We start from the raw sequence: 144,179 nt of genomic DNA on the forward strand, positions 1-144,179 counted from the left end.
GATGCCGGTTTCTTCAAAAACCCTCCCACACCTTTAAACATCAGCATGCTGTTTCCATTCTGTTCACTAGCAAGTAGCATATCCAGTGCCTTATAGGCGCACTTACCAAAGGGTGTCTAGTAAAGCTCTGCTATTCTGCACACTATCAGCTTTGTCAATCTACTCTGCTGTTCTCTTCATGAAGGCATTTTTGTGGTATTATGGATGTCTTGGGTGTAACCAACTAAGGCATCCCTGGTCAGAGGTGTGTGTACCACAAGCCTCCTCATTTTGGTTGAACTTTTGTCTTTTTTTGCATGAAATATTCAATGCAATTGAGAGCGGCCTGATAGAGAACACTGCAAAATAATACTCTTTAAGTGACTCTGAGCTAATTATCAATTAGTGATTAAGGCAAATGTATCCAAACCACCCCTGTCACCAGTCTAACACACCAATATTTCTTTCTTTTTCAAGACCAAGCAATTGAGGAACATAGAAGCGAGAGAAAGGAAACACGGATACAGCAGACCCAGTATTCCAGAAAAGAGAATTATCTTCAAGGATGCGCCTGACACATTGTTGTAAGTGGAGGGCAAACTAGTGCACACACTATGCAAGTCACACATATGTGGATGCAGGCAGCTTCCAGGAAATGTAATTCACTTTGTGCACCGAATAATCTGGAGGGGAGAGTTAGTAACAGCACAAGGGGGATCTGTACAACAAACCTATGTGAACACACGGCTAATGTGGACCGTCAAATCGGAAAGATTAGCCCATGTAAGGACTGCCAATCGGCTATTATGCTGAGCTCATTTAGGTTCTATTACCACAGTTAGAAAGACGGGCCTTGGAGGGTAACAGCAAAGATACAGGAGGAATATGTATTCCAGAAAGTGCAGAAATATATCAAATGTAAGTTACAGATGCAAGTCCATAGAAAGGAAAACTTGCACTTCAGCTGTCATAATCCATTGAGAAAGAAGAAGAAACCAGGTAGTGTTGTTGCTTGAAGCTTCTCTTCAGCTGTGACTCTTGATGGTGGCATCGCTGAAAGCATGTGCCTACTCTGGCTTCGAGGCACAGTCCTATCATGGACCATGATTCACACAGGCTGAAAGTCCCTGATTTGTTTTACCAGTCAGACCAGCTAGGAGCTGAGGAAGCCTCAGCAGGTCTGGGTGATAGCTCATACGCAGAGGACGGATGGAGAGAGGTTTCTGGGATGCTGGAGGGCGAGGGCTAGATGTCAAGGTCGGTAAATCTTGATCACATCCTTGATGACCCGTCTGCAGATGGGGCAGCAGGCGTTCATCTGCTTTTTGAGCTTCAGGCCGCAGGTATTGCACAAGCACATGTGTCCACATGTGTAGATCACCGTGTCCACGTCGCCATCAAAGCAGATTGTGCACTCACTGTTCTTAGTACCCAGCGGCTCAGGAGGAGCAAAAACTGGTGACACAGGAGGACTTAGAGGTGAACTTGGTGCCGTCACTGCAAATTAAATAACACAGGGAAACGTTATTTTTAAAAACAGCATCTTCATTAATAAAAAAAAAAGATAAAGCATACACCCCACCAGACTAAACTTCCTGCTCTTAGGGACACCCAAAGGGTCTGAAATCCTTGCATTAACTTATCTATTTGGGAAGGAATGGTAAGCGATTCGGAATGCCATTCTCCTAATTTCCAGAGTCCTGGACCAGTTTGTGGTTGTTCACGTGGTATTCATTTTTTACTGGGAAGTGTATTTTTCAGCCACACGGTTTACTACTTACAAGGCATTCTGCCACTTATTGTGAATGCCTCATACCCAGAGGGATTCCAGGCTTGGGTTTCATCAGCGCACATCGGACAAATGCAAACCAGACGCATGGAGCGACTGACTTAACCTGCGGGGGGAGAACACGAGCGGATTTGGACTGATGCTTAAGGGGCCGGTGTATTCATGCTGAGCGGGGAGCGGCCCAAGTAGTCTAGGACAGAGGCAGCAGACCGGTGCTTCCACGGTTACTGACTAGCGTCCTTTACATGGGCGGGGGGGGGGGTGGGGGGGGGGGTGTATGTGTGTTTTGTTGTCCAGTTCAAGGGAGTACAGGGCACATTTATCAAGGATGTTACAGTGTAAAGTCACGCAATTCGACACAAAGCAACACACATTTTCATATGGTTTTTACTTTCAGTGCGGTAAAAGCACCATTTGTTGTGCTTTGCAGACTTTACACCAAGGGTGTGTTCTGTGGGCTGTGCGTCGGCATATGCTTTTGGACAAAAAACACACAAAAAAACTACTGCATCAAACCAACACAACTCCTCCTTCAGACATGTGCAAAGTTGGAGAAATTGTTGTACAAATCCTAATCTAAAAATCACGCACTAACCTTTGCTCTATGGTGCAAATGTGTGTGTGTGTGGCACTTGATAGCCTGTTTGTGCAGCAGAACAGAGAAACAAAGCAATGACAGTCTGTATTTAAGTAACTATGGCTCTGTGCTGCATTCTCCCACTAGCACAACGATGCTTTTGTATTATGCTATACTTTAATAAACCTGCCCCTACATTTGCAGAGGACTTGAAATGCCCATCAGTGCGATGGGATGTGTTTTCCATGTATCACACAACATGCATACACAGAAACGGAGCACAAACTAAGCATAGGAGGCTAAACCAGCCTGCCCATTTCTTGCTTACCCTTGACATAATCAACACACAGCTACAGCTTCATCCTCGAATTAATATTCACTATGGATCCCCTCTGTCCCTGACTTATTTGAATGTGTCTACTATGACCCCACAACTCAAGGCTGTCCCACGCATCCAATCTCTTTCTTGTCCTTAATGTGACGCCTTAGACACCCTCACAAATTTATAACAGTCGTCTTCTGAAAAACTTAGTGGATTCCATCTTATGGAATTTAAATGGATATCACATTCTTTCTATCTTGCTTGTTGTGGTTCATGACTGTTTTTTGTTTCTCTTCTCACAGGACATGTTTAAAATTACGAGCTATGTGACAATTATCACGACCTCATAGTTTTGCTCCGATAGGTCAAACCTGCCGAAATGTATTGGGGAAAGGGCAAAACATACAGAATTTCTCATGGTAAATACTGATTTCGATTGTTATGCCTCATCTAAAAGTTAAAAACTCAGAATAAGAGGTATTTATGACACGTAAATACTTCACTCTACGGTAATGGTATTTAACATGCATGATAAATGGGGCTCTCGGTTTTATGGCAGTTATTTTTTTTTTACATTTCCGTCTGTATTTATCCCTATGTATTGTTAGGTCATCTTAAAGGTAATTATTCATATTTATTTCATGTTCGGAGAATAAATGGGGTGATAAAATGGTATGTTTCCATGTTTATTTAACTGATAAACATGCACTCATACTTTGATACCTGTCGCGTTTTAGCAAATTAAGTAGCCAAATATAGCAAACCAATACACCCAAAGATAAATATCAGCATTATCCTACAAATAAACATTAACACATGCCTACATTTAGGGGGTTTTCAACCTGTTTTTTTAACTACCCATGCTGTTTGGCTGCTCAACTGCTGTCCTGGAATTTACAAAGGTCAGCAAGGAGAGTCACTCGCAGCAAGCAAAATATTCGGTATTTTTCAGATTTTAAAACCAAGTACAGAAAGTTAACATATTGTTTTCTGTCTGTATTTATCTGTGAAAAACAGTAAAAATTGAAAACTGGGAGCCTTAATGATAAATACTGCACCATATTCCGCCTAACCTGTAATAAAGCTGTTTGCCTATGGGCCATGAATTGTGGTAAATTCGAACGCACAACCTTGCATGTACTGAAACAACTGCTATTGTTCTGGTGCGAACATGATCTCTTGTAAGATCCACAGACCTGTGCACTTCTATACAAATGGTAAACACGGTCCTAAAAAGAATACAAATACTAAGGGAGAGTTGAATGAAGTTAGATGTAAGGGACACCTTCCCAGCGGCAGGTGTAAGAGACAAATAGCATGTATGGCGGTAAGAATGCCTGGCACTAGCACCAAAATGATGTCATATGTTCCTTACTGAAGTCAGAAAATGGACAATCTGCGGTTCTTATTGGAAGGACCAAATTCAGTGTATTATTATGACAATGTGCACAAACAGACTGCTCTTATTAGTGGCTCCCCAATGGCACAACTTGATATTTCTTTTAACCACCTTCCTTCTCCACTAGGTCAAGTGTGGTGACTCATTTTCTTCTTTCTATGATATCTTCATTTTGAAACACAGTAAGGTGTAGAGGACTGTCAGACACACTACACCAATGTTCTTGGCCTTCATTTTCAAACAACAACAACTCAACTCTGGACTACTACTAGCATCTCGTAGCCCAGACGAAGAAGTCGTAATAATTAACCATTTCAGAGGGACTCAAGCCCGGCAGACAAGTTTACCTAGTGAGGACTCTGAAGCCGATGAGGAACGGTTGACACTCAGGCCCATGTCAGAGTCACTGTCGTACTGAGAGCCGCTAGGAGATCCTGAGGGGGAGACAGTGACAGACTGCAAGGTGCCTGCAGGAAGAGCAACAGACAGCAGGTTACACAATGCTTACAGTAAAGAAGCAACAACACACAAATAGGCATGAACCACAGCTGGGAATAGGTTAAAGTGTCACTGGAAGGGATAGCAAAGAGCCCAGATTGAGTGCACCATTAGATCATCTGTATGCTAGATGTTAGTCTTTCTTAGCTATTGACTTGTGCTGGATGTATTAGTGATGCGTGAAGCCCCCTTACCACCCACCCCAATATAAACTTCAAGGCTTAATATTAAATATATGTATATATATATATATATATATATATATATATATATATGATCACATGGCAATTGCTTATCTCATCTGTGGAACGTAGGCATCAATGCAGCTTAAAAGTATATCAGCAAAGCTGTTAAATCTCCATGCGAGGCAACATATATACAAGCAGCACCACAGCACCCAACACATTCACCAAACAAATACATATTCCTTGCAATAATTACACTACAGCTCCACAATCTTGATGCACACTCTAAAATTCGGTTTAAAAAGTCATCACCTGGACTACCACTTGGAACGCAATGACATAGCAAGGAGGGATTATACATTTGCTCTTACATGGAGCATAATGAAAGCACAAGATGCAGTCTCCTGCTTATGGCCAAGTGATGTTCTACAGCAACACCAGAGCGCCAGGCCATACTTAACGGAACACACAACAAGCAGAAAAGACGTAGCTCAATAAGTCATAGGAGACTGCAAACCTAATAGCCTCTGCACACTTACGATATAATGAGGGGGGAATGAGTTAAAGAAGCTTAGTTATCCCTGGATAACACAATTTGGCTAAGTAGCAATGTCTCTCGGTTTCAATCTACTACTCAACCACAAGACATCTCCTTTCTTTATCAGCAGTGTTATCACTTCCTCCTTTAATATGCCGCATCTCAAGTTCCATATTTTGGGATTTCTAAAATGTTCCTCTTCTTGTGAGGAGGCCTTTTTGTCTTTTTGCCAATTGTTTACTATTCTACTTGAGGAACAAAGAAGGTTTTTCATATGATAAACCACACATTCTGAAAATAAGGTATTGATTCTCATTCCATTTTCGGTGATTTCTTTGTGAGTTAGCCTGAACGCCCGGAATGTCAACAGCATGCATTTGTCCGTTTTTTGTTTTTATTCTTAGCTTCCTCAGCTAAGCCCTTGACTAATGGTTGCAGAAAACTATTTTATGGTATGGTCAGACGCAAGCCTAAAAATTCTGGTGGAAAACCGCTAAAAAAACAAAGCCCATATCGAATGTCAACATGGATGCTACTCAATAAATGCCCTAAGGAAAGTTGACAAAAATGGGGAATTCGCCATTATTTCCTAAAGACATGTAGGGACTTTGTGGGGAGAATGAAGGACTGGGGACTGTGGATGGTCAGATGAAAGACTGAGAAGCTTCCTTTTCTAGGCCAGTGGCTTACACTTACCTACCCTGATACAAGTAGGATAACATCCCATCAGGCAAAAGGACGGTTTCTGGTTACGTTTTGACTTTCGGGAACTGCCTGCATTTGAAGTACTTTGCAAAAGGTGTGTATTCTACTCCAATGAGCCCTCTCTTAGAAAAGCAAAAAAAATGCCATAATACAATGGCACACGTTCTCCTCGTAAGTATATTTACTGCCTCAATTGGTATTGCTCACTTGCATTCTCAATGTATAGCTTTCCGTTCTCTTTGTGGTGTGATCAGCAGTATAAATGTACTCCCTGAATAAACCATAGAATATACTCACTGCGCATAGCCTAAGGTGTACTGTTTGTGGGGACAGGGATCACATACGCCATGCTAAACATTGGCTACGAGGCTATTAAGTTTACATCTTCTCCATTAAATAAGATGTTTGCACACATGTTCATTTCCCACATATGACACTCTGTATTTCCCATTAGGTAAGGGAGTGCTGAGGACGAGCCATCATGTCCCTGTGGTGGGCCATTCCTGTAGCTTCAATGCCACTATTTCCACGGAAGCAAGAGCACATACAGACTTCAACACTCCAGCCTGCTCTCCCTTCAACTGTGAACGCAAAGGCAAATGTATTAGAAAAGTGTGCATGATCCTGATAGATCCTCTTACAGACAGCATGGACCTGGGAATGCTGTCTCCTCCTTACCAGATGTTCTCCCTGGCCCGCTCCAGCATCTCAAACAATGTACACTGATGTACAATGTACACTGATGTCCATTTCGCAGTCTAGGCCCAGTCATCTAACAGTCACACACTCTCACCCCTTTCAACCCCCTTTTCTCGTTGACTGCTCCCAGTTAGACAGATACCACCTTTCCACATTCCACATGATGAAATACTAGCATTTTGTGGAAGATCACTCTATCCACAAGCCTCCGTCCTTCCTGCCTCAGCCGCGCCTTTCTTCTTACTGGTCCTTCTTCTTCATCTCTCATCCTCAGCACTTTTTAGCCTAACGTGAGGTGACTTATTGTGCTGAACAAATAATCAACACAACATACGTGTGTCTACACATGCACACGAACACACACACCATAGATCACGTAATCCAAAAAGTTAATAGATTTGACTGTAAAAGGCGCTTCAATGTTTTTTTTCCTAGTCACATCATCTTTAACCATAGTACGGTTGTGGCACGCACAGAGGGGTTGCACAGAATCAACAAATCACAGCCTTCTCACTATTGCACTCCATATTCACAAGCCCCGTGAGAAACAGCAGCCTGGGGCACAGTTGGCCAAATGCAGCCGCCACGTTTACTGGAGTGAAGCAAGAGGCGATGACTGGAAAGCAAGCGCCGGGGTTTTATTTGTGTGTCTCCCTCCAGCCTTTAAAGTAATCCCAGGACCCCAATTTGAACCAAAGCTGTGGTGAACTAAATCTGCTTTGTTACACTCTAGGCAGCAGCATTTTTACCACCATATCTTTAGACGAAGATAAAATAATCCTAGAAGAAAGAAGAAAGAAAAACTATCTTCTAACACAGGTCAAGTATTTCACACTCTTGCAAGACTTAAAACAAGCACTTTAAAGACCGAAAAATCACTTTCACGTACACCTTCATTTCCCCTAAAGAATTTACCTATGCAGGCCTCCTCATGTTAACCATCAGATGTTTGAGGCTGGAAAATAGCGAGCCAGGCTCTAAAGCGATTCCTCAGAGAATGGTAGTTCGCACCATGCTGGCCTCTGGGAAGTAAGAGCTGTGCAGACAAATCCGTGCTGTGACAAGCTGATGGACTGGGCTAGTCAGACACCGTCCGGCACATCCACGCCTTTTATATATTATTCTATATAAAACTTCAGGCGAACAAGGACTTTGTGGTCTCAGAGGTAGGAAAACTGCTAGAACAACACTGTGTAAGGCATGAGCGCAAATGAAAACAAGCCTTGTCAAACACAGCAGGTTTGACACTAGCATTCGGCTGCAGACAATAGCAATAAAAACATCTGTGGTAGGGCAATACAAATAAATAGGGGGATTGCTTTATGTACAGGAATGCATGGGTGTGATAATTAAACCTGATGACAGTTTGTACTTTTCAGACGTAAAATAGTCTCTCGTGCATTGCGATGAAGGTTGAAGGTCTAAGAAGGGACAACCAATTCAAATTCACCTGAATGCTGATTCAAGATGTGACTGAACATGTCATATGCCAAAAAATGAAGATTTGGGAACCAAAGAAGCCAATAATTGGAGGGGGCTTAGTCAAAGCCTCTTAGAGTATGTAGAGATTACAATTTGTTCGCATGAATCGAGCAAGCTCCATTACACGTCAAACTTAACCATGAATGGACGAAGGTTTCTTACTTATAAGTCAAAACTAAAATGACCCCGAGTTCATAGCAACTTGTGAATAAAATAACTCAATTTGAATTGCCTTTGAAAACGTCCTCCTCTCCTGCATTACATAATCAATCAATGGGTGATGGAATGCAAGGCATAAAAATGAACCATAGTATCCACTGCATGGCAAGGTTCGTCAAAGTAGGGGATTTCAAAGACACTCCCTGCCCAATGGTGGCCACTAAAACACCATCACCTAATCTTTAAAGCAGATGTGTGTCAAAAGAATAGACAAAGAAAAAATACAGGAAACGGCAGCGGTCGGAAGAGCTAGGCAATGGTTCACCTTTATTCGAAATGGAAGGAAACTATGATAAAATGGCCTTCCTTTCATAAGACTGGAAACTCTTTCCTTTTGTCTACGGTGTACAAGCAGTATCTTTGGGGAGCTTATGTAAGATTAGTTTGGGAATTCAGAAAACGTAAAAGATAAGAACTTGCAGGGGGCACCGTTTTTATTTATTTCTTTTTAATTTTGTTTTCTGGTGGTGAAAAACTAAAATTTGTGAGCAGAATCCCTGGAATCCTCTCCAAGATATTACTATGGTTACCTTTAGCTTTTGCAGTTTTACTACCACCGCCTACACTTTAATAGGTATTTTTATGTGCAAGGTGTTCATTCCTTGAACCCGTAGATGAGGTGTTGTAACTCCCAAGTTGTACATACACTTATGGCTCATGGGTAATTGGGAAATAGAGTTTACTTGAGAAGGGGATTTCCAAAGAGTGTTGAAAACTCGAGTTGTTGTCCCACTAAGCAGACTAGAAGAGTTCGAGACCTAGAGTGAACTTCAGTTCACAGAGGTACACCAAAGAGACTGAGAAAAACAAACCACACCTGATCAATGACAGACAATACTACTTTGGAATAGCAACAGGAGTATTTTCAAAGTTACCTAGGGTAATTACTTCTAGCCAAGTAAATACAGATTTTGTCCCCAAGGCTCCCAATCAGCAAAGTTAAACTAGCAAAATGCTTCCTTGTTTCATCAGTGTCATCAAAATACCCTTGCACTACACTTGCAACTGTCGTCCACAAACCTGCCAAACAGCAATATAAATGTTTTGCATTAAATGGCAATACTGCAAGTCAATGCCACCAGCCATAGAGCTCTTGGACTGCCTTTCAGCTGAAACCTTAAGGCGGGTGCAGTCTGACGTGCTGTGGCAGAAAATGCTATGTTAAAGAGCCAGGCTTTCAACAGAACCTGAAAATAGGGCCAAGGCTAGGCTGGAAAATGCTCAATGTTCTTTAGAAACAGTCAACATGTCACCTAGTCAAAAGGTTCTTGATGCACATGATAGTGCCCCATTGAGCCTCGATGACTAACATGTACCACGAGAGCATGGCAGATGTAACTATAGCACAAAGCCTCCAAACCCCACTGCCTTCCTAGTTTTGTACCCCAGTCACCACAATTCACACGCACACTGGAGGAGGGAACCATCAACTATACAGCAACAAAAGAGGACAACGTTCTTGGCAAAACTCCCTTAGCTCATTTCTTCCTATGTCTATGCACAGACCCTCGGATATACATATCAGGAATGTTCGTGTCCCATTATTGAACCAGTCACGGACAGATTCCTGATGTGTCCCACGATCAGTACAGCACAATGGCACTTGCAGCAACAGATAGATGATATGCACCTCAGTTCTTTTTGGAAGCACTTACCCAATATCTTTAGGTGGTTGATGACTCCATGGATGGTGAAGAAGACCCACAGAGGTTGAGAGGTGTCCACGCACATTAGCATTCCCCGATTATTTCCGTTCACACCATGGTGCACCTCCCCATTTGACAAAATTGAAAAGCTCAAGACGTCACCATTGCCAAAGGCTGGGAACCCGCGGTTAATTGCCCAGTATTCCTTACGGTCCATGAGGCATTCAGGGTCAGCTGGGAGTTCAGTGGTCCGCAATGTACCAGGGTCACAGGATGTGATGCCAAAGACAAGAGACCCACAGTACGGAAGGCCCAGATGTCCCACCTCCACAAACAGGGCTTCCCCAATGTGCAAGGGCCGATCAGAGAAAACCAGAGTCCTTTTGCTCTCCTGCCAGTCTGTGCAGGCTACCAGCCGGTCCTGAGAGAGGGTGACGTCAGGCCCTCGGGTGTGGTGAAAGTGGAGGTCAGTGTCAAGGAAGGCTGGTACACCCGGAGCCCTGGCCCGTCTGTTAGGGCAACATGGTATCACATGATTGTCTGTCGGGGGTCCTGGCACCCGGCCCAGGTTCAGGTTGGCTATCTTGGCAACCACTTGGTTATTCTCCAGCTCGTTGTTGCTGAAGTTGGCCGAGTCGTGGTTGTTCTGTGGTAGACATGTGCTGAGGCGAGCCGTGCTGAGCCAGGCAGAAGTCATTGTCTCTGCAAACATACTGTCTGAAGAAGGAGAGATGCAGAAATGGAAGTCATACCAAATGATATACAATTGATTGATGTTCACATGCAACCACAACAATAATTTGCCAGCAACAATCATTTGGACACCCTTCCTGCGATTGCCTTCATAGTATAAATTGCAATGAAAAATAGCAAAATGATGCACACCAGTTAATGATATTAACAGCAGTTAGGATTCATTAAACAATATTCGTTCTATTCAATACAATATAAACTATTGGTTAAAGCACCACCTACACCACACTGGCACTTTTTGCTTAATTAAGAAGTGCTGTTAGCGAAATCATTTTCGGTCGATCTTATCGACCTCGAAATGAGGAAACAAAACAGTCATCACAACGGGATTCAAACCTATAAACTAAGGATTACACATGAATTTCTACAACAGGTGCTTAAAAAAACACTGAGCTTTCTTAATAGCTTTTCAGTAAGGGGCCATAGAGATAGAGGACCTAGCGAGCTAAGTGATCTTGCTTTAGGTTCACCAAAAAAGGTTATAGCATAAACTAATACCCTGGTGGCTGACGGAAAAGGTCCCCTCCCCCAATCTTCTTCCCTCGGGTGAGAGATGACTTCAGCTGCTGTATGAGAAGTCTCCAGACGTCACCGAAATGACCGCATCAGTCAACTTCCAAAGTGAGGGCCAACAGCGATAAGGTCCTCTCTGATGCGGGGCGGCAGTCTGGGGTCTCTTGAGGGGCCACTTCAGAGAGGCCGATATCAACACTCAAAGAACATAGTTCATACTAAGAGTGGGGGTAATGTTTGAGGCAGTCCGCAGGACACCATTTGTTCTATATTTGTCTCTCCGTATACTAATACTTTCTCCTAATCTTGAACACTTCAAAATATTCTGAAGCAGCCTAGATCAGTGGTTCCCAACCTTTTGACTTCTGTGGACCCCCATTTCATCAATCCTGGAGCCCAGGGACCCCCACTGAATCATTATTGGAACCCGGGGACCCCCACTAAGTCATTACTGATAGCTGGGACCTAATATTATTAAATTGTTTAAGCAGTCGCGGACCCCCTGAGGAGGCTTTGCGGACCCCCAGGGGTCCCCGGCCCACAGGTTGGGAACCACTGGCCTAGATGGAAGGAATAACCAAACAAACTCCCAACATATGTCTGGGAGCCGCTGCCCAACTGAACCTTCAGGAATGGAAATACAAAGAATAATTGAAGAGATACTCTTGCTCCAAAAGTCATTGATAATTTAGCAAGTTAACAGGACGCAAGTGACATAAGTCAAATAATAATTAAATCGGATTTTTCAGCTTTAAACAAGCTGTTACATTGTCAAAAAATTACTGCCAGGTCCAAGATATTTCTCAGGAGGCCACTGTATCTTGCATCTCTCACTTTCTATGCGAGTGCTGTCAACTGCCAGTATTTAGTTGTACCTATTAGCCATCACACTGCCAGAAATTTGACATATTCTACTATTTCATGTCATCCAAAGCTGCAAGAATGGCTTGAATTCACTTATTATTATTTTGTTAGTTATTTTTTAATATGTATTGAATTGTTAAGCACACTTCTGAAGCGCTTTATAGAGAGACAGCACAATCATGTGGCAGACTATCAAATATATGCCAGTGTTAGGAAATTAGTGCTGGTGCCAAGCACCAGCGAACACCAGCATAAATTAATCACTGCTTTCAACACACTTTTACATGGTGGATTTTTGTAACATACATTGCAATATCTGGATTATTCATTGGGCAATAATAAAAGGGAATACAGCTAATTGTTCAATACATACATTTAAATTATGTTTAATTAATTAAAATTGGCCGATACTATAAATCTTATACCCAAAGCTGAGACGCAGCTGTCTGCGGATTAATGCAATGAATGTTTAAATAGCGCTCTAAAAACTAAGTTAATTTGAGGGATTGCTAAAAATGGAAAACATTAAAACTTAACATGGCATAGGTACATTTCAAATGTCTAGGAAACTGAAGCAGGTTTTGGAACAGAATAAACAATAGCATTTAAGATCAGGGTTGAGTGCCTAAAAGGGAGCCAGGTCTTCACACACAGATGACAAAAGGGAAATGCTAAACATTAGGGTGTTTTTAGGTCCTATTTCTACTCAAAACTTAAAAAATTCATATCTCTGGTTTCCTTTATACCATTTTGGCCTTTTTTAGGTCATTTTGCTTATTAAAAGTTACTCTATTTGCTAAATTGATTTTGGATGTTTATTGTTTGGCATTTTCACTTTATTACTGCTTTGCTTCTGCATAAACACTTTACACATTGTCCAAACTTGTTAAGCCTGTGTGCCATGTCTACCAGAGTGTTGAGCTCAGGTTAATTTAATGACTTTCAGGATTCACCCTGACAAGAGTTGCAATTATTTATTGATATGGGAAGTCGCCCACTCCAAACTATAATCCAGTTTCTTACAATTGCAAGCACTGTTGGGCTCCTCTTCACTATCCAAATAGTGTAGCGGTCTGCCACAGACTGATCTGTTATCAACCACTAGTACAACCTACCTCACCCTAAAAAATGCAGGTGACCAGCTTTCTTGGGACTGAGCAGGCTGAGAGGTTCCATAACCTTGAGCAGTCAAACAATCATGCAAGCGAACGTGACAGACAATGGGCCCCCGCTCCAGAAAGTACAAATTATATGAAATAGGTTGCGGGGGGGAGGGGGGTAACACTGACAGGCCATTACTTAACAAAGGAAAGCAGAGCTCCGGTAGAGTGGGTTGGAACCGCTGGCTGAGTCAGTCACCAGAATATGAGACCGAGAGAAGAAGAAAAAATCTGAGAATTGCACAAACTAAGGCCTCTGCAGGATTGGCAATGTCACTGAAACTGTGTCTGGAGTGAATCAGAAAGCTCCGGAACGTGCGCTTTATCGCTTGGTTGTGGCGGAAAACGGAGAAGAATGTTAAGATGTTAATAATATGAGCTTGCTCCATTCTTTTTTAAGTTCCTGGAGCCCCTTTGGTCTATTGGACCATGCAAACTAATGGCAGTGACCTGAGGTCGACAGACACAAAATGAAGGGTGCAACATAGGAATTTCTTTAATTCTCTTGGAAAGCAGCAAGCCTCCTTTCACTTCAAAATGCAAACATTTCCTGCTTTACATTGAGCATGTGCAGCAGGCAGAGAAAATGTGAGCATTTCCAGAAACACAGTCGGTAAGATGAAATATTTAGTTTATTCTCTTTATGTCTCTGGTTTGGAACGCCCAATCTATTTTTTTTTTATTCTGTGAAGTTTATGGTACATTTGCACAGGTCACGCAAAGGAAAAAAAAAATAATGTATGCATCTGCTCCGGAAAGCTAAAGATAAACTGATAAAAACACTTTTTTTAACAAAAGGTTTAAAAGTCAAGTTTAGATAAAAAAAATATATATTTTTGCCATTGGCGTGCTAATACAAGCAATGGCAAAACCAACAGGTCTGCCAATGGTTTTTGTCTTGTCAAGAATTTTCTTAAACTTTATAGTTGATGGAGATGCCGAGCATTCGCAAATATTTAAAAAAAAGTCTAACAGGAAAAATATGTTTTTGGTTTGAAAAAGCACACTTTATCATAGTAGTGCCTACACTGTAAGGAACTACTCTGTGTGTGCGGATGCCGATGCCCTCATTTACCGTGAAGTTAAAAAGAAAAAAGTAGTACCTGAAAAGCAAGTAGTGTAAACAGCGATGACAGCCAATCAAAGAGATCTTAAAGTGGTAATGCTCCATGGGTGGGACAAGCACAAGATTGACAATTTGGGGTAAGGATAAGAAGTAGGCAAATGAGTGTCAATGAAAGCTAACGAATGGCAATGAATGGGCAGGATCCAAGCCACTCTAAGTTGCTAGTAAGCCACAATATGCCTTGCAATAAAGTGCATGTGCTGTCCTGTAGGCTCAATTTAAAAAGTACATGGTCATTTTTACCTATTTATATGCTTTTGTGAAGCACTGATAAGATCAAAAATAGTTAAGGGGCAACAAGGATAGAGGGTCGGAACCGCAGGCCAGTATTCGACATTAAGGCACAAATGCTTATGCAAAGACATAGGCTTTATATGCTTTCAGAAGGATCTGATGGTGGTTTCCTGGTGCAGATGCAGTGGAATATATTTTCAGGTAGAGAGCCCTGCTGACCAAGAGCCCTACTGCCAAACCGGTTCAAGTATTAATAGGAATCGCAAGAGATGGTGTTTGGTGGCAGATCCTAGGTGTCTGGACAAAAAGAGCGGTGTTTGGAGAAAAAGTTAAGGCAAAGACACGTGGAACTGTAAAACAAGGCCAGTGGTTTCCTCTTTTTCATATTTTTTCACCAATTAAAAGACCTTAAAGCACTGCACAAAAGATAATCTTTAACCCCAGAAATCATAGAACAATCCTGGAACAAAGTTGGCACAGCTCAAAGCATGCGAATAAGTTCAAAAGCACACGCCACAGCTATCGCACTGGACACGAGATTCGATTGCACATTTTATTTGTTGGACTCTGGTATACATCCAAAATCTTTGAAAGCCATTCACAAGACTGTAATCCCACCAAGGCCTCTGATAAGCAGCCCATAAGCACCAGCTTCCCAGCGGTAAGTGCTATGCTTTTTACAAACCACCCCAGTGATAAGGTGGGAATGCATCTGAGAGCTTCAAGTGGCCCTTGTTGGAGATAAGGGACAGGCTTCTGGCAGTGTCTCCCCTTCATCCACGAGAGGTGGTTGTGACAACCGCGGCATCCCCGAAGCAGAGGGTGATCATTCAACGTACAAATGGCACCTACGGGAAGGTAAGTACCATGGAAACCCAATTCACTCTACTTCATCTCTGGACCATTATAGCGGCAGCGGCCGAAGCAGCATCCAATCACTGCCAAGTGTGGGAGCATGCACAGCAGGCCATTGGATAGCTCTTAACACCAACGATATACTGCTGAACAGTGATCCTCGATAGTCTGTAGTTGGGTCTTACAACTGTTGTGTAAGCAGGAGGATGCAAGGCTCCGGCATAGAAGTGAGTTCCTCAGCCACATTATGAGTGGGTATCTCTGAAAAACAATGTTTTGACTAAATATGCCTTTCGGAGGGAAAACGTCTTAGCTGAGAAGAACTATGCAGAGAAACACTGAGCTGAGAAGTACTATGAACACTCGATCGAGTGACTGATGATTCTGGAGGTGAAGAAGTGCTTTACAGGGTGTTCTTGGTGATACCTCCTTCCTAACCTGGTGTCTAACATCACGACCCATTCAACAGGAATATTCAAACTACTGTTAGTTACGACTTGGACTAGATGTCCAACGACCTAAATGAAGGAAGACGGCAGACCTGCACATGTGCAATTTCATTTTTATGTTCTGTTATGCTGAAAAGCTATCATTTTGTCTGTACATGCCTTTCAATGACCATATTAATAAACATGTCCCTAAATTCGAGTACTTCCACGTGGTGTTCTACTTTTTTATGCCATCCTTTATAGAAAACTACACAATAAAGATGTAAAAGTTACTTATTTCAGGCAAGGAATGACCTTTGAACTGTACCAATGACAATGTTGCATCTATCATGTAAACAGGACAAATACACCACTACTGAACTGTTGCCATTGATTTTTCATTAAAAAAACTAACATTTGGTGGCACTCACCTAGTATTTGCACTTCCTGCGTGATCCCATAAACGTCGATCAGCGCCCATAGTGGACCAGTTACCTTGACACCACAGTGGAACAAGATGGGATCTTCGTCGTTGACACTGTAGAAGACTCGCCCATGGCGGTCAACCCAAAATGCCAGTACATTGTCCCGCAACGCAAAGCGCTCCGGCAGTGCTTTGGCCCAATAACCGGGCCGAGTAACCAGGTCAGGGCAGGCATACTTTGGGATCTCGTCAGTGCCCATCTGTGCGGGGTCATGGACAGTGAAGCCAAATCGTAGGGCGCCACTCCAACCGTGGTGCACAGCCACAAGCTTGAGTCGCACCTTCTCATAGAGATGGATGGGGCGGCTGCTAAAAGTGATCCCATTGCAGAAGCTGTTGCGGCGGGCAGCCCGGCGGGAGTGTGGGTCTAGGCGGATGTTCTTGCCTTTGGCCTGTTGGTGGAAGCGGAGGGTCCCAGTAATGGGCAGAGTGGAGCGGCGGTCATGGAGGTTGCTGGGTAGTGTGCTGTATGGTCTGCTGTATGTCGGTGGGCGCAGGTGGTGGCTGCTGTCTGTGGAGATTAGAAGTAAAACATGCTTTGAGGAAATGCAGATTTATTAGCGACATTAATGCAGTTTTAAAAACATTAACCATGCATCTTCGAAAACATTCACCAAGGTGGTGTGAAACCAATCAATACAGGTATAGTAAAAAACAACACTTTATGACATATGCACTAACCTATCAAACTGGGCAGTCTTAGAACAGAGGTATGCACCATCCTGGATACCTGGTTTACAAGATAAACTATTATCTTTACAAAGCGACCAATACTATGCACTCAAAAGCCTTAAAGTTTGAAAATCAGAGAGCCCACCATGCGATAACTAACCCACAGCAAAACACTTCTGTCCACAAACTAAGGGCTGCAGATTCTCAACACTCCAGAGGCCGAAAACACTGGTGAGCAAATAAGGTATAAAAAAAAAAGTCTGGTTCCTCGTGGGCTGTATTCAGAATATACAGCTGACAAACCGGTAAGTTTGCAGCAGACAAGGTGTGACTGATGGTTTCAAATGACAACATCAAAAGAATCAACCCACAGCGCATCAATCCGAGCCAGGCAATTTGCGGGGCCTCTGCTTGCCACTGGGTTGTACCACTCCACACACTCTCCTGCAAGAAAAGATGCTTGAGACCCTGCATTAACTGCCAAAAAAATGTCGAAAACCACTGCAGCAAAGCCCACAAAAAGAGATCTTGCTCTTGTCCCTGCTGCTTCGGCCATCTGAACCCTCCACTCACAGAATCTGCAATGTAAATACTGCCAACACTTCCAAACGTCTTGATTACATGAGTCAAATCGTGCTGACAAGGTGGCCACCAATTTCTGATGGCTGTTACAATTTCAAGCAAACAGTGACCACCACAAAATGCCCGATTTTAGTAATTGCCTGAAAGTCCACTACTACCAAAGATTTCTAAACGACAACCACAGTAAAGGGACCTGGGACTGAAAAGCCATGAAGTCAGAAACATCCCCTTATTAGTACCCAGTGCCAAGAGTGGAATAGGAGGATTTTTAGTAGCTCAGTGGGATGAGTACCTGCTGCACATATTGGTTTCTATTATGCAGGTTACAGTTTGAAATCCAGGGAAGACGATTTTTTTTTAGTATTGAGCAGTAGAGTTTTCTCTTCGAGGGCAGGGGGAGTGTTGCCCCTCCCCCACCCGCTGGGAGCTGAGCAGGAAGAAATATAATGGCAATGAAAAGATTTCATTGCCATTTAATTTCTTCTTAAACAGCACGCACCAGCCCAGAGACATGCTGGGTGAGCCATCTGCTGCTGGAAGAAGAGGCAGCAGAGGGCTGCAGCAGAGGGCTGGAGCAGTGCCTGGACTGGATGCTCCAAAGTGCACATGTCACTTTGGACGGCTGCTTTGCGCCAGCCAAAGTGACATGCGCACTTTGAAGCTCTCCACCCAGCTGTCTTTAGACAGCTGGGTGGAGACCAGGCACAGACCTCCAGGGCCTGAAGGAGCTTTCGGCCAGGACGCTCCAGCCAATCAAGGCACTTCTCTGGTTAACAGCATAAAAGCAGCACCTCGATTGCTTAGGGGAGCTCTTCCTCTATCGGAGAGCACAAGCACAGAAGCACAAGGCTCAGCCCATGGGTAAGCATCTTTTTTTTATTTTTTATGTTTGATGCATTTGTGTGTAATCCATGTGTGTAATGTATGTAAATGTGTAGCGCATGTAAGTGTAGTGTTTGCATTTTAGTTAGTGTTATTTGGGCTTTAGGTGGGGGAGGAGTACTTTAGGGTTTTGGAGGGGACAGGTGTTTTTATTTATTTTTGCGAAGTGGTGGGCCGCTTCACTCGTTCAACTACTTTAAAAGGGTACAGGCCACCGCTGGCATTTAGTCAGTCAATGTTTTGTTTGACCTCAGGGTGGTCAATAATATTAGATGACATGTAGACGCTGATTGCTTAACAGGTCAAGCGCTATCGCTTTGACCTGCTGTAAGTATTGTGAGCTTTTAACCACACTCACCTCACACCAATCACTTTCATTTGTTACTTGGCTTGCCTTTCAAAAATCACCTAATGTCATTGTTAAATGCCTTATAATTGTCCTGCCTTGAGGGTGTTTTTGTCACACCTTGCAAACTGCCCCGGTGAAATGGATTATTGCATGATTGTCGTTATAATTTAGCGTGGGCAAACTATTTCTTTTGTCTCTCCCCTTCGAGCTGCATGGCGGCCATGGCGCTTACAGCACCAACAGGTACACCAGCGTCAGGTTGAGCGGAGGTATAGGATCGCTGGTCACATTGTTCAGAGTTAGCTAATCAGAGTCATTTTTTGTGCCTCGCCCCTTAAAACACTTGCAATTGGTAAATGGTTTAGGTAAAACAGAAATCCTCAAAGCAAAGGAGGCTCTTCCGACACAGTGGTAGAGCTGAATCTAAAATATTCACTGCACTTGCGAAAATCGCCCCATAATGTTTTGCAGGGGGGTTACTTTTGCAAAACATTTTTGCTCATAACGCAGCCTGTGGTGGTCCTAGGACAATGGGATCACATACAAAACGTTGACCACAATGTGATCTTTCTGTCTACATAGTCTCTGGGTCCTCACACTATGTTAGTGGGAACTCCAAAGTAATAACTCCCTACCACCATTATCTTTTTAAGCTTTCTCATGGCTAAAACTTTTGTTTTACAGTTGGGAGAAGTTATGCTTTATGGGCCTTGCTTGTAATATCATTTTAATAGGCCTGGTGGCATTGAAAAGGTGTGTTGCACTCTAGGGGCTACATACAGGGAGTGCAGAATTATTAGGCAAGTTGTATTTTTGAGGATTCATTTTATTATTGAACAACAACCATGTTCTCAATGAACCCAAAAAACTCATTAATATCAAAGCTGAATATTTTTGGAAGTAGTTTTTAGTTTGTTTTTAGTTTTAGCTATGTTAGGGGGATATCTGTGTGTGCAGGTGACTATTACTGTGCATAATTATTAGGCAACTTAACAAAAAAAAATATATACCCATTTCAATTATTTATTATTACCAGTGAAACCAATATAACATCTCAACATTCACAAATATACATTTCTGACATTCAAAAACAAAACAAAAACAAATCAGTGACCAATATAGCCACCTTTCTTTGCAAGGACACTCAAAAGCCTGCCATCCATGGATTCTGTCAGTGTTTTGATCTGTTCACCATCAACATTGCGTGCAGCAGCAACCACAGCCTCCCAGACACTGTTCAGAGAGGTGTACTGTTTTCCCTCCTTGTAAATCTCACATTTGATGATGGACCACAGGTTCTCAATGGGGTTCAGATCAGGTGAACAAGGAGGCCATGTCATTAGATTTCCTTCTTTTATACCCTTTCTTGCCAGCCACGCTGTGGAGTACTTGGACGCGTGTGATGGAGCATTGTCCTGCATGAAAATCATGTTTTTCTTGAAGGATGCAGACTTCTTCCTGTACCACTGCTTGAAGAAGGTGTCTTCCAGGAACTGGCAGTAGGACTGGGAGTTGAGCTTGACTCCATCCTCAACCCGAAAAGGCCCCACAAGCTCATCTTTGATGATACCAGCCCAAACCAGTACTCCACCTCCACCTTGCTGGCGTCTGAGTCGGACTGGAGCTCTCTGCCCTTTACCAATCCAGCCACGGGCCCATCCATCTGGCCCATCAAGACTCACTCTCATTTCATCAGTCCATAAAACCTTAGAAAAATCAGTCTTGAGATATTTCTTGGCCCAGTCTTGACGTTTCAGCTTGTGTGTCTTGTTCAGTGGTGGTCGTCTTTCAGCCTTTCTTACCTTGGCCATGTCTCTGAGTATTGCACACCTTGTGCTTTTGGGCACTCCAGTGATGTTGCAGCTCTGAAACATGGCCAAACTGGTGGCAAGTGGCATCGTGGCAGCTGCACGCTTGACTTTTCTCAGTTCATGGGCAGTTATTTTGCGCCTTGGTTTTTCCACACGCTTCTTGCGACCCTGTTGACTATTTTGAATGAAACGCTTGATTGTTCGATGATCACGCTTCAGAAGCTTTGCAATTTTAAGAGTGCTGCATCCCTCTGCAAGATATCTCACTATTTTTGACTTTTCTGAGCCTGTCAAGTCCTTCTTTTGACCCATTTTGCCAAAGGAAAGGAAGTTGCCTAATAATTATGCACACCTGATATAGGGTGTTGATGTCATTAGACCACACCCCTTCTCATTACAGAGATGCACATCACCTAATATGCTTAATTGGTAGTAGGCTTTCGAGCCTATACAGCTTGGAGTAAGACAACATGCATAAAGAGGATGATGTGGTCAAAATACTCATTTGCCTAATAATTCTGCACTCCCTGTATATGGTTACATTGCATTACTTTCTTTCGTTTTTTTGTGTGGCTGTGCTTTCTGAAGACTGACTGTATGCTTACATGTCCATGTTTCTTCCAAATGCTATTTTTAATGTGTTGTCCTCTAGGGGCTGTTCTGAGCATTGCAGTCAACATACTATAATATTTGCTTCACTAAAATATGCTCCATAATGCTTTGCAAACAATTACTCTTACAAAACATTTTTGATCATATTGCAGCCTGTGGTGGTCCTAGGACAATGGGACCATCTTCAAAACGCTCTGTCTACACCATCTGTAGGTCCCCACACTAGGTTAGTGGGACTCCAAAATAATACCCCCTTCCACAATTAAGTGTCTTTTAAGCTTTCTCATGGCCAAAACAGATGTTTTATAGTTGGAAGAAGTTTTGTTTCAAAGGCCTTGTTTGTAATATCATTGCTGTAGGCCTGCTAGCCCTAAAAACGCTAAGTATGGTCACACCGCATTACTTTCTCCTATTTTTTAATGGGTTTATGCTCTCTAGGTGCTAACAATATGGTTACATGAACATGTTTCTTACAAATAATATTTTTGTTATGGTGCTGTCTAGGGGCTTTACAGCATTACAGTCTAATGCCAAAAGTTTATTTCTGATAAAGGTTTATATGATAATTGTATATGTTTTAATAATCTTTCGTTATTATAATTATGACCATGATTCAGGCCAAATTAACATCCTTATTACACGATGACTGTTTGAACACTTTTGATATGTTTGGGTGATCCTTCTAGTTTATTTCTCCTCTGTGGCTGTCTTGAACCTTTTTTGAGGAATTGTGTTAACCAGCCAGTACCTGCATGGTGGGATGGTGAAAGTGGGCTTCTATTGGAATTAGCATTGTACATTTAAATTAGGATGCTTAAAGGCAACATTTTCATTTTTTGCTGCAGATAGAGGAAGAAGGTAAATGGAAGTGCTTTAGTTCTATGCAGGGCCACTGGAATTATATGGCAAGAAGACAAAATTATGTGGCAGGATCGATCAATTTATGTGGCAAGAAACGTTTAGTTATGAACTAACAATGCCAATGGCTCTAACTCAATCAAATGCAAGACCTATTGGATTGCAAATGCTTGATGTTTTCAGCATGTGAAACTAACAGATATCTGCCTTTCGGAAGGGAGCTCCAGTGGCTTTTTAAATCGGAAAAACATTCACGGATCATTTCCTTAGCATCACAATTTTCCCTTTGCAGAGCCAACACGTATGTGGCCGGACAGCCAGGTAACCTCCCAGCACAAGTGACCAAATGGCGCCAGACGCTCCCTGCACCAGTGGAAACTGCAGAGTGGTCCAGCCTTTCCTTCCTCTTCTGACAGTGATGGAACAGGAACCCATCAGAGAAGGAAAGTGTTTGAAGTCACCGGCACATGGCTGCCACCTCTTACCACTGCGCCAACCTAAGCCTTCTCCCTGCACTACACTGAAAAGCAACGGTCTAAAATGGAAAATAGCTGAGGTGAAGGATGCACCTGAAGCAGAGCTATGTACATGACCTACAGCTCGCTGGTTCAGGTCCCTCAGATTTCTGTGCTTCTAAACTGGGTCAAGCTATAATAATGATATTGGATTTGGGGCCATTGAGCATAAGTCTTACAATGGGTTTTCGCAATGACGGTTGTATGCACTATTTATGTTAAGTTACTCTCACACTAACAGAAACACTCACACTGACACAAACACTCAAAGACTCCTTCCTATGACATATAGAATTGGAAAAAGGACCACCGTCTAAATAACCAGCTTCTAGACCACATGTGATGTCATAAGAAGCAAAAGCGTCACTGAAGTAAGGTATTGCTTCCTCTCAAACACATCATAGGTAGTCAGTATGAAAACAACAGGATGCAGTTTGACCGCTAATTTAGGTCTCGTGAAAAACTCGATTGCACCTTGGCATTTTTTTGTGCTAAATCTCATTCGACATGGACTTTCGGATCTTATAATTCTAGGACAGAACAGTTCGGAAAGCATTGGGTGTTCAATGCTAGCCTATTAGGTCTAGTTCAATGCCATAATTTCACAACAGCCAGAGGAGATACATTTACATACTTTTAACATAAGTGTTACATTTTCAGCAGCTCTCCTAAAAACGGGGTGATGATTCTTCCCTACAGGTTATCAATAGAAGCCTCTACTTAAAATAATCCGATTGATCTCCCAGAAATGCAACTACGTATTTAATAAATTGGAACAACCTGACAACTTTGTAGAAAGAACAAGCAAATTGGGAGAAATGATCGAAAATTGGGAAGGTTAGGTTAGCAGGACACTTTAGGAATAATTCTTCAGGCCATGGCCTCCTTGATTCATCTCTTCTACATACAGCTGCCATCACTACAACTCAATGTACTACACCACCTCACAGTTCGCAATTTGCAAAAACACACTGGAGGACAGTGATCATGATCATGTGTCTGCCACGCCAATACAGTTTTGGCTAAAAGTTTATTTTGGAGGATCAATATATGTTTATTGCACGTGAGGTTACCAGGGTACAACTGAAACAACTAAAATAACTGAAACATATCTAGAATGACAACTCACAAAGGACTGCAACATTATTTGACCACCAGAATTAGATAGCTGGAAAGACAACTACAATTCAGTAGTCATCAAAAAAATGATCACACGATGTTCACTGGTAAGACATTTGGCTTAAAAATTAGGCTTTTTGCCAAAACATTTTTTAGGATGAACTAGAATAATGTGATTTAACGCGAATAGGATAATTACACAGTAAAATGCCTGACAGCGGGAGCTAGGAGTTAATACCTTTAGATCACGTCAAACTATTAGCTTCACATATTTGACTTACACATCACTTTTTCGGTGCAGTGATGGGGTTATACACCATTTTTAGCTATCCTTGACTTAACTTCTAATTACAAAATAAGCTGTTTATACTGTGGACAGTACTAGAAGAGAGTGTCTTGTGTTGTGACAGTTTTTGAAAAGAAGTGTCTTATGAACACTGAAGCTGGTCAGCGTGACCAGACCAATAGCTAAATTACTTCTGATAACTAACTCCGCAATCTGCATTGGTTGATGGCTATAAAAAGATTACTAGTTGTTATTATTAGTTGTGGTCTTCGAAACTGAGCGAATTTGAAGCCTTCACATCAGGGAACTTGAGAGGAGTTACAACTTCCGCAATGCAAATTTTCCCTATCTGTGAGACCACACAACTTGGTTATTTCTTAGCTGAAGAAGGTTATGCCTACTAAATGTGAGTATTCCTACTGCTGGGAAACTGTTCTACGGGGAATCCTGGTAGAGTGGGCACAAAGGAGTTGGCGGAGGTGGTGAAAGGCCTGGACACCTTGGGATGATGCGTTAGGGGTGAAATAGTCAGGGGACCTTATAGGCAGGTCTAGGATTGAAAGGAACGAGATGAAGGGGTGTTTAAGGGGTCTTCCAAGTAGCTTCAGTCCACCCACTGCACATTGAGGGCACTCACAGCAGCAAGAACTCATCAAGTTTCTAACCAAAAGTTGAGAGCTGCTCAACTTTGCTCACCCCAATTATTGGCAGCAGCATCAATATTCACCTGATTGACTTCAGAAGGGAAGTTCATGCCCATGAAAAGTAAAATCTGTGACTTCTGGAAGCAGGAGAAGTATAGTGTCTCACACTGAATGAACATAAACCTCTAGGTCTGTCGTTCTTAAGCTGTGGTCCGGGGACTCCTGGGGATCTATGATGCCTACTCAGTGGATTTGCAACTGCTAAGAAAATTAAATAATATTAACAGGGTGATAAAGTGCATGTAAATAAAAACCCTAAATGTAAAACTGAACATTTTAACATGTTAAGTAAAAGTGTAAGAACTTGCAGTTAGAGGCTAACAATTAAACTAGCATCCTCAGATTGATTTGTGGGGGCAGTGCAAATACATCAAACAGTATATAGAATGGACGATGGGTGGCTTTATTTGAGTTTAGAAAAGCTCCAACCTTCCCATCAAAATGATTTTTTTATCTTTATGTGTGAATGAAATAAAATGTCATTCTTTGTGTATTTGTTCGGTGAATGTTGGTTTCTATATTTTTGTACACTGTTTTGAAGTTCAAATCATTCAAATTGCTTAAGAAGGGATCACTAGCTTCCAGTAATGATTCAGTGGCGGTCCCTGGATTCCAATAATGATTAAGAGGTGAGTCCACAGAAGTCAAAGGTTCAGAACCACTGCTCCAGATGTTTAGAAACAAAACGTGGTTCGGTGTTGTGCGCCTGAGAGTCACATAGCTGTGCACCTCTCTTCAGGTTCTTCAGAGGCACAGGTCAGCCAGAAAAACAACCTATGCCATAATAGCCTATTTCTAAGCACCCTTCCATATTTAAGCAGGTTGACTGGTATGGGTTTACGTCAAGAGTGAACGCGTACTTCAGGTTTATCAGTCGGGCCCACATGAAGGCATCTGAAGCCGTTTAGGCCTGATCGAAGCTGATATTGCATGAGCTCAGTTAGCAACGCTGTAGAACCCGAACCTCTGACATGCAAGAGCCTCAGACTCTACAGACCCAAACATAGAAACCATGCCTACTTCAAATGGGACGCCACATTAGATGGATATTTTTATGTCAACTTGAACAGCAGTGACATTGCTGAATGGAGACGTTCGAGGGGAATACTGCTGTATTTGATCAAGATTACAAGGGTGGGACCAGTATTAAAACAGTTGCTGGTGGAATTAACAACAGATATCTATAGCTAAATTTATGCGACTCTGGCAGGCAGTCAGATGTTCTCAACAGACAGGCTGGCACAGCCTCAAACACATATACAGGGTAATATACACAACGACATTGAGCATAGCAAGAGTGCCATGGGCCTGAATGCACGCAAGGACACAGGACCCTAATGCTGGGTAGTGAAAGATAGACATTTGTTGTGGTATGTCACTTACACCCCTGAGCCTGGAGCTACTGCAACCACTGAACTTCCAAATGTTGCATCCTTGCAGAGGGTTTATAAAGGTCAAAAATCATGAATCAGACTGAATGTGCTTGACGCCAAGGGCTGCTAAAATATACTAGAGTCAATCCTTTGGGTCACCATAATTTGCAAGATCCAAGAGGCTTGGAGGAGGGTTAGAAAAATTCAGTAAGGTAAGTGCACTAGGGTAAGGAATAATCTTAGAACACTAGTAAAACACACTGAGTGCAAGATGAAAAAGACATTCAAATCCAAAGTGTACTGAGGTGCTGACACCAGACTGCTTCTGCTCCAGCTGTACCTACCTCTTAGTTGCACTGGCCAATCTAGGGACCTCCAAATTTCCTCACATGGCGCCCACCACAGTATTCCACACTTATGACCCACCACACTAATCCTATGCTCTAGGTTCAGATTCCTAACGGCAATTTTCTGTTTCCTTATTTTATCTTGGGTCTGTTTATTTGGCGTTTTACTGGTGGTAAATGTATTGCTATGAAAAGGTGCAATCTTGGCATCATTGCTTTTAGGCACAGATCACACAATGCGCTTGTAGTGCCAACTCTCACTCACATGGTTGTTTCTTTGTCCTTTATTTCCATGGCCCTGATAAATACATCCTTGTGATCAGAAATCAAAGTTTGAGCTAATCGCCTAAATCAGTGGGTCCAATTTGTTTTACTTCTATGGACCCCCACTTTATCAGTACCTGGAATCTGGGGACCCCCACTGAATCACCAATGGAATCCGGGGATCCACAATAAGTCATTACTGAAAGCTGGAGACCTACTCTGATAATATTATTACATTTTCTAAGCAGTCACGGACCCCCTGAGGAGGCTTCACGGACCCCGAGGAGTCCACGGACCACAGGTTGGGAACCTCTGGCCTAAATCATAAAAAAAAAAAAATATATGGGATAATACCCATTATACTAATTCCAGAAACATACGTACACATAGTAGTCCACCTCCACTTGCAGAACCCAGCTTCCAGTCACTAGATGACTATCTTGGCCTTTGACCATGTACTTCGTGCAACTTCTTTTTGGACAGGTTTGCACCCACCCTTAGTACGTGCTCCACGATTGGAATCGAGACAGGCACAGTTTTTTTTGTATAGTCCCCTATGTGACATGCTGTAGCACTTGTCAACAAGGATGCACACTAAACTGTGTGGGTTTTTGGTTGGAAAGGTGTTGTCTTTGCTTTCAGCTTAGGTGGAAAGAGTTTCCATGAGTTGCAGATGATGTGTGGGCACACATTTCCCTTAGGGACACCCATATGTGATCTACACTGGCGAGTTGTTTAGGGTCGGAGTAGCTCCTTGCATTCTGGAACGTGTACTTCTGAATTTACAACGCGAAAAGCAACACTATAAGAGCCAGAAAGAAACAAAACTGGGTGCACAAATCGCACTTAAGATGGAATCTCATCGGATGTGCAGAAGTTAGAACACTGGATACTGGAATAAGACTTACACTGCGAATGGGCCATCAGCAGCGTCCTGTCCTGTCCATTAAAAGCTTTGGTGGACTACTGTACCATAAAAACAAAATTACTTACCTTCATAAGAACATACATTTCTCAACTATGGGTGGGTGAAAGATTCTGCTCCGCCAGTGCATTCCGCATGGAGGATGAGTACTGGCAAAATACCACCAACCGCAGCGTGGCAGAGTTTTTTCTTGCACATGACTTCCCAACGTTATGTTGGTGAGTCAGAATTTGTATCTCTTCACGTGATTTTCAGGCGCTAGAACGTCTCCCACCTAAATTTCTCAATGCTGGAGCCTCGCGACCTTTCACGTTGAGAAAGCTGCTGCTGAAGTAGATCTATCAAGTGGCAGAAAGAAGCAGCACCCTCTGGTGCTCTTCATGATGATTTTACAGCACGGGACGCGCTCTGGGGGCTAAAAATCAGCACGTGAAGGAAGCGTGATGTGCCTGATTATGTCTGCTGGCGGAACTCCGCGGAATCTTGCAGAACTTTTTTGCAACTCTGTGCAAGTCCGCAGAGTGGAACTTCGCGAGTTCTGCCTATGCCAGCTTCAAAGACTTGTGGTAGAATGCAAAAATAAAACGAGCTTTTAGTGCATATAATGGCAGAGTTGTTGGAGGCCTACGTGTAGTTCTAAGCGGGATGGGAGGGACTCTTCCCCGAAAGGGAATCCAGCTGCACCTGCCGCACGACAGTTGCTCCCTGTGACAAGAAGGGCCTTCGATGCCAGCTGGCCTGGGGCGCAACACACCTGGCCTGCCCAGCAAAAATAAACAACCAGAAATTCTTGATTTTAACTACTTTGATAAGCTCGGTGGATGTGGGCTGAGCCATTTAACCCCTGGAACTCCTGCTTTAGAAATTCAGATGGGCCACTGATGTCAGAACTGCAAGTGCTGTGCGTTTGTTCTCGCAGGTATCCAGATACTGTGGGACTGAAGTAATTGTGAGATTTCCCGTCGGCCCCGTGGATTTGAAATGCAGGTTGAGCTAGGGGTAGAGTCAACCTCTGTGACATTTTTCATGCATCAGACAGGAAATTTCCCGTATTCCTTCACGACCGTGCCATTTCTGGAAAGAGCCATGTCTGGTTCAAAACGACGGCATGAGAATGGTGTTAAACCATGGTAGCATCCAAAATACTGAGCTGTCCCAAAACATAGGTGATCAATAATACAGCACTCAAAAAATTACAAATACAGGCTGGATTTTTGGGCAGTGGTGTTGGGACAGGCAAAGCAAGCGTAACAAATAAAGAACTACAGTAATAAGCCACGCAGAGTTAGAGATGCATAGGTTAATACTACTTACACTATGTCTATTCTATAGAGAAAATAATTAGTACAAAATTGGTGAAAAAACAGAAATCCAGCACTCTCAGAAAAACGAAAAATAACAATACGTCGAAGAACTTAATCGTAATAAAGTGGAGACTGAGGTGAAGAGGTATACATAAACAGAAAACAAGGAGCTGGTGTAAGATGGTGTGAGAAAAAAATAATCAGAGATTATATATGTCTAAGCGACAATGCAACAGAGAGCCACGTAATAAGGAAAATCTTGATAAAATACTACTATAATCCAAATCTCAATTTCACAGTGATGAGCAAAGTACAACTGAAGAAACAGCTATGGAAAAGGTGGCTCGTTTTACATAAGACCAAACAAATGGAGAGCTACAACATCGCACAACTGACTCGGACACAGAAAACTACACCATCTCTCGATTACATTTCAAATCGCACACGCTATGGAGTGCTAGCGCCTTTAATGTACGAAGGCCAGTGACCGACAGCACTTAAAGTAGACGTTTTCCACTAAGAAACAAATTGGTCATGCCTGAATACCTAGAGAAACGACAAAACGAAGCACTGTATCCACCAGATCCGACTGGACTATTTGGCAAATATTAAATGAGAAGTAGACGTTGGATCCTATTTCTCAGCCTCTCACTGTTTGCACTCCTCGGCAATGTCAACTCACTGCTTGCTTCAACTGAAGAGACTGCAAGAAACAGATGACTTGATGAGGAGAGATCAGAGTCAGGCCTTGAAAAAACTAAAAACAAGGCCTACACTTAAGATGGCAGTAGTGTATGCATTTGGATGCAAAACGTTTGCCCCTGAACTGAACAGCGAAGCGTGTCACTTCACCCAGGTTGGTAGAAATCCTTTTGAACGCTTGCACGGCATAGAGGCAATACTGAACTTCTGGGAAGGCAGTCTTGGTGACAGATTCGAGTGCACATGAAGGATCCCACTGGAATTCTGATTTTGTGAATAAATAGGTCAGTGGATTTTTCTTCTGAAAAGTGAATTATTCATCAACTGATGTGTGTGGGCGAGGAGCAGAGAGGGTGACTGCAGAGGTTTGGATTCGAGTGTGCCTCTACCATGGCGGAAAAAGAAGACATTTGGGGAAAAAATATCTCAAACGCATCACTTGAAGCCCTTCATCAGGACATGAGCTTCTGGTGTCAGTGTGGGGCAAAGATGCCAAAATAAGTGGATCAATGCGTTTGACTCTCCAGGGCGACTCATCTATTCACTTCTTGAGGGGGATAAAATGAATAAATTAATCTTAAAATATATTTCTACTGCTATGAAACCACAAGACATGTGACAAGCAATTAATGAAAAAGTTATTTTTTTAAATCAATAAAAAGGCATTATTTTTCTACAGTGACTCATACTGCATAAGTAAAAGTTAAGCCATCATTTGGAAACTGAAAAGCAATGACTTCAGGACTGTGATAATAAGTTACATAGCTTTGATGTACAATCACATGGGCTCGGATGCTACTACAGCATATGCACGAGCATAAAAAGCATAGGATACGCAATGGAGATAAATACAACAACAACTTTAAAGGGTTTCAGCAAGGCTCTTAGTCCCAGGTAAAAGATTGTATGTTTTAAGACTGTGAATTGGGAGAGCATCACTATGCCCGATTAAGGTGAGAGAACTACATGGAAGTAATATTTACAGCAAACGAAAATATGTGAAGGATATACCGTTTAGGAACCCATGAGACCATTCTTGTTGTGCTTCAATGTATAGCCCTGAAGAAGTGGGTTTAGAATTGCAAAACCTATTTGCCAAGTGTAGGTTTCACATTTTAAAGAAGAAATTATTAAAGAGACGTGGGGAAATTTGCTTTAATGATTAGCCCATCATTTCGATGGAGTTTGTTTTAGATAGGTGGTGGGGATACCTCATACGTCCAGAGGGAACACAACCCGATCTATTTTTTGCAAAATGCCTATTGGTTACATTTTATGTCCCCGGCACATTGGCAAACAGAATTTGGATGAACCTAGTGATGCATGACTTTGAAAGTGGCTCAAGTACACCGAAGCAGAACTCAAATGTAGTTCTATTGAAAGGAGTACAACAAAATGTCTTTGTACAAAATAATATATACATGCAGTTCAAAACTGCATTTAGAGGCCCGCTTAAGAATTGTTGTTGCTTCCAAATGCTTATATGGGCTTTCACAAAGCAAAATTGCTTAAATGCAGATAGCATATGTTGCCTCACACACTGTTCAGTGTTTGAAATATATCTGAACTATACCGCACTTACACATTATTGCCTTGGGAAAAGCCCATGCTGCATTAGTATAAAGGTTGAAACGTGTTGGCAAAAGCATGAGTATATTCTGTTGGATTACTCAGTCTCAGACATCCATCTATTTATATATGCAACTGAAATCAACCACTAGCGTCATGCAGATCTTTAATTATAATTTTGAATGACCAATGAAACAACAAGCGAGCAACAAAAAAACACTTTAATAAAGGATATATCATTCAGATTCATCAGCTTAACTGGATATTATTTTGTACAAACAAAATTGAAAAGACCAGGCACAGCACCAGTATGGTAGCAAAAAGGCCCGAATTAAGTCAGAGACTCAAGTGGATGTATAGCATTACCTAGCAAGTTAAAATTAAGGTGGACCTACACGTCTCTTGTTTGCAGTTCAAATTTTCATCTCTGTATATGAAAAGTATTGTAGTGTTTAGAGCGACCCCAACCAATTGCTGCAGATGCATTGCTACTTCAAACACCAACAGGCGCAAAAGCGGACAGGAGGTACTCCCTAAAAAGTACTACTTAGTCTGCAACATCTAAACTGATAGCAATGCAGTCAGAAGACATCTCCATTTGAAGTCAGTGTAGAACGTAGCATTTACTGCTGCAGAGCACTACTGCACAGTTCTCCCGCATCCGCGCAATGGCCATAAGCATTCCCAAAACAGCGGCTCACACTGGGTTAAAAACAAGTAATGCTCATACATAAATCCAAGTTTAGGTGAACGTTGTTCAGCTTGCCTGCTGCTCAAAAAGCACTAAAACATTAAAACATTTATATAGATGGATATGAGCACAAGAGACATACAAGCATAACATTTTCAACTCATGATGTCGACCACATAACAACACGGGTAGCTCATTTTATGAAAACTTGAAAAATTCAATGCATTTATTTTGATATTTGATGTTAGGGCAGCCAAGATCAAATATAGTGGTACAAAAGAACATGAAAACACTGCCTATGCTATGTGATGTCCTGAGTGGAGGGGTGGGGTGTAACCAGGGCGAAAAACAAGCAGCACTTTCTGCTACCAAGGACAATGACAGTAATAGTACATCCATTGAAAAGTCTTCTCTAGGTTTACATTTTTGCTCTTTCTGTGGAGAGGTGTATTTTGTGCTGAACATGCCACGTGATTATAGCCGCTGGCCTACTTCAAGTGTACACGTTTTATCAACTAAGCTTTGGTCAATGAAGAGCTTCCATTTTGAAAACATGTCGCCTAGTGCTGCTATTGGGCTGCGACGGCAAGATAAGGTCTTGTTTTGCATCAATATTCGAAGTAACTCACAGAGCCATCAGCGTGCAGCAATGAATACCACATTTGCTAATCACTTCTGTCCAAAGACCAGACATACATAAATAGCTTATAGTTTGCTGCACACTAAGGGCCAACCCTCAGTCTAATTAAATCAACATAATATTAACTATTTTAATGGGGCCATGACAAGCACGGGCCTATATATTAATAGCACATGATCTTATTACACCCTTGCTGGAACTCATTTTGTTGACTTTGGAAGGACGAATATGCAAGCGAGTGAGTCTGGGATATAAACCCGAGTAGTGCAGGCGCAAGTATGGATGGACAAACAAGCGGAACCACTAAAACACACCTTCCATTCCCATGTAGTGGGCGAGGTACCCCGTAGATCATATATAGCACATTCAAGACACCTTTTCTATACATTATCATAAACTTAAAACGTGTATTTTTGACAGGGCAGGAAAAATAAGAGTGGAGAAGCTGCCCTGGGTTTGTAGTCATGCTGATTGTTATGTAGGCGAAGGCCGAGTCACTACTAAACTTCGCAAAGTGGGAAACTGGATTATTGTTTGGGGTAAAGATAAACACTGCTTTCCTGGACTCTGATTTGCGGCAGCTAGAAATAGAATGTTGGATGCCTCCCCTTCAGTTCCCCCCCGAGAGGCTCAGCTCCAAGGAGCTGAACACCAGTTGCAGCGCACGTATCATCAGCCCAGTGAAAATAGTCACCAAATGTCAGCAAGACAAAAACACTAGCTCCTAAAGAATGCAAAGGGGTGGCCACCACCAGCCCAACGCCTGGTACCCGCTGGGCGGACAGTACTAAAAGCTTCCAATGTTAACAGCATGCCAATGCAAAATATGATGCTTTCTTTGATTCCGAAGAACACTGTCAAGCTAGCATATCATTACTTTAGGGTAATGGCTGTAACAAATCAACAAAAAAACCAAAAAAACATAAAGGCCCAGATTGAAGACACCAGCCCCTTCACATCGTACATCTATACTCATTTATGCCTTTCCGTACCTTCACTCTCACATCCAGGAGTACAAACTTCACACTCCATTCTGCTAGTTACAATTGCAGTCGCCAGGCTCATCTTCATCTGCTAGCCCAGGAGTGGCCAATATTAGTCCAAGAGGACAAGAAAACATCCAGATTTTAGGATAACCACAGACTAAGTAAATGATTATGATTTAGATTCACTTTATGTCAGTGGAGCCCTCGTGGTCCACTTAAAATTCTGGCATGCATCAGGGCTTTGTTGTCCACTCTGCTGTATGCCCGAGCAAAGCCACATGCCAGATGGCTGTGCAATCAGAGATGCATACAAGAGAAAACACTACATGGCAGAGGCCAAAAAATGCTTAATAACATTTCTAGGGTGCCTCTTCATGTGTACTGTAACAGATGCAGATGAAGGACTTTGACAAAATAGAAAATTAGCAATTTGACAAAGCAGCACCAACTACCCACTTGTGAACGCCTGTGGTGTTTAAAGGCCAAATCATAACATCACCAAACAGCACAAATGCGTAAGAGATGGACTTTTGAGGGAAAAAAAAACATCTAACAAGAGAAGGTCTTAGGGTTATCAGAGGATACTGGGTACAGAGGGGGAGTAAGGCATCCTTAGCATATACAGCGGAGTCAGTGACGAAGCTTCATACGGAGCTTGTACCACGTTGGAGAGGAGACTTTTGATGTTTTATGTCCAGTTACAAAGGCTTCATCAGGAGCATGGACACCAGCTCTAAGGTCATCAGAGCATCGTGTCCAGATCTAAATACCACCAGCATCAAAAGCTCTGCCACTCCCCAGAGGACCATATGTACACTTTAATTGCAACTAAGGACACATCACATTGTCCTTTACCTTTCAACCAGGCCACACACATTGCCAATGCATATAGTCATGTCAGAGGAAGTAGTAGGAATCGTGAACATGATGTAGCTTTTAACAACATATTGATACTGCAGAACATATGATTAGAGTTCTTGCAAACAAATTCCAGTGGCCTCCGGGGATCAGAATTCCGATCTACTGAAACTCGCTGAAAGCCTGTGCTTATGGCCTGGGATAATCTTGGGGCTCTAACATATGCCTTTTAGTTACAGCAAATGAACAGAGAGTGCCATAGGTGGCTGTTCTGCTCACTTCCTGAAGCTCAGTCTCACTGTATGTTGCTCTTTCAGATTACAATAGATAAGTAATTATACCTGAAAGCATTGTACATAATAAGAAAAAGTTACATGAGAATATTGGCAGCAGCAAGCTTGCGTAGACCTCTAGTGTAAATCGTTTATAATGAATAGAATAAAACAACTTCGCATGAGTATAGTTCTCATAGTCTTAAATTTTTCAACAAACGATCTAACTATAGGTCCCCAGTTTGTAAACATACCTGCATGAACATATGTAGACTAATATAGCAAAAACCTAACAAAAAAGCAAGTGTTTAACAATACCGAGGAGGGGAGGCTACTGAGAGTAAGGAAAGAAGTGGACTGACGCTGATGGTGGTTTACAAACAGTGCACGAAAATTCAATGAGTCGAAAGTCAATGATGGGTAACACTAAGTCCTTGGGAAAGGGGGTAATCAGGAGTGTTTTAGGGGTTGGGGTTACATTTTGACTAGCATTCACTTAAAGAGTAGAGTTTTGAGCTCTTTTCTGAAGTGGTTGTGGGATGGAGCCTGTTAGAGCTGGTCTACCATGAGGTTCCACATTCTTGGGCTTATTATGAGAGGGGCCTGGGTTCTGATTTTTTCCTTTATTTTCTGGACTCCAGTCTGGGGATGTTGCAGCTCTGCATGTGGTGAAGACCTCCACACGTTTTTATTACCAGTTACCAAGGAGGGAAATTGGTAATGGCCTTAGACGTGATGCAGCTGATCCTGAAGCAGGCCAGTAGAGGAACCAAAGGAGCTCCGAAGGTAGGAGGTATCCATCGTGAGTGACCTTTACTCAGACAACCATTGTATTTAGAACTGCCCTGACCGGGGTCTACGGGATCCATAGTGTTGCCACCTTTAAGACGAGATGGGCAATTTAACAGCCTGATCATCTGTTGCAAAAAATATATATAATAATAACACATAAGTGGCTTATTGTTTGTCTCTCCCTAGATATGGCATCCCACCCAAGCAAAAGGCAACAAACTACACATTTGGTGTCAAATTGGCTTTTCTCTCGGGTCGCCTCCTCCTAATAGCAATGGTCCATGGAAATGTAGTCTACTTATCAACAGTGCAAGTAACAAACCAGTTCTGGTCATGGGCTTTATGCGTTTGGTCAAACTACTTCAGTTGAAAACCCCTTCCAGGTCCAAATGCTTGAGTTCTTTTATCTGTCAAAACTCCTGCATTAGTTGGAATCTTAAAGAAAGGTGGACATTTACATTTGAGTGTCATGTTTCCATTTACGTTTTTAGGACATTACTACGTTAACACAGTTTAAATTAAGATACTATTTAAGAAAATGTATCCCTTTGACCATTGAAGCCACTTAATAATGTACTGCAGAATGGTAATTAAATATTACAATATTACCAGAATGGATTAAAAAAAGTTTTGTGAGAAAGCCATAATAAAAAAAGCCAGGTTCAGGGCAGAGATGGCGCGTTTGTAGTTCCAGGCCCCATAAATGTTCTAGATTTACAATACATGGATGTAATTCTTCACACCATCTTTAATCCAAATGCAGAGCCACACTGGCGTCTCAGAGGCAGAGACTTTTCAGAGATTCTTACAATTTCCCAATAGGCAAGTTCCACTCCTACCTAATACTTAAATGTAGAACTGTGGTTAGGGTTTCAGCATCAGAATTGACCTAAAGTTGCATCAAAAATATTGCACAGGCCTATGCATCGACTATGCGCAAAGACTATTTCAATCCTAAATTTTTTTGTTCTGTAGAACAGAATCCTGTCTCCAAAATGTGACAAGAAAAACTCTGCAGAAATTGAAGAATGAACCCAACAATGCTCCACCGATATCCCTTGCCCATGATTTCTCAAGGTTGAACACACATTTTACTGCACTCACACAAAGAGTGTTATCTAAACTACTTTTGCATCCTTAGATGTGGACATCCTCCAATTTTGAGCGTGGCCAAAGCATGAGAAGAGGCACTGAGATAAAAAAAGAACATTACCTAAAGCTTCAAAAAAAGACATGTTATTTCACAAGCTCTGTAAGTGTCAAATCTATTCAATCCTTCTCTACAATTAGCTGTGTTACCATGGCAGAGATGATCTGGGACCAATCCTCCAATGCGCAACACTTCATGCAAGTCATTTTAAGTCGCTCTTGCAGATAAAAATGCCTTTGTTCGGAACCCATTTACCAGGGTATGTACAGAGGGGGCCATGAATGCGCTTTATGAGAAGGGGAGGTAAAATCTGCATCCTCTCCCATTTACCAAGACAAGCTTTGTTTGTGGAGGTGGACGGGGGGAGCGGAGGAGGAGCTGAAATAATTCACTGGTAGATTTACATTGGTGAGCGGTTCTCCTACCATTACTGGAGAATGGACAGCAGCGTATACATCAAATACCCTTCTGAGATGTATTTTACCACCAATATTTTCAAAAGGAATGAGGCCCTTTCGAGTGTAACTAAAAAACTGTTGTGTGCAAACAGTAGATATATGTGCCACGAAGAACAAGATGGCATTCCTTGCACCCCCGATTCCACATTGGGCTGGGGTCTCCAACAGGTTTACAGGGTCATAATGTAATATCTTGTGTGACTTGCTCTATCTAGTTTCCCTTTAAGACACTGGACCAACTGGTAAAAAAACCATACAGAAGAGTCAGGCTAACCTCTGCGATATACTGAGCGAATCATTACTCTCCTCTACAACCTTAATCCCTCTTAAAATCATAATAGCCTCATACACACCAGTCCCATGTACTTTTATATATACCCACATTATTTTATGCCACCCCTAATTTTCACATCACTAACTAAACCATGCCTCCTCTTTCTCTGGCCCATCTTTACTATCTGGACTCAAAAACACTTCTACAGATACAAATAGAGCTATCAGCCATCCTATGAGAGACTGTCACAACCCACTCATCCAGTAGCTCATCTTAGTCTTGCACCTCAAAGCAGGGTACGCCTGAATCCTCTCATGGGTTCACTCAATACTGGCTTAGAGATTGGCGGCAGCCATTGGAAATCATACGACTCTGAATTCTACCAAATCCTCATTATGTTATCAAACAAGGGATCACTGTACAGCGGTGATACATCATGTGGTCCACAGCACCGGAAAAAAGCCTCACATCAATGTCAAAACTTCTGCAACAAAAGCAATATACATACACATCACAGTGACAATAACGTCGGCCAAGATTAGCAACTTTGAATGCGCCTAAGACACGCCCCATGCTTTTCATGTTCTTCAATTGTGAAACATCCTGCTCGTCCCAGGGTGATCAACCATATGAATAAATGTGACTCATGCTACACACATATTATTAGGATAATATTACATGAACGAACAGGGCCCGTCCTGCAATTTGGTGAAGGAGTCTCACACTCTACTAGGCGGCAGAAATGCCCTTCCATGGGCACAAAACATGTCAGCCCTGATGAGGGCGTTCCAGTGCTCTAAAGAAAAAACAGTACTGGGGATTTGAACCACACACAAGTAATCAGATCGTCACCTTTGCGCACCCTAGATGTAAGCCAGAAATCTGGAAAACCAAGGGGGCCTGCCGAGTTTTAACTCTCATGTGGAGCCAAGAAAATTGATTTCAAATCCTGGATACTTCACTGGAGCAAATAAATGTCATCTTAGGCAAAATACAGGCAAATGTAGTTATTAATTCCTCTATATTAAGCAATAACTGTAAAATCGCATTTAACAGCGCCCTTACATTTTACACAGTCTAATAAAAACTATGAGACAGGACTTCATGAGAAAACCATAAATCGTTTTCACAAACATCTCCTGTCATAGGCAGTCATTTATTACTCAATTACCGTAATGACATTTTGACGGCAAAGGTATGTATGGGTTAAGGGAATTCCGGGAAAGGTTTGCTATTTTTGGAGTTGGGAGTATTACCGGATAGGAATGTTCTCAATTGGAAGCTGACAAATGAGTTAACAAGTCCAAAACAAAAAAACAAGTTTGCCTGATTCTATCTCACATTTTCATTATAATAATTCATGTGGGGCTAACTAATGAAACTAGAAATGCACCTAGATGAACAACTGGACTAACTCCATAGTATACGTCTGTTAAAGTAAAGCCAAATAAATATGGTTTTCATTTCTTATTCTAAAATTTGCGTTTGTAGACAAGTCAAGCCTGTTGAAGAGGTAAGGAAGAGTGAATGCATAAATTTAAAAATGCTAAACTGACACCAGCTCAGTATGCTTAAGTTTAAGATGTACCTGCAATATAAGATGTTTGGAAGATGCAAGGAGAAGTCAGAACTACATTCCAAAATAGGTCCAAGAAATTCTGGGATTTACTCATGCATTTATTCAGTGTAAAATATAATTGAACGGCGGGTGAGGGTGGAAATGATAGTATATTCGCCTCAACTATAATTTCTAATCTTGTTTAGCATTTCCAGTGCTCTGAATCATAAACACCATTTTATGTGTGACAGCAATCAAAACCCTTTCAATAGGCAGTTTGTCTGAGATAACATCATTTTGCGTTAAAGATTCAAAAGCTGCAATCAAATTATTAATCACTATACCCCCAACCCCAGGTCTTCGATACATAAAACCAAGTGGCCAGTGGGTGACTTCTCTAACATGCAAAGCAGCGATCCTTTTTAGGTCAAGCGCGCAAGAGCTTTGACCTGTCAGAATCTATCTGTGGGCTTTTAATCATACTCACTGCCCGCCCATCACTTCCACTCGTTCATGGGCTTGTCTTTCAAAAATCCTTTGTTATCATTGGTAAGTGCTTTACGTTTGTCCATCCTTGGGGCGGTTTTGTTACCGCCTAGGACACCGACCCTGTTACTTGGATAATTGCACATTTGCAAATACATTTGACTGCCAATGAACTTCCTTTCCTTTTGCGTCTCTCCCTTCGTGCTCATGATGATGGCGGTCGTGGCCCTTTGATTTGGCTCGCTTATGTCTACTGTTTTACTTTCCATTTTTCAATTTATGTGGCAAGAAGAATGCAGTTAGGAATTTACAACGCTAATAGGTCTAACTTGAGCAAACACGAGACCCATTGCTTTGCAAACGCCTGTTAATTGAAGGGCTGCTCTGTTTTGGAGTGCATGATATATGTGGGAAATGTAGGACTACCCCCATAGTGGTGGTAGTGTGAAAATAAAGTGTTTCAAGAATGGTACAATATATAGTGGCAGAAACAAATGGCTGCATAAAGCCTTAACACACTCGAGAAAAAGCAAGCAATGGCAAAGCCAATTGCACCACCTTTGGCAAATGTACCATTTATGTATTTTTATGCATATGCAAAGAAACCAGAGGCAAAAAACTAACAATGATGGCATCTAAAAAAGGCGTGCAGATGTTTGCAAAGAAAAACATGCATTGACAAAGCCAACAGGTCTAGCTTTAATGTGATAAAGTATGCAAACTACATATGTGCATGTCTGTATTTCCATGCGTTGGTACATTGAAGCAAGCACAGCTTTGACAGTGCTTATTTTGTTTTAAGCCACTAGATTAGGCGCTCCTATATTCGTGTGTATATGTGTACATATATGTGTGACATGCACGCACTTCCTGACCAAAACATTAAACAATTCTTCTGCAGGAGAAAAAACACAGAAACATATTTTATTTCTGTATACAATGGATATATGAGATAAAGAATGTCATGCAAGAATTCAGCGTACTTCATAGATGTAAACTAGTTTATCATGCAGTCTAAGACAAACTGATTGGTGATACATCTAACACCAATAACTTCAGGTGAGAGAAACATACTCCTCTGAGTAGTGCCAAAGCTCACTCGAGGTATATTTTTAAGACTTGTCAACAATAAATCAGCAGAGAGCTGCATATACAAGACAGACATAAGTAAAACGAACGATGGAAATGGACTGAAACAAAATATTACAAAATATAATAAAAAATGAAGACCTACATCTCAGGCACTTAGGTGCAAATTTTCAGGATGCTGTGCACATAAGGACAGGCAAAGTACTGGGTGACTTTCATATACATCTCTGGATATGGGGAGACCTCCGTGTGCTCCCACTTAATCTTATGCTAAACTGTTCATTGCTAGAGCAGGAAACGGGCCAGAAAGAAGGAGAAAGACATTCACTAGTAAGCAAGAATGTGCTAGTACATGCCAGGGAACTTGCTATACGTATTATTGCATATGTGGTTATGAACTCTGCACTAGTACATCTTTAGGTGCTGCCACTGGGTGTTGGTCAGGAGGGGAGGCTAAAGGTAAACTCCAGATATCTGAGCTCAATATCCTACGTTACCTCCATTTGAGAGTTTATGCTCCCAATAAGGTAAATACAAAATAAGCATTTTCAGAATTGTTGGTTTAGTAATGTTCATACTGACTTTACAAACAAGGCACTACAAAGCTCCATTCACGTGCCATTTTACACAATAGGGTCCGTTTTGCAGCCAGAAGACATCACATGTACTTCTACCCGAAATTTAGATAGTTTCTTTCTAGATTCTAATTCCACCATCAACTGGTTATCTCGTCTCAAGGATGAAAACAGTTTGGAATAAAATATAGCAGAAAAAAGTACTAATTTTAATAAAACCATTCACCGACAGGCTGGTATCACTGCAAGTGATCAAAGGTTCTGTATGTGAATGAGCCTTCTCATCCTATTAATTGGATTTTGAGTCGGCTTAGTCCGGGTCCACGAGGCCCGACTCCCAAAGGTATGCAGCAGAACATGCTGGCACACAGATCCACCATGCATACCACACATGATGTGACGGGCACTACAAAACATGAACTCACAAGTGCAAGGTGCAAGGTTCACACTTTATCTTTCTTTCCTTTCAAATTGTATGTTCTAGATCACCTTGTGGGGAAAGTTGTTCCAGAACTAAAGCCTTTAGACAAAGGGATGTGTCGCAACGACTCCTTGACGTCTGCTACCATGTGATGCATTTTCTAACATATACCATCGACGTACCATACACATTTTACACAGCAAATGAATCCTTATCATGCTGCACACAGTTACTTTGTTTACCACAATTTACTTAAAAAAACACTCCCAGTGGGCTCCATTTATGTGGCTCAATCACTGAATGAAGGATAAAAAGTACCAGTTTTCTATCACGTACACAAATAACTGAAAGGTCTATGGGGCTTTGTTTCCCAGAAGCAAGTCACCCAAATCAAAGGTAGTCATTCCATTGCCCCCCGAATGAAATATTGGCCTCGGTGGGACTGGACAGAGGGGCCAGCATGCCTATGAATCATCTCACATTTTATATGAGTACAGCACATATACACACTTGTCACACAGTTAAAACACTCAAACTTACAATACAGGACTGAAAACTTTAAAAATTCAATAAGCAGCTCAAACCCGGCTCCCTTCTTATACTTTGTAACCAAATTATATGACCAGTAACATAATTAAAGGCAATCCAAAACACACAAAGCTACTGAGCTGAATAACATCACGCCTAAAGCGGCCCTAAAGAGGAGAAAGAGCAATAATAAAAGTGTGGCAAAATGTGAATTCAAACAATTATGTGCTGGTGATATCAGGCGGCACGTATTCAGTTACTGATAGAAAAAATGTGATGTTAAGTAAAAAAAATGTGTAGTGAGTCGACAGATAGGAATTCCCATTGATGTTGCATTGCGCGCAGTTTGTGAGGTTCAAAGTAAAGTGTTTAAGAACGTACGAGGAGTAAGTCAATTCTGGGCAAACCTGACCTGTACATATATATACATATATATATATGATTTTCAAAACGGCGGTACCCTAGAAGTAACGTGCATTTTCGTTTTATTGTAAGTTTCACCTCCTAGCGTGATACCCTTGGATAAAAATATGGACCTGAGAGGTCAACGGATAACTACTACCTTGACACACACCTTGAAGTAAAGTTCATATTTTTGGTACTGACGTCATTAAAAAAAAAAGTGAATTAAAAATATAGGGAGCAAGCAGGACCCGAGCGCTCCCCGCCACCCACACCTCACTCCCATCCCCTCACTAGGTGAACGTACCCTGGAAAATCTTGAGGTCCAGAGGTAATAAACCAGATAGAACAGACAGAATCGAAGCTGAAATCTGTCTTTGCGACTTTATGACCCTCCTTCCAGTGAAAATGTGTGCTTTACGGTATCACTAGCAAACAGTAAGGGGCGTTCATCCACCCAGACCATAAATTAAACCACCTCGTGGGCCAGGTAAAGCGGTGCATCAATCACCCAGAATAACACTTGGCAAACAGGCTGTCTGCAGTCCGGGCAGGGGTGGCATGGGAGTCACCTAACAGCCTGGAAGTCTGTAAAAGCACCACGTGGGCCAGGGAAGGAGGAACTGCAGTAACATGAGGGGCGATAGACACCACATTCACAACCCCTGCAGGCAAAGCACACATAAGCGACACTCACGAGGGAAGGGCGCAGACAAAGCCACGAGGAAGTGCGGCCTAGAGGACGAGCTGCTGCTGACACACGAAGCTCAGTTCTGCTTCCATCTTCCTCATTGGAACGATCTGTGTGATCCTGTGCAAAGGTGGCTAGCTTCCTCAGTTGACAAAATTAGAAGCACTTACAGGCCAGCGTGAAACCAGGAACAAGAGATGTATAAATACTGAACAGTTTACTCTAAAATGAAAATGCTCATTTGCATGCACGTTCAATGATATTAGCAAAGATGTCGTACTAGACATTGATAGCACAGATGCTTCTCGCCAAATCCCAGGATACTGCCGTGCCGTCCCCCAACAGCACCAAAGTTGCAATTTAGCTCCATGTGATGTGGTCTTTTCTAACACGTTTGGTTGGAAGTCCACTGGTGTCTAGAACACAGTGGACCCTACATCAACAACAGAAATGAAATGTGTCTCAGTAAAACTACAGCAAACTGTGTTGAGGACTGTGCTGGATCCAAGATAGGTAAAGCCCTCTCTGGTCATGTCTGGCCATTCAACAAAAGGCCAGTTGAATGTGGAGCACTAACTCTGATGTCTTCATGAAATCCATTGTCAAAGCAGATGATTGCCATCAATGTTCGACACCCAAACAACCTCAGCATAATGGACTTCCTTAGGTTTAAGGATGAATGGCAGCCCCTCAGATGTTGGGGCTCCAGTTATGAGGAGTACTGGTCTACAAAACGTACAACCTCTAAAACTGGACATCTATTATCCACACCACAAAAAATAGGAGCAGTGGCTGAAACTCTAACCATATGTGTGCAAATAAGTGGAGCTGTGTATTATTAGGAAAGTACTATTTTCCATTATCTGCGGTTATGGAAGCAAACATAATTACCTAAAATACTTTCATTTTAATCCAATTTAGGTTGCCTCATTAAAATCAACATACATTTATATATTCTCCAAAAGTCTACTTTGCATCACATGATGTCATTTAGAGAACACAATCCCTCGCTGCACTTCCAAGATTCCTTCAGGAGCCTATTTTAGAATGTCACATCCGACAGACATACTAACGGTTATATATACACACACATGCACACACCATGATACACACCTTGCACAATTAGATAATTTCTCTATTTGTGCCTGCGCCATTCTGACTTTGTTTCCTGACTCACAATTTTAATACCGCCAAAGATTTGATTTGTTCAAATAAGTGCCTTTTCAGCTAAACTATGCCCACAAGTGGGCACACTTCTTTTACAAACTACCACTTTTCAAGCTCCTCTGCTGTGAGAACTCCAAGTCTACTGCTAATGCCTATGAAGCTGCTGATGTGTGGCTCAGACCCCCCTTGTAGGAACGGTAGGGCACATTTTCTCTCTTTTAGGTGTGGAAGATGGCAGTGCAGCTGTCAAACAGGCTTACAACAGACACTGGGAGGACTTTGGGTGCCGCCCCTTTCAATTCTTGCCTTTCTTCGGCCAGACTCCTTCGGTCATTGGCTTCAGACGTTGACAGTCACTTCTTGGCTCAAGTGGATTCTTCATCTCTCATCTGCTGCTACTGGCCGCTTTGGTGCATTCTACCCCCTCCCACTCATTGCTTGCACTAAACTGCATGAGCCGCTACTTTACAACTATAGGCCTCTGTGCCACTCCTGCGGTCCCCAAGGCGCTCCCCACCCCTGCCCATCTTGCTCGCTCTAATATTCCAACGCTGAAGACTTCAGCATATTAAAACGAGATTTACTGGCTTTGCCACTTGTATGCAGTGGTGGCAAGTTAGACATTACGAACACATTTTGATAAATAGTTTCTTACTCAGCTTTGGTGCCAGTCGAAATCTTTCTAGGTCACCTTCACAAAAAAAACAAGCACTGACACCCTAAATGTACCCCGTCTGGCTTCCATAGCCCTAGCTGTATTATTGTGTGTTGCTGTGTGAACAAATGTTCGTGGATGGTTGTTTGCCAAAGGGACAGGGAGACGCCAGGACTTGGCTCTACAGGAAATTAACACTTCACTGTCATGAGGATAATTAGCGATAGCCCGGCCAGGCCAGAGAGGCTGGAGGGCCTGGCCCGAGAATGGAGGGCAGCCCTGCCCTGAGCAGCTGGTAGCTGCCACAGGCCTATGCCTCCTGCCCAGTCTGTAACTTGTGCTTAAATAAGGCGCTCCAATACCTGGATTGACATCGATGCGCATCAGCTATCGGGTACATCAGATTCTCATAAAGCTGGGTCACGATTCTCAGTGCCTAGAAAAGCCTGGCCTACAGGACTAACTGGCAGTGCCAGAAGGGCCGGCCTGACAGGTCGGAGTGCGGGCCGCTTTATAGTCTGGTTGTTAGATTTTACTCTTAGGCAACCGATGATAAAGTAGCCAAAAGTGAGCCGCTGCCTATAGGTCTCGGATGAGAACCAGGGATGAACAATTACCACATAGTGTCATGTACCCTCGCAGGACGGCGTGCACCGCACCCTCAGAGGACACACCCTCCTCAAACAACACTCTGCAAGGTGCGCAGCAATATACTAGTGCAACACCACCCTCCAAGGCATAACAACTAACAGAACATTCTGACACACAATGCCCACGTAAAACAAACACCGCCCAAATAATACCATATTATGACAATACTGCGAGCTAAAACAGTATTACCAAACGCTCAGATGTACACCCTCATAAAGCACGCTCAATGAAAGTAACTCAAATTAAAATAACGAGGTATTACCATTGAGAAATAGCACAAGCAGCCATTAAAACATTCTAGAATTATTTTTAATGGGAATTATTAAAAGAAATCAACCTAGATAAACACGTGTATTAAAGGGTGGTGTCGCCGCTGTGGGACTCGGGTGGATCAGATCTCATAATCTCTGCACCGTTTTGTGTGGTAATCTGGACCCCCTCTGTTAGCCTCCGGTGCCGTCCTACCTCCCTCCCCTCGCGGCTGTTCAGACCAGCATCTTTGAGATTAGGGGAGGTAGGTATGGAAGGGAGTATCATACTTCATCCTCCGCCTCGAAGGGGATCGACCTCGAACTATTTGAAGCCATGGATGTTGAACAGAAGGGCTCACTAGGACACCTCCCTCTGACTTGCACGTTTTTTATTATGTTGTAATAACTACACACATTACAGTTTTTTTAAATATGTTTTTTTTCTTTTCAAATGGCCGTTATTTTCCATTCTTTTTTCCAGAACTTTCTGTGTATGTTTGGGGATTGTGGCCACTATGTGAAAACTACTGGAGTGGTTAATTTCAAGAAATATACGAGACAGGAAGTAACTAGAGCCATCATATGTCCTTGTCATAGAAATGTTTTCCACTTCACATATAGTGAAGCGCCCATTCGGTGCACTGGTGGCGAGTCAATTCTCTTTATGCAAATGGCTTCTTCGCCATGCAATGGTAGCTGGATACAGGCGGATGATTGCTCGGTAGCCCTCCTTCTTTGAGGCCTCTCTAGGGGTGGACGAAGAGGCTGACAGGCAGAGACCCCGGTGAATCTTATATAAGAGTTTAACAATACGGCTGTTATCACAGCAAGTCTTCTGTGACAGAACTTGATGTGTAATTCTGCCCAACACAAAATTCGTGAATTTCGCTGGAGAGGTTTAAATTCCTCACATGTCTAATTTCCACCACTCCCTCTTCCTGCAAGGCCAGAGAACAGATATGTGCATCCGGCCTATATAGTGCTATGCACGTTTCGCTCCTCCCTCACATCGTTTCCAGTACACAAATCCTCACTTCTTATCCTGGCAGGACTGTAAACGGTGGAACGTCTGAGAAGGGGGCCTTAGACACGGGTGTTCATATAGCACAGTAGGAGGCCGACTTTTCGTTTACGGAGGACAGGATGCAAACAGGCCTGGAAAATGGAGACTTACGTTCAAGAGACTCAATGACCCTAGACAGGAAGAGCGCCGAGGTCGCTGGTCAAGGGGCTGCGGTACCATACTCATGTCTTCCTGCTAGGCTTGTAGAAGCATGTAGTAAAACCATACTGTAGAATGTATGCATCACCCCAACACACATGTCTAAGGACACACTCCCCGAGGATGCTCTGCCATGCGGCAGTCCTTCTATGCCGAATGAGCGCTACTGCGCATGAACCTTGTGAAAAATATTTTCACTATACAAATGCCAAAACAATTAGTTGGCCAGGAATGAAGGCGAGAGGGAGGGAGACAGACTTCTTCAGCTGCCTCTTGCCGTGTACCGGCCCCTGTATGTTAGGGAAGCTTGCAGCGCTGCTGTCCATGCCGCACCTATGTTGCGAGTTAATGAAACTTGCTAAAAATATTTTCACTGTACGAATGCTAAAACGATTAGCTGATCACTGCCGGTTTATTGTAACCCTGAAACACTATTCCAAGGTTGGCAAAATGCTTTCATTCTTTCAAGTATTCACACCCTGGGGATTAACTCTTTCCAAGTATTTATATTCTTAGGGCCAGAAGGGATATGGTTGGCCTGTTAATGAGGAAGAACTAATTAGATTACAACATGAAGTTAACAAAAAAACGTTGTGTAGTTAAAGGGAAGTGCTGACACGCTAGCTGTGTCAGATTCCATGCAGCTTGAACACTGTGCCCTTAGAAATGGGCAGTGTGTCCTAAATCACCAAAGCGTCTTCTAGGCGCTCGCTGACGACTGAGTTTAAAGCGTTACTAAGCCCCTGCAAAGATGAGTAATGTCTTCCTTCCAGATACCCATGACAGTGTCAGACGCACAGATCAGTGGTATACAATGCTCGAGACAGCCCTGAAGCGCGGCACTCTCAGGAGGCACTAGAACTGCGTCAGCGAGAGGGCCACTGCTGTTACAGCGGGCAGAATAAGCGGCAGAACGGACGGTCTCTGCGGCCTACAGCGAAGTTACCGCCAACAATGCGAGGGAGCACACCAAACACCTGTACACAGATGTAAACCACTGTTGAGAACATGCGACTCTATGCGCAAACCCGGCGGACTAACGGCAGTCGCAAGGGCCACGCAGAATGAGGCGGCTGAGGCAGAAAGATGGCCCACAGGTTGTCTGCTTGTCCCCGTGGTGGCTGGACATGTAAGTAGCATTCCACCGCCTGCGTGCGTCAGAGCTTCAGAGCACCGGGGCTCGCCCTCTCACATGCATGAGGCCCCACTCACACCCCTCACTCCACGCCCCCTTAGCATAGGAGAGCGTTACTCAAGTCTAGGGAGCTAGTCAGCGTTGAGAGGCCTCTGGCTGTACAACAACACCAGAGTGCCAGAAACTGTTGCTGGCACGAGGGCTAGGTTTAAACAAGACTGGGGTCAAATCTAAAAGCTGAAAGGCCTGGATTCTTATAGACAACGGCGACGCTCCGTGTACTTCCGGGTCCGGGGTGTCAGGCATGGATGACTGTCCGCAGCAGCGGAAACCGGCCTATGTGGAAACCATGAAGGGCCTTCAAACCACGCACAGTCGGCAAATCGGTCCGATTTCTTCTGGAGGGGCCCGCGGGAAGCAGAGCAACACTCTAGTCTTCCCGCGGTACTTTTCGGGAAGGAAGTGACGGCGAAGAGGACAGGGATTGGGGAGAAAGGTAAGTGGGGGTGGGTTTAAGGGGAGGGAATAAAAGTGGTTGGGGGTGGAGGGACCGGCCTCTTTCCGCGTTCCCATCGCGCGGTTTTAGTTTGGAGTGGCCGGTCCCTGGGGTCTTTGTATCGGCGGGACCCCTTTCTTTTCTGGGTTGCAGGTAGGGTGGCAGGTAAAGGGGAAGGGGTATACGGGTACCCCCCCCCTGTTTTCCTTTATGCAGTAGGTCGGGGGCGCGTTTTCAGCCCGCGCCCCCCCTCCTCCTTTCCTCATGTCTACGGGAGGCGGCCAGCGCTCCCGTTCGAGCGGCCGCCCCTCCCCCTCGTTTTGGCAGGAACAGGGGCACGGGTCTTGTTGGCCAGCCGGCCGCACTTGCGGCGTCGCGGCCGCAGGAGAGGGTGGGTGGGGGTTTTTTGAGTCGCCGCGGATCCGGGGGGCCCTGCCAGCGGGCCCCTTTTTGCCTAGGGGCCAACAGGCTATTGCTGTGGCGGCGGATTGCACTGGCCCCGACCGCGTGGGGCCCAAGGGAAAGGAAGGAAAAAATGGAGAATGGATAAAATGAATGAATCCTGCTAACAATGGGGGAGTGGAAGGATATATAAACATGGAGATGGTGCTGCGCGGTGGACTCGGGCTGGGCGGCTGTGTTTGTCTAGGTGGGGGAGCCCACCTCATTACAGTGTGGGGCCCTCGCCACCGGCCCTTAAGGCCCAATTAGGTGAGCAAGGGGCAATACAGGCCCCACCCCCCCCCCCAAAAAAAAAAAAAAAAAAAGGTTTCGGCACAAGGTGGCTGTTACACAAGGCACAACCAACGCCCTAGCGGGACACCCCCCCCCCGTGCCAGGCTCTACGCAGGACCCGGGGAGGCACCAAGTTAGGCAGGGCCCATGCAGCTCTCTCAACGCACCTTTGGGCCCGCAGCAGGGGGGTACAGGCAGGCAAGGCCGGGTATGAACTCCGCCTCGGCGCCGCGGCAAACAGCCGCGTCGTAGAGGTGGCACAAGCGGCGCTTCGCATTTGGTATGGGGCCTGAGCGGAAGGGGACAAGAAGTCGGGGAGGATAGTGGTTTAGGCAGCGTGATGGGAGCCAGTGGCGCATACGGCCATGCGGCTTGCGGAAGGTTAATGCCAACGTAAGAGGTTGGCAGAAAGGAAGCCATACCAACGGGGCGCAAGACGGCCCCAGCGCGTTGGTCAGAAGCGCTAGAGGGGCCTCCGGCGGCCTTCTCTACTTCGCAGGATCGGGGACAACACAGAGATGGCGGACGCCATGTGGGTCACGATGACATGTCTAATAGCTACATGATGAGGAGTGGAAGTGGTAAAAAACGGATGGATGTGTGCGTAGAGGGTGTGCTGGAACTTGACTGGGAAGAGGATCTGGAAGAATGGGAAGAGGGGGAGATCAAGGAAATGGAGGGCGTGGCACAAGGGGGAGGGGAAAGGGACGCATGAGCGGCGCAACCCCTCTCTCTGTTTTTCCGTTTTTGCAGGAGCGGGACAACACTAGTGGCCAACAGGAAAGAAAGCAAGAACAAGCATGGGGCCGAGGGGCCCGGAAGGTTTTTGCGGCCGGTGGCTACGAATGGCAGAGGTAACGGGCAAAGGTGGTCGGTTTGGGGGGGACAGTGCAAAAGGGGACAACACTCCAATTACAAGTCCATTGGGGTAAGGGAAGTTTCGATATTTGACACACTAACAGGAAAAGATAAGCAGCGAGGGGAAAATGGCACAGAGCTGCAAGCCAGAGGTACAACTGAAGGCGGGGACAAGGCTGCAGGAGAGAATTCAGGCAAAGATGAGTAGGAAGGGGGAGAACATATAAAAGGCTACCCTATATGGGTCTGGCTATGCCATTGGCTCACACATAGCGGATGAAGCAAAGGACAGAATATGGAAACACGAGTACGTAGACGTTTTAAACTGTTACATAGGGACAAGCAAGCCAAAGAAAGGTCATAAGGAAGAGGAGTGGGAGTTGGCCTGTAGGCCGAGGGTGCCAAGTAATATGGGCAATGGGACATCAGCGTTTTTAATCTTTGCAAGCATTTATGGCGAGAGATACCTTGACAGGGCTATAGCACTATTTAAATACAGGGGCATCATTAGGGAGGTGCAGATGCATTTTGGGGGTTTAGCCTGGCTGATTTTGGACGAGGAGTTCAGAGCTTGAGTGAGCATTAGTACAGATAAGCCATGGGGGGCCATAGACCCAGAATTAGGGATGCAGTGGATGAATTCATCACCATCTGCAGCAGCGACACATACGGCCAGTGGGTTACCAGTAGTATATAAGACGTTTTCAGGCACGTCCCGCCCCAAGGGGGGCGGGTGTGGGACATAAGAACAACACCTAACACGACAGGAGCGTGCTGGAACTTCAACAGGGGTTTCCGCTCCAGACATCTTTGCAGAGGTTACCATGACTGCTTCAAGAGCGGGGGCCGTCACCTAGGCACACAATGTTTTTCACTTTTCAGTCCCTCTGAACAAGGGAGGGCTGCTAAAGGCAGAGGGACACTGGGCGCCACGGCCTCAAAGGGGCCTACGCCAGTCGGGTTAGACTTTATTTTCCCATGGCTGAGTATATGCACGGTATAGGGCAGCTGTTTTAGGTTAACAGAAGGTTTACAAGAAGGTTGCAGGGTCAGCTACCAAGGCCCACAAGTGAGACGTTGGGCGGACAATTGCGGTCTGCAAAGGAAACACCACAGGTGGTAAAGAAAAAATTTGGACAAGGAACGGGCATTGGGCAGAATTGTGGGCCCATTTTATGAATGGCCAAGGCAGAATTGGAGGATATCTACATGGGGAGTCGGGCCGAAGAAGGCCCGGGTGATTTCAGGTTGAAACGTCACCTCTCATGGCTGGAGGGCACATATGTTAACGATTTCATGGCAGCGGAAGACACCAAGGTGGTGTATGTATATGTGGAGGATGCTATAAAATTGGTCAGGGCATGTGGCCATGGGGCAGAACTGGCAAAACGCGATATACAATCAGCGTGCAGGCTATTGCCGATACATCCAAGGGATTTTTGATTTGGTGGAGATGCAGTTTGGAGGAGCGAGCCATGCGGACAGGGTCCTGCCCATGGGTTTTTTGTGCGATTTCATGTGCCTGGTTCGAAGCCTTAACACCTTCATGCGGTGGGTTTTTGTTAAGAGCAGTGGGCATTTAGGTGGTGACCCACTATTTTTGAATGACGCCCCCTTTTTTGTAGGAAGTAAAGATGCAGGGGAATGCCGGATGGCTACATAAAAAAAAAAACTCAGGACATGGCACAGCAGATGGGAGTGCTGGAGCACTCGGAAAGACCGAAGGACCCTCATCGTTTATCACCTTGCTGGGTATTTGAGTTAGACTCCAGTACAATGACGGCCAGATTACCGGCACAGGAAGTAACGGAGATGCTGGTTTTTCTCGGCCACGGTGCGGGAGACATGAAAAATAGATTGGAGAACAGCCCAGAAGCTGTCGGGGCACTTTAACTTTGCTTGTAGGGCAGTTAGGGGGAGAGGACGTTTTTGCAGGCGGCTAGGTTGTTCGTTTGGGTGCAGCTTTTGACACACCACAGAATAGGAGGGTCAGTGGGACTCAGAGGAGAGGTTAAAGTTGGGAAACAGTTCTGGACCAATGCAACGGTATCCACGTGTTTCTCTGAGGAAGAGACAGTATGGCTGGTGCGCATGTTTTTGGGGTTTTTTCTGGGAGGATAGATGGTGCGCAGAGGCGTGGCCCAAGACAGCGGACCCGGCAGACATTTGGGTATGGGGGGAACGATGATCACGGGATGGGTGGAGATGTCCTTAGCGGAATCCACTCAGCAATGTTTTCGTTTGCCATGGTTGGTTTTTTCAGCTTTGGAGCGGCTACAGGAAATTTTTGGGGACAGAGTGAATAACAGCTAGAGCATCAGGCGTTGCATTTTGGGCTGTGCATGATTCGAAGAGGTTTATCAGCGGCCAAGATCAGGGGTAAACTGGCGGGTGTATTTTTGTATGGGAAATTGTTTTGATCACGACCAGGCAAGAAATGAACGTTGGGAAGAATGGGGAATGTTTTGGGGCAGAATCAGAGCGGTAGAGGGTAGAACGGCCAGGAAACCCGTTGATTTTGATTTGTCACTAAAGTGGTTTACGCGTACGGCCGGGAAGTTGCGCAGACGAATGCGAACTAGCACTTTTCCGCGCATGCATGGGTGGAGGTTTTTTGGAGCTTTTGGAGTGTCAGATTTGTTTGGGGGGGGCAGCAGCTGGGATGCGATACAAGGAGGTGGTGTGCACGGCGATCGATTGGGGGGTCATGACTTAGACGGTCGGAAACCAATCAGCTAGGCAAAAGGAAGTGGGTACAGTTAGAGGAAGGGGGCAATGTATTGACTTGCCCAGTCACAGAATGGAGCAAGTTTCAATCCTCACGGATGTCAAACAAGGAAGCAGGGGTTTGTTGTACACAGATCAGGGTCCAAGCTTAATAGATTTCAGCTTTTACGAGGTTTAAGGATGGTGTTTGGGACGTGTGGGTCGCCGGGCCATTGGGTTTTTTGGTACGCATCCGTTTAGGATTGGGGTAGCTACGGCTGCGGCGCATTTTCGGGTTGGGACTGGGCTAAGATCAGGGCGATAGGCCACGGGCGATCGAAGTTTTGCGAACGTTACGTTAGACGCTGAAAGGTGGGGAGAAACAGCTGTAAGGGGTTTTTTGGTAAAAGGGGGAGAGGTTTGTTATAATAAAAAAAAAAAAAAATGTTACAGTTGTTTTTCCATTGCAGGAGACGAGTTTGGTCCAGCGCAGGGCAAGATGGTTACATGGCTGGTCGGCCATTAAATTGTCCACGGGGCGGCGAAGTCCGCAGAGGAACAGATATTTGGTCGGGCCTGGGGACTATCCAGCAGACGGCACGAGGTGCTACGGTGGGAAAAGAGCAGAATGCGGTGGGGAAACTGCTTCTTTCATCACTGCTAACTTACTGAGCGGGGGATGTGCAGATTTGTTAATCATACATTTGGGAGAGAATGATCTTGTGAAACGGTCAGGTCTCATGCTACTGCAATACATGCAGAGGGTTTTTGGAGTTTAAAAAAAAAAAAAAAAAAAAAAAAAAACGCATAGTACATGCTTGGGGTGGACAGATTTGGTTCCACGTAGAGTGTGGAGAGGGGCAGTGAAGCATGGAGCCATGAAGCGGGCTCGAAGGAAACTTAACAGAGCCATGAGGGCTTTTTGCGGGGCGCAAGGGAGCAAAATATTGAAATATGGGAACATTACAGAGCAGGAGGTTGCACTTTTCAGGGACCATGGTGTTCACCTGTCCACAGTGGGAAATGCATACTATTTGACAGATCTGAGACTGTGTTTTTGAAGAGTTGTGGGGAGAGAAATTGTGAATTGCAAACGAGAAATGAGAAGTACTGGTCGCAGTAGCGTGGCCTTAAGGGGGGTGGGGCAGCAAAACGCCAAATGGGTTTCTGCTGGTTGGCAGTAGATGGGGGAGGGTGGTGAGTCAGATGCGGGCTTGGCCACCCTTCCAGGGAATAAACAAGCAGGTGAAGGCTCTGAGTGGGGGTACGCGCGAACCAAATGGGGCATGAAAGGAAAAGGGGAGCGCGTAGGGGAATGGAAACGAGATAAGGGTTTGAAGGGGAAGGATGAGCCAGGAGATGTTAATGGGAGGGCTTTATTAAAGTTACGGTTATGTTTAAAAGTTAATGGTTATGTAAATTATGCAATCCTGTCCTAATAAATGACCTTTTACACTTAATCAGCTGTCACTGAATTATTTCCCGATAAGCCTGAGGCGAAGCGGTGTAACCTTAAAGCTGCCGACTTTGGAACGGAGGAACTAAGTCTGAGTCCGGCGCGAGTCACCGTTCTGTGATTCAGGGCACATCACCCAGTCTCCCCCCGCGCCTTTACAAAAAAAGCTGCCCACCCACATGTATGAAAGGGGACTAACTATGCACGCGTCCACGAGGCGAAAGATCTGCGGGCTCAGATAGCTACCCATTTGAAAGTGTCACACAGCACCGCGCGTCTCCTTTCAATTACATCAAAGAGATGAAGAGGATGAAAAAAATCTGAGGCTGTCAAGGGTCTAATCAGAGAGGCAGAATATTTTCCACTGCTCTTCAGTCGAAAACATTTCTTAGGGGGGCTCAACTAAGGTCAAGTTCGAAGACAAGAACATATAATGTGAAAAGACCCAACTTTCATAAAAACAGTCAGACAGAAGGTTCTACCACCAGGGACTTGTTCACCCTACCAACTAGTTACTGGCACGCCAAGCAGCACAGAGAATACAAACTTTGCACACTGAATAGAAGTGATGAATGCTAAAACAAGCATTTGCAATGCAATTGGTTTCACATTTGCGAGAGTTAGAGATATTGACGTTTTAAATGACTTAGGTTCTCATGTACGAAATACAGGTTTGGCGACTCGCAATTTGCAAGACATTATGTACAGCACTGTCAATGACACTGTTTGCTATTCGCAAGGGGGTCGCAAATGACCTACCTCATGAATGTTCATGAGGTAGGTCGCAATTTGCGAACCCCTTGGGGATGGCGGCCCTCACAGGGATGGTGGCCTGCTGGAGAGAGCAGACCACCATGTCTGTGACTGCTTTTAAATAAAGCAGTTTTTTTTTTTTAAATGCAGCCCGTTTTGCTTAAAGGAAAACGAGATGCATTTCAAAAACAAAAAATTAAAGTTTTCTTTTCATTTACTGCCTGCTCTGAAAAAATGTTTTCACTAACATTCACGGATGGGTTAGCACCAGTTTGAAACTGGTGCTAAAAGAGATTGTTTTGCGACCGCATTCGCGGTCACAAAACAGTCATACATGGGACTGCGACTCGCAATTAGGAAGGGAACACCCCTTCCTAATTGCGACTTGCATTCCCTTTTTGTGATTCGGTAAATAGATTACTGAATCGCAAAAATGGGTGTGTACATTCCAAATTGCATTTTGCATGTCGCAAATGGCCCGATTTGCTGTTTGCAACATGCAAAATGCTTGAACATGTGGCCCAATGTCTTTTATCTGTATGTCTTGGTTTGGAGTGTAGTGGATGTATGTGGTGTGGAATGGAATTATGTGTGTTGAATTGGAATTGTTAGTTGTGGAATTGTGTCCTGCTTCTAAATCCTGCAGAGCCAGCACAGGCAAGAAGTAAAGATTTGTTTCTCATCTCAAGCACAGTTGTTGTAAACAGAGACCGAATTTAGGGTTATATTTAAAGGAAATATTTCTCAGACTCACATTTTCGTATTTTATTGGTTTCTATGGTGTTCCAAAGTTGAGGTGACTACCACAAAAACTGGAACTGCAGCTTATAAATAACTAGCAAAAGGTATGTGGGTATACACAGAATGATGCTGTAAGGAGACAACAATAAGGCATGATAAAGGCAGGAATATGTTCACGTGGCACCAGTGTAGAAAAAAGAAGGGGGGCTTTTACACTAGCTGCATAAAAATAAACGGTTTACAAAAAAAACCTTCACAATAGCTTTGCATCACATAGAGACTACAAATAGTCTCATTTCGGAACATAAGTACTTGAAGAGTAACATAATTTATGGTCAGTGCCAGGTTGTACCTGCCCCGCTATGTTCCCTACCAGCGCATTTTTGCTTGATTGCATCAGGTGCACTGGCACCCTTACTACGCTGCTGTACCCGCCTAGCTACAGTTATTACTTTCTGTAACTTATGCTCTCTGACTTTACTTCGGTCTTGCAAAACGCAGGTTTTTGAGTGGCTGAGGGTGACACCTGGCACCGACCGCATCATGGCGGCCACTGCATTCATCATTCACCTGCACGAAACAGAGGTCTCGAAATCCCTAGGTCAATGTAACAACAGATGGTCCATTCTGGGGCTCGTAGATCCATTATACTTTCAGGACTACAACTACAAGAAAGAAAAGAAAAGGTTTAGCCAAGGTCGGCTTCCCAGCATGGACCTGGGATACTTGAGCATGCTGGTGGTAATACTATGAACTGGTAGGGCAGCATAGATTTCAAGTTTCCCAGATCCATGTGTGATGTGAGGCTCCAGTCAAGGTCTTTTTGGTAGAATTCTTGGATTTGTCGTACTGTTTTATAATAGAATAAACAACCATACAAGCCTAAGCATATAAGAAAAATAAAACAGGCTGAAGCAGAGCATCAAGGCTGCACCTGGGAAAGTTGGCAGGGCTGGTATGAGTCCGGGAGCACACCATGCATCTGCAAACTAATTTACAGCAAACTCGGAGCTATTTTACAGCCTATAAAATATGGTTCAAAAGCACGGTTGCCCGGCTGAAATCCCTCTTTGCCATCAGGATGCCACACTTACACTCCAGGATACTGATTTGCCAAACCAGTGCATTCTGGGATTTAGAGTTTTTTTTTTTTTTAATTTTGCTTTAATTAAACTAAAGTGCATCCATTATTTGAAGAGGCGAACCCCAGGGGGTGGAATCACTGCCCTGTCCTGCAACAATCTGTCTACCTTATTATGAAAGGACGGGTGGGCGGTTGAGGGAAAACTCCTCAATCCAGTGCCCTTACAGAGCTATGAAGCAACAGCCTTGGCACGGTTCCTTTCACCAGTTTGTGGGCAGTGGAACCATGGGGTGTTACCTGTATAGTATTGATGCAATGCCTTTTTGAATTTCACAGCGTATTAATCCAGAGTAAAAAATAAACACCATAACTCCATAGTACTATGATAAAAGAATTCAATATACAGCTCCTGGAAGCCGTGGTCACACAAAAACGCAGTCACTGTGTTTGCGTTGTCTCAAAAGCTCTCAAAATCATACGCAGATAGACATGTTTAAACAAATGTTGTCACAAATGAAGGTGAATGACAGACATTGTCCACGCTGATGTTTTGAAGGCACTATTGCTAATATGTGTGCCCATTTTGAAGTGTCAAGTTTCTGTCATGCTTTGGCGCACATTAGCGTGTGAATAAAGCCTTATGGAAGGGGTAATGGGCAGGGGGTAGAAGAAATAGTACTTGATCAAAGCGGATGGCCACTAATTAAGGGGAATTAATCTGTACTTGAGTGGTGCTCTTCAGCTACAAACGAAAGTCATGTATCAGGGGAACAAACCAATTAGGAGCCAGCAAATAAGAGCAACGCTGGAGTCAACTTATGAAAAACCAGCAGGCGGGGTCAAAGCCCTTTTAGTAAATACATGTCTTGCAGACAGACATGCACACTGCCAGGCTCGACCTAAAAAGTATAAGGCCTCTGCTGCACTCAAACCTTTACAAAGAGCACAATACAAATGTTAGCCTTGCATTCTCGGATGTAACCCCACACAATGATAATCAACTAATTTGATTACACATTAGCATACTTGCTGGTAAAACATAAATTATGCTCTTTTCTTTTATTGGCGGTATTCATATGGGTTGAACCTTGCTCAAGAGTCAGTGGAGCAGAGTGCACAGCACAAAGTTTGAGGCCACTAGCACCTATAACAAGTTTTAGGTACTTGTGTAGGGCATGTAGGGATGGCATACCCATTTACACATAGAACAGCAGGTGGATTGCACAAGGCTGATAGGACCAAGACACAGGAAGTATGATTGAGGTTAGGATAATATTGGGGATAAGAGGAAGGACAGCAGTGTAGGTAGCAAATCTCAGAAAATGGCAGGGCAGTTCATTTCACATCATGAGGTGTAGGTAGCACACTAAAGAAGGTGTGTCATGTTTTTTTCCTCTTGTCCTGGAAATCTTCAGTTACATAAACTTTGTCCGGTTCCTAGTGCAGGTAAGGTTAGAGCTTTTGCTTGGAATCCTGAACATAAACAAGCACTGGCAAAGCCAATAGATCTTGCATTGGCCGCTGACGTTTCTGGACTTGCCAAAGCTAATTTTATTTGTGAATGTTCCTTCTATGAATTAACGCATTGTATGAAAACAAGCATTGCCTAAGCCAGACTACATATATATTTATTATTTAAAAGCAAGAATTGCACAGTAGTCCTTAGCACCAAAGGGAACTACTTAGTGTGCAGATGTGCACATTTGGAAAGTGCATAATGCGATTATTGCAATCAGCAGACCTGCCCACTAACATGGTGACACTGTGTCTTCTCCTTTCACACAGCTTCACAGTAGAACAAAAGATGAGCTGGAAACCCCTTCACAGAGTAAGTTTCCAACTCGTTTTCAGTGGTCCTGCACAGCCGATGTTCATTACAGAAAATTAACCCCCCCCCCAGGACATTGGTGGTAGCTTTAGCTTTGGGTTGTTTGTTGTTTTTTTTTTGGTGGTGGGGTTAAGGGGTGGATATAAGTTCCTCAGGCTGTGCTTGGCACTAAGTACCAACCCAGTCATGGTGGATCTGTGATAAGGAAGCCAATGTCCAAAGTGTGCTGACCCTGTGTCTCATGCTAAAATACTGTGGTGGGCGAAAGAAAAATGTGAATGGCACCACAACAGACCCATGGATGAAGGAGGAAGGTTAAAACCTCCTCTCAATAAGTAAGTGCAATATATATTTGTATTAAAATCCAAAGATCTTGGCTAAAGCCAAACCTAATAAAAATCATTTGTTTCTCGGGGAAATGTGTCTACCTACTTCTTCTCCTGATATCTCGATTCTGGAGATGAAATGTCTCTATTAAGTCAGCAGGGTTCTTGGCTGCGTAGATTTTCAGTGAAAACGGATCTTTTCTACTGCACAAGAGAGAGGATGGATGTTTTCCCTATTCCTTAGTCAACCAATCAGTGTGCCACATGGATGATACATTTTGCAATGGACACTTGTTTTTCACTGCCACAATATGCAGTAGATTCCACTCTCGGACTAGAAATCATGTGCAAGATCACGTGCACACCCCCTAAGGGAAAGGGCAGTCATTTTTTTTTGGGGGGGGGGGTCAGTCGCCTCGTTGCATCACTCATGCCTTTCAACGCTGCAGGAGCACGTGTCACTCCCGATACATTGTTCAGATTAAATAAGCTTTCTTCATGGAGGACATGAAAAGATAAACATTGCCTGATAGGGAGTTCAGTCAGAAATAAGCAGCCCTGCTATGGCATGGAGAACAGAGCCTTGGAAAGCCATAAGACGTCATCAAAGAGATATTCAAACAGGGAGCATTAGCCTACTTCACCATATCTTCAAAAAGAGCCATGGACGTGAACATTTTTCATAAAACAGACAAGAAACGTGTTAAAAACTTAAGAGGGCCGTCAGCCAGACCCAGTAGAGCTTTGCAAACCCACATGACTCATTGATACACAACACAGTTGAGGCCTGGGCTGATCCTGAAGGATGCTAAGATGCGCTATTTACATGACTGACAAACTCATTGATGTAACATTTCATAGCAACAGTTAATACTACTGAGGAAGACTTTGGTGCTCTTGTGTACATCACTGACAGTCAATGCCCTCATATGTATCAGTGAGGCAGTCACTATCCCTGATGGATGGTCGCATTCTCACAGCCAAAGCCCTCACCTATATTATTGACATAGCCAATACCCATTTGGCTTGCATTTTCTCACTTACGGCCAATATCCCCTATTAGAGACTTGCAGCCAAACATCAAAGTTATAGACAATATCCCTGAAGCTGACTTTCATTCTCTCACTCATTGTCAGTAACTCTGACGGAGGCTCACTTTCTCACTCGCAGCCGTAGCTCTCACCTACAGCAGTGCCACTGCCAATATCCCAAATGCAGACTGTGGAAGAGCACATCTAGCAGTGCACCCCACATGAGCAAGAGAGCGTGGAGTAGTAGACACACCGACAAAGCAGCCAGTATGCCCGATGAAGGAAGAAATGGATAAGCCATCCATCAACCCGCACATCACCCGAACAGTGCTACTGAACATTTATTGATCAGGTTAGAATGAACTCCAGATGGCACCCATGGATGGGGGAAATCCTGCAAATGAAGTCACAGTTCGCTAAACTCTCGTATTAAAACCCCTCACTATGTGCTAATTAAGATAACATGTTTGACTTTTTCAACAGAAAAAAACATTTTTGACAAAATACAACTATAGAATTTGGATTTAAAAGTCATGGCGATACGACACCCCAAAAGGATAACTAATTATTTTGCAAACAATATTACAGATCTCTTATGGCCACCAGCACTTGTAAAGAAGTAATGACAGTATGTTCCTTCTCTTCCCTCCCAGAAAATGCCCTGTGCCTCCTTAGACCACCATGTGTCATTTACTTTAAAATCGAGCTCCTCTCTGGGTGGGACGGAAACAGGCCCTGTGCCCACTGGCGCATACCTTTAGGTGAGAGGTAAGCAAGGGAGAGCGTGAGACCGAAATGAGGCAATCATCAGTCTACTTTGAAAATGCCAGAATATTTTGATGTTTAAAATAAGCTGTAACTGGGATTAAATGAAATGTTTATAGATCTTAAAATAAGGCAGTCGGCCCACACGTACACAGACCACGAGGAAACAGATAACGACGCCAATAAGCTTCGAAGTTTAGGCCGGTCACCATACAGCAAGAATGGAATGTGCTCAACTCCAAGACATTTCTTAAAGAGCTGGACTAAAGCCAGGATCCAAGCTGACAGCAATAATAATGCGGCCTTTGTAGGTGGGAGTCTCTCCAGGAGGAGATTACCAGACAATTGTGCCACGTAACAGAGCCTTGGGCTTACATAAGGGCAGCCCTTAATTTGTAATTAAAAACGTGCAGGTGCTCAAAGCCTTCGTCTTAATCACGCGGCTCCTGCAATTAAATGTGTGAATACGGAATACTGAGAATACTGAGACAGCCTAGTCATAAGGCCATCTCGGGCCTCTTCAAACCATTTACAGCCTCTCCCAGCACTTTTGCTCACTCTTCCAGCTTTCTGCTTTCTCCCTTCATGACGCTTTTTCGTTTTTCCCTTCCTCCGTCTTTCCCTTTAGCTCGCAGTCAATGCTTGAGGCAGAAAAATAAGCGCCGGCCCTCAAAAATAGGTGCCTGTGCTCCGCACCAGAAACAACAAGCACAAATTAAGCACTGCATAAGGGTCACATTTTTCGGCATTTCTTGGTAATGTTAAACCACTGTGGGTAGGCATGCGAACATAAAGGTGAGCGTGTAATGCCTAGTTTTAGAGGAGAAGCCCTTGTACATGGTCCGAAAAACGACGCTAAAACACTGCACGTGTGGCTTGCCAAGCAGAGGGTAAGAGGATGGAGAGAAGATGCCTACATAACAAACGCTCCATAATGCCTCCGAAGTGCCCCAGGTCACGCGGCACCAAATTGTTGGATGTAGACCAGATGCTTAAGTTTTCCCAAAGTCATGTTATATGATATGAGCCATTGATAAAGTGCAACAGACACGGTAGCTTTATGGTGCTACATGTTTGAAGTCTAAATCTTGACTGAATTTCCGTAAATCTGGAGACTTAACTCCAAGATTACCTGGGAGAGAAAAAAATATTGTTTTCTCTTATATGGTTAAAGTAAGAGTGCCTATGTACCCCCCTTTGTGGGGGGCTACTTTTTCTTTCAGCCTGCCCTACAACTGTACAATCCTAGGACCTTTCAATATATAATAAGGCAAGTTAGCCCCTTCCTGCTTGAGGGCTCTATAACAAAAAAAAGAAACACACACACTTTATTAAGTTATATGTATATATTTACATAGCCCTGGAGCAGTGGAAGAGTCAAGTAGTAAAGAGTCTGAATTAGGGCATTTAATGGAGTTTATAAATCACAGAACGTAGGAGCATCCTCAAGGCATCTAGAACACGTGCCTTGTTCGTGAGCCGTTTCACGGGAATCCTTGTGAGTGGCACGGGCTCCTCTGAGGAATATTCTTGCAGTGAGAGCGAGTGCAGGCCGCGATCATCTGATTTCCGATATACCGCCCCTTCACTCTGGCCATTCCGCCAGTTACTAATGCATTCTGCCCCACGCTTAAGAAATACACTAGTAGGCCAATAATACAGCAATTAATTAGCCGCTGCTCTCATAGGAAAGGCTGTGTCATTTTAAGTTGTTTAGAAACCAGCTTTCTTTCATCTAAGGATCTGAAAGAAAAACGTTTTCTACCATATAATTTTCATGTGGTTTCCTCTTATACGTCTTTGTCCAGTTAGTTCACTAAACCGGTAAACAAGTACCTCCCACAGGAGGAAAAAAAAACTTCTGCCACAACCACATGGTACCTTATTCCTAACTGCTCAAGTTACGGGTGAAGACAACCTCATCTACAAAGTGACAGACAGCATGACACCTGGGAGCCTCACTGACCAGAAAGGAGCCCTCGGGAGACATCTCCCCAGCTGGAGGATCCTCCTGGGTGACACAAGGAGAGACAGTGCAGGGGATGCCATAGAAGATTTCCGCCTGCCTTGCACCTGCTTGCTCCTGGCGTTACCCAGGTGTCCTCCAGCCAGGACGTTGTCAAGCAGCTTGTCATGCCCTGCAGACATGGCCATTGGGCAACAGCAACTTCAAAGTTGATGTTACCATCTGCAGTACCTCAGGCAGCTGGTAAAAAGGTCACAGGGAGAGGTCAGTGTTTTTTTAAGGCATTCCTTTGGAGTTAGTGGTTCTGAATTCATATCTTTCTTGTTCAAACACTCAGTTCAGGAGCTATTCTGAGTTGCCTGGTCATGTGCAGTGTTGGACACTGGACTGAAATATAATTGACAATGGACTAAAGATAATTGTTAAGTTAGGTTGGTGCATGATGGAGACATTAAAAAAGGTATGATGGAGATGTTTTGAAGTTATTGCTGCTGAATTCTGCATAGAAGGAAAGGATGCATGATTGCTGGTGTTTTGCAGTTAGTGAGAAATGACTGAAACATAAGCAGCTTTGTGGATACCTCAAAATGCTAGCTGCCACCTTCACAGCACTGGGAGACCCACATTGTAAAGAGCAGATCTCTGATGCCAAGGACAATAGATTCCTAAAAGCACACAGCAAGGACAATTTGGCCAAGACCACCAACAAGATCTCTGTCTAGCTACATAGTTGGAAAATACAATAAATTTCGTAGCAGGAGGCCCACTGGACAAATATTATATATTTTGGGCATGTTTGGAGATAAAAGAAAGGACCAATTCATCTTAATATTCCAAAGTAACAGAAGTAATATTTTCAGTGGCGGGGTGCTATATATTTTGGTATGAATCCTTTGTAACTGCCAATGGATCATTGCCAGACATCATTTTGAAAGACAAGTTCAGCAGATAAACAGTGACACAAAGTTGCCAGGACTTTTAAATCGATCAACGATGTCACACTACAAAACTATAGTCTTTTGCACACTCTCCACACCTCTTGTGTTTAGGATTGGCCTTTGTCACCTTTTTTATAGCTCTGTCATTAGAAAGGAGGGAGTACTTATTTTGGTGAGGTATGTCAATGGCTGGAGCGGGCTGCCCGAACCATTGCTGCCTGCTGTTGAGGGTGCAAGGTTAAAGTGAAGGACTCTATTATGCGACCAATGAATGAAGAGGGTTGACTGAAAGCACAGTGTAAGTATGTTTAGAACAAATATTTTTATTAGAAAAACAAGGACTTGGCTAATGGCAGATCTTAAAAAATAGCCCTTTATTCCAAGCCTTACTCTCCTACACAAATAACATCTCTCATTGCTTGAATAACCACACACAGTGACCAACTACTACCCACATCTAACAGACAGTTTAGCCTAAAGGGGCAGAATTGGCCTAACAGTTTTTGCAAATGTGGAATGACCAACATTTCATGTTTAGTTAATAGAATTTAATTCTCTACACCGTCCTTGGGAACTCCAGTTAGAATGGCAACAACAGTGTTCATTCACTACCCAACATGGTGGTGTTCCCCAAAAATAACAACAGCTGTCCGCAAAAGTTGAAAAAAACGTTGAAGAGAGAACTGTCTAAGTAACCAGCATCTAATACTTAAAGAGGAGTGTTTTCACCCTCTGTAACTACAGAAATTGAAGGGACTGCACAGACGATAGCTCTATTTCCCACAATATACATTGCAACACATTTCTTCATCCATAACTGCATTCTAGGAGCTGGTTGTCCAGAAAAAAACATATTTTGGTGAGATCAGTAGCCCGTATTTCCATCCGCCCTATACAAGACATTCAGTAATGTTTTGGTCTGAAGCGCATCTTCAGAATCCAAGCCATTCTTACACTGATCAATAATAAACATTGATCAGACAGTGGTCATGCCGGAGTGCTCACGCACGAGGGAGGGAAGCGAGTGCGGAGGAATCATGCCATCTGAGATTTCTGTGTGGTGCTTTCTTTAGCCGCAGTTCCGGAACTCTTCTAAAAAAGGAAAGCACTGCTACTGTCAATGACCAAATCCACTAACAGGCTGTCTTCTCCAACTACTGCCCTGAGAAGCTTCAGAGTAAAGAATGGTGCAGTGAGTAGGAAACCGAAAGCATTCTGTACAAAGACCATCTGAATCATAAAATAGACCCATATTTGTCATACCTGATAAAATATGACCCCGCCAAGTTGGAATTTATTGAATGCAATAAATACCATTCAGTAATGAGTTTTGGTGAATAACGAACGGGTGGATTGTGGGCCTTACAGCACCAAATACCACATGATCGGGAACCGTAAGGCCGGTTTGAACCTTTGGCATTTACCACAAAATTCATAACTGTGATATGTGCAGTAAAAGAAGCCCCCAAACATATTGCAGTTAACCGGCTACGCGTAATGAGGGCCAGAGTCTAGTACCACTGATGGCTATACTCAAGGCTAAACACAGCAGAAAGACTGCCAGTCTGAGCAGCTGTACAAGTGCATCAATCTGACTACTTGTCTAGTAGTGATGCAGGAGACAGGCAATGAAAAGCTTGCCAAACGAATGACAGCGAACAGCCAAAAAGGGGCAAATAAGCCCTGTATAGCAAGTATTACAATATCGCCTTTAGCCCAAGATAATTTTATATATAAATAAAAAACGAGTACACATGAATATAGGGAGCTAATGTATTGCTTTGAAATTCCCTTGGGTTCCTATAGGTCAGCTAATGAATACTTGTATCTGGAAATGGGAATGCGCTCCCCTACGCTCCATTACATTTCTGAGTAAATCTAAATAAAAAACTATACCTAGAATTGTAAGCCGATGTGCCCACAACGGGACAGACGTGCATCCTGAAACATTCCTCCTTCATGACTCTTTAGTTTGTTATACACAGTTACCTTCACACAGTACCTAAAGAACAATCACATTTTAGACCACTTCAAAACTAATGAGAGTGGATAGATGTCAAAAGGTTTTAGGGAACTCCATCTTTATTTGATATGTTAATCACGATGGGTATCTGAAAGCCCATTCATTATATGTTCAATGACTAGAGGTATTTTTAATTCAACCAAGCAAGTGATTAAATGTAAGCAAGAAAGTATGGACAGGCAGCAAACGTTCTCCTGCAATGTCAAGATACTGTGTTAAAGAGAACGTAAGGGAAAAAAAAAAAGGAAAATAAAGGATTGGAATCAACATCGATTTAAAAACTAACTGATGGGGACAAGGGTCAAATAAAAGAAGAGGAAAATGTTCCCACTGTAGGAAAGGCGTGCCTGGGACAGTGACTGAACCTTTGTCCCCAACAGCACCAGGCGCCCACGTGTTCCCTCAATTGCTGTGTGACTAACATCTTTTAGACAGATCAGTTAATTAAACATCTTAGGATCTCATTACATAATCTAACAATGACTTAACTGCCAACTCCCTGTGATTATTCTGATGTACATCCCATGTACACAACAACACGTCTGCAATTTGTAGAGTGTTCCACCTGACAAATGAGTGCGCATGGAATTGATAGCGTGTATTCCAACGAATGCCGCCCACAGCCACAGAAAGACCTTCAATTGAAAGTTGCTGTTGGAAGTTTACCAGCTTGGACAGTAACCTCAGTTGGCTGCCAGTGCTCAAAGCTTATGAAGAAAAAGTTTGAGGTGGGCGAGGTAACAAATTAAAAGGGACAGCCGAGAAAGACCTGAGTCAAGGGTATGGGCTTAGCTATAACAGTCCGCGAAGGAGCTGAGCAATGAGCATAGTTATGTGAAAATATGAAAGTCCCCTTAAAATTAAAAAAACATATTTCTTCAACACAGAGATGGTATCAAATTATTAGATCAGATTATTTCTGTACAGGACACACCCTCAATTCACCTACTGAAAGGTGCTTTGATTTGTGACAATGGAGAAAACGGCCACTGCCTCGAGCCTTAAGTGGCTATCCCACCGCTAGAGTAGGCCACTGGTCCTGGAGAGCCCATCCCAGTATACAGAAGACTCTCCTGCAGGAGGCTGGAGCAACTGTTGACCGACCAACACGTTTTTAGGACTTGTGTACCAGACAGCGCAACCTATCTGTGCACAGAAAGGCCTATTGTCAGCTCACAGTGGGCTCAGAGCCCATTCATTGCTCAAAATTGGTTTGTTTTATTGTCACTCATGTACTTGCCTGTTAACTTGCGTGGGCCTTCGTTCATCTTCTTGCGTTTGTCGCTCCGTGGAACATGGCCACATTACATATGTCCTACTGCTGCTTATTTTTCAAGCACCACTGTTTTCATTCTGGCTAGGCACTCCACGTGAGAGCCAGTGTGTGTCTGCTGGATCCGTGGCTTATGTACTCTCCCCACCACACTCGATGTTGCTCTCGCTCACCAGCGTGGTTCCCACTCAGTCCTCTCCGCGATGAGATTGTCCTCCGGTTTCCTGCTCGCTCTTGTTCTCCTCCTCCACGGCTTCACGTTCAGCTCTCGTGCCCGTGTAGTTCCCTCCTCCCCCCGTCATCCATGTTTCCTCTTCCACACTCTGTGTTGTTTCTGCACACCAGCCACCCGTTTCCCCCACCCGCCGCCCTCCGTTGCTACAACAGGTGTAAAAAAAAAAAAAGAAGCTTTTGCACTGCTTTTTTCTTTTTATCTACCAATCTAACTCGAATCAGTAAATAAAAAGGGGAAATGGGCCTGCATCATGGTGTGAGTGAATCAAATAGTGGCTGGCCATGTCATGTGCTTTTTTTTCTCCTCCTTAGCAAAGCAGCAGGCATCCTGGATGCTGTACAGCATAGCTAAAAAACATTGGTAAAGCCAAAAGGTCCTACAGACAAGACTTACCGGCTTTCCGAATGCTAGTTTTTCTCTGTTTGACTGGCATGCATTATCAGTGTGGATGAAAATCAGACCTCTGTGCTTAACCTACCAACAGAAGCAATTGGTTTGGGGGCAATACCCGATAGAAAGCAAGGAGGATGGGGAAAACAGTAAAGCTACCAACAATACTGGGACATATATTTGACCATTCTGAAAATTTCACAAATTCTTTCGAGGTTTGCTCATGTACACATATATGCAAGTCCCTTCCACCCTCTTCCAACATGAAACACTATTTTAACAGTAAATTACACAGAGTTTTGTGCAGACTGCCCAGCCCCCTGCACCAGTGCACAAGAAGAGGTCAATACCTCAGCCATGCAGACAAAGACCCCCATTCATGACAGGGGGCCGACAACCTGCCTCTTGGTTAATAAGTATTTCAAGTTTCAGATTTGAGTTATTCCCGTGTATTTAGTGTTTCATCACAGTTCATTAAGAACACCCCCTCTTTCAACTGTTCGACAACCGGCCACTCGCTCGATGAGCACAAAACAACCCTAAAATAAACACATCAGTCCAAATATACAAAGAATGGTTGCAGGAGTGGTAAATACTCATTCCTGACAGGAAAGGGAATGTTTCCATCTGTCCGCAGGGACAGGCAGTGGTTTCCAGAACGGGCCGAAATGTTTCCAAAGCAGCAGAAACGTATTTAGACTCTTCTAGCATTAGGGGCTATCAGTCAAAAATGTATTCAGGGCAAGGAGGCCATGTGCATCCTCGTATTGTCCGCTGGATGTCCCGGCTTCCGTAGATTCCTCCTTCCAAGCTGCAGGGGGCTGGTGGGGGGGGGGGGACTTCCAGGCATAGGAAGAGGCATAGATACAGAGCAGGCACAGAACGGATTGCAGTTCAAGGGACGTGCGGGAAAGTCCGGCATTAATACTCGGCTGTGATACCGCGGACGTTTCTATGACTTGAAAGGGTGAGTTTAGAACTAAGTACTCACAGTACAGTAAGAAGAAACCCTTGCAACGTCCTCGTGGAAAGCGCTTCAATGGCTTCGGGCCTTGTCCTGACTATATAAAATGAAAAGAGGGGGATTCCCGTGTATTAGACATGGAAGGACCGTGAGCGTGTAAAATTAGATGTTCCCTTAGGAGCATATCCAAATGTCTTGCGCGTGGTAGCGAAAGATGTTGAAATACTTTCCCACGTGTATCCACAAAACTTTCTGTGCATTAATCCTGTTCTTTAAATGGACAGACATATCTGATGGAAACTACTGGCACTTCGCCACTGGAAATGTCTGCTGGTTTACAGGCCTGCAATGACCAGCACACCACAGCCACTCCGAAGCATTGTTATGAATCTGAGCTTTTTATCCTGGACTAGTCACCAAGCCTCCAATGTTGTACATCTCCGGGAGCAGCCATTTTGCACAACTATGAATGTTCCATACAGTGCTACGTCACTTACGTCTCAAGACACTAAGGTTTTTCACTGCACAGAAAACAACATAAGATAATAATACACACGTGCAGAAAGTATCACATTAGGCTTCAGAGCTCAACTGACCTTGTGTTTCAGCTCCACCACCAAAATCACGAGTCTCTGTGCTTCTTCTACACAAGTAGGTATTGCAAATACTCCCTGAACAGAAACTGTAAAGCTCTGAAATGCCACAGGGGATCCATTGCTTCACAGCTTAAAATTGGGTAAAGCGAGCACTAGAGGCCACATCTTAATGTGAGAGTTTCTCAATACTCTTAAAGCGTACCATAACGATGCCTGAAACATTAACCAATCAACAATGAAAATAATTCTGAGTGCAAGATGAAAATGAAGGTGGATCTCTATGTAATAGTATTTACCTGCACCTGCGAAGGCCACACCACTAAGCTAATGCATTAATAAGAATTTGTGGACCAAGATCTGGCTTGTGCTTGTGCCCAGACTATTCAGGAGAAGGGGAACACCACCAAAGAAAATTAACATTTCCAAACACTCACCCCTAGTCACAGATCGGGGGGTTTAAACCATTGTTATTTTGCTCACCACGTCACCAGTGCTTGGATCCAGGCAGATGCAAATAAGTCTTGACCCTGCTCTGCAAGGGAACAGTCCAGCCCGAACTGCCAAATTAGGTCCTTCCCTAGACAGGAAACAAGCATCCTGGGACTGGTTTCGGGGTATCACCCCCACATCAGTCTGGTTAGCTCCAATCCAGTGGTGAAGTGAGGAAGTGGCCCACATGTGGCATTCCCTGGCCACTTAGCACATGGCTGGGTCCTAACTGTTAATGTAACAACGAAACCACTGTTCATCAACTAGACGCCGCCTTCTACTTATCCATTGGGTATGTTAGGAAAAGCCACATTCCACATTCCTGGCCAGAAAGAAACATTGAACTTTATATCTCTACAATTGAGGAAAGACGTTGTACATCACCGTGCATGTATAATTTCGGTGTCACGTCTCAACTATTGTTTCGAAACAAAAATAGCCCATGTGTAAAAAGACACTCGCTCTGGTTTTAAAGACGTGACTTGCCTATTAAACATATTCAACTGTTTTATAGAGATGGATAGACAGGGATTACTTCTACGTTAATCGGTCAACACCGAACTGTGTAAATGTGATTTAAAATTAAAATTACTCGTGAATCCCTAAAACCATGAGCAGCTAACTGCGGACAAAGTAGGGATCTTTTTGAGAAGAGACGCTCGCTGAGAAATTCGTCGAGGTGCTGCATGCTTCTGTGAGACTGGACAGCTGACTTTGCACACAATCCGAATAGTTCCTTTTTTGGGGTTTCCACGCGCAGCGACGCTCTTTAGTGTGCAGACCACGTGCCAGGAGCTCAGCTGCGCGAGCAGATGTCTCGGTGCCCCTTGGATTTGTAGTCGCTGCACTCCCGGGGGCAGGGAGGCTCCCAGCTGTCGCAGGTCCCATTGTGCAGCCCCCAAAATGAACGTGCCTACGTGCGCCGGCGAGAACAAAGGCCACGGCCCATTGTAGGTCGCTGTGGCTGCCGGAAAACAAAACGCGTGTTTTGTTTAAGGCGCTAGGAGACCATTCAAGTCACGGAGCACTATATGACTGGCCAAAATTAGAAGAAAACAAGCTTCAGAAAGGGGGGGTGGGGACTGAATAAGAACTGTTGGTAGGCTGGCTTCTTAAAAATTGAACCTTTCTTTCCAAAAAGGCCGACTCGGCCTGAAAAGCTACCATTAACAGGCCCCACAAGAGATAAGATATCTGCATTAATAAAGGCACGTTAAAACTCCGACACGGTGAAAATCTTGAAGGAAAGCAGTGTAGCAATAATGCCTGTTTATAAAGCGGCTGGGGTCAGTGTCTGCGTGCTGTTTTCACCCGGCCCACTATGTAGAGTGGAGCCCCTTTTAGAAAGGTAATTCCAGGAATATTTGTTTCACAAAACAAAGTTCCTTTTGTACAAGTGCTTGCAACTAAAGAGCAGGGCAGGCACCTGCGTTAAAGCTGCAGCTTACACCCAACAAATGTCTGTATTGTGCTAGTTAGTATGTCGAAGGCAGCGCAGCGCCAGAGAAGAGCCGGTGCCGCACAACCAAACTAGACTCTAGGAATTCCCGTCACTTCTTCTAGGCACTACACAGATAGCCATACTGGGGGGAACGATCTGTACGGATGAGACTAAAAACCAGAACATTAACAATAATCAAAACATACCCAGCTCCGTAAGAAGGACTTTGCTGCGGCGCTGGTGCCAAATCTGGTTAAAGCCGGGAGTCAGACCCCGGGCCCTCACCCACTCGCAGCACAAATATACACACACTGGTCGTCATATAAACGGTTTTAATACGGTAGAAGAAATTCCTTTAAAAGCAGGACACCTCAGGTCTATCCCACTAAATTGTTTGATCCTCGGTAGATCTCTTGCTTATCGTTACCCGGTATCACTACTATCCCCCTGCCCCCTCCTCCCCCCAACAAAAGCAAAATGATTGAATAGAGCAAGTATAACTGGTATAAAAAAAATATATATATATAAAAATACTGGTCACAATTCTCTCACGAGTTTTCAAGCACCCTATCCCCCGCCCACCCCTTCAATGTAGGCTCAGAATAGGACAGTGGGAAGCAAACGGTCTCAACTGGAACTATTCACGGCGACACACAATTAGAAAAACCCAACATGGTGCAGAAAAGGATCCGCACTGGGAAGCGCCGCGATGCTAGGATACAAATGGCAGGTATCCGTCACACAAACACTAGCAACCTTAACAAACACGGCTCTCAGTGTCACCGTTCGCTGTCCTCCCCTGCTGTGCGGAGCATGACAGACAGCATCCAAAGAAGACAAGCACGCCTGCCTGGCGATGCCACATGGATGGCAAACAAAAGCATCCCGTTCACCAATAGATCAGCACAGCAGGGGAGAAGAGAGGCATCAGGGCACACGCGTGTCTCTTTTCAGGGGCAGAGGCCGAAGCCACCGGCACCTCAACACAACGTGCACCTGCGATCTCGTGTCCATTCGTGGATTCGGTCACTCGGCCATGGGCATTTACCGAAAAGGACCTTAGATTGACAGGCCCCTCACACCTGCCAATCACTCTCACAGCAAAGGTGGACTCATAAATCAGCCCATATGTGGAACATGTCACGAGGAAGTGGAAGCCACTGTGTACAGAAAACAGAATAATACACCACGGCTAGCCACAAGCAGACCAAAAATGCTTAATTATGGTAGCTTAAGCATGGACTCCATACCCGGATGCATCCTTAACCCACACGCCCAACGTCTTTGCACCACAGTACTAGTGAAAGTAACAACCCACGCGTGTTTCTCTTCTTGACCCCCCTCCCCCTCAAGGAGTGTAGAGAAAGCAGACCACAGACACCTGTCGTCCCAACAACTTGGTCAGCGAGCCCCACATGCTGAGACACTGTGCAGAGAAAGCGATGCTCTCCCTTGCACCTTTCATCTAAGCAGAAGCGTAAATTGATTGAAAGCTCTACCCTCGTGAGATCGGATGCAGAGGAAGAAAGCGAACACTGCCCGCACCCTCTCACCATCATTCCACATCACTGGAGCAGTGAAAATAAACCAGTTGTACAAAACCGAAACTCGTGCGTGAGCCCTGCCCAAGACCATAGTGTGGAGGGAGGGGGGGGGGCGAGATGGGCACTTCTAAATATACTAAATGCACTATAATAACCCCTGCCTCTCCCTGCGCTACAGACCTCAGCGAGGGAGATCCAGTCACCCTCTGATATGTACAATAGATAGCTTTACGGTACCAGCTCATACACTTGGAAGGACCGGGCGAGTGCACTGAAACATCCCCAGCAGCCTAGGGTCGCACGCCCTGCCAGGAGTAACCACCGGTGCATCTGTCGCGGGCGGCCAGGACTCCTCAGGCCTGGACGGGCACTGCGGGCCCCACGCGTGCTGCTGTCCCGAGTGGTCTGGCGCTCCTGCCAGTAGTACCCACGCGCGTCGCTGCCCCTCACCTGGCAGGGTCTTGTGCGCCGTGTTGCCCATGGCTTGGGTCCATGAGCCACGGCCGGCTCCCCCAGCTGCTCCTCCCGCGAGCCCGGCTTCGGGGCCCCAGCACTGCTCAGCTCCAGGCTCGCGCTGCCTCCGCCGGGGCTTGCGCTGGCACTGCCGCCGCCTCGCAGAGCAGCAGGACTGGCGGCCCTCCGGGGAGGGGGCGGGGCCTAGAGTAGAGCCCCGCCCCCGTTGCATTACTCACCCAACTACTCCCCGCCCCCTTGACTGAAGAGTGCCCCTGTAGCAGCCCACGCACGTCGTAACAGGCCACGCCCACCAAAACAGGCCACGCCCGTCGACACGAGAAGCTTAAACCCATGCAGGCCCCTCCTGCTTTCGAGAGAAATTCCACTGCCCGTATACCAAGCCATATATTTTTATTTGTTTACATAGTTTTGAAGAACTGGAACCAGACCTCATGGGTGAGATCTCTGTCCAGCAGTAGTATATCAAGTAGTGATTATATACAGAAGGGGGTCGTCTATGTATTGATAAATGAGAATAACTCTAGAGTGGGGCACAGGGAGCATGATTTAGGCTCACGAGAGGTGCATGGAAGTGTGGGAACGAAATGCGTTAGCGTTGATTTGCACAGCACTGCTGGTGGTACATCTGAAGCGTAGCCACAATTGGTGTAGCAGGTTCAGTGGCACCAGCGTCCAGAAGCCTGGGGGCATGTTAAACCTATATTATAGTTGTATGGGCAGGTAAGGGGGGACATTTTCTTCCTTGCACTAGGTCTCATGACACACAGGCTACACCACTGTAGTACAGCAAATATGCGCAAGTAAAGTTTAAGCAGTCAAGCAATTGGTTGTCACGCAGAGCAATACAGATATAGAGGGTTATTTTGCGATATTAGTGTTGATAACATACATCAGTGAAGGCATTATGAGGTACTGAGAAGTAATAAACCACATATTTATAATTCTAATCCCTTCATAAACAGGTGCTTGTACAGGCACAGCAGTTTAATTGACCACGTGTGACGAGGCCCTATCATCATGGTATTTGGTCAAGTGTTTGTTTGCCGTACAGGGAATCTAGGAAAGAGAGTAATATTTCACAGTATCGGTGTTACAGATTATCATTGAAAAAGGCCATACAAAGTGTCAAGGCAGCTGTACAACAAACGTTTACTGCAAATTAAAGTATTATGCAATAACATAATGAATGTTACATCGCGGATACGTTTTACAACGTTTGGGGAGTACTTTACTATCTATCTATCTATCTATCTATCTATCTATCTATCTATCTATCTATCTGTCTATTTATCGACCTGTGTGTGTATATGTGTGTATATATATATATATATATGTATATATGAAAGGTATGACAAGTGTTGGTTATAAAACCTCAAGATATTTTTAAAAATAACCTCAGAAACAAATTGGAAAACAGATAGAGTACAGGTAGGGTTACAAATGTAAAATTAAATTGAAATTCACACTTCATGGTTAGGAGCATGTCAGAAACTGGGATGTTGTTTGAAGGGGTGAAATCCTACTCGGGCAACAGCCACAATCCTTATCCGGGTGAACAGAAAAAGTCACTAAGTTAAACTGCACTTAACTGTTGGGTAGCTTGGCAAAAAAGCAGTCAGGCTTAACTGAGAGGAATGATATAAAGTTTTTATAAATCACACAAAAAGTAGTAACATGAAAACACAAGGAAAACCCCACATACATTTAGGAAAATGGCAAAACATTTAATAAATTATGTAACATCAAATTATTGAAAATCCAATCACTAGGACTGGAGTTAAGCAATTGTAAATATTTGAAGTAAGAATAGCGCCTAAAAGCACAGATAGCCACTCGTGGCTATCTGGTTGTGGGAGGCCACGTGAGAGTCACAAGTTTAGGTCGACCGCGATAGAGCTTGGGCCAGACACAGGTTAGTCAGGCTAAAATAGTTACCTTCTAAAGTCCAGCACGAAGAGTCCCATTTGTGGTGGGGGAGGCAGCAAGAAGCAGGGAGAGCATCACGGATGGACCTTACTGCAGTGCGAAAAGCAGGTCAAGCATCATGGACAGTGGTAGCTGTACCACAAAGACCCTGTCAGGCATCACAGATGGTTGTTGCTGGAGATCTACAATGACAATCACCACAGGCTCCCAATGCTGTGGCATGAAGTGCAGATCTCACATTGCCATTCTTAAAGGACCATCACTGGAGCCTGAACAGTCAGGTTCACCAGAGCTTTGCACTGATGGATGACGTGGGTGGCAAGAGTTTGGCATGAACAGGCCCTTTCACAGTTCACAAGAGCACAAATCTTCAAGACATCTTCTTTTCTGCCAGGAGGAGTTCAAGTGATGCCACACCAAGGGTCTAGGACCTGGGAGGCACTTCTTGGGGATCAGAAACTCACTGAAGAAGAGGTCAGCAGAGCACAATCCATAACTCTCACAGCAGCTTCCTAAACTATAACTCTGACATGAAACTCAATGCTGAAATTAGATATGTTAAATACATTAGCTTTAAAAAGCTAATTATTTTAAAGCAGTAATAAATAATATAAGTTAAAACTAAGTTAATGTCAATCAATTTAATATTAAATACATCAATAATTTACTTTAAATTGATATCTTTAAATTTACATTTAAATTATGATTAGTTATGATTAAATATTTTTATGACTTAATAAGTACATGTGTAAAAATAAGTAAAATTATATGAGGTGTAATGATTTGTTTATAATTTAGAATACAACAATAACCTGAAATATATTATTGCAAGGGGTCAGTATATATATATATATATATTTTGGTGTGTTCAGATTAAGAGTGTGCAAAATGTGTGATTTATTTTCGTGAAATAGACATATTTTTCACAAAATAACATGTTATGAGAAATTCATTTTGCTGGTAATTCCAGTAATCACAAGGGAATAATATCACTCAAAAAAGTATAAGGGAAACTGTATAAATGTCTTGTTTTAGGGGAAAAAACTCTCTAGGTGGCATATTTTCTACCTTACCAGCACCCCATAGGCAAAATGACACAGAAATACATGTTATGTGAAAAGACAAAAACAATTATTATTACAAAATAATTAAAAATACAGAGATTCAGAATCAGTGTGATTACGATTTTGCATAGGCCTAGTTCGGGTGGACAGCTGTGTAGATAATGGTCACAAGTTTAAACTGCTAACTGGCTTCAAACAGAAAACAGTGAAGACTGTTGAACAGAAGTGATGTGATCCCTGAGGTTTGATGGGTCAACTGGAGGAGCAGCAGCGTGAAACACAGTTATAGTGGTGCTAAACTTGATTTGGCGAGGCCAGTTATCAAGGCAATCCAATGACTACTTACACAGGACCGATGCTTGGACAGCAGGCATTAGGTCTTGCTTCATAATAAACAGTTCATCTCCTTTGCTACTTACATTATTTTTATTCTTTAAGTCTGGAGCTTGCTCAGTCTACCCCTCTCCACTCTACCACACCCCAATCTAATCCACTCTACCTCCTCATACCCTACCCTAATCAACCCCACTGCACCCTGCCCCAATCTACCCCCCCTCCAATACACCCCACTCCAAACTACCCCATTCCACTCCACTACATTTTACCTCACTCTACCCCCAATGTACATAATTCCACTCTACCCCAATCTGCCCCGCCCAATCCATCACCCTTTACCCCACTCCACCCCACTCCACTCTACCCCAATCAACACCACCTCAATCGACCCCACTCCAATCTGACTCTGCCCCAATCCACCCCACTCCAATCTATCCTACGTTACCTCACTCTACCCCAATCTACCAACTTGTCTCTACCTGATCTACCCTGCTCCAATCTACCCCACTCCAATCTACCACACTCCATTCTACCCCACTCCACTCCACTCTACCCTAATCTACCACACTCCAGTGTACTCAATCTACTCTACTTGATCTACCCCAATCTACCCATCTCTACCACATTCCACTCTACCCCATTCTACCCCACTACAACCTATCCACCTCCTATTCCACTCTGACCTAATCCACTCTACTCCACCCCAATCTACCCATCCCTCTCTACCCCACTGTACACCACTCCAATCGACTCTACTCCAATTGACTCTACTCCAATTTACTCCACTCCACTATACTGCAATCTACCCAACTCCACTCTATCCCAATATACCACTCCAATCTACCCACATTTACTCCACTCCACTCTATCTCAATCTACCCCAAGCAAATGTATCTTAATCTACTCCGCTATACCCCACTTCAGTCTACCCAATTCTACCAACTCCAATCTAACCCATTCTACCCCAATCTACTACACTCTACTCTACCCCAGTCTACCCCAAGCCACTCTACCTAGATTACCCAAACAACCACAATCTACGCCACCCCACCCCACTACTCTCCAATCTACTCCACACTACCCCACTCCACTCTATCCTAATTGTTCCCACTCCAGCATACACCAATCTACCCACTGCAATCTACCCAACTCCACTCCAATTTACCACACTCTACCCCACTCCAATTTACCTCCCTTCACTCCAATCTGCTCCAATCCACCACACACAACCCCACTCCACCCACTCCAACCCACCCCACACCATTCCACCCTATCCTGTCCTATTTCACCCTGCCCCACCCCACTAACATTTAGCTATACTGAACCCCAGTCACACTGGTGTACAACATGGCTAAAACACTTTTGCCAAACCAAATAGCTCTCTCATAGGCGAGACTTATTGGCTTTGTCAATGCTTGTTCTCCAATTTTACTAGGTTGCTCAATACTGACCAGTGGGTGACATCACCAACAATGTAAGCCTTGGGACCTAATTTAGAATTTGGTAAATGGGTTACTCTGTCACAACGGTGACGAATATCCCGTCTGCCGAAATCTAAATCCCATTATGTCCTATGGGGTTAGATTTCAGTGGACGGGATATCCATCACTTTGCGACGGAGTAACCCATCCACTGAGTTCTAATTCGGGTCCTTGGTGTTTTATGACCATCCTTAAGTGCAGCTGTTGCCCTTGTGTAGCTGCGTCATATAAATTATATAAGACTGCAGGTTTGATCCATAAAGAATTCTTCTCATGTGTTTGAGTCAGTTCATCATAAGCAGGGATCAGTCTGGAGGTTTGATCACTCAGGTCTTTTTAGGTCTTTTTACCACACGATACACCAATCTACCTCACTCCACTATACTGCAATCTACCCAATTCCACTCTATCCCAATCTACCCCACTCCAATGTACCCTAATACCCCACTCTGCCCAAATTTGCCCCAGTCTATCCTATTTCACTCTACTCAATCTACCCCAGTGCAATCTACCTTAAATTACCCCACTACACCCCTCTCCACCTCACTTTACCCGAATCTACCCACTCCAATCTAACCCATTCTAACCCACTCTACCACACTCCACTCTACCCCAATCTACCCCACTCTACCGTTATCTACCGCACTCCAGTGTTCCCCAATCCACCCCACTCCAATCCAATCTACCACAATCTACCCCACCGCACTACACTGCAACCTACTCCAATCTACCCAAATTTACCTCACTCCAATCTGCCCCAATCTACCTCACCCTACCACACTCCACTCCCCCACCCCACCAAACCCCACTCCACCCCACCTCGCCCAAATTAACCTCACCCTACTAACATTTAGCCACACTGAAAATCAGCCACACTGTTGTACAACATGGTTAAAACACATTGCCAAACTGCATAGCTCTCCCATAGACAAGGCCTATTGGCTTTGTCAATGTGTGTTCTACAACATGACTAGGTTGCTCCATACAGACCAATGAGTGAGATCACCAACAATTGAAGAATCAGGGCCTGATTTAGATATTGGCGGACGGGTTACTCTGTCAAAACAGTGACAGATATCATGACAGCTGAAATCTAAATTCCATTCTATTCTATGGAATTTAGATCTCAGCAGACGGGATATCTGTCACCATTGTGATGGAGTAACCCGACCACCAATATCTAAATCAGACTCTTAGTGCTTTATGACCATCCTAAAGTACAGCTGTTGCCCTTGTGTAGCTGCGCCACTGAAATTTCATCAGACTGCAGATTTGATTTATAAAGGAGTCTTCTCATATAGTTGAGCCAGCTGATTATGAGCAGGGAAAAATAAAATCCGGAGGTTTGACTCCTCCGGTCTTCTTAAGTCATAACCTACCGGATAGTGCAGCTGTCTTGTTTGCTAAAGACATCTTCAGAACACTCAGTAACCTTCCTTGGGAATGCATTCCACCCGTAGCTTACCAAAAGCTTTGTGTTTTGTAACTCACATTTTCTGGTTTTCTATTTGCTGCCTTTGCTTTAGGCTGGCCATGTTCAGGTCGTCCCTCCCAAGGAGCAATGTTTTTTCACACTACCTATGCTTGTATTCTTCCAGTAGTGCACCTTTCTGTAGGAAGGCCTGTACATCTTGCTCTTATCTTGTCACATTTGTTGTGCATTCAGAAACAGAGGTCAAATGTCAGGATCTGTCATCCTCAAAAGCTTAGTGGGTTTTTTTTCTTTCTCTGACTTCAAAGTGAGAGGATTTATGTGACAATCGTGCTGGATACTGGTGGTAGAGGAAGGGGTTTGTTTCTAACAAACAACAACATTTAAATGAACCATGGAAGTATTTCAAAATGTATTAGAATCAACAAAGCACAAATGAAGCATATTTTGTTGCTTTTGTTGTTGATCTCCTTCATCCTCTGAAAATGAACCCACTGCTTCGCCTGCTTTTACTTACATGAACAGCTAACTTACACAAGACAAATTTAACCATTTTGTCTGGAGCCTTCTGGTCTGATAAACCTTTTTTGCTTCTCCACCTGACCTCTAGAGCTTGGAGTGGTCAAAAACATCCCAATGCTATATAATGTCACCCATGTGTTTCCTTTCGTACCTTTTCAATTTTCCTTGGGACTCGTAGTGGAGGACAGACTTATTGGCTTTGCATGTGCTTATTTTTAACCCATTTCCACTTTTCCCTGTCAAGACTCCCCATTCCATTTCCTATTAGCGCTTCAGAGTGACATTCGTCAGAATAAGTGCTATACAAGCAGATACAATTGCAGGACGTGAAAATGAATTCACAACATTCACTCTATCCATTCCTTGAACTAAGAATACCTGTAACGCCCTAAACTAACTCGTCCCTTCGCGATCTTAGCTTCATTCCCACACTTCAATTCCAGGTGAACGCGTTTTTTTTGTTTCTTCTTACAACCTTTATTTTAAAGCATTGCTTAATTAGTACCGCGAAGGTGTGACCTTTGTACGTCACTATAATTGCAGGCTTTGGTTCTCCATGAACTGATTTATTGCAGCCAATACCATGATTTACAGAGAGCTGTTGGTAAAAGTGGAATCCCTGTTTCGGGAGGCACTGTCATGAGTGGCTCTGTCCAGGGCAAGGGGTGTGTAGTAAGGGCTTGCATACCCTGTGGTAGGTGAGTCAGGCCACCCACAATCAAGCCAACATTCCTGGCAGCCGGCTAGGCATACCATTATATAATGAAATGGCCCAGGACAAAGGCCACAGGTCAGGTCTTTGAAGCAAGAAGCAAGTGTTTTGGAATATGGAATATGCATAACTTTGATGGCAAGCAATGTAGGTGACATACCTTTGGCACATGGGATAGTGTGAAGCGAACCTCATGATATATCAGGTTACAGCACGTAGCTTCAGAAGAAACAAGCATTATCAAACCATAAAGGTCTGGTGTTCATGTGCAAACGCATGCAAACATTATCATGCAGAAATACTGTACTGGTGGTAATGGTAATGACTTTCACTCCAGCCTTGCCAAAAACATGAAATAAAACCTACGACAGTAAAAAAAAAAAAAAAAAAAACTCGCAGTGCCAATAGGTTTGCTTGTGAATGAAAATGCCTTTTGTGTCATTGACGGGTTTAGGCACACCCGATAAGTCATCATAAATGCACTCTATCTCTCATCTTTGTACTCCTGCAACAATTTGTCTATTCACTGACTGATTCTTGTATTTACCCTCAGACACAACCACGAGAAAACACACACACCCCAACAACATAAATCAAGATATTATGACATAACATAAAGCAAGATAAATCAAAAGAAAAAGAAACATGCTGCAGTTTAAACACAGCAGTAATTTGCTTGCAATAATTAAACTGAACATAATAGTGCATGTCCTTCTTGCAATTTCTTGGAAGTTGTCGCCTCCTGAATAAGAGACAGATCTTCATCTTCAGAAACTCCACTTCAGCCTGAGACGACTCTTTGTGGCCCACATCGCTCAGCGCCCCGCCTTCTCCGACTGACCACGCCAGCAACCTAGGAATCATCCTCAACTCTTCCCTAACAATGACCTGACAGATAAACACAGTCACCGCTTACTGCTGGCACACCCTCCTCCAACTCTGCAAAATCTTCAACTGGATCCTGGTCAACTGCCACAAGACAGTCACAAGCAAGCTCGACTACGGCAACACACTCTACGCCAGCACAACAACTAAAAACATTAGGAAACTGCAATTCATCCAAAACGTTGCCACCAGACTCATCCTGAACCTCCCCCACCTGGAACATATCTCCTAACACCTGAGGACCCTCCATTGGCTCCCAGTGGAGAAGCAAATCATCTTCAAACTACTCACCCACACTTACAAGGACATTCACATCGGACCAGCCTACGTGAACCATCGCATCTCCTTCCATAATCCTGCCAGACCCCTCCACTCAGCCCAGCAGGTGCTAGCCACCATCCCACGCATACAGAAAACCACTGCCGGAGAAGAACTTTCACCTACCTCACAGCTAGGAGCTGGAAAAACCTGCCCATGCACCTCAGACAAAGCCCATCACTCACTATCTTCAGGAAGAACCTCAAGACTTGGCTCTTCAGATGAGGCCAGACCCTCCCATACTAAATAAACAAGGCCTACTGCCTTTGCCATACCCTCTAATACTAACAGATCACTGGATCAATTAGGCCTATAGCTATCATCATTAGCTTATCACCATAACCGACTCAGGCCTGCTGTATTGTTCTTAGGCTTTCCCACAAGGCAACCATTAGGCATACAGTCATAAAATTACAAAAGTATACACAATTACAGTTGGAAAAAAATACTATCTTTCCTAAGATGGCCTAACAAGAATTCTCACAGTGGTAATCTACTATTTCAATGGTTTGTCACAGGGTGTAATCAACACCAGAACACTCTTGCCTGCTACACTCATTTCTAAGATTCCATGTAACAAAATCCTTCTCTGTAGGCTTTCATACATAATAATAACAATACACCCTCAAAGTGCTTAATGTTAACACATTCTTTTCACAATAAATATTTAAGGCATTCTGCCTTCATCATATAATTTCATGGTAAACAGGTCAGGCTTTTAGCCATGATCATTTGCTTGTCACCCTATCCAATCCAGTTCTGCTGTAGAAACACTAAGGTTTGCCACTATCCAAAAAGTGCAATACAAGCACTGTTTCATTCGAATAACACAACTTTGGCCATAATCAAATCCTGCACTCTGGGAAACCCACATGTGGGTGGAACCTAAGCACCTCTCTCAGTAGCACTCTGAAAGCTTTTTTGTTGCTCACATAATGTCTGGCGACAGCAGCAATTCTAAGACCTAAAAAAATGCATGTAGATTAGTGTCGCCCTCGATATTCCCATCCGCTCTGACACACACACCTGTACTCTGAATTCTAAAGTTTAAAAGAAAAAGTGTTTTCCTAGCTCCAGCATATAACATACATGCAAACAATGAAGTCACAAAACATCCGTGCTTCCAAGCTTTTGTTCATATTAACCTTTGCAGGTTTAAATATTTTACGAGTACACATAATATAACATAACATGAGATGCCATGTATACTTGTGAAAGCCAAGTGGTAGTGCAGTGGATGCACCTATCTGACACTTTTGGAAACATACTGTGTAACCGAGTGGGTGTCCAATACGATTGATGTAAGATGTAATTGAAAAACTCAAATTTGTGGATACTAGTTTAGAGTGTCTTACAATGTGTTACCATTCACCTTCTGTGATGTCCTCCTGTAGATCTTCTGTCCATAGGTCTTTAAGTGTCATCAATGACTATATGGTCAGGGACAGTAACACACTGTATAGAACAGTCGTAGGTCCTTTACAGTTACCCGTGGTAAGAACGGCATGCCATATTTCATGTTTTATCTTCACCGCTGGGTGACCTCCTAAGTTTGATGTATTAGCTTTGTTAACATGATTTACACTAAAACTCGCCTTCAGATGACAGTGAATACCCTTCCCAACTCAAGACATGCTCTTTAGAGGCCAAATCTTTTTCACTGTGGTACCACCAGGGGCTTATTCACAGAGCATAAATGATCATACAAAAGAAAATGAGGACCAGAAATCAAATCTAGAAAGACCTGACAACCCTTAAAAGTTTATTTTCTTAACAGCATTCAACAGATTAAGAGTGCATTTCAAGGCATCAAACTTTGTGTAAACATCAAACCATATCTGTTACTCACTCAAAAAAGTGCACAAAATGTAACAACGTATTCAAGGACAAGATAAAAAAAATCATTGAAAACACAACTTCACCTGAAAATCACCATAACAATCTGGCTCTCATGAGAAGCGCAAGAACATCAACCTCTTGGAAACGTGCTAGTCCAGATTCAGACCACAGTGAAATATGTAGCTGACTTACTAGGTTTTCTTGTGTGGGGTGATCTTTTGCACCCTTTCACACATTCAACCCACACTTCCTAATTGACACATCACAATCCAAATTAGTTTAAATTGAACCAATCTTCAGTGATCCCACTGTACCTGAAGAACAGAGCCCAGCTGGCCCACGAGCTCCTCCAGTTTCAAGACCATGGCCGTCAGCTGCAGCATCCCGCAATGTTTCACTTGTGATTCTTTCACCAACCATCACTGAGGAATCATAATTCTCCACTGGCATAAATGTAAATTGTTTCAGCCATGTTTTTCTGCTCGTTCTCACAAATGGAAGTGCCCATCTCTGACCTTTTGAGACTCTCTTTCAAATCTTGACTTTCCAAATGAAAAAGTACGGATTACTTTTCTCAGGCAAAAAGTTTGCAACCTTGTTACAATCTGAAGGTCGACTTCTTAATTTCCAGTTATCTCAGTCTTACTCTGTTTCAATAAATGTTTCCAGTGCAGACTCCTTTGTATAACACCACTAATTTCTCCCTTACCTTCAATTACTGAGCATGTTCCAACCCAGCTTGTCAAGTGACACTCTAGATGGATGACTCTATGGTTCACAGAAAATTTTGGTCGATTTTCTTTAATATGTTCAATTTGCATATTGAGCCTCTGGGAATCTTACTTGTTGGCAAACGCATGAGTATTCACCAACCCAAAGAAGAAACCTAGGCCTACCTGAGGGTCTGCTTCAGCTGAGACATTGACAATCTTAAACACTGCCCGTACTACCATTGAGGCAGTGGTGCTAAAGACGTACAGCAAGATTTTTCCCTTCAAGGCAAAACATGTATTGGTCACAACTGGGTGTAAAAAACAACAGGTACAAGACTGGCTCACAAAGATGAATCTGGTGGGTGGCTTCACGGTACTACTTGATATCAACACAAAGTCCCTTGGTGTCCACATAGACAAAAGAACCTCAGATTCAGAACCTACATTGTGCACAAGATGAAGATCACTTGGAGCCAGCAAACCTGCTCTTTAAAGTAAAAGTCTTTCTACCACTTGTGTAAGTGAGAGAGGCCATCCTAGAACTAGCACCATTTCATCTCGATGTAAGAAAGTAATGCTCCTTTGGTCAACACCACGCGTCAATGGTGTAACACATACCACAACAAACATCATCAGACTGGAAATCATGAAATGATTGAAAGAGATCATATGATAAGCCTTCTCCTGCTCCAGTCTAAGGGTGTGGAACGTCATCTCAGTCCAGATCCCGAGGCCTCAACCCTTCCCCATTTAAGGAAAGAGCAGAAGACTCGTCAACACCCATTGCATTATTATCTAGGGGAGTGCAAAATGTATTACACTTGCTTGGCTGGTGGTGGTTTGTATACAAAAATAACAAGTGGTACATGGTTGTATCTCAGAGATGGCACAGCATGGTTATAACCACTTCACTGCCAGAACACCGAAAGAGATGTCCTCCCTTTCCCAACTCGCAGTCATAGTCATGCAGTCTCCCACCCTTCTCCCCCTCCCTATTCTGTAACCTCACCTCTAATCCTCAAACTATAATTCCCATTACTCTGTCTGCTGAACAGGCAGCCCCTTCCACTCTATTGAAATCCCCTCCTCTGGGCTAGATCCATCAGAATTTGTACTTGCCCTAAATATTTTGTTACAAATATTTGCACCCCCTTGGACCCTCGTTGTCAATTCTTCAGTTGAACAGTGCTTTGTAGCTAAATTCACGATATGTAAGTCACATACATAGATATAAATAATCTTTCTCTTCCTTATAGTTTACACTACATCTTTCTCTTCTCGTTTTAGCTCCAATTTCTCTATTTTTCTCTCTTCCTCTCCCCCTTTAACTTTTCTCCACATTCACTCATTCTACACTCCTACTCTTTTTCATCTTTAGTTATTCACTCTTTCTCCATTCCCTCTTTCTACAGAGTTCTTATATTCGTGTTCTCTTGCTTGATCTTCCACTCTCTTCATCTCTAGAACATTAATGTTTTTCTAACATATTTTTTCATCCTTCCCTTTTACTTTCTCTTCTCAAGCTTTGCCCTTGTCCATCTCTTTCCATAACATTACACTTACTCCCCTCTCATCCATTTCCTTTCCTTTCACTCTCTCCCCTATCTTGCGCTCTTTTCTTACTCCATCCTCATTTCTCCTTCCTCTTCTGCTTTTATCATTCCTTTATCTCCTTTACTTTGTTATCTTGTCTCTGCCCTATGCTTCCCTAAGCCGACTGCTTGCATGGCTTCGTAGGCACTTCTTACCTGTCACAACAGTGGCCAGAGTGAAGTATGTCGTGGGAGAACTTTACAAGGCCCTAGCACAGAAATCTGCATTTCTAGTTCACGTGGCTGCGCAGTGAAGGCCTCCTAGGAGGGCACTAGGCAGTACTCTCAGCACTACATTTAGCTCTTAAGTGAGGTGATCTTTACTAAATATTCTCCCACAAAGGCTTCTGCATTTTACCGTAAAGTTCACGTCACCAGCAATTTATTATAATGAAAACTGAAAATTTGTAAATGGTTAGGGACTGGTGCCCCTACTGCGTGGCTATACAGTTTCCAAAGACCCATAAACAAGCCATTGCACGCCACCAAATTTTTCAAAGTAGAAAAGTCAAAATCTTTAACTTTGTAAACTCTTAGGCCCTTATTTATACTTTCTTAGCGCCGCATTTGCGTCAGTCTTTTGACGCAAAAGCGCTGCAAACTTACAAAATACAATTGTATTTTGTAAGTTTGCACCGCTTTCGCGTCAAAAAATGACGCAAATGCGGCGCTAAAAAAGTATAAATATGGGCCTTATTGTTTTAGTATGACAGAGAACAGTGCACACTCCCTCTTGCATTTCTGGTGAAAAGGGGCAGTTTTTGTTTAGGCAAAGGTTTTTTTTTTACTCTAGAAGGTACGTATTTAGGCAGTTAGTTCAGATTAGCAAGCTACAGAACCGGAGACCCCAATTGCAAAGATACAAAACCACAATAGCGTCTGTTTTTCCTGCAGGTAGTAAAACTGGATGAATCATTTATAAAGCTCTTTTTTCAGCACTAGATTTTCCCAGAGCACATGCGTAGAAACTTCGCCGAAGGCTAGACAGATTACTCAAATCTTAAGTATTTTTGTGTTAATTATTCACAGATTTAAATGCGCCATGCTTTCTCACAGCTGCTATTTGTCTTCCATAGATCAAGAGGTAGCCGGCTTCCCAGGCTATTGCACGACCAAATGTGCCGTAGTTTCTCGATCATGTTTCATTATTGATAACACTGACTCTAATATAATGGAGAAAGAGATGGCGCACCATGCATCTTTGGGCAGGCCTCTCCCTGTCTATCAGAAACACAGGTTATTCTTGGACTTCAGCTCTGCCTTTGTCCTCACAATTAAATAATGGCTCTGAGTCTGTTCTAGGCCATATTTAAGTTTGATTCAATAAAAAACAACACACCATTTGTTGGCTACTTCCTGTACTCCTTCAAAACAGTGCTGCACTACAGTGCATGCAACCCTTTTCCAAAAAAGCCCTACATTTCTGTGCATGCATCCCGCTTCTAAAAGAGCGCTGCATTGCTGTGCATGCATCCCTCTTCCAAAAGAGTGCTGCATTGCTGTACATGCTTCCATCTTCCAAACGAGTGCTCCATTGCTGTACATGCTTCCATCTTCCAAACGAGTGCACCATTGCTAAGAGTCACACTGAAGCATACACATATCTGATAAATGGAATGCTTGAATTAATCTCAGCCTCTTGTAATTACTCAGGTAATATGCCAGCCCACATTTATTTTGCACACCATGACTCCTCAGTGAGGACCCAGCAATATGCAAATCAATCTTGATTCCGTACGAATGAGAACAGTCAGCCAGATCTGCTAGGCCCGTCATCTCTGAACTGGAACACAAGCAACCCAAGACCAGTTTCAATGTAGTTGAGGCTCATCACTCAGGTATAGCTTGGATTCAATGACACAGCATGCTTGGAACATATGTCTGGGCATACCTGTCCAACTTAGGGAGTCACACTGAAGCATAGAAAAGTGACCACATTGCTATGTAAGCATAATAAATATTGTTTCAGCCTTGCTTTCACAAATCATTTTGATGTGCATATTTTCAGTGAAGTAGCCATCGGTGTAAGTATAATTCAGACATTGATGCTTCACCTTCATGGAAGTCTTTCCTTCATCGACTCACACTTGACTTCTCCTCAAGGTCCTTAAAAAGATACTCTGGACCCTTCCTGACTACACTAATAAACCGTAGTCCAGGTGACCACGACATCTCATCTGGACTAATGAAATGTTCTCTACTTGGGTGCCACTCAGACGTAGTAAAACCTGCAAATTATTCAGAACGCAGCTGCCCGGTTGTTTGCTTCATATTCTAAAATGTCAGTCAATCTCTGCTTATCTTGCAGACCTTCATTGGCTTCCTGTGGAAAAACGAATTAAATGTAAGTTCATTAAGTGGCTTAGCCAGCTCAAGTCCTTTATTTCTTAGATACCTGATCGAGCACTATGTTTACGCTAGTGTTCTCAGGGCTTCAACCAAGGATTTGCCATTCTGCCTAGCATTTGAAGAGCTAGAAAAAAATGCTGGTCTTTTCAATTCCTTCCTTTTAAACTCAACTTCGTCACTGTCTGAATAAAGCAGCTTTTAGGAAACAGCTAAAGATCTAGCTCCCTTAATCTCTAGTTGAAGGCCTTCCCTCGTGGCTCTTCATTGGCCTGGGAAACTGTGGCTGGGTAGGCATGAGCTTTATACATTTCAAATACAAAATATAAAACTAGGAAGGGAAAACACTTGTTCCTCAACCTATGTTGTCCAATAAAAGTTCTTCATTTTTAAGATCTGTCTCTGATGTGGGTGACATTGATGCTACAACTGGTTGGTGCAGTTAGAGAACTCTCCCCTGCAGAACCCAGATGTCTTTTGAACCAAGTTAGCATGTAGCCAACATCCACCTACCATTTCCTGCCTAGCCACAGTGCTTGGTCTCAGGGTGAGCCTGACTTGTCCTCACACCCCTAGTCATGGGGTCACCAGCCCCCTTCTGTTTGGACTGACAGCATGGGGCAGAAAGGCAGCACCAGCCTTTCTGGTCAGTGTATCCCCATTTTCATCCACACTGGCTGCATAGCAGCTTTTTATCTTTCAGCATAGTGTGCGTTAGTGCTGCTAGGAGAGTATTTTTCAAGACATAAACTTCTCAGTAGAAAGTAGCTTGTGAATTTTATCACACACTCCTTACCCTCCATCACACATCATCACATTGCTAAAAAAAGAGCTTCCCTTAAATGCATGGATGGCGAAGCTTTTATACAATACAGGCGAGGCATACTGATCCATTTTATGCCAAAGACCTAAAGACTGAATGAGATACACGGTTCTTGCGTGGAAGAGCCTGTAGCAAGGAGTATCCTTTCTGGGGTTATGTTCCCTGCTTATTAGTGTTGTGTGCTTCTGTGATGCGGACAGTATTTCATGTGAGGCTAACATACGCTTCTTACGGTGGATTGTAAGGCAGTTATGAGGATATAAGAGTGCCGTTCCTTGCCTTTGACTGCTGCCATATCATAGCCAGGGTTTCGACAATAGCTTCCACATTCCCACTTTCAGAACCCATGGTGAAAAGTGGATGACCTGGAGTTTGAAGAAGATGTTGTTCCATTACATTTGGGCTCTCCCTACCCTGCTATATTCTGCAAGAGTGCACAGAGAACGGAACTCCCCTATGCTTGCTTTACCTTTAGCAGCTGCATATGGATGAATTACTGCTGCAATGCTCCTGTTTTGGGGAGTGGCACACAGTATTCCTAAAGCAGGCTTTTAATTATTTATATTACATGTGCAACCCTGCAAGATAAGGGTGCCTGGAGGTGACATTTCTACTGCACCACAACGTTTTGTTGCTGTCACTCTATGCCAACCATAACATTTAACAAGGGAGTACCATAGGGTTCTTGTCTGAACCCTACATTATTTACCATTTATATGGCAACCCTCTCACAGATAGTAGGAGCGTGTGGATTTGAGATTGTATCCTATGCAGATGATAAGCAATTACTAATTTCTTTCAGACCAGATCCAAGAAAAGTTAATTCTCATTTCACACACATGACCAACAATTGTCTCCATCTAAATGGAGCTAAAAGGAAGATTGTGGTTTTTTGGTGAGGCATAGGAAATCTGTTCAGTCGACTGGTGGCTGTCTCAGCTTGACCCAGCTCCTGTTCCAAAACAGGTGGTGAAAAATCTGGGGGTTAAAATCAACCAAACCCTTTCCATAAAATACCAGATTGAATCCACCCACGGTACTTGCTGTGCCACCATGCAGCTCTTAAGGAAAACCTTTCTGTGGCTCCCTCCCAGATATTGAAAGACATTAGACGAGGCCCTTATCTCCAGCCACCTTGATTATGTAAATGAACTCTTAGGAGCAGCTAATGGCACTTTGCTATCAAAACTTCAAGTTATGCAGAACACAGCAACTCGGCTAATCTGTAACTTGCCTCAGTTTACATCCACTGCTCCCATCCTAAGAGACCTCCACTGTTTGCCCATAAAGAAACATCATTTTCAAGATATGATGTTTGTCTCAGAAGACCCTAAACAAGATCTTGCCTACTTACTTGCATTCCAAACTCAACTTTAACAATCTCTCCAGGTTGGACTGGATAGCAGTGGTAAAGTACCACGAGTATCAAAAACAACAAAAAAAGGGAGTCCAACACACATCCACAACCTGGGAAACAGAGGCAAAAAGTTAGGGGAGATCACACCAAGGAAGCCAAGTCTAACAGTCAGGTTGCAGCAAAACTCGAAATTATCAAGCATTGTTCAAAACTATTTATTTAGTACCACCACCATTTTTCTTTGGGCAGATATAGCACAATAAGGTTGAGAGCTCTTCCTCTGTTACCATGTTTAAATAAAACCCAAGAGACATACAAGAGATGCTCCATTATGGTCTGGCTTTTCAGTTATATTCTTTTTTGCCTAAACTCTTCTCTGCCCTTGGCATCGAGACGGTCAGACTTGAACAAGCTCTTCAAAGACGTATGAATCCCACCCAACATTTGTAGGGATCACACACACACACATTCTCAAAGCTGTCAGTTATACGTGCTGTCCTTTTGTCTGAGTCCAGGAGATTAAACCTTCCATTATTGCCACTAAATCTGGGATCCTGATGGGTCGCTCACTATCCTCTGAAAGTAGGGTCCATCTTTCACCCTTAAGTCTGGTTGAGTTTTATATTATGCTGGTATAATTGGCATAACTTCGGAAATTTCAAACTACTCTTGTTAAGTGAAATTCATGAAACTATGCCATGATGCCACTTGGCGTAATTATGTGTCAATTGACATAAAATTTTTTAAAAAAAATGCGAAGGAAAACAAAACGCCAAGTGGCTGCTGTTTGCTGTGCTCTTGTTCTGTTGAGGACACATTTTACACTAAAATATAATGCGCAGTGACAGATTTGCATTTTGTGTAATAACATGTAATTTCATTCAATATTGCCAACATTTCGGGTAATTAAGCGAAAGCAAACTAAGTAAATTTGTCACACTCCTACCTACTATCCACCATTGGTGCCACAATGACGTAAGGGGTTGGCATACCTGAACTGGGTTAATAGTTTATGAGTCTGCGTCCTCTCCCATGACAAGGCCACTGATCCTTTTTTAAGCAAAATCTGCCTTGGCGGTTACCTGTATAGAAGCTCTCAAGGAACTGAAGGAAACGGCACCCTCCTCCTGCAGCCTCCCTTAGAACCAGCTGTGCCTGACTCACCTGTCACACGCCAGCTGCCAGTCAGCGCGCGCCTCAACATTCGGTGATGTCATCAAAGGAGCACTGCAAACCTGGCAGGCTCCAGAAGGTTCCTCTGAGTGAAAGCATCCGCACACTGAGACCCCAGTTCAAATGTGCATCACAGCACAAAGCAAAGAGGCATCTGTGCTGGAGACATACTCAGATTAAGTCAAACATGACACCAGCAACTGTGGGTCAGGTTCATCTTTACCAGGTAGCTCCCAACACGAATACACCTCCAGTGCTCTGCGCATTTACGCTTTTTTTCTCCAAAGAAAAACTTTCCTCCATTCCTTCTGTGCCTTAGCAGAGGTGTTATACTATAGCAGCCTGAGGATATGAACAACCGAGATACGGTTGACTGAATCTTAACTGTCGCTGGCAAGGGGAGCTGCAATCAATTCAGCCGCCGCCTTATTAAAATAAACGATCTGCGCGACTGAATCGCTTTCGCTCGCGTATCTTTTTTGGCTTCGGTGCACATTTGTTTCAGAAGTTAAACACTTCCTGAGGGTAACATGAATTATGTACAGATGGATTTCAAAGTTTCCGACATCCTTTCCTAGGCACCGCGTGGCCCTGGCAGTGCAACTGGCACCGAAGGAACAGACGGTGCTTTGCCTCGTGGAGATTGTCCCAGATGGATCCTCTCTGGGCCCTCATTATTAGTGCCTGGCTGGGAAGGCGATCATTAACCCACCTTTTAAAATCTGATACTACAGGGATCGGTATTTAAAAGGCGCCATAATTATCGGGTATTATATGTTGCGCCCTTTAATTGGGGCATAACATGCGGATTTTCGTACTTTGCACTTCAAAATGAGCATGAACCGTTCTTTACAGGGCACTTCCCTCTGGTAAAATTTGACAAGTTTCAACTGCCGAAATGTGCTTGGAGAAAATTGCAAGGCATGTGGTAACCACCACAAAACTCGAAATTCTGATTGCTCTACAAACAGTAATTTGACATGGACTGGAAAAGAACGGGTCACTAGTAATGAGGGCCGCGGTGTTCTAAATGGGCCATTATTTAGTGAGAAAAAATCCAACAATGGGCCGATGCTCGGGCCTTCTGGGAATGATAGTGACATGCCTCTGAAGTGAATCCATTGTCATTCCAGTTACATTTAGGTCTGCTCAGGGAAGTTACCGGTTTTTCTAAGTTAATAAAGATAGGAAGGGAACTAGACATTAAGGACCTGATTACGGCCTTGGCAGATGGGATACCCTTTCACAAACGTCACGGATGTCCTATCCGTTGTATTACAAGTTTCACCATATCCTATGGAACTTGTAAAACGGCGGGCGGAGTATCCGTCACATTTGGTTCGGAGTATCACATGAGTGGCAGCTGCTGTCAATGGCAAGTGGTGGGGCAGTGCGGGGAGACTAAAGAGAAACAAAAAAAGGATACTTACCTGCCTCTGCCGGCCCCGCCTCGGTGCTCTTCTCTTCCTCTGTTCCTGAGCTTGTGCACAAAGCACAGGCTCCCAGACTTCCCTATGCCAATCCAGACACTGCTCTCATGCTGGTAATACTATTACCCAGCAGGAAAGAAGCGCAGTGATTGGCCTGAGGGGGCTGATTTGTCCCTCGCTCAAGGTCAGGGAGCCTGTGCCTGTTCTCCACCCAGCTGTACAACACAGTTAGTTTTAGAGAAATCTAAGTGCGCATGTTGGTTTGGCCATCCTGAGGCAGTCGGCCAAACTGACCTGTGCACTTGCAGTGTCCACCACTCCTGCTTCTGTCCATCAGGATGGCCATGCCCTGTCCGGCCAGCTCAGTGAAAAGTAAAATGATAGTAACCTTATTTTATTATCATTTTATTTTGCATCTTTGCATCTGCTGGCTCTCAGCAGTGGGATCTTTGCATCTGCTGGCTCTCAGCAGTGGGGTGATGCTCATCTGTCCTAACGGAGGAGCCGCCGCTGGTCTTGAATGGCAGGGAGTCATGAGCCAATGCAGCACTCCTCGTTGACGGCTTGTGTCTGTTTACAGTTCAGCAGAAGATACATTGGGATGAATTGTGGTAAAGAGGAAGAGGAGCTGGCTCAGCTGTAATTATTTGGTTTAGTGGATGCATGGGTTCGACTTGGTAAATTCCTGGGCTCTTTCAGGTAGGGACCCCTAATCTGTAGCTAAGTTGTGTTGCACACACAGTAGCGTTATACTAGAAATGCTGTACAAAGCTTCAGATGACAATAAAGATGGATGTAAGCAGATTTTGTGGCTAAGTAGATGAACCATGACTGTATTATTCAGAGTAATTTAGACCTTGGTGGGCAGCACTCCAGGCACCAGGTCAGAGGAAGCTACACTGGGAGCTTCGCTCTTCTAGAAGACTGCATCTCCCAGTGTTGAAAGTCCCTCCAAGAAAGCAGGAAATCTGTGTTATCAAAGGAGACATTAGTAATGCAGCTCCAATGAAAGCACGAAGCGTACAAACAGGCACCATGTTTGTTGTGTTTGCTTGGAAAAAGTATTTTGTTTTCATAGAAAATATCTCCCCAGCTTGTGGGTGTTTTCTGAAAAGAAAAACAGCAATAGCTCTGGTGCACAGGGAATTTCTCCCTGTGTGCTGAATCCACTGCTGAATTCCCTTGACAGCTACTCCTCGCATGGCGGTTGCGGCAGGGAGGTTTAGTGACAGTCTAAATAGGGTGGGGCAACTGCTATTATGATTTGATGTCTCTGTGGGAGACATGCCCTCTGGTCTGAAGATTCTGATGGTGGAGCCAACTGAGACTCTATTGCCATAAACCAGGTGGTTCCCAAACATCTAAATAGGGCAGGCGAGCCACATGTTTGGTGGGGTAGGAGCACTGCCTATTTACAGAGGTATTCCCACTCTGCTAAACATCCCAAGAACCCTTTGCACAAAGGGGCTTCTATTCATATTGGTAAATGTAACATATGGAGTCCCGAGTGGAAGAGTCCGGGGTTCCAGACATGAACTGGCCATCAATGTGGAATGATGGTAGTTGCTGATCTCAGGGGTTGAGATCGGAAAGGCTTACGCAGACAAGATTTGTCCCTCCTTTCTTAATGTGCAATGCCAGGGGTCACAATACGAATTATGGGAGAGAGATATCTGAATACTGGCAATTGATATGGGAGGAAAGTACCAAAGAGAGTGTAAGATGAGAGACCGGGCAAGGGTTGTTGCACTCAACATGCTGGATTGTCCTTTCAGTAATCTGGCATTTCCCCCATGGCTACATTAACTTTGGTTATGACCAGAGCTTAATTTGTAAAAGAATAAGTGCCAGTGGTGAAAGCTCTATCCCGAAGCTCATGCCATTGCTATTACATGACGGCATGCCGAATACCAAGGCTCCATAATCTGAAATCCACTGGATGTCTCTGTAGTCTCCTACAAGACACTCCATGCCCCATTATCTCAATCTTGCAGGTTCCTGCTTTCTGCTTTTGTGACGGTTTTTCATCTTTCTCCTTCTTTTCCCTTTGTGTGTTTTTCCATCTCTTGCTCTGGGGAAATGTTAGATGAGGAAAACTAAGTTCTGGTCTCAAAAAATGAGTGCCAGAGGGCCCACCCAGCAACCACCGGCTCACATTAAGCACTGTTTAAGATCCAAAAGTAGCTATCTACAAAAGGACACCTGGCAGGAGTAAATGGGTTTACTATTACATAATTGCATAATTGTCTCTCTAATAAGGAGGTGAGAATCATTTGAAGAATCGAGATAAATTAAACCCCAGTTAGGTACAGGTAATTCTAGCAGATCAACATGGTGCTGCTCAGGCAAACAGATAAGAATGGTTCCTGGTTGCCCGGTTTGAATTTAGCAGAGGCTTACTTACTATAGCACACCACAGTAATTTATTAAAGATGTTATAGTTACATCTTTGGAAAATAATGCATTTGTTGGTTAGGATGTGTTGGACCTGGCTTTTTGACAGGGACATCCCCAAACTTTTTGCCTCCTTCCTCCTATTTTTTCTGACCTGTTGTTGTTGGCTTTTGACCTCTGGGCACTTTACCACTGCTAACCAGTGCTAAAGTGCATATGCTCTCTGTGTAAATTGTACTACTGATTGGTTTATCCATGATTGACTATTTAATTTACTTGTAAGTCCCTGGTAGAGTGCACTACATGTGCCTAGGGCAGGTAGATTAGATGCTACTAGTGGACCTGCAGCACTGGTTGTGCCACCCACCTCAGTAGCCCCTTAACCCTGTCTCAGGCCAGCCATTGCAAGGCCTGTGTGTGCAGTTTCACTGCCACTTCGACTTGGCATTTAAAAGTACTTGCCAAGCCTAGAACTCCCCTTTTACTACATATAAGTCATCCCTAATGTGTGCCCTAGGTAACCCCTAGAGCAGGGTGCTGTGTAGGTAAAAGGCAGGACATGTACCTATGTAGTTATATGTCCTGGTAGTGTAAAACTCCTAAATTCGTTTTTACAATACTGTGAGGCCTGCTCCTTTCATAGGCTAACATTGGGTCTGCCCTCATACACTGTTGAAGTGGCAGCTGCTGATCTGAAAGGAGCAGGAAGGTCATATTTAGTATGGCCAGAATGGTAATACAAAATCCTGCTGACTGGTGAAGTCGGATTTAATATTACTATTCTAGAAATGCCACTTTTAGAAAGTGAGCATTTCTTTGCACTAAAATCTTGTTGTGCCCTTCAATCCACGTCTGGCTAGGTTTAGTTGACAGCTCATTGTGCATTCACTCAGACACACCCCAAACACAGGGTACTCAGCCTCACTTGCATACATCTGTATTTTGAATGGGTCTTCCTGGGCTGGGAGGGTGGAGGGCCTGCCCTCACACAAAGGACTGCCACACCCCCTACTGGGACTCTGGCAGACAGGATTGAACTGAAAGGGGGCTTGGTGCATTTCTTAGAGACTCTTTGAAGTCACCCCCACTTCAAAGGCACAACTTAGTATAAAACAGGGCCTCTGCCCTACCTCATCAGACACTTGCTGGAGAAGAAACCTGAACCAGAAACTACATCCTGCCAAGAAGAACTGCCTGGCTGCTCAAAGGACTCACCTGTCTGCTTTTCTACAAAGGACTGCTGCCTTGCTGTTGGCCTGCTGCCTTGCTGAACTCTTGTCTGGCTGTAAAAGTGCTCTCCAAGGGCTTGGATAGAGCTTGCCTCCTGTTCCCTGAAGTCTCAGGACCAAAAAGACTTCTCTCTTCCTCTTGGACGCTCCGTGCGCCGAACTTTTCGACGCACAGCTTGTTTTGCGGCAAGAAAAACGCCGCACACCGACGCTGATCAACGCGACGTCTTCGGGACGACCGAAACTTTGACGCACGGCCTCGCAAGGACAACGCCGCCCGACTTCCCGGGAGAAATCGACGCGACGCCTGCCGTGAGATCAAAACTTTGACGCACGGCCTCGCAAGGACAACGCCGCCCGACTCCGCAGGAGAAATCGACGCGACGCCTGCCGTGAGATCGAAACTTTGACGCACGGCCTCGCAAGGACAACGCCGCCCGACTTTCCAGGAGAAATCGACGCGACGCCTGCCGTGAGATCAAAACTTTGACGCACGGCCTCGCAAGGACAACGCCGCCCGACTCCGCCGGAGAAATCGACGCGACGCCTGCCGTGAGATCGAAACTTCGACGCGCAGCCCCGCAGAACAACGCGCAGCCGGAAAATAAGCAGGAAAGTCCACGCACAGACCCGGGACATCTGGTACTCCCCGCAAACGGCAGTAAGAGACTGTCCGCGCGCCGGAAGACGACGCCCGACTCCCCGCGTGGAAAATAACGACGCAAGTCTGTGTGTGCTGAGGAGAAATCGACGCACACACCAGTTCTCCACGCACCTCTTCTCCTGTGGCCCTCTGAGGAGATTTTCCACCAGAAACCAGGTACTTTGTGTTTGAAAGAGACTTTGTTTACTTTCTAAAGACTTAAGACACTCTCTATCACTTTTCAGTGATATCTTTACAAATTCGTATTGCAACTTTGATCGTTTTGACCTGAAGATACCCAGATAAATATTATATATTTTTCTAGACACTGTGTGGTGTATTTTTGTGGTGTTATGCTATGGTGTTGTATGATTTATTGCACAAATGCTTTACACATTACCTTCTAAGTTAAGCCTGACTGCTCGTGCCAAGCTACCGGAGGGTGAGCACAGGCTGATTTTGGATTGTGTGTGACTTACCCTGACTAGAGTGAGGGTTCTTGCTTGGACAGAGGGCAACCTGACTGCCAACCAAAAACCCCATTTCTAACAGGATGCAACAAGCAGAAATCCCCCTCTATCCTTTTGGTAGATGAATGTTTATGAAGTCTCAAAAGCCCTGTATTTCCACTTGTGTGCACCAGTATGCAAATCTGAGCAAGAATGTGGCTTTTGTGAATCAAGTCCTGAGAGCACAAAGCAATAACAATGTTACATAGTGATCAGAGAGGACCCTTCAGGCTGTGCTCCTCCTGGTCGCTCTACCTTCCAAAGTTGCCCCATAAGGTGGAGCGGGGAGACCATTTGGCTTCAGACGTGGACATGTGTTTCTTCTTAGGTGTGAGTTTTGACAGCACAGCTTTCAATATAAATCTAAGTACAGGTGTTCTGGTAAATTGCAATCCTTTTGCCTGTTTGCACAGGAATCAGTGATCACCTCATGCTATTGGATAACGACTGCATTCTTCCACCTCCATCAGACTTAAGCTACTATTTTACAACAAAGCTTTCAATACAGATGACTTGCTTTTCTTTTAATTGTCTGGCTTTCATGTGGTAACGCTGTGTCTGCATACATTAGCACTTTAAACACAGCCCTGCTGGCTTTGCCAAGAAAGAGGCATTTAAAACGTGAGGTTCCCGACATCCCCAGCCCATCATTAGGACAGGGAGTAAGTCTGACCCTAACTGCACAGTTCTACTTGTGTACTCCAAACAGTGTCGCTTCTCACATATCCCTGCCAAGTCGTCCACCAATGCACACGAGGCCCTCGGACGCCGAGCCAATCCGGTTGGCGTTTCCCCCTTCATCCGCAGAGTACGGTGTCTCGTTGCCTCATGAAAAAGGAATTGCGTTTCCATTCTAACAGCCCGGCCTCGCCCCGGCGGCACGGTTCAACGATACAATTTCAGCACCGTTATTTCTGGGCCGTATACATTACTGTCCTTTTGTCCTGCTTATTTTTATCTAGCTAGCGCGTTACACTTCAGGGCCCTGGCGAAAATAAAATGCAATGTAACATATTAAGCTCATGTTGCCCGAAGTGCTTGAAAAAAGATTTATTTTTCAACATTTTGAGATCACCATGGAAACGGATACATTTCTCAGCTACCAAATGTCACCCAGGGAAGCAGGATTAGAAAAGAAAGGAAGTGCACAGCCCAGGCATCTGACAGGGCAAATTGCGGATGTGGGTGGGACCGTCAGGGGATGCTTAGGTGGGAACTTCTATAGGAGACAGTGCTACTTAAAAGGCTTCCAGCTACACTCGTTATATGTAAAGTTATTGTACGTGAATATCCCGAAAATATGGCACGAGCTCAGTGCTGAAGTTAGCATGCCTCGGGCATGCATCATTTACATGACAGCTCTAAAGAGGAACCCATCCTTACTCGCCAGTTATGGGAGCCATGCTTGGGTTTGAAATGGTAATGCTGCTGTGATCCAACGAGGCTGGCTTTTTTGTTTCTAAGGTGACACCCGTAGGACTTGGATGGCTCGCTCGAAGCCTGATTTTGAGGATAACCACTGACTATATAAATTAGTTCCAAGTTTTGAAAATTACCCCGACTGTGTATTTTCTTTCCATTTAGATTTTTTTTATATAACTATAGCTCATCTATCTTAAACTTTCTTTCAGTTTTATATAATGGGCGAGCCTGGCCCAAAGGCATTAGAGAGCTTCACATGAGCAGCAGATGATTTTCTTTTTTTAGGCTTTGGGAGATGAAGATTTTTCCCCAGGATCACGAGGGTACCCGAGGCTGGGGCTCGAAACTGGTACCAGTCTAAGTAGCTCAGACTGTTAGGCCACACCCCCTTTGGCACTGCTAAACCTACTTGGGCATCCCTATCATAGAAGTATGGAATATCTAATCAGGCGTTGGTACACTTGTTTGCAGAGAGAATGAAACAGCGGGTCCACAACCTGCCTTTCTCTTTTAAACGCCCAAGTCTTACTTCCCTAGATTGGAGATAGTACATGAAAAGGACAAATGGAGAGATCTTCAGGAGAAAAAAAACTATCTTTTGGAGAAGTGATAGAGTGCAAATAGGAATTGGATACAAAGGTGTGTGAGGTTGACAGAGAGGATAAGGAGTAGCAAGCAAGGCGAGAATGAAGAAAATGTAGGGTCTTGGTATGAAGAATACGAAGGGCACAGTGACCTTTTTCTGCCACCAAACGCCTTTTTTTCTAAGCTTGTATGTCTCTACCCCCCAGGACAATCACTTTATAAAAGCAGGAAGTGTGGAGATCTCTTCTGCACTTCCCGTAAGTGTTCATGACAAATGCATGCTTGGCACATGGAAGAGTTGCCTCCAATTCAGGCAAAAGGCTATGCAAATCTGCAGAACACTGGAATGAGACGAACCCACTGCAACACAAAGGTTCACAGTGGGATGAATGAAACATATAATCAAGGTACATTTGTTAATTTGCATTTTACAGCCATTTCTGGTGATCAACATGATAGGAGGAGGGTGTTGGACATGTTTATATTATGAAATAAGCCCAGAAAGATGACATTTTAAACTGTTAAGTAAGAGAGGCCAAGGTCACCAACTATGATGATGAATACCCATACCTCTATGGAGCACTGCAAAGTGTCTCTTTCATACTTCACGATCATGATTACAAAAATTCTAGACTCTATCACGTTTTACGTTGAAATCGTACTGCAGAGTCTTATCTTTATATGTGTACGAACTCATGCGAAGGTTACCAGGTGACCCCATGTACAATTGGGCATGTTCTCCCTTCCCAAGATGTTAACATGTCATAGTTTTCAGATATGTTAGTCCAGTTGGTTTAACTGATGTGAAACATGATTACAAGTCTCTGCATTCACCGCTGTGGTAATCCAAAACCTAGGACTGGAAACAATGTGTCCCCACGTCATGTAGCCATTAGGGAACCCCATGCATTTGTGCACATGTATTAAGAATGCCTGTACTCTGCTGAATTCATTTTCAGATGTGTCTCTGGTGCTTGGAACATTAGAAGGTCACATGGAACAGTACTGTCAGCTAGGGAACATCTGAGCAGAGAAGTGAAGAAATGTGCTTCTGTTGGTGTGGAGTTCCATACCCTTATAAATAAGAGGTCCTGGATTGTACACCAATTGATGAATTCACAAAGGCATTCTTTGAGTGGGTAAAGTAGTACTCCCCTTGTACTACTTCACATGCCACTAATTTTAATTCACTAAGGTCCCTGTCCTATACCTTGGGTCCAATCTTCAAAGATCCCGATTTACAAAGATTTACTCTTCTAGTACTCCCGAATTCCAGAAGTAAGCCACGAGTACTAAAAATGGGTAGTTACGTGTGATTCACTAAAGTAAGCCCTACATCTACTCCAATAGTACTGCAGCACAAATAGGCTCAAAATTACTCAAGACAAGCCTTGGTGTAAGTCACACACTACTCATGGTCATCACATACAAGTCACCGGTGCCCAAGAACAGTTACCAGCAAAAAGCCAAACAGAAAAATAAATGATAAAGAAAAAAATGTCATAATACTTCAGAGATTGCAGTTATTCATACTCAACACCACTGTATTAATGTAAAAAACTAAAAATATAATAATTGAACAATAAATAAAATGAATTATGAAATTGTCATACACATGTCAACATTGCATGTGGCCATATAAATTAGATTTCAAAAATATTGAAATAATAATAAAAATTGTAATTATTATAACAGGTAAAATATTTTTAGAACTGCAAATATTGATATCACCTATACAAAGGACGTATATAAACAGTTAAAAAATAAATAAAATCAAAAAGCAATCATCATCATATATATGTAAATATTTCAGCGACCAATACAAGTGACATTATAAAAATGTAAACATATATAGAACAGTACAAACATGTAAATTGTTAATGAATTTGAAAAGAACACATAACTCCAAGGTGGATTTACTTTTGGGCTTTGAGCCTAGCAGTAATCCAGTGGTAAGCAGGGAGTATTTCTGAGATTCAGGAGTATTCTATGAGCACTACAAGAGTAAGTCACACCTATTCATAGCAAAATCTTGTTAATCATGCACCAAGAGTCTCAACGGATTCTTCACCTAAAACTCAGGACTTCAGTTATTACACAAATGATGAGTATCACCTGCTGTTATAACGAAGGCAGCACACTGATGTCAAGAGTGGAGAAAGGCTGCAGTCTTGTGAAGTAGTATATTCCAGTTACTCTTAACTAAAGCATAATCCTAGAATTCTGAACCTTGCACAAGACAGGGGTACCTTTCACTATGTTGCAGAGCTCTCTGGTTAGCACTATGAATAAAAGGTACCATAACTTATCACAAGTTCCTGTCCTCTGGAACACACCGACAAATGTAGACTCTTCTGCATCACCTATTTATACAGCACATTACATGATCTCCATATTCAAATGCCTCTTTGTGCATGTTTACCCCCACATTTTTGGACTAATGCTGCTGGTTTTTCGACACTAAGAGTGCACTGAGGGCTGCTAACCAGAACTCAGTGCCAGTGTTCTAACCCTCACAAATTGTATGTTGAAGTTGCAATACGCAATTGGGAATTACTATCTCACTTGTAAGACCCTAGTATATGGTACACAGGGTATCCAAGGCATGTAGGGCAGACTGTCCATCCATGACTGCAGCACTGATTGTGTCACCGTGAGTGTGAGAAATTACAAAATGCCTCCCAGCCTGCCGCTGCAGACTTGATGGGCAGTATTCACTACTAGTTTGATTTTGCCATTTAAACAAATGGCAACACCACCACTTCCCTTAACAATATAGGTAAGTCTTCTCTAACGAAGACCCTATGACAGGAGCTGTCTATTATTCAGTAGTACATATATTTTTTATATATCTTAGCCGCAACACTTCTAAAGTGTAATGTTGCTGTAGAAAAGTTAGTAGCCCCATTGGCTAGTACAGGATTACCATCTGGCACCCAGGCTTGGTCAACTCCTGAATGGGACTACCCAACTAGGTACTGTAAAATATCAAATTAATCATGGCGTTAAACCTGACCTGATGCCCAGGTCGAATTTATGTCCATATTTATACTTCATTAGCGCTGCATTTGTGCCTTTTTTTGACGCAAAAGCGTTGCAAACTTGCAAAATGCAATTGTATTTTGTAAGTTTGTGCCGTTTTTGCATCAAAATGCGGCACTAATAAAGTATAAATATGGGCCTTAATGTCACTATTAAGGTAAGTCAACTTTTAGAACTTTGCCACTCTGTGACCCAGCTGGTCCAGTGGCCCCATGCTGGCACTGGGCAACACATAACCTTCTTCCCGCATGGAGAGTAATGTGAATGACTCCCAGGCTTAGGAACAATAGTAGCATGCTACAGGGTGGGCTGGTACCGACCATTCACAGGGAGCCACTTAGGGTGTTAGCCCGGAAGGCGAGCATCAAAGGGGAAGCTGCCTTTGGTGGGCAAATAGGGATAGCACTCCAGACGGACTGTCCTTTGTTCAGGTAGCAGGCTGGAAACACGGCCAGAGCAAGAAGACCAGTGCCCAAACCAGTTTTCCATGGGTATCTAGGCCCCAGGTAGCCACACCTTTAGGGTTCAGACATCTTGAGGGTGGTTGGGGTAGGACACCCTGGAATTGCCAAATGACCCGCATTGCCAAAGATTCATCACAAAGAGCGTGGACCTGGTAGCCCATTGGCTAGTGACCTCGTGGTCCCGTCAGGGCACTTTTTTGGGATAAAAAAGGCACCAGTGGCATCCTGAACCTTAGATCATGATAGAAATAGAACAGGGACAGAAGAATGGCTCCCCTGCTGACCCCTGGGCCCCATAAATAAAGGCTGCACCATCTGCTGGACTGCATCTGCTGCACCTTGGGCTAGCAAAGTTGGGACTGTGATGGTGGCTACTGGCATGGGGCAATGTCGTGCCCCAGACCAAAGCAGTGACTCCAATGATCGGCTGGCTGATCCCCTGAAACCAGCTCCAGGACAAAAGGCTTTCTTATTTCATTGTTTTGAACTGTTGAATGCTTTACCTTGAGTTATTTGTGCAAGCCTTGCTGCTTGAAAGCCAGGTTTGAGATTAAGGTTGCTCAAATGAGCCTGAATGGACCAAAGACACTTTATGTGAGTGTATTCCACAGTAAGGCTCCACAACCATACCATACAATACAGCCAAATCCTCACAGTCTCGCAGTTACAATGACCAGTTTCTCACCTTTCAAATGCATACAAAAGTTAACACTCTTGAACAGGCATCAGATCCCAGCCTTCCTCATGTCCATCAACTTTATTAGCAAAACTGGCAGCTAACATTGCCCCTCTTTTACAAATGTTGGTAAATGATTTGTTAAGCTCAGAGACATTCTTGTGGAGATCAAGTGTGCAGTGGTTATTGTACAATAAACACCATATTGCTGGTTCTCAAGGACCCAGGTATTTTTCAGTAGGTTTCTAATTCTCTAGGCAACATTTTGGAGCATGAATCGCTAGAACTGGTCAAGTGTTCTGTGCAACCACCTAAAGTCTGGATTATTTTCAGATTAAAATCTGTCCAGCTGAATTTACAGAGTGAACCGGACAGGACAGCTGATGGTGGTGGAGTTTATACTGTGACAACTTTCGATATGTTGGCATCAAATAATATAGATGACTGTGAAGTACTTCCTTTTGGCCTGAATCAAGACACTCTTCATGGCGTCTGCCTCATCTGGCTTGATTATCTCCTGTCTGATCAGTCTGAGGTGGTGCCCCTTGCTCCCTTCTCATTTATATACGTATTTTTTCTCTCACCCTTTTTAAAATGTTTACATGTGCATGATATGTGCACTGATATTTCTATTTTGCGCTCCAAAGATAATCATATTATTATCCTAATGGTGAAAAAGGGACAGATCTGAGAGTTTCAGCTGATTAATGCAGGCTAATTTATATTATCTAAATACTATTATATCATAAACTCTTGTGAAGGTATGTAGGTGCTTGAGCAGGTGGGTAGCTGAGTGGTCCCTGGCAAAATATCTGAACTGAGACTGTGTCAAATGCTGCGGAGAGGGCATGCAGGATGAGGGCGGCTGTTTTTCCCCTGTCAAGTGGCTGTGACGAGTGCGGTTTCTGTGCTGTGGATCATTCTAAAGTCTGATTCTGTGTGCTATCCCAAGTGCCACAATAACCTTCTCTTTTTTGTTTAATTTCCAAGTGCTGCTAGACATGTTCTCTAGGGCTCCTGTAGACACACAGACCACTATTTCATTTGTATTTGCATTTGAAGCCTCATGAGATATCCATGGCAATAGCTTGCAAATTGAAATGCTTGCCTATCTCATCTGCCAGTTCCCTGGTATACAGAATTCTGCTGTCTGTCCAAACTGAGTCAAAGTCTGTCAACACACTTCACTGACTCTTGTGCCTGCGTTGCTTGCTCCCTGCCATTAGAAAGCACTGTTCATTACTCATGAGTGTTGCTCTGCAGCTGACCCCTATTTAAGCACTACAGAATTTGAACAATATATTATCTATTGTCAATTAAGAGCTTCTGTTTTGAAATTAGGCACTATTCCAGGCTTTTCCGAAGTCGTGTACATGTCTGGGAGTCCTCAGAGTGAAAGCAGCATGTTTCTGGAATTACATGCCCTCAGAGAGCAGGGCAATCGAAAAAGTATGTAATATTTAAAGACATTGCATTATGACCTTTTCTATTTTTAGACCAATTACTGTATCAGTGTGATGCTTTGATGCTGAGAAGAGGAAAGAGTATCGAGTAAACTTGTTCTAAAAAAAACAGTTAACATGATTGTTTGTGACATCTATTGTGTGCCTGTGTCATGGAGCGTTGTAGATGTATATGTGTGGTACGTGTTGGTCATTGCATCCCTTTGCCCGGTATCTTCATGATATGCTGAGTTGCTGATCCCACATAACATGTTGGGCAGTGCTTTGGTGTGTGACAATTGAACCTACAGGTTGTGTCTAAGTATGTTACTTATTTTGTATCTATGACATTCATTTACACCTGAAGAGAATAATGCTACACGCTACTACAAGTTTGTCAGTTTTTCCAGGCCCAGGATTATCGTGTCCCTTAACTCCAAACCAAATTATTCCAGGTCCAGAGAAATCAATCCTGAAATCAAATGTAAAGATGGGTGGATTGTGGCCATCTGCTGCACCTGGCCCCTTCCACACACATTTAGCAGCTTATGGGGAGCAGAACACGATTCACCCACCTAAATTATAGCCCTCTACCCTCCCACTACCCATCCCTCCTCAGCCACCCACAGCAAGAACAAGCATTTGCAATGCAATAGGTTTCGCATTTTCTTGAGTTAGAACTATTAGCATTGTAAATTCATAACTGGTCTTTTCTTGCCACATAAACTGGTCAACCCTGCCTTATTATGTTGTCTTTTCCTGCCATATAATTCCAGTGGCCCAGCATTTAACTAAAGCACTTCCTTTATCCTTCTTCCTCTATCTTAAAACATATACAATTATCATGCAAACCTTTATCAGAAATAAACTTTTAGCATTAGAGTGTAATGCTCAAAACACCATAACAAAAATACCATTTAGGATGGATTGGAGGATGAAAGGAAGGAGTGAGTCGGGAGTAAAGATGGAGAGGGCAAGTGTCATGGGCCATGGAGTAAGAAAGGAAAATGGTTGACTGGAATTTTGATAAGAAAATACAGCAGTAAATAGAGTTGAATGAGGTCTGTAGGTCTCGGAGCCCTAGAGCCACTGCACTTGTTGCTCCATTGATAACTAGGCCTCAGAAGAGAAAGCGGGTGGTGCAGAAAAAGAGAAGCAAAAGGAATACAACAGACAAAAGGAAGAAAGAGACGGGTCACAAATAAATATAAGAAGGAAGGGAAAGAAAGAACAAGAAAATGAACATACAACTATGAGAAGAAATAGAGCAAATGTGTGACAAAAGAAAAAAGGGAGCGAAGCTAGCGAACAAAAGATAAAAAGGAAAAATAATGAAAGAAGTGTGAAAGAGAAATATGAACATTAGAGAAAAAAGAGAGATGGTGGGAGAAAGAACCAGGGCATGTACGTACTGACACATTTCCCACAGACAAAGAATGGGGAAACCACTTTGACACTTGAGGTCCCAACAAGTAACTTGTGGCTTCCACATGCAGACAGGAAAAAGAGGGATTTATAGTCAAAAGTGAATTGACAGATAAAGATAAGAACAACACCAGAGAAAGGAAGAAAGATCTAAAAACCAAAAACAGGAAAGACACATACCAAGTCAAAGGAAAGAGCAAATACAAAATACAAAGAAAGAATGGAGGGAAGAGAAAGAATAGTGAAAGAATGAATGCCTGAGGAAGAAAAAAGAGAGGAACGAAACAAGAAAAGAAATAGCCACGTTTTTGCAAGTTTGAAAGAGGAGGTAGCCAGAGGAAGAGGGAAATAAAAAAAGGAGAGGAGCAGAATTAAACAGTTGAATAAAATAGCAAATCTGTTAACATGAGGATTTTAAGAGGTGGAAAGAGAAAAGCGGGAGAGAAAGAAAACATTGAGAGTAAACTGAGTAAAGGAAAAAATGTAGTGATATAGGTGAAACAGACCCCCCTCAATAAAGATAGCAGCTAAGAATAGATTTAATTGGCTCCCCCACGCCCTCAAACAGAAGTCACAGTGTGGAACAGCAGGGGACACTGCAGCACAGCAGGAGGTGCATTAGCAGAGTTGTATGTGAACCCGAATACTGCAAATTGGGGCACTTCAGATCAGGATTAGGGGTATAGACCGAGCTGAGTCCAGGAACAGTGCTGGATTAACAGAAAGGCAGTGGGTGAGGAATGAGAAAATGAACGCTGTGTAATGCCTTGTATTGGAATATTGGGGCACTGCAGGTGAGGGTTGAGGTCCACTGACAGAGTTATGTGTGGGCTGCAGTACTGGAATGGTAATGGGCACACAAAATCAGAAGTGAGGTATGTTAATGGAGCTATGTGTGGATCCTAGTATTGGTGTGCCAGTGTTGCCGAGTGTTAGCCTGGAGGTGCCCTGGTGAAGCTGCGAGTGGGGTCCAGCATGGGAGACTATTGCCTCTAAACCACAGAAGCGAGGAGTCCTGAAGGGCGTTTGTGTGAGCCTTGGTACTGAGAAGAAATGTGCTCTGAATGTTAGGATTGATGGATTCTGGAGGGGTTGTGGTGGTTCCCATCAATAGTGGGGTTGGATGGTAGACTTGAGGTGCACTGGCTGAGCTGAGTTTTGCTCTTTTGGGTCCACTAGTCGCTTTGCAGGGGGATTGAATGTTAGAATTAAACTGCTGTAATGGAAGTGTATGTGAGTGGGGGCCCAGTATAGGAAAGGAAGTGACTTCAATGGGTAGAATTGAGGTGCACTGACGGAGCTGCATCCACGGTCCCAGTCCTGGAGTAGCAGAGTGTACTGACTGCCAGAACTCAGGTGCTCTGGCAGACGGTGTGTGTGGGGTTCCTGGCATGGCTGAGGGCTTGGAGCTTGCAAATGGAGGTGCAATGATGGAGCTGAGCCTGAGGTCCCAGTACTACAGCAGCAGAGTGTACCGACTGTAAGAACTGAGGTGCTCTGGCAGACAACATGCGTGGGGATCCTGGCACTGGCACGGCTGAGGGCTTGGAGCGTGTGAACAGCGTGCACTGATGGAGCTGCACCTGAGGTCCCAGTAATGGAGCACCAGAGTGTACTGACTGGAAGTACTGAAGTGCTCTGGTAGACAGTGTGCATGGGATTCTTGGCACAGGCACGGATTAGGGCTTGGAGTGTGTGAACTGAGGTTCACTGATGGGGCTGCACGCAAGGACCCAGGACTGGAACAGCAGTGTGTACTGACTGTAAGAACTGAGGTGCTCTGGCAGACAGCTTGTGTGGGGTTCTGGCATTGGCACATTTGAGGGCTTGGTGCGTGTGAACTGAGGTACACTGATGGAGCTGCAAGTGGGATCCCAGTATGGAGCAGAAGTGGGCACTGTCTCTAAGCCCTGGTAGAGCTGCATAACTAGGCAATAAGCAATTAGAAGTGATCCTCCAGGCAGGCACACTTGGCAAAGAAAATCCAAGCCAATGAAGGGTGGGAGAGAGGGGGCATAGAGCCCATAAAGACCAATTGTGAACAAGATAACAGCCTGATTTATAGCCTTGTTTACAGCTAAGCTCAGAGCAAGAATGTTCTGCAAATGAAAAGGGAAGCTTCCCTCGACAGGAGCAGGAAACAAAGTGAAAAAAAAGTCCCCTACAGACAAGATAAAAAGGACAAAGTGTAATTATACAGTAGTTGGTCCCTGCTCCCACACAGAAGAAGAAGGGACAAAGAGGCATGGCTGACCACTAGCAAGCGAGGATTTTTAAATGACGCTGAAACTAACAAATGAAATAGCTGGAAGCCCACAGAAGAATTATACTTTAAAGTATACAAGAGTACGTACTCTTATGCTCGACCTAAAAATAGACCCTGCACCATTTACCTCCTGCTACAAATACGTTGTATATCTGTGTGGAGTTGGGGCTGATATTTGACATTGAATGTGAAAAAAACACATAGAATTGGGGCTGGTATTCCTGGTTTAGCATTCCTAGAAAAATAAACTGTAACTCCAGTAACTCACTAGAAGATACCAAATTGGAAACGGTAATACCAACCTTAGTATCTCCTTGTGGAATTAAGAGGGATCTTGCAATGAGGGACTAAGTGTGAAACTGTGTTTGTATCTACAGGAGATGCCATATTTCCTACTAGAAGCCACTTTAAAATCTCTATTTAAAATATACATATGTGTGCTGTGTGGGTGTGGAACAAGTATCTAAGTTGAAGGGTTTGCAGCTGACACCCACCGGCACTCACTTTTGGGGACCTGCACTTATTTTTCCTTTTCAGACTGGCCCACAGCAGGAAAAATACTGAAGCGGGAAAGAAAGAGGTTGCAAAAGATGGGAAAAAAGGATGATAAAGATAGAAAGAAGGGACAACAAAGAACCTGCAAGAGAGAGACAGGCAAGGGGCATAACAAAGCGACATGAGGTGAAAACAAGAGTATGCAGTTTTGGTATTCGGCACCCTTGATATTTGTAGTGCTGGCAGTTGGCTTCTAAGGAAAACTCTGGGACTTGGTACTGGATGGAATGGAATTGACGCAGGGGATGCAGAAACAGAGAAGGAAGTCAGAACTCTAGGGGGATAGCATGCTGACGAGATATTGAAAGAAATAGCGACAGTGAAAGGGCACCGTGAAGAGTTTGTACCCGTTGTTTTTTGTTTTGGATGTGATTAGGCTAGTTCACAATGGGTTGTTTTCATGGACGTCAATTCACTGAAGTGCCAGGAGTAGTGAAAGTGACATTGCACACCCCTGACCTCCACTTTCACTCACAAACATACTTATACATACTCACAAATTCACAGTTACATACACTCTCTCTCACATAAACACACTTTATGTCGGGACACACAGTCGGGACACACTGGTGGGTCGTGAACTGATTTTTGGTGGGTCAGGAAAGTCCATGCAATAAATAAAGATGCATTTCAATTAGGCTTTTAACTTGTCACATGTGCTGTGGCTTTAAAGACAAGGGCAAATGTCAGGCTATGTCTTCTGAAGAATTACTGTTTTTAACATGGCATTGATGTTACAAACATATTTGACTTTGCCGACAGAAAAAGAAAGGTTAAGTGAATCATGTGACAGTCTTGCTGGAGTACACAGAATGTGAAAGGAAAGGCTAAGAATATATTTTGTTCTTTGTAACACACAACAAAATGTAAATACTTGAAAATAAACTGTACACTCAGCAGTCAGGTAAGCAAAAATGATACGTCTGAAGTGTGATGGAAACAAATGGCCTCATTTACAAGGAATCGGCGCATAAGCTCTGCTGCACTAGTTTCCTTGCGGTGCCTTGCGCCCTCCTAACAACACCATGGTAGTGCTGTATTTAGACTACAGTGCGCCATGGCTCTCGTTAACACAACTGCTTTGAAATTTCTGATGCAGTTGTGACTTTTGACACTAGTCCAGCAAAACGTGGGGGGCCATCCCGGGCAAGAGTTTACAAACTGACGCAATGGTGACACTGCACCAGTTTGAAAATACTGGCGCAGAGTGGGGGACTGTTTTGCGCCACTGTAGCGTAAAAAATAAATTATGCTTCGGCGACGCAAGAGGCTTGTAAATGAGCCCTAAAGATTTTAATAGGAATTATACAAACCAAGACACTTTACTTGATGATGCACAAATGATAAATATTCACTGAAACCCAATTTGTACAGATCATGTGATAAAACTATGTAGCCATGCAATCCTAGTGGCCATTTCAATGGAAGATGTGCATTTGTAAATGATATGGTTGTTTATTTACATTAAAAAAATGCCCACTTCATGTCTGGTAAAGCTAGGTGGGTTGCCAAAGTGTGTTGTTCTAAGAACTGGGTCGTGGTTCTAAAACGTTTGGGAAGCACTGCTGTAGCAGAAGACCTCCCAGTTGGTGGCTGCATTTCACGTTGGAGATGCGATCTGTCCTTTGTTCTTGCTTTGTTTTTGTTTTGTTTTGAATCTCCTCAGCTCCCACGTTTCTGGGTCAGGTATAGCGGGATGGAATAATTTGCTGCGAGGGTGAGATGATGGGGTTCTGCAAGTGAAGCTGAAGAATCACTACCATATCAAATGAAATGAAAATATGAGTGTATATGAAAAGTGCAACTCTTGCTCATATCTACACACCTTGTCTATCCCTGTTAATAAGTGAACCATCAAGCGAGATGTCGCCGAGGAGCAGTATATTCTCAAAAGCATGTTAGGCCCTTGTCCCTGCACAGCGGAGGCGGAGTCCTTTCTTCGAATCGACGTCACCTGACGTATTGTTACAGGACCACATTCTGATCCAGATTCCACTCTAAGTACAGTGAAGCTATGGAAGGACAGAGGGGGTGAAAGTGTGACTGCATCAAGGTAACTTTATATTGTTCTGAATGTGTCAGCACTGTTTCGCCTCTGGCCCTCCTTGGGGCTTCAACGGCAGGATTTTCGAGTTCCCACTACCTTTGAGTCGCTGCTGTTCAATCTCTCCACACACAGGCCCTCGAATGCGCAAGGGATTTATTCACGTTTGTAGTTATTCGGATGGTGGTCATTCTTTCTGTTGGATTGAGGCTTGGAAGGGGTGCTTACAGCCTTTCAGTGGGTGGATTTGGCCAGTGGCCTTTCTTTCATTCACTATAAAAGCCAGCTGTTTGCAACCCACATAGCTAACGATGTCAGGCTGGGGGTGTATGGTCTCACAAGTCTGGGCTTTCACTACAAAACATTATTGTGAGAGTACTTATCTTTGGATCACTTGTTTATCTAAGGATAATTGCGCATGCATATGTCTATATGTATTATTTATGCATGCAATGCACACTGACAGGGTGCAGAACCGGGTTGTTTCTAGAAAAACTGGGAGATGTCCAACAGGCTGGGAAATTCAGATGGGCCGGTAAGGCTGAGGGAGAGTCAGTTAGAGATTTGGCTGACACTATACTAGACTTCACAGCCCTTGAGAGATAACAGTGTGTTGGAAAATGCCAGTTTCCACAGACACCAGTTCACCTACTTCTCGGAGTCCATAAATTACCCCACATCACATCCTTAATTAAGATCCTGCAGCATGGGAACACATCATTTTCAAATGTCTCTTGGCACTGTTTGGAGTTATCAGCCTGGTGATGGGGCGGCCAAAAATTAGGGTGCTCTTGTGAGGTATTAGTTCTCATGATAAGCAACCTCAACCGACGCCTGAGTGTTCTTACCACTAGTTTAGTTTTTCTGCTTGGTTCAGTGAGATTTGTCTCATAGACAGAGCATTGTGTATCTCTTGCATATGTTTTGTTCCAGCTATTTTAGACTTTAGTAGTTGTCATGTAGTTCCACTCTGATAGCCGTTGTAGTAACTGAGATTTACTGCTAACATCTGCGTTTGGGTTATCCCCATGAAAATCTCCACTGGGGGAATCCTGTGTCCAGTTGCTAATCTATAATCTATGTAGGAGAAGAGATGGGGAGGCATGCTCTAACACAGGGCCGGCTCTAGGGCGGTGCGACCGGTGCCACCGCACCGGGTGCTGACTGTGGGACGGGGCGCATGTTCTGTGTAGTGAAATGTTGTAAAGTTTTCTCAGTGAGCTGGGTGTGGGGTTAATGATGATGATGCTTGGAGTGCTGGAATAGTGGGTGTGGCTGTACAACTAACTGGCATGTGGAGTCACCAGGATGCAGAAGCTGTAGGAACAGCCAGCTGCTCCTGTTGAGGCATGGGACATGTGTTCTATTTATACTAAGAGCGCTTGAGGCCCGTGGGGTTTTCATACTTTATCCCAGAGGTGCTCTGACTTCCTGGTGCAGAACCTTGGAGTAAGGGGTTAGCTGTCTCTCTGCACTTTTGCCTTGAAAGCCCCATATTTATCCAAATTCCATCCTGACTGGTGTGCTACCCTGCAATCCACCAGGTGTTGATGTGTGAAATGTGCTGATAGCTCATATCATGTTGTGCCTTTTGTCACTACTGACCATTGTGTGTTGCATTGACATGAGCTTGCAAAGGAAAGATGGCTCTGGGGCAAATTTTTCTGGCCCTGTTTGTGACGGATCTTTTCTAACAACTCAGGGTGCAGAAGGAGCGGTACAAAACTTGCCCAGCCCTTCATTCTGTTCGGTGTTCCTAGGGTATAAACGGGGCCCAATATAGTTCAGTTTACTATTGCTGTTCAAAACATTGTAGTTGCTGTAAAATCTAATTGAGGAGCAAGGTGTCTGTGTGCATGAGTACATAGATGCCACATAGTTACACATTCAGGAATTATAGATATTCAGTTGTGAGAAGGTAGTCTTAAAGATTGTGTATACTTTTCTGAATGTCTGTTGTTCCACAACTGAGGCCTTACCGATCGCTGGTAAAGTGCACAAACTAAGCCATGGGTATCTGGATGTATCATCTGCAATTTAATGGCTATCCTCATATGTGCGAAGTCATTAGGATGTTTGAGTTGATCCTGGTGTTCCCATAAGACATACCAAACATAGCAAATCTCCAACAGTTTTCCCTTTGCTACGTCAAAGCTGTTTCTAGAAGTCTGGCACTGCTAGCTTCTTAAACACAACCTGGCCTATCACAGAATACCCTTGCTCCTCGGTAGGCAGTCTATAGGTGGTGCTTTCTTTAAAAAATAAAAACGTATGTTTGCTGAAATGACTCTTATTGAGTGTTACTGTGTTATGTAAAATTGGCCACCAGTTCCAGAGGTCTGTGGCTAGAAGAAGGAACTTTCAGAAACCGGACTCACAATTGCAGCAGAAAACTACTGGAAGACATTCAACATATGAAACAAAAATAATCCTTTCAGGCATTTCAATCACATAAAGAAAACAATCCATCTTCCCAGCCACTTGCTCACTTTGCCACTAGAACCACGCTGCACCCGAATGACGAGCCCCAGTGAGGGCGAAAACCCGCTAGTGTTGCAAGTGTTTTGGCTCTGGTTCAGAGGACCTGACCTAGCAGTTCGGTTTGGACTGTTCCTCTTCGAGCAGGACCCAGGCTTATTTGTATATGGATGGGTCTAAGCTGAGGTCTTAGCAGAACAATGGGTTGGAATGCTACTTTGAGACACTGCCAGTGGTTAGAAAAATTGCAAGCAATCCACACTTCAATTTATATGGGTTTGAGGTAACGCCGTTAGAGGTCAAAGGTACGCATAGACATGAACCCGTTGCAGACTTTCCCACAGGAACCAGGCTGAACCTGATGACTGAACATCGAGTCTCAATCAGGGAGAAACCAATTAACAGTTGTGTGTGTTCTAGTTCTGAGAGGACCTGGTTTGGCAATTCAGGTTCTACTGTTTCTATTGGAGCAGGACCAAGGGTGATGTGCATATTCCTTGGTCTAAGCTGAGGCAACATGGTGGCAAAAGAAAACGGGGTTGCAATGCTACCCTTAGTGAGTGACAGTGGTTAGACAAATTCCAAGAATTTCTCCTATCACCTTTTGTGTGTTTGAAGTAACTCCCTCAGAGGTCAAGGGTATGCCCAGACATGGGTGCCTTGCTCACTTTTCCACTGAAACTAAGCTGCACCAAACTGATCAGCCCCAATCAGGGTGAAATAAGTCTTGGGTTGTATGTGTTCTGGTTCAGAGTGGACCTGGCTTGGCAGTTAAGGCTAAAATGTTCGTACTGTAGCAGGACAAAGACTGATTTGCATATGGCTGAGTCTAATCAGAGGCAACGTGAGGGCAAAAGAGTGATGGGCTGGAATGCAACCTCGAGCGTTTGCCAGTAGTTAAACAAATTGCAAACATTCCTCTCATTACCTTTTGCGTGTTTGACTCTCTGGATAATCTCAGACGGCAGTATTCTAATTTAGGATGGATCAGTTTTAAAGTGACTATTTTGAAGAAATACGTATTTTATTGCGCAATTTAAATTGTATATCAGACCTAATTGACACGGGGAACCTCTGTGGCTATATGATTTTTTCTGGGGTTAGATTAAAGGAGAGAAACAAAACACAAACACAATGGTGATGCAAACATTCTCAAAATCTACATTTGGAATGAAAAGAAAGAAAGTTAACCAATGCCTTATGTGTCCGATAACTCTTGAAACACAGAAGAGATAGTTGGTAATCATGTACAGTGGTATATATTCAAGCGATCCACACGAGTAGAGGCAGTAAGTAGCAGAATAACAAATTATATTGTATTGAGGCATTTATATAGTGCTTATTACCCTTAGGTAGCAAGGGTACTAATCCCTTAGGGATGCTGAAGCACTTATAAATTGAGTGTGTTGGCAAGCATACTAGGCTGCTTCACCTTTTTTGTGATTATTCACAGCAATACCACAAGGACAGGTGGCTAAATCCTAGCTATTGTAGCATATAGAAGCCCTATACAATTACATTCACTGCCTCCTAGACCTTTTTTGTGTCTGCCCTAAGAATCTTAAACAATCCCATGGAAACAGAACTGTCAAAGCCTCCCTCAGAGACAGCACTCATACAACATCCCACAAAATCAAGGCACTTGTCTCATCACACAAATCCTGACTCTTACATCCTTAGAAACATTGCGGTTCATCAACAATGTCTATCCCTATTCTATATTCTATCTAAAAGAGGAACAGGTCAGACATAAAAGAAGGACTAAAGACTTTACTCTCACTTTTATATCTGGCCTGTCCCGTTTTTTTGTGTAACTTTGTGAATGTGAGCCTATACATGTGTGTGTGTGTGTGTGTGTGTATGTATACACACACATTTACAAGACTACATATATAAAATTTGCTATGGCTTTACCTCCCACCCTGCACCCCCAACCAGTCCCCACCCACCTCTCTCTGCTCCCCACTCCATCACTCTGCTGGGAGCAGACAGGGGATTGTGCTGCCTGAAAGTAACAGATAAGTTACTTTAACTATCTCATACTTTGTAGGTGTCTGTTAAAGGAGAGCATACCTTTAACTTATGCTTCCCTACATGATCTGACCTTTGTCTGAAAAACCGGAACATCTATTTAATAACCTGACATTTATTTAAAATTAAGAGAAGCGTCGGAGCACTGGGACAGTCCTCTAAATACCGGAACTGTCTGGGTAAATCCGGGACGTCTGGTCACCCTACACTACACGGACCATACTTCTTCTCAGCAGAAAGCAGCTGGCAACACTTACGCTGTGCCAGGAGGCGCTACATAAAGAGTGACTGGGTCCCGCAGCACAGGGAGCATCATATGGTGGCCGGGGGCTGTGACACTACAGGGCCCATACTTACTCGCGGCAGACAGCAGCAGCCAACGCCTACGCAGCGCGAGGAGGTACTACATAAGGAGTGGCCGAGTCCTGCAGCATCGCACAAGTGTGGGGACGTGCCTGAGCACATGCCTCAGCGAAGACCCAGGAAAGACCGGGCCCGTCTTCACCCGTCATCACACCATCATGGCTGGGCTAGATTCTGTTCATCGGGGATATTGTGTCAGCCCGCCACAGCTAAAAGTAAAAAGGGAAGTTTATCACTTAATTCTCTTTGGTTCATACTAACTGATGACAAACTGCTGGGATGATCATGGGAAAATGCAAAGGGCCTGAATTATCTTAACATAATGTCAAGAAGCCAAGGAAGCTATCAAGCAAGACTAATTCGCCATGTCCTGTGGTGGGAAATAGATGTACTTTGGATGACATTGACCATCGTATTATGGAAGTAGAGACCATGCTAATTTCCTCCTCTCCTCGACCTATTGAGCCTATCCCCAGAGTACCTGACATGTTTAGGAGGGGTATGCGGAAAGACACGTCTGGTGATGGTAAGTCTATATCAGATAAGAAAGCATAGGGAGCTAGCAACTCACAGCTGTTATGTCATAACTCACAACCTGATAAGTTGCTTGATGTAACTGTGGTGCTAGTACGCAAATGGCCATCATCTCCCTAATGTTTCTTGCTCCAACATGTTTTCAGATCTGGGCAACTACTTGATGTACTATGGCAACACAAGCAGGCGACTTACAAATGACTACTTTAGTAGATCAGGGCTCTCATAGATACAAAATGGTCAGGGACAAGGGTATGTGAGGAATTCCTTCTGATTCACCAAAAACTGGATGAACTCAAAAAGTCGATTTAGGTCCTCATTCCTCGATAACCACAGGCGCTTAAACAGGGGAATATGTGCTGCTGTTCCTGCAGTGCTAGCAACGAGGCATTTAAATGGGCGTTACCTAACGAGTTGGGGCCAGGGTCCATCGAGCTTGTACCACCAGCGTTTGCTGACTATCTCAAACTCTACTATTAGGGGCCCACTTGGTTATTCTGCCATTTCCCGAGGTAGCGATGCTCTTAGTGCCCCGAAGGCAAGTAAGGGGTCATGTGGTAATAGCGATCACAGCAATCAGCTGAGACTTCAAAAAGTGAATCCAGTAGCTAATGCTTTGAATGTTGATCAAGCTGGGTGCCCTAAGCCAGCAAAATCTGAAACATTATGCTCGCATGGAAGGATCAGTCTACTGGCCTCTCATTTTAAGGTGTTCCGCTCACATAATGAATTGCATAGTCAAAGATGTACTCTATATTTGACATCGGTACCAGGCCTGGGAAGGAAGGCCTGTGAGGACACTGAGTCATTGATTGACAAAGTTGTTCATTGGCTCAGCACAAGAAGGGTTGATTATTATTAGATCAGATATTGTGCATGCTACACGGCTCAGAGGGGAATCACCTTTTATTGATTATATAAAGGTAAACCTCTCTGTTGAGTCACGGGTGGAGGAACTCATTAAATATGAACTCCGTGTTTGTCAGAACAGGGCCGAATCATTGGTTCATTGGATGGAATAAGAATTAAGTTATATCCCCTGACTCAACAAATATCTGTTATTTCAAATCTAAAGCCGCAGAGCAACTTGGCCAAAATATTGAGTGCACCTAGTGCGAATTCCCTTCCTTCCTGTAATAACGATGAGAACTCAGATCTTGATAGAATAGATTGACTGGGCAAAGAGCTACTTGACAGTGAAGCACTGGCTACTTCTTCTTTAGCAACTTTCTGTGCAGTGGCATCACCTTTGATTTCTGAACCTGTAGCCAAGGCAACTTTGGTTGATAGTGATGTACCAGTACAAGAGCCTATTAATGTTGATGATACTAAGCGAACTACTGATTCTCTTTTTTTATAAAAAACTGAGCATAAGTCAGACAGTCCCTTAATTGTGTGGAATTTGGTTGGGATAAAATCTAAGTTAGATGACAAGGATTGGCATTCTTTTATTGAGAAGTACAATGTATGTATATTTCAAGAAACTTGGGCTGTAACTAAGGTTTTTGTAAGTAGGTTTACCACTCATAGTGTAGAGGCGATTCCCATGACAAGAACAGGGTGGGTGATGGGCGGCCTTATGATTATGGTAAACAATGATATTGTTTGTTTACACGAGCTTATGTCTATAGATTCACAGGATTTAATGGGCATTGAACTCAAGTTTCCTAGGGACCTGATATTAGTACTATTGAATGTTTATGCCCGCTCTGTGTCTACAAATTGCGATTTGCCTGTCCTAAGCATGCTAGACAGTCTTATTGGGACCTACCAACAGGAAGCCAAAGTAATAGTGGCTGGTGATTTTAATACTTCTTTTGAGCCTTTTTCCTGTGATTAACCTGTTAACGGAGGAGGAGGACGAGATCTTGGGGATTCCGATCTATCGACCCATTTAGTTACTAGATAATCTCCAGACAATTTTCTTGCGGTAAGTACTAGATAAATTACAAGCTTGGGCAGATAGTGAGAGATACTTTTTTATCTTCAGACTGGGCTGCGGGCAAAAAAAACAGCACAATCGAGTAGGTATTCAGGTTCTCTCTCTTATATTGGAAACAGGTACTTTTAAGTAAACTGAAGCTTTATGTCTGATCCCCCTTGATAATCTCTGTAGGGTATTACCGAACATGGGTGTCCCCAGTAATCTTGTTAGTATTCTGAACAGATTACATGATCTGAACTATGCTCAGGTTCGGTGAGGAAAGCAGGGGGAACTGATGACTCAAATTCCCATTCTTCGTGGAGTGTGTCAAGGCTGTGTACTTGCACCCACTTTATTTACCCTATACATAAATGATGCAATTAAGACCCTGTGGCATTGTGTTAAAGATTCACCCTCCTTGAATGAGGAAAAAAATATGATTCTTATTTTTGTCAATGGCTCGTTGTTAATATCTAAAACACCTATTGGCCTCCAAACTCTGTTGAACAAATTTTGGGCATTGTGTGAGAATCAGGGCCTAGAGATAAACTGTTAAAAAACTAAATATATGGTCTTCGGCAAGGGTTTTTTAGAAAGAATTGTAAAAAGGTGGGTACTGAAATTCTTGATAAGGTGTCTTGTTTTGTTTACTTGGGAACTAACTTGTCAGATAAATTCAAGTGGGATTCTCAAATTAAAAAGAGTTTCCTTATATTATCATATAGGTCAAATGCAATTTTACAGTTTCATAAAGAGACATTCACAAGATCTATTTCTCCAGCTCTCAAGGCCTATTGTGCTAAGGCCCTGAGTGCTGCATTTTTTAGAGCTGAAATTTGTGGATATACCAATACACATAAGCTAGCGGAGTCAGAAAACAATTTTATCAGGGCCCTGGCGGTTGTTCCTACTAGTATCCCACTTATCCCACTGCGCTATGACCTCAGTATTAATTGTGTTTCAGATTGTGTCCAGCTGAAACCTCTATCTGGACAAACATCTGAAGTGATTGCTTATAGAGACTGTTTGCACGACCTAAAAAGATTAGATCGTGCCATAAAGATACCATGGTTGAGGTTTATATATATACCTTGAGTAAGAGATTGACATTAGATGCAATCTGGGACACATCAGAGCACATTTGCAAGCTGGATAAGCAGGCTGTAAAACTGGCATTTTGGTGATACATTTTGGAGCATCAAATTAGCAGGGACAATTTGAGTCATCCAACAGAAAGTTTTTTTGAGTTTAAAATTGCCCCGACATTTGAGCACTTTATGGAGACTGTAATTCTTCCCCTTTCTAAAAGCCTGTATTTAAGATTTAGGTATGGCTGCCTGCCTCTGAATACATTTAGCAGCTCCTGGTATGGCAGATAGGCTTCCGTACTATGACCTGTATGTTAACTGGCCCCAGAGTCAGAGGATCATAATTTTAGGGCGTGCCCTGGGTATTGGGGAAACACGACCTCGTTGGCTTCGGCCTATCTGCTTATCCATAGGGGTTACGAAATATCAGGTATTTAAAAGTGATACAGCAGAACCCTTTGTGTATTCACTGAGTCGATACCGTCTTAGTATTTGGTACAAGCAAGCAAAGTTTTTAGATAAATGTGAATGTGAAATAATTAAGTGCCTGAATTTTATGGCCAAAACTTGTATGTGGGGCAATATAAACTGGAAAATACTGATTGATACAGATGTTTTGTGAATATTTTAAGTACCCAATGTTTTTTTAATGTAGGAAATTATTGACCTAAAAACACTTTTATTGTGATTTAATGTATTGTTAGTTGTGATTTTTCTTATTGTGATTGATCCTGATGAAGTACGTGTACTTTTAAAGTATGTTGTTCCAAATAAAGTTTGAGAGAAGAATTGTCACGCCTTCTATTCTCTGTATTTCTCCCTTGACTGCTGTGACAAGTGGCTGCTCTTCCACAGTTGTACTGTCCTTTCAGGTGCCCCGTTGTCTATCTGTCCTACAATCTCCGGAGATACGTCCTTCAGGCCTCACTAAGTAGGGTAAAAGCACGAACCGGGCCCCTGCACGGCTTAGGCACTGCCTCCGAGCCCTTGCGCTTGAAAATGGCCGCCACCTTTGCAATTCGTGACTGCCGCACCTTCTCAAACAAAAGGAGAGAACGTCACCATTCAGGTATAACCAGTATCAAGGGCACTGTTCATCGAGACTACATGTAATTCTGCACTAACTATGCCGCCTAACTACCGTAATTTACGCTGAGTGACAAACACCTTGAACTTTGCAGACTTGAAAGATAAACCTTGAACTTTGCATGCCTGTTATGTGTGATGCCACAGAGGTGCTTCAGAAATGTTCAAGCCTTGTCAGGTATCATGCGCCTGTGGGGTTAATCGAACTTCTAGTGAATTCTCCTTACAACTCAAAAACCGGATTCGACTTTTTTTAAAAATAAAAAGATGAAGATTATCTGCTGAACAAGGGAACACTATACATTATAACAAGGGAAGCCTATGTGACTAACAACGGGGCTGGTTTGGGGAGTATGACAATTAGTCTGGTTTGGGGAGTATGACAAGTAGTAACAGTTTTATCGGGAGATGATCCTCAAGTCTGGCTGGGTCTTCATTCCTTTCCACAGACTTAGGGCAAGGTGACAAGACAGGAAAATAAAACAAGCATTGGCAAAACAAAATGGATCTTGTTATTGTGACCTATTGCTTTGTCATTGCCTTTAGCCACACTGCACTGCATCAGGTATCCTGTGCAGCGTGGCTGAAGCTTACAAAGAAACAAAACAAGCTTTGACACGGCTACCAGAGTAATTTTGTAGATCCAGGCACCATGCATGCACACCTACAAAATTATGGGGGTTATTACAACTTTGGAGGAGGTGTTAATCCATCCCAAAAGTGACGGTAAAGTGACGGATATACCACCAGCCGTATTACAAGTCCATTATATCCTATGGAACTCGTAATACGGCTGGTGGTATATCCGTCACATTTGGGACGGATTAACACCTCCTCCAAAGTTGTAATAACCCCCTATGTGTTTAGTTACTGATCCGAGTTGGATCAGTAAGTAAAAAACTGTAAACAAAACACACAAGAGAGTTTGGTTTCCCTTTTAAAAAAAAATTAAAGCATGCAGGCGGGGAGGCTGGAAGCAAATACTTTGAGGGTGGGGGGAATAGAAATACTATGTGGGGAAACGCCGAAGGAGCACAGGAGGGATGCAAAAGAAAGCTGGGGGAGCGCTGGAGGGGACATGAAAGCAACAGAAGGAGAGAGGTACCTAGAGCAATGCAGAAGGCGAGAGTATAGGAAGCAATGAGGAGAAGAACACCGGTGAACGCATGAGGGAGAGGGCGGGGAGACATACAAAAGGGAGACAGCTCGAAAACACAAGCCCGTAGAGGAGTGCTAAACACAGAAGGAGCAATCGAAAATCAAGCAATGGATGCAGCGGTGATATCCAATCAGAAAATTGCAAAGAGGCAATTCTCCATGGGAGAGGCAAACACAAGACTGATAAAACTGGGATACAACAAGAAGCAAGCAAATGAAACTGACAAGGAAAGCCAGTGAGTGGTAAGTAATGGCCAGGCTCCAGTGGTTAATTTGTAAATAAAAAAGTGCCCGTGCCCAAATTCCTCCTGCCAAAGAGGCAGATGCTGCAAATAAATGTGCAAACACGGAATACTGAGGCAGCGTAATCCTGAAGCCATCTCGGGTCTCTCAATCCATTTAAAACCACTCATTGGCCCTTCAGCTCACCCTTGCAGCTTTCTGCTATCTCCTTTTGTGACGCTTTTTCGTTTTTCTCTTCCTCATCTTTCCCATATGTGTCTTTTGCTCGTAGTAAATGCTTGAGGCAGAATAATAAGGGCCGGTGCTCCGCACCAGAAACAACAAGCACAAATTAAGCACTGGCGGGCTCATTACCCCTCTATGTTCTTTGTAAGCCACAGTATGCCTTGCAGCTGACACCACATGTGCTGTCTAGTAGTCTCGACCTACAAACGGGCCCAAATATGTGGCGCAGTATCACAGACAGGAAGCCCTGACATATAATATTCCATGTAATAGGAAATTCTGAACTTCCATGCTCCTTACGGTTCTTCTGGTCTGTGTGCCTGCATACGCTAAGGGCATGAGACAAGCACTGCAGTGTTTTCGGTCTTCCTACGTGTCGACATACACAATGTGCTAGGTATATATGGCCCTTGCATACCTTACTAAGAGCCATTGGGAGTTTAATGGTGACTGTCCAAACAGGCTGAGGGTTCTATGGATGCACGGTATCAGATGTGTCTAGTGAAAATGTGCCATAGTGAGAATGGGTGTGTTTCTATGGTGACAACTTAAATGAGTTGTGAATGAAGGTCCTTGGTATTTGATGAGTGAGACTGGATTTCTGTCTTCACTCACTTATGCATCTTCTAGAATCGTTGCCCTGCAGACGTATATGTGAACATGACAAGTGGTGGAGGGGGTAGCTACTGGGTGCAGTAAAAGGCAATGGGTGCTATATTTGGGCTGTGTCTGATTAATTACATTATGTCATTTTGTATGGTATTGCATGGTGTGTCCTGGCAATATCTACATAAAATTTGCTTATGAAAAAATCTAATTTATTTACTATTACACTAATGTTTTTTCAACCCAGAAATTTAATTTACTGGGCTTGCCAAAATTTGGTTTTATACACCCCCACACATATCCCCAGAGCACATCAGGCAGAATAAATCGCAAACATCAACACAGCAACTCTATGGCTCATTGTGAGCTATTGTCGTTCTCACAAAAGTGCTTCCCATCATGATACAACACACACTGAAAGCCAATAGAACAAATTGGACAGAATGTATTGGCAGCCCAAGGAATCTTAGAAGCAAATGAAATCTCATGCTAGCAGCACCCTGGTCCAAGAAAAAACACTACCCATGCCAGTTTATGATCAAACACCTGGGTATGACAAACCCTTGATTCACTTCACCTCCTCACATTTTTTCTTGAAATCACTGTTGCTTTCTGTCCAATTATCACCTTCATTGTCTAAGATGTATGAATCTTTACCATGCACTGTCCAACTGCGCCTTTCTTAACTATGCCTTTTTACCAGAATATACACTGCCTAGATGCTCCTTGTTATTTCACCCCCTGCTTGAGACTTTAGGCTATTGGGGAAGAGGGGGAGCATTACCGACCGCAGACAGCAGGCTTGTGTGTGAAAAAGGCAGCTTCATTGGAAACAGGTGCACATACAGTTATAAACCTTGGCCTTTGCCTTACAAAACTACTGGCCTCACTATACAAATAATTCCCCTATGCATCTCACAACATCCCCTACCCTGCCCTCCCCACTCCTTCCATCTTTGCCCTTGCAATACTGTATTTCCCTAGGCTGTTTAGATTGCTTGCTATTATTAAACTGCCTACCAGTTTAGCATAACACTAAACCTGGAACTAACATAATTTCCTAACGAACGTTTAACTTCCTGGCTTATCCAGGCATGCTGTTGTCTACCCGTTCATTATCAGCGTGGACTGCCAGTTTCAACAACCATAAATTTTTGTGGACCATGGCAACTTGCCATGGCCCACCACCCAGAAAAAGGGCCTCAGACTTTTTCTGCCCCTGACTAGGGATGATCTATTGAACATTCAGCAATTGCTTTAACTTGTCCCTTATCTGAAAGAGATATAGCCCCATGCCTACAAAGGACAGATGTACCCTGTCTCCTCTAAAAAACCTCTGCATTCTCGAAAGACAAGTCAGTATGTTCTAAGACTGTTATGATTCTACTCTTGCAGAAAAAGTGCATTTCTTTATTAATCTTGAGCCGAGCACTCTCGATCGTCCCCGGTCTCTTTTATCCCCGACAGAATCTCCATGGAACAAAGGCTGTCTATATTATTTGGCAGCCAGCCCACTGCTTCTGAATTTACTGAAGCTCCTTTTTCATAACTCTGAGGACGTCCAGACCCTTTTTGATCACTAAATCATTCTCCCCTAAATGTATTACCAATGTTTCTGGACACTGACCTCTCACAATAAATCTATTCTAGCATGGCAACAACTCCTTCCACTGTATCCCCCTTTTTCCCTCCCAGCACACTCATTACAATTCTGGATCCAAACCCAGATTCCTCCCATGGCTGCTTCCTCTCGCTTGCCTCTGTGCCCATTTTATAAAGGATAGTAAAGGATAGTCCCACCAACCAAACTGACAAACAGGTAAATTCTAGACCTGGTACGATACTCCCCCCCACATCCATCATTGTTCCTTGTGCACATATATTGCTGATAGCAGTCCTACCTTTGCCTACCTACACGCATGATATTGTCTCTGCTCCAACCCCCTCCTCGCCACTTCCATGGTCATTCCTATTCTAAATGAGTGGGCACCAAAGGATGAAGCCTCTAAGCCTAAGCTCCTCAGCCCCCTGTGCAAAGTAATCAACAGTTGGAAGGCTGTGGCTGGCTTCCTGTCCATGTGTTGAAAAACCAAGCCCGATGTCTCTGCCCACTGGGCACGCAATGACCATCCTCATTGCAAAGGACATACCACTGCCAATGAGTACGCTCACAACCATAATGACTTCCCTTTACATGCCTGGTCAGTTTTGGAACCGTGTAGCCATACCTGTACTCCTCCTTGGCTCATGTGTTTCTTCCCTACTCTGTTACCTCTACAGCCCATTACTTCCAATTCTCAAAATGCCCCCAAAAACATCCAGGACATCAGTATACTAAAGAGAATAGTCTCCTCCCTGCAGCTGCAGATTGCTGGAAGAAAAGTGATAATCTGCCTCAGCAAATCTAAGGTTATCAGTCTCCTCACCGGCCCTGCACTGCCTGGTTCCTTGCCCAACCCTCTAATATTCTTCTGCCCAGTTCTCCCGCTGAGGTTGCATACGCCCACACAACTTACCCATAAATGTAATCTATGCCAACTTCCCTAAAACCATAACTCTTGACTGTCCTGTCTCTATCAATTTCAGAATATAGGGGGTCATTCCGACCCCGGCGGTCCTTGACCGCCGGGGCCGGCGGGAGCACCGCCAACAGGCTGGCGGTGCTCCTGAGGGCATTCTGACCGCGGCGGTATGGCCGCGGTCAGAACCGGAAAACCGGCGGTGTCCCGCCGGTTTTCCGCTGCCCTGAGGAATCCCCCATGGCTGACCCCCTCACCGCCATCCTGTTCCTGGAGCTTTCGACCGCCAGGAACAGGATGGCGGTGAGGGGTGTCGTGGGGCCCCTGGGGGCCCCAGCAGTGCCCAAGCCAATGGCATGGGCACTGCAGGGGCCCCCGTAAGAGGGCCCCACTTTGAATTTCAGTGTCTGCTTAGCAGACACTGAAATTTGCGACGGGTGCTACTGCACCCGTCGCACACCTGCCACTCCGCCGGCTCCATTCGGAGCCGGCTTCCTCGTGGAAGGGTGTTTCCCACTGGGCTGGCGGGCGGCCTTTTGGCGGTCGCCCGCCAGCCCAGTGGGAAACCCAGAATGACCGCCGCGGTCTTTTGACCGCGGGACGGTCTTCTGGCGGTTCCCGCTTGGCGGGCGGCTCCCGCCGCCCGCCAAGCTCGGAATGACCCCCATAGTGTACCAGGTCCTCCACCCCCTCCCACTCTTCCTGTTGCTTACGGGCCCCATGTCACAACATTTTATTCCAGGCCTGTGTATAGGTTTCCCACGTGGAGATTGCTAACAAGTTCATAACCAGCTGAAGCACCCTCTGCCTTCCATTGTCCCTAGCTCTGGATGCATCTGAGTCTTGACAGGTTCGGCGTCCGTGGCCAGCCCGTGGAACCTCTCCCACTGTGAGCAAGACAAAGCATCCGCAATGTTAATGTCCACTCTCAGCACATGTCTTGCCCTGAACTCAATGTCATGGCACAAGCAACCCAGAACAAACACCTGCAGCAACTGCAGCACCTGTGGATCCCTGTTGGACTGCCTATTGACCACAATGTCTACCACCAAGTTGTCAAACCTGAAACCCACCTTCTCATGGGATAGCTGATAACCCCATACAGACACTGATACCACTAGGGGGAATAACTCCATAAAGGCAATGCTCCACCCACCACACCACCCCTGCCAAAGCCCTTGCCTCCCGCTGCATCAGAAAATATCTGAGCATCCCATTCAAGTTTCAGCCTAGCCCGCAATGGAATTCTATTGAAGGACCTTACAAAGAGGTGCCGCATTGTGCAAGTCCTCTTTCACTCCTGCCACTAAGCGCACATGGTGGTACGGTAGCCTTTTCTCGGACAATGACAAACCTAGATGTCCACAGAATCTCCTGCCTGCCATTACCACCCGGCACGCAAAGTTTATTTCTTTAACTGTCTCTTTGTGTTTGTCCAGTATGTCATTCAACAACATAGTCATGACCGCTTTCTTGTCTTCTGGTAGGCGAACCATCAATGCTTCTGAGTCAATCTCCATACCCAAGAGTCAACACTGTGCTGTGACCCACCATCTTCTCTGGGGCCAGCAGTATACCTAAGTCATTTATAATGACCTGGAATCTGTCCAACAAACTTTGGCATTGCCCTGAGCCTGTCGTGCCTAAAAAAAAAAATCATCAAGGTAGTGGGTTATGTGAGTGTGTCATGTTTGTCTAGTGAAAATCCACTGAAGGAATTTACTAAATTATTTGAAAAAAGCATAAGACTTGGAGCATTGAAACGGGAGCGCTTTGTCCACAAACCAACATCTGTCAAATTGCATTCCCAGGAGCTCGAAGTCATCCAGGTGTTCCGGCAGCAAATGGAAAGCGAGGTATACAATACTGCTCCTTGCTCTTCTGGGATAAAATCTTTGACAGAATTGCCCTCTGGCCAAAAGAGGTGCTGAAGGAGCCAAAACTGTCCTTTCTCCTTCTTCGGCACCACCCCAATGGAGTTATGCATCAGGCAATCTGTGCAAGGGCCTGCCATGCGATCTTCCCACATCTCTTTCTTCAATTTTCTCCTTAGTACTTGTTTGTGAGCACTTGCAGATTTGAGGTTTTCGGCCCAGCATCGCTCCCTCGGACCTATATAGCCCAAGCGAAACCCCCATATGTGAACCAGTCCAGTAGGAGCTCCACCTCCTCACTATGGTCATATTGGGCCAATCAGAAGTGCACCTCTCCGGTTTAACTGGAGTAGGAGCTTTTCCCCCCACAGCCTTGTGCTGCCCTACCCTGCCCCCTGGAAATTTGGCTGACAATTGGTTTGCTGACCTCCCCCCACCTTGCTTTTGCTGTCCTTGCACCATTGTACCCCCTTATGCTTACCTGTCCCGTAACAATTGACTAACGCATCTGCCCGAACACTTCGTCTCGAGTTGGTTGGACCCACTCTCTTGTGTCCCTGACTGTCCTCTACTTGTGGACCCCACCCTGGATGGGATGGCCCTGAAAGGGCTGATAAATTATGGGGAGCCCACCGGCTGTGAATATTGTTTTTCCAAATTTGGCAGGCCTCATCGTAGACTGCCTTAAAACAGAATCGATTTCTCCCCACTGCACCTCCGAGTCTAGCGCCATACACTCCCGAAATTCTTTGACGAATTGGACCAGAAGCCTGGCATGTTTGCCATGTACACGACAGCACCCCTTCCAGCAACAAGTCCAGGAGGCCTGCTTCCCGCAGCAGCCACTTGCTCCACTTTGTCGGATGCAGATATGTTGACTCCACAAAGTAAGCTGCTATACCAGGTGAGCTAACAACGATCGCTCCCTGACCACAACCACAAATGCTAACAACGCTATAACTGGGACAACAAGCACCAGGCTAATTTGGCAAAGGGCTCAAAAGCTATCACTGAGGAAAAAACACTCCAGAGCTAGCACCAGCCACTGTGTCACCCATACAAAATGGTGGCAGGTGGCATAAATTGGGTAGCTATAAACCCCGGAGCTACGATGTAGCCCACATAGCACAGAGCAGTTGCTGACTGCTCTACTCCCCCAATCCTTCCGGGGGGAGACCTTTCGGTGGTCGGCTGCCCCCCAAAGTCCACTTGTCACTTCTATTATGCGTACTTCTTTAGCATGACTTTACAATATAAACAGTACTTTTCTCACAGGCTGTATATTATGTCATCAGCATGCGTGGAGAAAGCCTTTACATGTCTGTGTTTTTTTGTACAGCACTTTGTACAGTTTGAGCTTTATAAAACCTCTAGTAAATAAATATACATATTAAACTTCCCAGCTTACATCCATTATGTTTGATACATTATACAGTGGACAATTGACCTACCCAACAGCATGGGACACCAAGAAACCAGGGACATAGCTTCCATTGGTGCAGCAGGTGCAGTGGCACTGGGACCAGGGCCTGAGGGACCTGAACCTTGTATTTTGCCGTATTTGACACTTCAAACGGCCAGGAGCCCATTTCCTTCCTTGCACTTGGCCCATGACACACTGGATCCGCCACTAGAAGAAATTCCTCAAACCTATCACCAACTGAATATCGGGCTTGTCTAATGACCTAAAACAAGGATAAGCAACTAGCAAAGCCCTATGTCGCTCTACAGATTACACCCACAGTGACTATGCATAGACATCTAACTGAAAAAAAAGCTAAAAAACAATACCTGTAAATACATCAGCGCAAGCCGAATCAGCCTGCTGTCTTCCATAGTAGTCTTATAATCGATGAGGAAAGTGACCAGATGTCCAAAAGCCCTAAAATGTCATAGCAGCTACAGAATATATGCAATACAAGTGCCAAACTGATTACATAATTATTGATACAAAATAAAAAGAACTCAATTCTGCATTTTTATCTCATTCAACCAGTTTCAAGTCTGGATACCTGCGTAGCCAAGGCGCCGATGCAAACTGCATGCAAACTGCACAAGAGAATCACTACGGGGTAACCTGCCCCAGTGGGACAGTGAGAAGTTTCCCACCAGGCCAGCTCCTTTGTAGGGCTGGAATGACTGGGTAATAGAAGGTCATGTGACAGGCCTTCTATAGACGAATATTAATAATGGTAAAAGGAAGAAGATCAACTCATCCCACAAATGTTCAGCCATCAAAATACATGATTCATCCTAAAGGAACAAGGTAAAGAATATGCTAGATCCTCTGAGCAAGGTGTAAATTATGGTTGTGTTCTAGTCACCCAAAAATCCCAAATTAAATGTGCTTTGAAGCTGATAGATATAATTTTAGTAAAATCAAATGCTGCTAGCTAATACCAGACATAAAACGACTAAAATAAGTGATGAGGATAAAGGGGAAGCAAGTAGAAATGCTGATGTGCTTAGTGAGATGCATAGCAGGCAGAAAAGCAAGGCAACATCTCAACTGAGCACATTAATGTTGTTTCCTCAAAATGAGTAGTGCCTCCAGTTCTGACGCACCTGTGAAGTATTGTGTCCAGTGCTGGTGGAAATATGAAGTATTACATATAAGTTTGAAGACCATGTCTTGAGGATAGTGGCTAGTTTAAGATTCCTCATTTGGATTAATGTGCCAGGTTCTTTATAGCATTAGGCTGAGTTCCAGAGTTGATGTTAGCAGTCATCTACACATTTGTGTAGGGTTGTATGGCACTCCATAGAGGTCAATGATATTGACCTAAAATATTAAAGCATCCAGTACATCACCTACCACTACACCTTAGTGGTAGTTACAGTATTATGTATTTTTAACTTTCCAACTTATACTGGACCCTTTTCACTATTGTATTCACATATGATAATTCCTATACTCTAGACATTCGGGACAAGGATGGCGTGTTAATAAGGGAAACAGCAATTTGTTCCTCAAAATCTTCTAGAAATGTGCCAGTGCACAAGTGTATGGAATAAGTCTCTTTCCTCTTAAAGGACCTATGGGCAATTCACTTTGGGTCCATAGTCAATGTACTTACTTACAGTAGAGTCCAGACGGTAATATTCTCCCTGGGCTAACTGGGATAATTGGGATCTATAACGAGGTTGGTCCTGAAGAAAGTCAATGACCCTTTTGGGCGCAAGTAGGCTGAAGCATGTCGATTTTTGGATGTGAAGGACACATAGGGGGTCATTCTGACTCTGGCGGTCACCGACCGCCAGGGCCAACGACCGCGGAAGCACCGCCAACAGGCTGGCGGTGCTTCCTGGGCCATTCTGACCGCGACGGTAAAGCCCCTGGCCCAGGGAATCCTCCATGGCAGCGCTGCTTGCAGCGCCGCCATGGGGATTCCGACCCCCTTCCCGCCATCCTGTTCCTGGCGGTTTTTACCGCCAGGAACAGGATGGCGCGAACGGGTGTCGTGGGGCCCCTGGGGGCCCCTGCACTGCCCATGCCACTGGCATGGGCAGTGCAGGGGCCCCCTAACAGGGCGCCCACAAAGATTTTCAGTGTCTGCTTTGCAGACACTGAAAATCGCGACGGGTGCCACTGCACCCGTCGCACCCCTGCAAATCCGCCGGCTCCATTTGGAGCCGGCTTCCTCTTTGCAGGGGCTTTCCCGCTGGGCCGGCGGGCGATCTCTTGGAGATCGCCCGCCGGCCCAGTGGGAAAGTCAGAATGACCGGGCGGTCTTTTGGCGGTCTCCGCCCGGCGGGCGGCGCCCGCCGCCCGCCGGGGTCGGAATGACCCCCATAATCCGTTTCCATCACGACACACCCTAGCTTTTTTATCTACCTTACCCTATCCCAGTTACAATAAATTAGGAACTTACCTGGGATATAGAAGTAATTTTAGATCACTTTCACCTTTACCACACCTTTTTTCACAGATACCACTTGATCTCCAACATTTAGTGGAGACATTTCCTCCTGGTTGGCAGAAAACTGAGACCCAATGATGATGCTACCGGCTACAAGTACACCAGAGGAAGAATGTACCACTGGTAGAAATTAGCTGGTGCGGGTCTCTAAACAGAAGGGCAAACCTGGCAACGCTGGTGAATAGTTTAGAAGTGGTTTCACTCTAATTGATATTTTAAAACATTTCGATTGAAAGCTGAGTGAAAGCCCAACACTGCTTCTGTCTCCCCATCTCTTGATTTTTTGTGAAATTATCTATACTCACATTGTGATGTAGTGGCATGAGAATGCAGTGGTGTTGATATTATTGTCAAGCAGTACAACAGATGTAAAAAGTGGGAGCATGCCTCTGTAGATTACGGGCAGATTTATGAACGCCTCACGCAACACAGTGCAGCAACCTCAATTGCTGTTCTGCATGGTGTGAGAGAAAAAGAGCAGTGCAGCGCCATATTCCTAAAATCTGTCTGCTACTGCACTCTTCCCATACGCTGGAACAGTTTCTGGCTGCTTTGTGCCACGCACTCACCATAGTGCATAAGTGTTGACTCACTGAGATATGTTTGCTATACAGTGCAACCCACATACAAAGTTAGTAAAGTCTGGAGAAAAGAAAACTTTTCTCCTTCCTTGCACCTGCCTCGAAGAGGCATAATTTTGTGGCACACAGCACTGTCTACGAAATTTAGTAGATAGGGCGCTGCTTGTGAACAAACATTGTAGAATGTTGCTTTTTTGATGATGTCAGAAGGGGTTTTCAAATGTATTGTGACATTAATCACTCGACAGCCCCTTTAAGTCTACAGAATATGAATATATGTACACCACGGGAAAGAAGGGAGAACGGATATAAGGGGCACATTCAAATTCTTGAACTGAATTAGCCCAATGCTAAAGCCTGCATTAGACAACCATTTATTAAAAAGAGCATGAATGATTTGAACAGCGACTAAGCAGAATGTCATGCTATTTTGTGTTCCCTTACAGGCGTCTGTGTAGTGGGAAACCTACTCTTAGGTCGGCATTGCAGTTCTTTTCTGTAGTCTGATGTTTACTGTCCAGATGGCCCTACGTTTTCCATCTCAGTCTGGAGACATATTCAAAGGTGTATGTGCCTTTCGGTTAGGTCCATAGACACATACATGCTTACTTTCCTATGGTAAATGAATGAATGAATGAGTCATGATTGAATGCTCTCAGGACCATATTTATCATTTTTCATGCAGTACAATGCAGCAAGCCAGGGTAGGAATGTCCGGTATTTACCGTTATACAGTGCATTCCTGTCCTTTTCTAGCCCTGGTGCACTTTTAGCTGCCTAGTGCCAATGTAGGCACCTTTGCAGGGAAGGAACACCTTCCTGCACAAAAATAAACCTGAGGCATTTTCCTCTTTCTGTGTGTGCTGCAGAATGCAGCACACACAGAAAAGGGAACAACCAAGCAGAAATAAAGATACTTCTCCTCGTTATGTCTCACCTGGGGAGATGTAGCATTTTGGCTCATTCCCAGGTCTACCACTAGTGGTAAATCTGGGAATGCTCCAAAATCCATGGGTGGATGCGTGGGGGCACCCACGCTCCATCCAGGGAACACCTCTCTGGGGCAAAGTAATGCAAGGTAGCGATCTGCGCTGCCCTGCGTTACATCAGATTTATCAAGCCATGTAGGGCCACGCAAGGTGGCATTGCGTGGCTTGATAAATCTCACTTAGGTTTTGTGTCACCCTTACGCCCCTTTGCGTGGCTCCAGGGCGACGCAAAACCTGAATAAAATTGTCCCTCTGTGTTGATGGGTGAGATCAGAGGGCAATGCAGAAAAGCTTATGAGTCTTCTTTTGCTCGGAATAAGTGTGAAAGACCATTGGTGGTGGTGAGTGCTGGCCAGGTAATGGCATAGTTTAGCTGTTCTGGATCAATATCCAGAATTCTGCATTGATATATTTTGTCATATGATAGTGTACTGTGTGTCCAGGCGATCAGTGGTATACTGAGTATGGCGATATGTAACTATATATCTGCTTTGGGTGTGTGTGCAATATTCTGTGTATAAATTCACTTTTGGAAGCTGTGCATGTCACCTTCCTGGTGGTGGAGACAAAAATGGGAAAAGATTTTTTTAAGTCTTTGGCAGATACATGCAGTCCTGAGAAAGGAAGTCAAAAGCTGCAGTCTGTGTACGGCGTGTGTCGAGAACAAGCAACATAAAGGCTGATTGGATTTGTCATGCAGTCCTTATCCGCTGGCCTGGTTGTCACCAGATGCATTCCTAGATCTGTCGTCAGAGACAGAAGCATCTCTTTACCCATTATAAAAAGGCTTCTTTCATAGACAAGTGGGGGCTGCCAGGCAAACTAACTGTAATAACAAGGGAAGTCATGCCTGTGTGCCTGCATCAGCAAGGAAGACTCAACAATACTCCCAAGCAACAACAGCAGCCACGCAGTGAGGGGGCTAGCTCTATCCTCTTTGATAAGAGGCTTTGCCAAGGTCGGTAACGTTCACCGCAGAGTTTTTATCCAGCCCCCTGTGCCAGTAACTGCCAGACAAAGGCCGACTCATCAACCCATGTCACTGATTCACACAATTACCATTTTTCTGGTCAGCTTCCAGATTATCACCGAATCAAGCCACTCACCACTTTGTTAATTAATTTCCCGGTGTCCCTGAAACCTGTCAGTTACCACTTCTTTACTCAGTTCCTGATTACTCCTATATTTCTTCATTTAACAATTTGTCATTCAATATCCAGTTGACTAAACAATCAGCATAATTTGTCAGCTTGACACCATGGACACCGACATTACCACACAATGTTGATGCTCCATTGAACAAGAACACATAGACTGTGCCCAAAGTGGGTTTTACATCATCGTTTACTTATCCCTCACAGCGACGTGAAAGGTTTTGACTTACTAAATGAGGTACTGGGAGTCTCTGAAAGAACAGTGTAACTTGCTTGGAGCATTTCTTGCCACTGAGTTGATCTGAGCCCTACTGGCCTAACATTAGTCCTGGTTTGTCGCAAACGGTCCTGATTTCCTTCCAGGACTCGTCGCTTCAGACAGTAATATCTTCAGCATCGTTAAGATAGTGAAACTATGCACAAGCTAAGAGTGACATGAAAGAAGGAGGAACATTTAAGCAAAACACTCTAAGGTGCACATGTAATCACATTCCACGCAACGTGGATTGCTGCCCTGCGCTGCGTGAAGGGGACAGCAGAAACACATTCACTAAGAGATGCTGCATTTCTGCTGACTACGAGTGCTGGCGCGCTGTGAGATGCCTAATGCCAACACAGGCACCTTGCACCATAGTGCATCCGCGTTTGCGTTATGGGCAGGAGTGTTTTTGTGTAGGATGGGAACCCTTCCTGCACAAACAATCATTAGGAACACTTTCTTCTTTCTTTCTCATGGAAGGAGGAGGTAACAAGGAGATATTAAGATATTTCTCCTCGTTACGCCTGCTCGAGGGAGGCCTAGTTTATTTGCACACTCCTAGGTTTACTAGCTTTAGAAAATATCGGATTGCGTCAAAGTCCGTGGGTGGAAGCATGGGAACGCCCATGCTCCACCCATGGAATGCATCCCCGATGCAAAGTAAAGAGAGGCAGCGCTATGTCTTTATTTACTAAATTACACAAACCCATGCAAAACAGCTAAGCTTGGCCTAGTAAATGCCAGAATGAATTTTGCGTTGGGGCTGCACAATAAAAGTGGTGCAACTCCGATGCAAAACCTTAGTAAACTGGGCCTAAACTATTTCCCAACTCTACTCCACAAAAATAATAAAAATAATAAAAGAACAAAGTGTAAGGCCAAAGGAGAGTAGATGTCTTCCCAGAGAGAAGGTAGTATGCATCACAAAGAGACTGCCCAATATCTTCCTTCTTCATCACAAGCTCACAAACTGCCCAGCTTTCTTGCAGAAACTCTGACATAGAGTAAGTTATCTGAACTAAGCTTCATATCAGCAGACACAGTCTTCATTACTATTTAATGTTAGGTTTGCATCTCATAGTCTCCAGAACCAATGCATTGCAGATGTATTTATATAGCATTTACTACCATTGATGAGGCTTTTGGCCAGGCAGCATGCTGCTGCAAAACCCAAGGTTAATTTTGGTTATCGAGGTTGGTCATGTGCTCTTAAGGAAACCACTCCAAGCCTTTACTTTAGTTTCTAAGTGGCATATTAAGTTAATGGAAGTTAGGTGTGATCTTTAGTGGGAGAGGGGCTATGTCAATCCATGCACATGGATAAACAACAGGTTAGAGATTATTTACTGGGTCACAGGGGCATGGTTTTTAAAGGACAGACTTTAATCTTAATATGAGGTGTGGGCAATTTGCAGAAATACAATAATAGCGACTAAGCAAAGGTGCCTGTGATTTGGCATAATCTGTGCTCAGAGAGCGGAGGCAAGCAGAGGAAGGAAAGTGAGAAGTAAGTCATCTGAAACAATTGAACAAACAACAACTGGACGACTTGAGGCAGTGGCAGGAGCAACTTTCTGTCAAGTTGAAAAGCTGGGGCTGTAAAGACAGGGCCTACGAGAGAGTGCGTTACTGTTCCCGGGCCATGGGATGCTGGGAAATGTGGGACCCACATACAGCTTGACACGCGCATGCATGCCTGTATGCACACCGTCACAAAATAAGGGTATGCGCAACACAGTGTGGGAACGTACTCACGCATGTGCGTCAGTGGCCTCACACACCCCTGAAGAGAAAGAAGACCAGACAGCCAGGCTAACTGAGAGAGACGGGCGGCTGCCCTCCAAAGGATGAGAGGATACTGAAGTGGGCGGGACCGCCGGCAGTTCTCACTTAAATCCTCATTGGCTTTGTCATGATAAATACCTCTGCAGGTGTGCACGGTGTGCGAGGGAGGGTCATACACCTAAGAAGGCAGTAACTGATTCCGGACCGGTGTGGGTTTGGGGTGGGGCAATATGTACTCACCTGGCTGGGACATGTTGCGGGGGTGCATTAGCTTTGTTTAACAGATTACATTAATTCAGAGTGCACATCCATGTCCCACAACACCTACCACCCCCCAACCGGAGCCGGCTCACCTACTGTGAAATAAGAAGACCCCTTATACGCATCCCTGCGCCTCCTCCCCCCAAACCACACCCTCCCGACTCCTTACAGCATGTGGGCTGGTGTGAAAAGGTGTCAATTGAACTTCAGGAACTGTCCCTAGGCAACTGACTTCGCCCCGGGCTTACCGGGCTTACTTGCACCGGTGCACCAGGGCATTTGCAAATCAATAGCTGGCAGCTACCTCGTCCTTAGGCCGCCTTATACAGGCAGGTGGCTGTTTGGCGGTTTTGCAGATACCGCGGGAGGCGGCGGGAACTGAGGTGCATGCAAAACGCTAAAGAGCCGCGACGGCCCCCCAGACAGTGTTTTGGCGTCATTTAAAAGACAACAAAAAATGCAATCGCACAAATAAGTGCATGAAGACGAGTTGGGAGTTCCTCGAAGGCCAGCTTCGCTGCGAGCGCCAGTTGCCGCCTCTTGGCATGTGGCATCGAGAGTGCGCGGCTATTAAAAGGCAGAGCACAGTGCCAGAGGCAGCCGTGACCGCGGCCTGTCACCGAAGCCCTGCGCGGTATGCCTTTGTTCGTTAGCGTCAGGGGATCATTGGCTTAGCCATCGGGGCAGGTGCTACGCTTTGGAACGGGACATCTCTCTGACAAGGACTTTATATTTAGAGCCGCTGCTCTGGACTAAAAAAAAAGACTATATGTGTATGTTGAAGGGAGGAGATGGGGAGACTTTGCCACCTACTTGAGGCCAGATTGTAGCAACAAAACAAAAAAAGTTTGTAATTTCAGTATAAAAGTTCAGGTGCTTCCTTGCAGTTAAATGTACCTATAGTATACCCTTTTAAGTTTTAAGGGATATCAGTGGAAAATATGATTCTTATTGGAAAGATACTGTATCATTAGGTTTGACTGACTGCAATCTGAACACTAAGAGAACGATTTAGATATTGGCCACAACGGTGACGGATATCTCGTCCGCTAAAATCTAAATCCCATTATTTCCAATGGGATTTAAATTTCAGCGGACAGGATATCCGTCACATGTCATATTGTGACATCCGCCAATATCTAAATTAGGCCCTCAGTATAAACATACAAGGATGAAAACAGGTCAGGGATAAATTGTAATTTTATTTATATAGTGCTTTCTACATCAACAAGGCATTGAAGAGCTTTCTGGTGAGTAGCATGCTACTGTGGAACCCAAAAGGATTAGTATAATATTTTTTTTTTAGAAAAATGGCAAAGTATTGGTCTGCCAGCCTTGCAATGAACAGTGCTTCATTTTGGAGGGTAGAGTGAGAACATATTTTCAGGTAAAATACAGTCAATCACAACACAACACACACAAAGGCTGAATATGGGTGAACTGTTGCCATATGCCATGTTGGGCAGAAGCAAAATATGAATGACAGATGAAGAGACTAATGGATGAAGAGCGATGATTCAAAGCACCACTATGCATAACTGTATGTATTTTTTATTTAAATTTTTTTTTGTTGTTGCTTATGTGACATTAATGAGCAGGCTAAAGTTTTCGCAAGGCCAGACCTAGAAAGGCAATAGTTGTGAAACAGATTAAATTGTGCTAGCCTTGCCCAAATGCCTAACATTTTACTTTTACAGATGGAAACCGAAATAAATTAATGCATGTATTATCTTGCAGCAGTAGGTTTGATGTAATTGTAATTAGTTGTAATTTTATTTATATATCGCTTACTACCCCTGACAAGACGTCAAAGGGCTTTTCAGCAAGTAGCCACTACTCTGGAATTCAAAAAGTATTGGTGGTGGATTAGTACACGGAAATATGAGTTAATCTGAGCGGTGTTTGTTAGTTTGATTGAATAGGATAATAATAGAGGGATAGAAGAGGGAAGAGTCTACAACATATTATTTGGGAGATCATAGTAGTAAGATGAGGTCTGGGATGAGTAAAAGGAGAGCTGGAGTAGGGAAGATTATCTAGAACCGTGTAAGGGAGATCACAGCAGTAAAATGAGGTTTGGGGTGATCCAAAGAGGGATAGAGGAGGAAATAGTCTAGAAAGGGTTATTTTGGAGATCAAAGCAGTAGAATGAGGTTTGAGATTAGTTGGAGGGTGGAGGTAGAGGATATATTGAGAGAGGTACAGGGCAAAACATAGAGTAGTACATTGGATAGAGTAAAAGTTTTTTTTGTCTTCTGCAGTAGGAATTTTAGTAATAAATATATAGATACATAAGTACATACACAGTGTATACATGTATAAGAAAGAGACTATATAGAGATTTAAATTATTATTTTATAAACTCAAACTTTCAAGTGTTGCTGTACTTTAAGGTAATTTATATGTGAATTTTATAACTTAAAAAATATATATAAATAAACAATGAAGCACTTGTAGAAAACATAGTTGTGATCCTATTTACTTATTGTGATAGATAAATAAATCAGAGACTGTAAGCATCTATTAAAAAACATATGGAAACTATGCAGTGACCTATATATACATTAATCATAGAATTACCATAAGTAATATATACATTTGTTAGGCAGTTTTAAAGCTATATATTTTGAAAAAAACAATTATTATATATATTCACACAAAAAAATACACATATCTAGATGGATACTTATATTCAAATTATAAATGTTTATATAAATAGGGATATGCTGTACATTAGTGTATGAGTTTGGTGGTTATATAGGAAAGAGCCAACTCTTGTGATGTCTTCTGAAGGTAAGATAGTTATCCGTGGATCTTAAATTTTGTGGTAATGCGTTCCTTAGTTTGGCTACTTGGATGGAGAAAGATGTGGTACTTTTGTTTTTTTAGGTTGAGCACGCAAGCGCTTTGACCAATTGTAAGAATTGTGGGCTTTTAACCACGCCCACCTCTCTCCCATCACTTTCACTCGTTCGCGGGGTTGCCTTTCAAAAATACTTTGTTATCATTGGTAAATGATTTACGTTTGTACCTCCTTGGAGAGGTTTTGTTACCACCTTGCAGACTGGCCCTCTTACATGCATAATTGCATGATTGCCGGTATGTTTGACTATGAGCGAACTTCTTTTTCCTTTATTGTTGCTCCTTTGCGCTCATGCTCATAGCGGCCATGGAGCTTTCAAGTGGCTCGCTTCTGTCAACTGTTTTACTTTTCATTTTCGATTTATGTAGCAAGTAAAGTCCAGTTACAAATTTACAACGGCAATAGCTCTAACTGGAGCAAATGCGAGACTGAATGCATTGCAAGAGCTTGTTCTTGTATACCTGAATTTAATTATAGTAGCGCCGATCCTGTCCCTGCACTTCTCCATCTGGGTGAGCTGCAATATACTAGAGAGGGTCACTGAGGCCCCATCTCTAGCTGAGCCCAGCACACATCGGCTAAAAAAAACTGTGTCCTGGATGCTTCATCAGCCCGGCTAAAGACACCCGATGGGGTTATGGACAAGGAGCAGTTACTTTTAACATAGCATCAAACATATAAGACAGTACCCATGTGATTTCGTCCCTGATGAAAGTTCCATTATTTCGGTTGTAGTATCTCACTGTTACAGAGCTTCGTAAACCATATCGGCATTTGATTCCTTCTTGAAAGATACGAAGCTTTCTTTAAAGTCGTCGTAGTCACAGAAATGACAGAACTCGTTAAGTGTTCCATGCTCCACCTCCTCAGGGGGCCAAGGCGACCTGAGTGGGGTCATTCTCGTTTAAGAAATCACTCTGAGATGAACGCATAAGTGATTAATCCAGGGTAATTAATTTCAGGGTCCATTAAAAAAATATATACTTTTTTTTTTTTTTAAATCACAGATTATTTGTTTTAGCACATTCTGGTGTACTCCCATTGTTTAAGAGCCAATCCAATTGTAACTTCCCCTACCCTAACACCTGTTCTTCCTTTTTCTTTTCGACAGTCTTCTTATATCCCACCCCACCTTTACCTCATCACATATTAGTAACCCTTGTGCTTTCCGACCTTTTCATCCGAAGTGTTTGTCATCCCCGCCCTAGATATTATTGTACCTCATTGCTCACTATCTCCAGTTAACGTGCCCGTGCCTGCAAGCTTTACACATGCGGTTGCATCTTAGAGAATGTGCCAATGTTCCTGCAGGCCAGAGAGCCTATAAAAGGTCACAGCATCACAAGATACCCATTCCACCAGAGCACACGGGCGGAGCAGATCTCAGGAGGCCAGTGACAGTTGTGAGTAGTTGATGTAGTCGTGGACATCTCTTTCTCCTCTGGCGTGTAGCTTTACTTTTACCTTTACAAATACATTATTTATACTATCACAGTGCAAAAGCAGAGCGAGGACTGGAGGCGTTTGTCCCACTTGACATTAGCAGGCTTGCCAACTTTAACACAAAACTCATCATGTGAAAAGAGGATGAGACTTAAATGGGTGGGTTCTGCGAAAGGGGTGGGGCCTCTAGCCCATTACTTTCATGAGACATACGGGGGTAAGGCCAAGGATTTGGGTGGGGCTTTGCGCTTAGCACTGACCTATTTCCCCCCAAAACAGCTTCTAAGGCTGTCACGAATGTCCTGGGGAGTTTCCACGGCTTCCACGGAATCATCTGTGTGCCCAGCCTCCAAACACGAGCTGGGAACCTACAATGTGCAGGGGTTTCAGCTCATATAATCGCCCACAATGTGAAATTGGCTCCTCACGAGGAGACAATGTGAGTTGGGGCGATAATGTGTGATATGTTCAAAACACACAGGCGGCTACTTTACTATGGCTTTGGCCAACATTCAGTAAGGAATTAAAGGAAGTAGGTGGGGGATGCACGCATACCTAGACATGGGAATGGCCTTGTAGCAGTGTGTGTGTGTATGTGGGTGGGGGGGGGGGGTGGGGGGGGGGGGTGAGGCGGAAGTGTGCTGGGCACATACAAAGAAAAACACGAACTAAAAGTTCTTCATATTCTTCTTCTTAAAAATAATAATATTAATAGTAACAGTTAAACTTTTTCCTGCAAGCCATGTTATGGATCTGCATTGTTTTCTGTGTGGATGACAAGATAGTGCTTTGGCAAAATGTCGCCACTGCCACAAAAGAGAACAAAAGGGAAGCAATTCCTGAGGGGGACTGAGCCATTGCCTCATGCTGTATGCGGTGGTGTGGGAAAGCAAAATGTGAATGACACTCAATAGACCAATAGATGAAACGGACTGACTGGCATCTTAGCTAACACCATTCATAAAAACAGGGGACACATTATAATTTATCTTCACAAACTTGCACAATTTATCACTACCACAAAAATCTGAAGTGAGTATGCACTCAGAACTTGCATCAAGACCCTGTTTTTTATATAACCCTTCAGCAAAATATGTAGTGTTGTAGATGTCTCCTGTAAGGCCTTACTTTTCACGATTTTTGAGACACTCGGCTTTCTTCCAACTTTAAATTTAAACTTTGAATTTTAATCTCCACAAAGTTGGTAAAGGGCAAAATGGACGATTTCTCACACACTTCTGTCTTTTTATGTTTTCTAAGCACTCTGAAGGAGTGCAAACATTTTACAGAGATGGAGGATTAGTGCAGAAAGCAGAAGTCGAACCTCATTCCACAATCAGGCCTTGAGGAGCTTGATCAAGCAGGTGTGGTGACTTTTGAGCTTCTAAACTATTTTGCAATTGATCAGCACATAAACAGTATAATTCTGGGCAAAACACTTTATTTACCTGTACCTGGGTCTCAGTTGTAAATATGTGTCATGGAAAGTAAATGTTTATAATGCAAAATACAGCTATATATATTCCCACCTCCGTCTTCATCACATCCCGCCTTATGTAATCTTGTCACAACCATATTTGAGATGCTCTTTCTGGAATAAAAATGTTTTCTGTAAAACAGTCTACTAGCCATCACAAAAAATATTGGGCCTCATTACGACTTTGGTGGTCATTTCAGAAGACCATTGCAGTGGCGACCTCCTAAAGACCGCCATGTTGGTAGTAATCTGACCAGCGTATTAAGAGTCACACACTGAAGACCGCCACTAAACAGCCACAAATTAAGAGTCACACACTGAAGACTGCCACTAAACAGCCACAAATCAGACACCGCCAGGACACAGGAGGGTTGGAAAGAAGCAGCTCCAGCACCAGCACCGCCATCCCGAAACCAAAACAACATTCACAGACTTCGAGGACCCAATAAACTAACGATTTAGGACTTGTACACTATAGGCACATATACTTTTCCCACTCAGCACACACCACACAACCGCACGAACAACACAATACACACATAATGAGTACACAGAAACACATAACCAATCATCGCACACAACAAAACACCCCTTTTTCACCAAGCACCCTACACTGCATCCTTACACACAAAACACCCACCCCCACCCACAACACAACCACCACCATGTCCCGCTAAAACCACCCACACTTCACAGGTGATGAGTTAAGGGTCATGAGTCAATAGAATTGTCAGGGTAGAACCACAACTGTTTGGAGCACAGGTCCAGCAAACATCCATTGCCAGGAAAATTGAGTTATGGCAGAGAATTGTCGACAGGGTGAACTCAGTAGGCAACCATCCACGCACAAGGGAGGACATAAGGAAGAGGTGGAACGACCTACGGGGGAAAGTGAGTTCTATGGCATCACATCATCAGATTGCCTTGCAGAAGACAGGCGGTAGGCCCGCACCTCCTCTCCCAGAGTTCACATCGTGGGAGGAGAAGGTTTTGGACATCCTGCATCCATAGGGCCTTACTGGAATACCCAGAGGACTGGACTCTGGTAAGTAACTACCACTCTCTTGGCACACATTCGTCCTGTCCAGCATGCTTTCACACTACCCAAACACTCCTAAATTGACTATACCTCCATCTACACCTCCCACCTAATCACCTAATACCCCTCTCCTGCATGCCACTCCAACACCCAGCCCCAATGCTCACACAGTCCCTGTCAAGTACACAGATAGTAGTGCCAATAACAATCACTACAAATCCCACAATGCACTAGCCCA

The 144,179-nt window shown here is 43.9% G+C and overlaps 1 protein-coding gene across 1 annotated transcript; it reads right to left on the reverse strand.

Moving 5' to 3' along the window:
• Positions 1 to 280: 280 nt before the first annotated feature.
• NEURL1B (neuralized E3 ubiquitin protein ligase 1B) lies at positions 281 to 73,543 on the reverse strand. Its single transcript, XM_069244645.1, has 5 exons — positions 73,370 to 73,543; positions 16,403 to 16,966; positions 10,048 to 10,755; positions 4,414 to 4,533; positions 281 to 1,476 (listed from the first exon to the last, which is right to left on the reverse strand). Exons 1-5 carry the CDS (start codon positions 73,398 to 73,400, stop codon positions 1,232 to 1,234), a joined length of 1,668 nt encoding a protein of 555 aa, XP_069100746.1. The 5' UTR covers positions 73,401 to 73,543; the 3' UTR covers positions 281 to 1,231.
• Between the last annotated feature and the right edge of the window lie 70,636 nt (positions 73,544 to 144,179).

Source organism: Pleurodeles waltl, chromosome 7, assembly GCF_031143425.1.
Source record: "Pleurodeles waltl isolate 20211129_DDA chromosome 7, aPleWal1.hap1.20221129, whole genome shotgun sequence".
Lineage (NCBI taxonomy): Eukaryota > Metazoa > Chordata > Amphibia > Caudata > Salamandridae > Pleurodeles > Pleurodeles waltl.

Bases quoted from the DNA above. Each gene is read 5' to 3' on its own strand.
- NEURL1B (XM_069244645.1), bottom strand. From the start codon at position 73,400: ATGGGCAACACGGCGCACAAGACCCTGCCAG. The intron at 10,756-16,402 runs GTGAGTGCCACC...CTCCTTCTTCAG, and splicing joins GCAGGAAGTGCAAATACTAG to ACAGTATGTTTGCAGAGACA. The intron at 1,477-4,413 runs GTAAACTTGTCT...TTTAATTTGCAG, and splicing joins GGCTTCAGAGTCCTCACTAG to TGACGGCACCAAGTTCACCT.